The sequence below is a fragment of the Rhinoderma darwinii genome, chromosome 9 (assembly GCF_050947455.1).
Source record: "Rhinoderma darwinii isolate aRhiDar2 chromosome 9, aRhiDar2.hap1, whole genome shotgun sequence".
Lineage (NCBI taxonomy): Eukaryota > Metazoa > Chordata > Amphibia > Anura > Rhinodermatidae > Rhinoderma > Rhinoderma darwinii.
Window position 1 is genome coordinate 28,263,473 of NC_134695.1, and position 115,196 is coordinate 28,378,668.

The 115,196-nt window shown below is 44.5% G+C and overlaps 2 protein-coding genes across 8 annotated transcripts; one reads left to right on the forward strand and one right to left on the reverse strand.

The window, feature by feature from the left end:
- The first annotated feature begins 41,492 nt into the window (after nucleotides 1-41,492).
- On the forward strand, nucleotides 41,493-91,635 carry LOC142660680 (RNA-binding protein 14-like). Of its 3 annotated transcripts, none has more exons than XM_075837422.1 (3): nucleotides 41,493-42,019; nucleotides 48,712-49,678; nucleotides 91,424-91,635. In XM_075837422.1, the coding sequence occupies exons 1-3, from the start codon at nucleotides 41,677-41,679 to the stop codon at nucleotides 91,446-91,448; spliced, it is 1,335 nt and encodes a 444-aa protein (XP_075693537.1). In that variant the 5' UTR covers nucleotides 41,493-41,676; the 3' UTR covers nucleotides 91,449-91,635. The 3 variants fall into 3 exon arrangements, with proteins under 3 accessions (XP_075693537.1, XP_075693536.1, XP_075693538.1); XM_075837421.1 differs by lacking the exon at nucleotides 91,424-91,635 and adding an exon at nucleotides 53,800-55,228 and having other exon boundaries at nucleotides 41,495-42,019; XM_075837423.1 differs by lacking the exon at nucleotides 48,712-49,678 and having other exon boundaries at nucleotides 41,498-42,019.
- On the reverse strand, nucleotides 63,057-96,106 carry LOC142660681 (RNA-binding protein 4B-like). 5 transcript variants are annotated; one of them, XM_075837425.1, is made up of 4 exons: nucleotides 96,016-96,106; nucleotides 87,564-87,984; nucleotides 78,548-79,143; nucleotides 77,227-77,315 (listed from the first exon to the last, which is right to left on the reverse strand). In XM_075837425.1, exons 2-3 carry the CDS (start codon nucleotides 87,973-87,975, stop codon nucleotides 78,557-78,559), a joined length of 999 nt encoding a protein of 332 aa, XP_075693540.1. In that variant the 5' UTR covers nucleotides 87,976-87,984; nucleotides 96,016-96,106; the 3' UTR covers nucleotides 77,227-77,315; nucleotides 78,548-78,556. The 5 variants fall into 5 exon arrangements, with proteins under 5 accessions (XP_075693543.1, XP_075693542.1, XP_075693540.1 ...); XM_075837426.1 differs by lacking the exon at nucleotides 96,016-96,106 and adding an exon at nucleotides 95,939-96,002; XM_075837424.1 differs by lacking the exon at nucleotides 96,016-96,106 and adding an exon at nucleotides 95,871-95,892.
- Between the last annotated feature and the right edge of the window lie 19,090 nt (nucleotides 96,107-115,196).

Consider the following 115,196-nt stretch of genomic DNA (forward strand, 5'->3'; position numbering starts at 1 on the left):
AAGGGCCCTTTTACCTGGGCCAATCATTGCCCTGTGTAAACAGGGCAACGATCTGCCGATGAATGAGCAAACGCTCGTTCGTCTGCTGATTTGTGTCGTTTATGCAGCAAGAAATATTATCATTGTCGGCAGCACATCTCCCTGTGTAATCAGGGAGATGTGCTGCCTTCATGATAGATAGGGAGGAGCGATCGAAGTAACGACCCCTCATCCTCATAAATTGCTGATCATTGCTCCTTTTGTTTGGAGCAAACGAGCACCGATCAACGAGCTGCCTTGTCTATCGGCGCTCGGTTTCACGGCCAATATCGAGGACCTTTGTAGTATCTAGAGTAAGGACAACCTTACAGCACGCGCCTTATAAATGATGACCTAGTACCTCTCATCCCCTGTGTCACATGTACCTATTAGTTTGTAGGTCTGGGCATATGGCGCTATTTATTTATGACTCAGGTTCCAATTTTTTTATATAGCTGTTCTTTTTGAAGGATGTTGTATGGGACATATCCATCATCCTGATGAGCATTTTTATTAACCAGGAGGGTTTGATATGCTAAATACGATTTATGCAGAAATCTTTTATGGGTGTAGCTATCATACAGAGCGTAAATTGTCCTCTCTGCTTGAAAAGAGGTTTCCGATCTCCTTTTAATCTTTCATCACCTTTCCTCATAAGGACGAGAATACTCATCCTGTTGATCGCGCGGGAACAACAAGTGTGCTCGTGCGAACAGGAGCAGGGCAACGGATGTAATACACAGCCACAGCCCCGCTCTAACGGCGGACATCAGAGAAACCTCTGATCTCCGCTTTCAACCCCTTGAATGCTGCGATCAACGCTGATCGTGGAATTCAAAGCTAAAAGTGGGGGGACCCCCTTTTTATCACATCACAGGGAATGCAAATCGTAGCGTTGTATAATTTACCAGGTAGGATTTTCTGCATCAAAGATTAGTTGTAACATGGTTACATTCTTTAAAGAGGCTCTGTCACCAGATTTTGCAACCCCTATCTGCTATTGCATCAGATAGGCGCTGCAATGTAGATTACAGTAACGTTTTTATTTTTTAAAAACGAGCATTTTTGGCCAAGTTATGACCATTTTTGTATTTATGCAAATGAGGCTTGCAAAAGTCCAAGTGGGTGTGTTTAAAAGTAAAAGTCCAAGTGGGCGTGTATTATGTGCGTACATCGGGGCGTTTTTACTACTTTTACTAGCTGGGCGTTCTGACGAGAAGTATCATCCACTTCTCTTCAGAACGCCCAGCTTCTGGCAGTGCAGACACAGAGCGTGTTCTTGGACTTTTGCAAGCCCCATTTGCATAAATACAAAAATGGTCATAACTTGGCCAAAAATGCTCGTGTTTTAAAAATAAAAACGTTACTGTAATCTACATTGCAGCGCCGATCTGCTGCAATAGCAGATAGGGGTTGCAAAATCTGGTGACAGAGCCTCTTTAAGGCCCCATGCACACGACCGTATTTTCATCTATCCCGAAATACTGTCTGTAAATACGGTCCGTATTCCATCCGTATATACAGATCCGTAAAAAAAAAAAGGGAGGAGGCTAATGATGTCATCAGCATGTTGCATAGCAAGGCTTCTATGGGAGAGTCCGTGCCGTAATTACGGACAAGAATAGGACAGGTTCTATAATTTTGTTCAGCACGTACACCCATTAGTAAAAATACTGAAAGGTGTCCGTGGCCAATAGAAATGAATGGGTCCGTAATTATGAATCAAAAATACAGTCGTGTGCATGGAGCCTAACCAAAACAGTTATTACCTTCTTTCTTCTACAAATTGCAATACAACGCATAACCTGTTGATAGGTGTGGTGCTGTTTTTGAAAGAAAGCAGTCATGTTTTACTAATCTTGTACAACCCCTTAACCTCACCCATTTGGCAATGTTTTCCTTATTCCCTTACCCTATGTGTTATAGACATTGAGAAACTTCAAAATGAACAGTTTTCCTGGAAAGTGAATAGGGCTGTGCTGCAGGTAGCTGGAAGTGCTGCAGTGGAGAGATAAACAGTAAGAGATAAATGCTGCAGAAAATTTCTGCAGCATTTCCTTTAAAACTAGCAGACATCCCGCTGCGGAAAAAACACGCGTTTTTTACCACAGAAAATAATACGCAGCCATTCAATCTACTTTCCGCCGCAGGGATTCACATACTGCAGTACGAAAAATTTACGCAGCGTGTGGATGAGATTTGTAAAATCCCACCCACTTTGCTGCTACTGCATTCTGCTGTGCATTTTCCGTCCGCAATTCCAGACTGAAAATACGCAGCAATTCCGTTACGTGTGGACAAGCCCTAAAAGTGTCCGCAGTGTATATATAGCGCTGTGGCCTCTATCAGATTTGTTGGGTCGTGGGACACTTTATTTAGCCCTACATGTTACTTCATATCAATCCCTTAGATTTAACTAATCGGCATATACTAAATAATGACAGATTTTTTTCAACATTGTTTATTTGTATGAACATTTTTTGGGGATAAAGCTGTGCCCCTTGGTATAACACAAAGGGATGAGAGAGACCCCAGGTAGCTGGCAGGCACACTAATGGATTACAGAAAAAGAAAGTATCGCCCTCAAGCGACAAGCCTAATTTCCCAGCTACCTAACAATTGATAGATTAAAAGTATTGCTTTATTGGCTACTTATAGCAAGACGAACACACACACAGATTTAAAATTCTCACTACCAGGAGACCGGGTAACAGTATCTTGCCTTTGGTACAGGCATAAGGCAGCTACCGATAGGGTACGCATTGACAATTGTAAAGTTAAATTGCTCAAAAAAGTCAACTAAATAGGTAGCAAGGTGAAACCGGTCAGTGGTAGGAATTAAAAAGATTTAGCAAGCCCCCCCGACATGTTTCGCTACGGAGTAGCGTCCTCAGGGGTACACGGGGCTAATGGCGACGCGGCGAGACGGAAGCTCTTGATATGGGCCAGTAGCTGACGTATAGTGGAGGTGTGTCAGCATAAGAGCCAATCCTGTCAAAGGAAACATGTCCGTAGCGTGAAGAGGGAGAACCAACAAATAAGAAACTGTATAAGGTTGACCAATAGCGCGAGGGCTAGGGCGCAGGCGCAGAAACACAAAATCGGACTTAGTCTGAGTGTGTCACGCCAGGTATAACAGCGCCAGCCAACGCATGCGCAGATGCCACTAACAGGGACTCAGAGGAGGAATACAAGTTCCCATCAGTTAACAACAGAGGTGGCACAAGCGCAGGTGACAGTATATGTTATATGAAAATAATTAGTAAGTAAATATATAAGTGAGTAGAATTAAGGCACTGGCGAAACGAATACTGTTAAATTTTATGTATATGTAATAAACCAAATGGAAGATAAGTGAGGCATGCAAGAAATTGCACGGCTCGTAGGCGCATGCGCAGAACAGCTGTTTCGTAAGACAACCAAAAAAATAACACATATAATGAATGACAGAAAAAAATAAATAAAAAAAAAATAAATTATTATCATATAGCATTAGAAAATTAAAAAATCCCCATAATCCCCACGCCACCAAAATGACAGGAATGCATCAACTTATAAAAAGTGTAATGCATAGATCCACCTATTCCGGCATAATATGGAAGGTCCACATTCAAGAGAGATACGTCCATACATAAATAAAGGGGCGGTAAGTACCGTCCCCTAACGGAATAATTCCTGATATGTCGCCATAGTTGTATAGTACTCGTCAAGGAGATAGATTAAGTAAACATATATGTAAGATCCCAGAATAATTTATATGGGGTCAGAAGTATAATCACAAAAATATTACGATACCTTGAAAAGGATATGGCAGGGAAAGAAACTTCAAGGTATAAAGTAGAAAAAACCGTATCAATAAAGTATCCATTATACCTTACTGATGACAGAATAAGTACCAAGAGGCTCATAGGAAGGCACTAAAAGTAAAACCCTCGTTAAGACCCCTTGGAGACATGGTATTAAGGCGATAAATCCACCGCGCTTCCTCCTGTAGGAGTCTGCGGTCCAGGTTACCTGCTCTGGGGCCCATTTTAATCTGGGTAACCCCCCAGAATTTAAGCAGCCCTGAATTACCCCCATGGTACTCATGGGTATGTCTAGAGAGGGTAGTGTCCTCCTTGAGCCTGATGGTACTGAGATGTCTGGATATGCGTCTTCTTAATTCTTGCACTGTTTTTCCCACATACAGCTTGGGACATGGGCATCTAGCAATGTAGACAACCCCTTTGCTCTGACAGTTAAGAAATTGTTTCACTGAATAGGTTTTGCCATCGGTAGGATTAATGAACTCCTTAACGGTGGGCATATAAGAACAGAAAGAGCACCTACCGCAGGGATGAAAACCCTTTACTGACTATGCAAGCCATGTAGATGGAGTACTTGTTATAGTTGAATAATGGCTATGTAATAATTTATCACACTCCAGTTGGAATGATGCTTCACTGGAGCAGTTCCGTAGACAAATATGTGTTTGATATTAAGGTTTGGTCCCCCAGTTTAGGCTGGGTGGGCCTAAAAAAGGAAAAATAGCCCGGGGGCCAGTGACAGAATTGGCCATATTGTCCCCTGGGTTCTGATTCAGATTTATCCGTGATTGTATATGACTGATCGGAGTATTCATAGTATTTGGTATCGATGTTAAAGAGGATGCAGAAGGTATAGGCAAAAAAACTTTCACTGACTTTATGTCTATACTCAACACGAACCATATAGGCATGAGGTTCACTTATGAGATACATGACCATGCCATTAATTTCCTTGACCTTAAGATCTCTTTGGATCCTGGTGGCGGTGTCCAAACTGACATATTCCGAAAGGCCACAGCTACTAATAACTATTTACATTGGGAAAGTTACCATCCTCCAGCCCTTAAGAAAGGGATACCTATAGGCCAATACCTGAGAGCGAAACGGAACTGCTCCAGTGAAGCATCATTCCAACTGGAGTGTGATAAATTATTTCATAAATTTAGAGCACGAGGATACCCTAAGAAATGTTTGCATAGGGCCTACGCAAGGGCAAGGGCTGCTCGGCGAACTGATCTTCTGTCCAATAAGGAAACTATAGTTGCTAAGACGGGATCATCCAGTGCCATTCGTTGCATTGGCACTTTTGATGTATGTTCACCTCAAGTTTCCCAAATCCTACGGAAGCATTGGGATATACTTATTGCTGACCCAGATTTGGAGGGGGCTATCTCTGAGAGTCCTAGTATTACCTACCGCAGGGGTAGAAACTTACGTGACCTTTTAGTACATAGCCATTATTCAACTATAACAAGTACTCCATCTACATGGCTTGCATCGTCAGTAAAGGGTTTTCATCCCTGCGGTAGGTGCTCTTTCTGTTCTTATATGCCCACCGTTAAGGAGTTCATTAATCCTACCGATGGCAAAACCTATTCAGTGAAACAATTTCTTAACTGTCAGAGCAAAGGGGTTGTCTACATTGCTAGATGCCCATGTCCCAAGCTGTATGTGGGAAAAACAGTGCAAGAATTAAGAAGACGCATATCCAGACATCTCAGTACCATCAGGCTCAAGGAGGACACTACCCTCTCTAGACATACCCATGAGTACCATGGGGGTAATTCAGGGCTGCTTAAATTCTGGGGGGTTACCCAGATTAAAATGGGCCCCAGAGCAGGTAACCTGGACCGCAGACTCCTACAGGAGGAAGCGCGGTGGATTTATCGCCTTAATACCATGTCTCCAAGGGGTCTTAACGAGGGTTTTACTTTTAGTGCCTTCCTATGAGCCTCTTGGTACTTATTCTGTCATCAGTAAGGTATAATGGATACTTTATTGATACGGTTTTTTCTACTTTATACCTTGAAGTTTCTTTCCCTGCCATATCCTTTTCAAGGTATCGTAATATTTTTGTGATTATACTTCTGACCCCATATAAATTATTCTGGGATCTTACATATATGTTTACTTAATCTATCTCCTTGACGAGTACTATACAACTATGGCGACATATCAGGAATTATTCCGTTAGGGGACGGTACTTACCGCCCCTTTATTTATGTATGGACGTATCTCTCTTGAATGTGGACCTTCCATATTATGCCGGAATAGGTGGATCTATGCATTACACTTTTTATAAGTTGATGCATTCCTGTCATTTTGGTGGCGTGGGGATTATGGGGATTTTTTAATTTTCTAATGCTATATGATAATAATTTATTTTTTTATTTTTATTTTTCTGTCATTCATTATATGTGTTATTTTTTTGGTTGTCTTACGAAACAGCTGTTCTGCGCATGCGCCTACGAGCCGTGCAATTTCTTGCATGCCTCACTTATCTTCCATTTGGTTTATTACATATACATAAAATTTAACAGTATTCGTTTCGCCAGTGCCTTAATTCTACTCACTTATATATTTACTTACTAATTATTTTCATATAACATATACTGTCACCTGCGCTTGTGCCACCTCTGTTGTTAACTGATGGGAACTTGTATTCCTCCTCTGAGTCCCTGTTAGTGGCATCTGCGCATGCGTTGGCTGGCGCTGTTATACCTGGCGTGACACACTCAGACTAAGTCCGATTTTGTGTTTCTGCGCCTGCGCCCTAGCCCTCGCGCTATTGGTCAACCTTATACAGTTTCTTATTTGTTGGTTCTCCCTCTTCACGCTACGGACATGTTTCCTTTGACAGGATTGGCTCTTATGCTGACACACCTCCACTATACGTCAGCTACTGGCCCATATCAAGAGCTTCCGTCTCGCCGCGTCGCCATTAGCCCCGTGTACCCCTGAGGACGCTACTCCGTAGCGAAACATGTCGGGGGGGCTTGCTAAATCTTTTTAATTCCTACCACTGACCGGTTTCACCTTGCTACCTATTTAGTTGACTTTTTTGAGCAATTTAACTTTACAATTGTCAATGCGTACCCTATCGGTAGCTGCCTTATGCCTGTACCAAAGGCAAGATACTGTTACCCGGTCTCCTGGTAGTGAGAATTTTAAATCTGTGTGTGTGTTCGTCTTGCTATAAGTAGCCAATAAAGCAATACTTTTAATCTATCAATTGTTAGGTAGCTGGGAAATTAGGCTTGTCGCTTGAGGGCGATACTTTCTTTTTCTGTAATCCCTTGGTATAACACACCCCTTCAGTAGGACATGCCCCAATTTGTCTAAATAAATAGTGTCCCTGAAAAACATTTTTAAATTTTGATAACTATGCCCATATGTGGTCATAAACTTCTGATTGGGCACACGGTAGTTCGGTTTGTTACGGATGTGACAATTATGCATAGTTTTTATTTCTTGAAACTTTCATTTTGGTTTTACTTTTTTTGTGGTCCCACTAGGTAATTTAAAGCCTGATCTTCTGATCACTGTTATAATACATTGCACTACTTCTCCTTGGAGCCAGTCATTTGCCGCAAGAGTCTATTTCATATGAGATGATTCACAAATTACCTATTAGACCTTATTGATAATATGTCCTGTGGGTACAATGATAACAACAAGGACTGTAATGAAATTAAAAGTGGGCATATCCATGTTCTATATAGATGGAGGGTGGGCTCTCAGAATCATCTCCTCTGGTGGGCTCAAGAAACCCCAGTCCAACGCTGGTCATAATACTATGGCGGTTTTCATTAACTAGCAGCAAATCGTAACGTACTACAACTGTGCACAGCGGGAAGGGGTTAAAATGTTAAATTTTTTTCCATGCTGCTCTAACTTTCCTACAACCTTAAAGAGGAAAAGTATTGCTTAACCCTCTAAATGCCAGTGTGCTAGACATTAACCTGTTAGACAGATTCAGTGTGTGCTTGTGTGTTACCACGAGTAGGCTCATGTCGAACTAATACAGCAAATGGTGGCAGCGTTTTGTGTCGGTGTGTGGACTTGTTTTAGGGTACTTGGCTTATTAGTGAGTGGCACTATTGACACGTAGCATGAACACGTGTAAACACTGTGGACCCAAACCGCATGTTTAAATGAACTGCGGCTGCAATGTGTGACCTGACATGGTTAGCTCTTATTGGAAAAAGCCAGGCAGTGTAGGGACATGGCCCATGGCAAGAGGAATATTAACAACCACTTTTATTTATACATTTCATATTTTTATTTATACACTTCCAGGGGGAATAAGAGTTCTAAAAACAAATGCTCCAGAATTGTTTTTTCATGGTGAATACAAGTATTTACTAAAGCAGACATGAAGCCCCACAAATCATACATTAATAGATAATCTTTACCCCTTAACGTCATGCCACGTACATGTTGCTCTGTTTTGGCCTTGCTAAATTAAGTGGCTTGTGGATAAAGTGGATTTACTAAACCATAGTTAAAAAGAGGAGTTAAAGTCCCTATAAGTACTCTTCTTTTCTTTTACTTTTTCAATTGTTGACAGTTTTTTTGTAACTGGGATAATGGACAGCAAGATTGGAGGTTTTCTTCAGTGCACAGTTTGCCATATGTATGCACGACTGTAGCAGGAGTTCCAGGGTAAATACCTCTGCGGCAGATGTTCGCATGTTGTTCTCCTGGAAGCTAGCATTAGAGATCTGGAGGAGCAAAATGCAACACTTAGGGCGATAGACAATCTTGAGCGGAGCATGCTGTTCACTGAGCAAGCAGTTAATGGGGTAGAACTGGAGGGTGAAGACATGGGTCAGCAGGATCAGGGAAGTAGCTGGGTTAATGTAGTTCGGGGCAGTAGAAAGGGGTCCAAGAAAAGGAAGGCCAATCCTGTTTCTGATATTCCAAGCAAAATTGCCAAGTTGGGTGATGATGCGCGGGTGTCTGTCTCAGAAAAGGCAGCCCTAGTGGATACTGATCCCCCTAACACCCGGGAGAACAGCCCAGCTAGTAGTCAGCGGGATGATAATGCAGGTATGGAAAGACAATTGGTAGTTGTAGGGGATTCTATAATCAGGAAGACGGATATAATAATTTGTCGCCAAGATGCCTCAACCGAATGGTTTGCTGTCTCCCTGGTGCCAGGGTACGGCATGTGGTGGAACAGGTGGATAAATTACTGGGAGGGGCTGTTGATGATCCAGCTGTCGTGGTCCATGTGGGAACCAATGACAGAATACATGGAAGGTGGAGGAGCCTTAAAAATAATTTTAAAGAACTAGGCTACAAGCTGAAGGGAAGGACCTCCAAGATTGTATTCTCAGGAATACTGCCTGTGCCATGCGCATCACAGGAATGACAGCGGGAGCTCAGGGAGTTAAATGCATGGCTGAAGTCTTGGTGTAGAGAAAATGGTTTTGGGTTCCTAGAGTACTGGGCTGACTTTTCATTGTGGTATAAACTGTATTCTGCAGATGATTTGTGCCTAAATGTAAGGGAGTCCGCTGTGCTGGGTGAGAAAATTCTAGCTGGGGTGGCGGAGTATTTAACTCCTTGAGGACCAAGCTCATTTTGGCCTTGAGGACCAGACCCATTTTTTCAAATCTGACATGTCACTTTATGTGGTAATAACTCTGGAATGCTTTTACCTATCCAATTGATTCTGAGTCTGTTTTCTCGTGACATACTGTACTTTATGTTAGTGAAAAAATTTGGTCGATAAATTCATTGCTTATTTGTGAAAAACACGAAAATTTAGAGAAAATTTGAAGAAATTATGATTTTTCCAATTTTAAATGTATCTGCTTGTAAAACAGATAGTAATACTAATTAACATTTCGCATATGTCTACTTTATGTTTGCATCGTTTTTTGAACATCCTTTTATTTTTCTAGGACGTTACAAGGCTTAGATCTTTAGCAGCAATTTCTCATATTTTTAAGAAAATTTCAGAAAACTATTTTTTTCAGGGACGAGTTCAGTTCTGAAGTGGTTTTGAGGGCCCTATATATTAGAAACCCCCATAAAACACCCTGTTTTAAAAACTGCACCCCTCAAAGTATCCAAAACAGCATTCACAAAGTGTTTCAACCCTTTAGGCGGTTTACAGGAATTGAAGGAAAGTAGAGCTGAAATGTTCAAATTAATACATGTAATACATGTTTTTCTGTACTACAGAAGGTTTTACCTGAGAAACGCATCTCAATATTTATTGCCCAGGTTCTGCAGTTTTTAGATATATCCCACATGGGCTCTAGTGTGCTAATGGACTGAAACACTGGCCTCAGAAGCAAAGGAGCACCTCTTGGATTTTGGGGCCTCCTTTTTTTAGAATATATTTTAGGCACCATGTCAGGTTTGAAGAGGTCTTGTGGTGCCAAAACAGTGGAAGTGACAAAAGTGACCCCATTTTTAAACTACACCCCTCAGGGAATTTATCTAGGGGTATAGTTAGCATTTTGACTCCACAGGTATTTTGCTATATTTTATTGGAGTTAGTCTGTGAAAATGAGAATCTACTTTTTTTCTGGAAAAACTTAGAAATTTCGAATTTTTGCAAGAAATAAAGGAGAAAAAGCACCTCAACATTTGTAAAGCAATTTCTCCTGATTACGGTAACACCCCATATGTGCTAATAAACTGCTGTTTAGACCCATGGCAGGGCTCAGAAGGGACGGAGCACCATTTGGATTTTGCTGCTCAGATTTTGTAGAATTGGTTTCTGGGGGCCATGTCACATTTGCAGAGTCCCTGAAGTACCAGTACAGTAGAAATTCCCCAGGTGTGATCCCAATTTGGAGACTATACCCCTGAAAGGATTTAATTAGATGTGTAGTGAGCATTTTGAGCCCTCAGGTGTTTTATAGATTTTATTAGAATTGGTCCGTGAAAATGAAAAAATATATTTTTTCCAATAACCTGTAGATTTAGCTCATAATTTTTCATTTCCACAAGGCATGCAGGAGAAAAGACACCCCAAAATTTGTTACACAATTTCTCCTGAGTAGGGAAATACCCCATATGTGGTTGTAAACTGGACACAGGTACAATTAGAAGCAATGAATGACCGGGCATGTTCCGTGCCTGGCCATTCAGGCGCCTTTCCACGAGTGAAGCAACTGGTACCTTTTGTACCAGTGAAGCTTCCGTCGATGAAAGGCGCTGACTGACAGGGAAAGTCATCCTGCCCAGCCAATCAGCGCCTTTCATAGACGCTGCGTTCAACCCCCAGGAGACCTGCGCAGAAGAGAGCAGGTCTCCATGACTGCCGAACGGCGTGGAAGCGGGATTAAGGTGAGTTTGAATAGGTTTTTTTTTAATTGTAATAAAAGTGTGTGCCATTATCTACGGGGGGGGGGCTTTGTCTACACGGGGGGTTTTATCTACACGGGGGGTTTTTGTCTACGGGGAACTTTATCTACACGGGGGGGAACTTTATCTACACGGGGGGGAACTTTATCTACACGGGGGGGAACTTTATCTACACGGGGGGGAACTTTATCTACACGGGGGGAACTTTATCTACGGGGGTCTTTATCTACGGGGGGACTTTATCTACGGGGGGGCTTTATCTACAAGGGGGGCTTTATCTACATGCGGGGGGCTTTATCTATGGGGGGTGTCTATCTACAGGGGGGCTATATACTGGGGTGGGCTATCTATGGAGCACCATATACAGGGGTGGGCTATAGCTACAGGGGGGCTATATAGTATATAGCCCCCTGTAGATATAGCCCACCCCTGTAGATATAGCCCACCCATGGATATAGTCCCCCTGTAGATATAGTCCCCCTGTAGATATAGTCCACCCCTGTATATAGTCCCCATGTAGATAGTATCCCACAAATAGCTCCCCCTATAGTGCTCCACAGAAAGCCCACCCCTGTATATAGCCCCCCTGTACATATAGTCCACAGGGGGGCTATACAGGGGTGGGCTATCTGAGGAGCACTATATACAGGGGTGGACTATCTAGTGGAGCACTATATACAGGGGTGGACTATATGTACAGGGGGGCTATATACAGGGGTGGGCTATCTGTGAAACAATATATACAGGGGTGGACTATATGTGGAGCACTATATACAGGGGTGGACTATATGTGGAGCACTATATACAGGGGTGGGCTATATCTACAGGGGGGCTACATACAGGGGTGGGCTATATCTACAGGGGGGCTATATACAGGGGTGGGCTATCTGTAGAGCACTATATACAGGGGTGGGCTATATCTACAGGGGGCTATATACAGGGTTGGGCTATACGTGGAGCACTATATACAGGGCTGGGCTATATCTACAGGGGGCTATATACAGGGGTGGGGTATCTGTAGAGCACTATAGGGGGAGTTATTTGTAGGACACTATATACAGGGGTGGGCTATATGGGGGCACTATCTACACGGGGCTCTATGGGGGCACTATCTACAGGGGGCTCTATGGCAGGCACTATCTACAGGGGGCACAGTGTGTGTGTGTGTGTGTGTGTGTGTGTGTGTGTGACATGGTGTATGGTGCTTTTATAATTAGAGGTGCAGTGTATGGCACTATTATATTTAGGGGCGTAGTGTGTGGTATAATGAGAACTTTATCTTTATTTATAGGTGTAGAATTGTTGGAAAAGTGAGAAGCTGAAGACATCTGAGCAGCAAACTGCAGAAATGGTCACTTAATGTAAATGTTTATTCTGCCTCTAATCAGCACTGTAGTCACTGTATGATCTGCAGCGAGATGATGGATGATATGATTATGATATGATTTATTTTTTGTGAAACAGCGTCTCCCAGCATATCCTTACCATTGTTCGGGCCATGCTGGGAGCTGTAGTTTTACGCCGTACACACCTGTACAGCAGGGGTTGCACTAAATTGAGCTGTATTTGTGCTGGTACTGTATTTATGTACTGAGCTTGGTTCTGGTGTTGTGTATAGAACTATATTGCTTCTAAAATGTACAAATGTTTTTATGCTTGCGTTACATAAAAAGAAATGTGGAAAATAAATGACACGTCGATTGGTAGAGAAAACAAGCACGGCGAGGGGGAAGGAGATGTCGGGAAAGAGGTTGGGGTGGGGGGGGGCGCCAAACTGAATCTTTGCCCCGGGTTCTGGAGAACCTAGCTACGCCTCTGGGCAAGGGTCTAAACGGAAAAAGCGCAATTTCATTTTTGGAGTGATTTTACAAAATTAGTTTTTTACGCCATGTTGCATTGTGCTGAGGTACCAGTACAGTGAAAACTCCCGAGAAGTGACCCCATTTAGGAAACTACACCCCTCAAGGAATTCATCTAGAAGTGTAGTGAGCATTTTGACCTCAAATTAGTGCACAGTGGATGTTGCAGATTGAAAATTGCCATTTTCCACAGATATGATATTTCAGTGCCCAATGTGTTGGGCCCATCTTGTACCACTGGAGACATACGCCCCATAAATTGTTAAGCAGTTCTCCAGAGTACGGTAATGCCCCATATGTGGTCATAAACTGCTGTTTGGGCACACTGCCAGGCCCAGAAGGAGCGCCATTTGGCTTTTGGAGCGCAGATTTTGCTTGGTAGTAGTTTAGTTTAGTGTTTTACTGGTGTTTCAGTTTATAATGTGGGGGCATATGTAAGCTGGGCGGAGTGCATCAGGGTATATGTAAGCTGTGCGGAGTACATCAGGGTATATGTAAGCTGTGCGGAGTACATCAGGGTATATGTAAGCTGGGCGGAGTACATCAGGGTATATGTAAGCTATGTGGAGTACATCAGGGTATATGTAAGCTGGGAGGAGTACATCAGGGTATATGCAAGCTGGGCGGAGTACATCAGGGTATATGTAAGCTATGTGGAGTACATCAGGGTATATGTAAGCTGGGCTAACTGCAACAGGTCATAATAGGATGATCTAATAATGGGGTAAATAAATAATGAAATTAATTATCCATGGATAGTGACGTACGCTTTGAACCAATCCTTCATGCATAGGCCGGATTATTGGGTGCAGGAGTCGCACTTCTTCTAAAGGGTGTCCGTGGTATTGTACAAAATATCCGCACTCCAGCATTGCCTAATCTTTGACTTCTTCACTAGCCCCATATGTAGCACAGACCCCAAAATGTCATCGTTTCCGCTGAATTTACAGGGTCTACCTGTGGGGGCTGCAAATGATGACGTGGGGTTTTAGGTAAGAACTGCTGCACATATAAATTAGTCTGGGCTGTCGTTTTGCATTATTGCGTTCCAAGAGTCAAAACTTTTTATTTTTCTGTTGACGAGCTGTGTGAGTGCTTGATTTTCATGGGACGAGCTGTAGTTTTTATTAGTATCATTTTGGGGTACCGTATATATCGGCGTACAAGACGACTTTTTACACCCTTAAAAAAATGTCAAAAGTGTGGGGTCGTCTTATATGCCGGATATTGTCTACATTAGGGATGCACGTTGCAGCCGCACAGCTCAGTATAGTAACACATGAATGTATGGGAGCGCGGCTGCGGCTGTGTAATTCAGCCACAGCCCCGCTCCTGAGTCATGATAAGTTCGCAGGGTCAGGATGATGCAATGCGGCCAGCGCTGCACTAATGAGCGGCGGCACTGGAGACAGAACATGGCGGGCGCGCTACAAAACACCCCCATGTTCTGTCTTCAGTGCCTTAACTGCCGCTCATTAGTGCAGCGCCGGCCGCATCACCTCATGCTGACCGCGCGGGCACTTCCTGCCAGGAGCAGGGCAATGGCTGTATTACACAGCCGCAGCCCCGCTCTATAACGGCGGAGGTCAGAGAAACCGCTCATCTCCGCCGTTATTCCCCTGAATGCTGCGATCACAGCTGACTGCAGCATTCAGGGGAAAGTGAGAAGGGGGGATGCCCCTGGATCGCGTCACAGGGAATTCCTGTGACGCGATCGAGGGCCATACCATATATGGGCAGACAGCCCAGGGTCTATTGATGGACCCCAGGGCTGTCTTACCATATTTCATGTTGTTAGGACATACCCAAGTATGTCCTAACAACTGCCTGTGTATTATCCGTCCACAGGTTAATGTACTGGCACATATCTGATATATGTCAGTACATTAAAGTTTAAAAATAAAGTAAAAACAAAGTATTGTTAAATTTAAAAAAAAATACACCTTCACCTTTTTTACAATAAACATTAAAATAAGTCTCAATACATAAAATACACACATTCAGTAATGGCGCGGACAACAATGTTTTTGCATCATTTATGATGTGTACGCTGTAAAAAAATGAAATAAACACGGCTTTCATTCACTTATTAATGTGAGGTGCGATGAATTTACCCTCCATGTTCCTCACATTAATAGTAATTAACCCCATCATGTACCTCGCACATTAACCCAATATGACTGAGAAACATGATGGGATTAATTACTATTAATGTGAGGCGCGTTCAAAATTCATCACACGTCGCGCCTCACATCAGAAAACGGAAGAATTTTTTTTTTATTACTGTTGGCAAAAGTATCGAAATTGGTATCGAAATCGCAATACTAAACGAAGTATCGGTATCGAAGTCCAAATTCTGGTATCGTGACATCCCTAGTCTACATATTGTCTACACACAGGTTGTGTGTTACCTTGTGAGCCTGCAGTCCGGTACACAGGCTCCCGGGATGCACGGAATCCGCCACGGATCTGAGGGAAGCCGGTATTAGCCGCCAGGGAACATCTCTGTAAGATCCTCTGGCCCGCCCTTTCCTCTCAGATCTCGCGCGATGAAGCAGCCTATCTGCGCATGCGCGAGTTCAAAGAGACAGAGAGTCCTGGGTCCTGCCGCCGATGGCCATAGTGAAGCGCTCCTGCACGAAATGGTGAGTATATCTTAAATTCTATATTTTAAGGGTAAAAGTTGGGGGTCGTCTTATACGCCCAGTCGTCTTATACGCCGACATATACGGTACATGCGATAATTTGATCAGTTTTTATTCCATTTTTTATGAGGTGAGGAGACCAAAAAACAGAAATTCTCTCCGTTTTTTTAATAATTTTTTAACGGCGTCCTCTGTGCAGTATAAATAACATGTTTGCTTTATTCTGTGGTTCGATCCGATTATGGCAATAACAAATTTACATAGTTTTTATATATTTTACTACTTTTACACAATAAAAACACTTTTTTCTAAATAAAATAATGTTTGTGTCACCATATCCTGAGAGCCATAACTTTTTTATTTTTTTTGTCGACGGAGCTTTGTGAGGGCTTGTTTTTTGCGTGACACACTGTAGTGTTTATTGGTACTATGTTTGGGTACGTGCGACTTTTTGATCACTTTTTATTCAAATTTTTTTTAAGGGGTTAAACGATGGAGATCGGAGATAACAGTGAGATGTAGTGAGATGTCGGCTGTATATCCTAGACAGCTGACACATCAGTCTTGCCGGTCAGTGGACCATCGTCGCTGCTTTCGGCAATTAACCCCTTAAATGCGGCGACAGATTGCCGTCGCCGCATTTAAGTGGTTTGAAGCACATCGGCAGCCCCCACAAAGTGATTGTGGGGGCTGCCGATGCTTGTTGTGGCAATCGGAGGCTAGACAATGGCCTCTGGGTTGCCATGTACGGAAGCCTCGGAGGAGCAGCCTCTGGCCGGTCCTCCTCGGCTTCCTGTCAGAGTGACAGTTACGTCACAATGACAGTTAGGAGTACATTACACTACGTGTGTAGTGTAATGTACTCTAGCAGCGATCAAAGCTGCAAGTCTCGTAGTCCCAAGTGGGACAAGTAAGAAATGTTTTTTAAAAAAAAGAAGTGTAAAAATGAGTTATAAGTTAAATAAACAAATAATGCTTTTTTTCCTATAAGACTTTTATTATAGAAAAAAATGAACACGTTAAAAAAGTACACATATTTGGTATCACCGCATTTGCAATGACCCCAACTATAAAATTATAATGTTATTTTTCCCTCATGATGAACACCGCAATAAAGATCTATAAAAAACTCCAACACAATCGCAATCTTTTTGGTCACCACCCCTCCCAAAATAAAGAATAAAAAGTGATCAAAAAGTCGCATGTACGGGGGGCGTGGCTTGGACATGGCGCTGACCAGACGTGCTGCTTGAGAGCTCCGTTCCTGCACTTCTCTAACCCGATCATAAGCTCATTAATAAGCTTCATTTTACTTGCCTGATGGTCAGGAAATCCAAGACCTCCCCGGGGACTCCTTATTGCACACGGCAGATGTCTTCAGGCGGCTCCATCCAGCGATTCCTGACCGACGCTGCTGCTGGAACATCATCTAACATGGCGCCGCTGGAGGGAAGACGAGATGGCACCGGGACCTTGCTTCCAGAAGGGCTGTTATCTGCGGCCGGCGCTGCTGCATCAGGTACCGATAGTACCTTCTCCTCGATGTCTGGTTCGCCTGAGCAGTTTCCCTCCCTGCTGGATGGGCTAGCACCGGGCTCTTCTGGGGCTGTGATGGCGCTGCCTGCGCGGGACTGCTTGCCACGTGGTGTCTGTCATGGCGGCCGGATCTCTCCTTCTTCCTCCCCTCATGTGCTGGGGCCTGCATTGCTGTCTTCTACCTCTCCCAGAGATATGGCTATTCATCCCTCATCTAAATTAGGTGGTTCTTCTGCCCTGGGAGATGATTTACAGAGCATGAGACGACAATTATCTGCACTGCCCACTAAACAGGACATGGAGCGTTATGTAAATCGTCTTGAGACGACGTACAAGTCGGAGATACAATCTCTTACCACCAATTTGTCCCAATTGTCCGATCAAGTGCAGCGTATGGAAAGCGATGTTTCCGTTATTTCACAACAGCAAGTTTCTCATGCCGATAGATTGGATCAGCACTCTCATCAGATTCACGCATTATTTAACCTTGCTGAGGATCACGAGAATCGGAATCGCCGCAATAATATTCGGCTTCGGGGCATCCCTGAGGATATCTCTCCGGGTCAACTCATCCCTGCTTTACAGTCTCTGTTTAACACGTTGCTAGGGCGCCCTGCTGATGACCCTCTGGAATTGGATAGAGCTCACAGGACTCTAGGCCCTCATAACCCAGATCCTGATAGGCCTAGAGATGTGCTAGGCCGTGTCCATTTCTTTTCTCTCAAGGAGCAGATCATGAGGAAGGCCCGAGAAAAAGGTGAGGTTTTATTACAGGGGGTCAAAATCCAGCTGCTGTCTGATTAGTCCAGGATGACTCTGGACAAGCGCAGAGTGCCTTGTCCTTTGCTGGACGTCTTGAGAGAACACGAGATCTCTTATTCCTGGGGTCACCCCTTCCAGCTACAGGTTCGCAGGGATGGGACACTGTTGAGTGTTCGGGACCCAGGGGAAGTTCCGGACTTCTGCGCTGCTCTACGTTTGCCTAGAGTCTCCCTTCCTGATTGGCCTTATGTTCCCGTCCCACCGCCGCGTCCACGGTCACGCAGGCGAGGTCGTTCTCCTGTGAGGCGTCATGAGGGTCGTCCTGCTGAGCCAATGTGATACCTTTCTTATGTCTCCTTGCGGCCTGTTGTCAGAGCTAAATGCAACGGCTCGTGTTTCTCATCTGAAGCAATTGTATTCTGTGTTTCATATAGCCATTGTGGTTTGGGTCTGCTTCTTGATATAAGTGATTGCTGATAGAGATCCGGTGGCTAATTGGTGCAGGTTGATTGCTGTCAATGCGCTACAAATGTGAATGTTTAAAATGTTTTATATATTCCCTGTATTGCTAACCTGTATGTGCACTCATGTTGATATTGAATGTATTCAGGGGTGTTCTCTGCTGAGGTTTCTTTAGGTCCCTACTAATGCTGCATACTATTATTTCACCACTATAGGGTATCATGCTAAGGGTCTTGGTTTTCTTTTCTTTTCTGTTATATTGTTATTTGCTTTATTGAAATTTGCCGGGTTGGGGGGTGCGGAGCGCTGGCTAGACCTTGTCCTGACATTTCTCCTCTTAGGGACTCACTGGTTGAATCCGGTGTATATTGAGTTGTTTCTCCTTGAGTAGATCAAGGAGTGGGTGATTATTTCGCCCGTTTGTCTGTCTTTGTTGTCGTGTCTCCCTTCCTTGTCTGTTTTGATCTTTTCACCACTGTTGCAGCGCCTTCTGTACGAGAGCTCCTTCGGTAGGATGTGGCGATGGCGCAATTGAAAGTCTGTACCTTTAATGCTAGGGTGCTTAATGTCCCGGAAAAACGCTCGCAAGTTTTATATAACATGCACAAGGAGCGGGTACATATTTTGTTCCTACAGGAGACTCACTTCCAGGTGGGCCATACGCCATAGTTACATAGTTAGTACGGCTGAAAAAAGACACATGTCCATCAAGTTCAACCAAGGGACGGGAAAAGGGAAGGAAAAATTTCTACACATAGGAGCTAATAATTTTTTGTTCTAGGAAATTATCTAACCCTTTTTTAAAGCCATCTACTGTCCCTGCTGTGACCAGCTCCTGCGGTAGGCTATTCCATAGATTCACAGTTCTCACGGTAAAGAAGGCTTGTCGCCCCAGCAGGTTGAACCTTTTTTTCTCCAGACGGAGGGAGTGCCCCCTTGTTTTTTGAGGGGGTTTTACAAGGAACAGGATTTCACCATATTTTTTGTATGTGCCATTAATATATTTATATAAGTTAATCATGTCCCCCCTTAGTCGTCTTTTTTCAAGGCTAAACAGGTTTAATTCTTTTAATCTTTCCTCATAACTTAAATTCTCCATGCCCCTAATTAGCTTTGTTGCTCTTCTTTGTATTTTTTCCAACTCCAGGGCATCCTTTCTATGAACTGGAGCCCAGAACTGAACTGCATATTCCAGATGAGGCCTCACTAATGCCCTGTAAAGTGGCAATATTACATCCCTGTCCCGTGAGTCCATGCCTCTCTTAATACACGACAATAACCTGCTGGCCTTTGAAGCAGCTGATTGACACTGCATTCTGTTACTTAGTTTATGATTTACAAGTACACCCAGATCCTTCTCAACAAGTGAATCCGCCAGTGTAGCTCCCCCTAGGACATATGATGCATGCAGGTTGTTGGTACCCAGATGCATAACTTTACATTTATCCACATTAAACTCCATCTGCCAAGTGGACGCCCCAAACACTTTGTTTATTTAAATCCGCTTGCAATTCATGAACATCTTCCATAGACTGAACTATATTACATAGCTTGGTGTCATCTGCAAAAATAGAAATAGTGCTATTAATCCCATCCTCTATATCATTAATAAATAAGTTGAATAATAGTGGTCCCAGCACTGAACCCTGGGGTACACCACTTATTACCGGGGACCATTCAGAGTAGGAATCATTGACCACAACTCTCTGGATACAGTCCTTGAGCCAATTCTCAATCCAATTACAAACTATATTTTCTAAACCTATAGTCCTTAATTTACCCATTAGGCGTCTATGGGGGACAGTGTCAAATGCCTTTGCAAAGTCCAAAAACACTAAATCCACAGTGACCCCTCTGTCTAGGCTTCTGCTCACCTCTTCATAAAAACAGATTAGGTTAGTTTGACAACTTCTGTCCTTAGTAAAACCGTGCTGGCTGTCACTTATAATACTATTTTTTGTCACATAATCCTGTATATAGTCCCTCAATAGCCCCTCAAACATTTTCCCCACGATGGATGTTAAGCTTACTAGTCTATAATTACCCGGGGAAGACCTAGAGCCCTTTTTGAAAATAGGCACCACATTTGCGCTGCGCCAGTCCCTTGGCACTATACCAGTCACTAGAGATTCTCTGAATATTATGAAAAGGGGGACAGAAATAACTGAACTAAGCTCTTTAAGAATTCTAGGGTGTAACCCATCTGGTCCCGGGGCCTTGTGCACATTTATTTAATTTAATTTAGCTTGGACCATATCTACATTCATCCAATTCAGTATATCAACTGATATATTAACAGCACTGGCACCGGCTACATCAGCTGCTCTTTCTTCAGTTGTATATACAGAGCTAAAGAACCCATTTAGTAACTCTGCCTTCTCTTGATCCCCTGTGACCAACTCCCCATTACCATTATCTAGGGGTCCTACATGTTCAGACCTTGGCTTTTTAGCATTTATATACTTGAAGATTTTTTTGGGATTTGTTTTACTATCCTTGGCCACCTGCCTTTCATTTTGTATTTTTGCAAATGTTATTACCTTTTTACAGATTTTATTAAGCTCTTCATATTTTACAAAGGCTGCAGATGTACCCTCAGATTTGTATTTTTTAAATGCCCTTTTTTTGTCATGTATTGCCCCTTTCACAGAAGGTGTAAGCCATGTGGGATTTAATTTGAGTCGTTTATACTTGTTACCTATAGGAATACATTTTGCACTATAATAACTCAAAGTAGATTTGAAAATCTCCCATTTATCATTTGTCCCATTATATGACATTAGTTCTTTCCAGTCTATATCCTGAATTGCAGCCCTCATCCTGGGGAATTTGGCTTTCTTAAAATTAAATGTTTTTGCCCTCCCAGCCTGCGTTTGTTTTTTACAGTATAGGTAAAATGTAACTATATTATGATCACTGTTACCGAGGTTTTCACGAACATTGACATTCCCAACAAGATCTGCATTATTAGAAATGACCAGATCCAACAGAGCTTCACCTCTAGTCGGGTCTTCCACAAACTGGCCCATAAAATTTTCCTGCAACAGGTTGAGGAAATGTCTCCCCTTTGCAGTTGAAGCTGAACCATGACACCAATTAATATCCCGGAAATTAAAATCTCCCATTATCACTACAGTACCCGCCTGTGCAGCCCGCTCCATCTGTTTATATAGCTGACCTTCCATCTCCTCAGTTATATTGGGGGGTCTATAGATTACACCAAAAGTTAAATTGATATTTTCCGACTTGGTTTCACAGCGCCAACCCAGAATCCAAGTCCAAGGGCGCTAGTATATGTCTCCACAAATCACTTTCTCACAAAATAATTGACGTTCTGGTTGACCCAGGTGGTCGGTACATTTTTCTCAAACTGTCCTTGCGAAATAAGATTTTCACCCTGGCTAACTTGTACCTCCCTAATCAGGACCAGGCCCGAGTGGGTCGTTTGTTTTTGAAGAAATTGGAAGAGTTCACCGAGGGCGTTTTAATTGTGGGAGGAGATCTTAATTTGACTTTCGATTCCAGGCTTGACACCTCCTCGGGTAGGTCTACTGTTCCTAAGTCGCACTTGGGGGCACTGAAGACTGTGATGCATTCCATGCAACTGATTGACGTGTGGAGGATTCTGCACCCTCAGGTGAGAGAGTATACTTTCTTCTCCCCACTGCATAATATGTATAGTCGGATAGACGCTTTTTTGATTAGCCACCATTTGCTTACCTGGCATCCTACTTCTGATGTGGGCCCCATGATCTGGTCAGATCATGCCCCTGTGTTTCTGACTCTTACATTTCCTGACTCGGTGACGAATTTCCAGTCATGGAAACTTAATGATAACTTATTACGAGATACAGTGTGCGTGTCGGCCCTTAGGGATTCGCTTTCGTTTTTTTTTTAGGTCCATGAGCATGACTCTACTCCCTTGCCACTCCAGTGGGAGGCGCTGAAATGTGTCATTAGATGAGTCTTGATACAACATGGGGCACGTTTGAAGCGGGAAAAAGGGGTAACTATTGCGTGTCTCCTCACTCAGATACGGGATTTGGAATCCTGTCATAAACGGGTTCCATCTTCACAGGTTTTTGCAGATCTTACTACAGCGATAGAATCCTTGCGCTCCCTGATAGATCAGTCCCACGCCCGGTTCAGGGATCGGATGAGGAAGCACTCCTATGAATTTGCGGACAAGTGTGGTAGGTTTTTGGCGCGCATATTGCATCCCCGTACACAAGCGTCCTTTAACTCTGTGTCTTCCTCGTTTCCCTTTGCGCCCCAGTCCCTCGAGGCTCATATCACCCTCCTACCAAAACCAGGCAAGGATCCGACATTGTGCGCTAACTTCCGGCCCATATCACTAATCAATGTTGATGTAAAACTTTTCGCGAAGTTGCTTGCCTCTCGTCTGTCACCGTTTCTGCCTGGCTTGATCCTGGATGATCAGGTTGGGTTTGTGTGCGGTCGGGAAGCGCGGGATAATACTAACAAGACTCTCCTTTTAACATCGTACTGCCAATCCCGTAAGATACCGATGTGCTTACTCTCGGTGGATGCCGAAAAGGCCTTTGACAGAGTGCACTGGGTGTTCCTCCGCAGTGTCCTGACGCAGGTTGGCCTTGGCACTACTATGGTGGATAGGATAATGGCCTTGTATCATAGGCCTACTGCCCGAGTTCGTGTCAACGGACTTTTATCTGACTCTTTGTCTATCGCCAATGGCACGAGACAGGGGTGCCCACTCTCGCCCCTTTTATATGTTCTGGTCATGGAACAACTGGCTGTGGCACTGCGGAGCAACCCTAATGTTAATGGTGTACGGGTTGGCTCACAGCATCATAAACTGGCGCTTTATGCAGACGATCTCCTAGTGTATATTACAACTCCCATGATTTCTTTGCCATCTTTGACGGAGGAATTTGAGCGTTTTGGTCATTTAAGTAATTTTAAAGTCAATTATTCTAAATCTGAGGCCTTGAATATATCTCTGGATGCTCCTCTGGCTACCCATCTCGCTCGGGTTTTCCCGTTCAAATGGCAACCAACGTCCTTAAAATACTTGGGGGTGCATGTCCCCACGCAGCAGTCGGACCTGTATGCTCTGAATTACACGCCCATTCTGCAGCGTACCCTGAAGGAATTGGCGGAGCATGGTGGGAACTGTATGTCATGGTTTGGGCGTATCAACGCGGTTAAAATGGATATTTTGCCCAAATTTCTTTACATCTTCCAGACTGTCCCTATTGTAGCACCATCTAGCTTTTTCAAGACCTGACATAGGGCCATAACTAAATTTGTGTGGGGATCCTCTAAGCCTCGTATCCGTTTTGCTGTCCTTAGTCGACCAAAGGTAGACGGGGGTGCGGGTCTTCCAGACTTTAAACGATACCATCAAGCTGCAATGATTATGCGCGTCGTAGATTGGTTCCGCTCGGAAACGGGTAAGCAGTGGGTGCGCATTGAAAAAGCTATGTCTCCTCTTGCATTGTCCTCTCTGCCGTGGTTGTCTGTCCTTCAGCGACACGTGCTTTCTTTGCCTTTCCTCACACGTCAGTTCCTTGTGGTCTGGGAGCGAATCTATAGTGCCGCGGGCCTTATTCATCGCCCGGGTCCTCTGACTCCTCTTTTTGATAACCCTTCCTTCCCCCCGGCGGTGGGTGTTGATACATTCCTCTGTTGGGGGAGAGGAGAGGGCGGATATTTGGCTGAGACTCTTACTCCTGATGGTGCCATCTTATCAATGAATGCTGTCTCTGAGGCCTGCCCGGGGAGACGATCAACCTGATGGTCCTATTTACAGCTACGCTCCTATCTTTCTTCCATGGGTGACTGTCTTGTTTTTCTACAGGATAAGACTCCTCTGGAACATTATTTATCCTTGACTACTGCCCCTTCTCATGTGTTGTCCTATTTACATGGGATCCTTCTGCCCAAATTCTCGTTCTCTCAACTGTCCTTCACTACTGCATGGGACGAGGAAATGGGGGTCCAGCATTCTGAAGAGGAATGGGGTACTTCTTTCTTTTTAGCTCACAAGCTCCCAACGTCTTGTTTCGCTCAAGAAAAGAACTACAAGATACTTACCAGGTGGTACCGTTGTCCTGTGTTGTTGAATAGGATATTTCCTGATGTGTCTGCTGATTGTTGGAGGTGTGGGGAGGCTCCTGGAACCATGTTGCATATTTGGTGGGATTGTCCCAAGCTACGTCCCTTCTGGGGAAAAAATTTTGACCTAGGTAACAAGCTCTTTCACACTGAGGTCCCGACCTCGGCTTCTATAGGATTGCTTTCCATGGTCCCTGGATCACTCCCACACCTCAAAAAGGGTGTCTTTAGGCATTTCTTGACTGCGGCAAGAACGGTGATACCTCGTCACTGGAAGTCTCAAACTGTCCCTTCTTTGAAGGAATTGGTAACGGAGGTGAACGGGATAATGAGGATGGAGGAGTTGCTGTCCGCTGATAGGGGCAAATCTGGGCTCTTCGTCCAAACGTGGGCAGTGTGGTCTGGATTCCGGGGTGGTGCTGATCTATCTCTCTGGCTGGATGGAATGTTCTGAACTAATTCTGTGACCCTACTCTGTGCGCTTTGTCTGTATGTGTTTCCCTTTGTTGTCTGGTGTCTTGTGTTGGTGTGATATCATAATGGTGGCACTTATACGTACCAACTCTTATTTCTCTGGGGCCTGGTCCCCTAACTATTGCACTATCTTGCTGTAAACATGGTACAGTTAGTACCACTGAATTTCGATATATACTTAATTTGGATGGTTGGGAGGCTACCTCCCACTGATGTTTATACATTATATATACTGTTCTTACATTGTGAAAGTTTGTATATTGCACTGCGTGCTCATTTCTTGGCAAAAATGTACAATGCTGTTATATTTTCAAAATAAAAATCTTGATAAAGAAAAAAAAAGTCGCATGTACCCAAAAATAGTACCAATGAAAACTTCAATCCGTCCCGCAAAAAACAAGCCCTTACACAGCTTTTTTGAGTAAAAAATAAAAAATCGATGGCTCTCAGAATATGGTGACACAGAATTTTTTTTATTTTTATAAATAAGTGATTTTATTGTGCAAACGCTAAAAAAAAGGAAAAAAACCTATATACATATGGTATCGCCGTAATCGTACCAATTCGTAGAATAAATTAAAAATTTCATTTATAGCGTACGGTGAACGCTGCAAAAAAAAAACCTAAAAAACTTTGTCAGAATTCCTGGTTTTTGGTCAGGATTGCAAAAAAATTTAATAAAAAGTGATCAAAAATCGCATGTACCCCAAAATGGTACCAATGAAAAGTACAGATTGTCCCGCAACAAATAAGCCCTTACACAGCTCCGGTGGTGAAAAAATAAAGAAGTTCTGGCTTTCAGAATATGGCGATGCAAAATATGAAGAATGTTCCAAAAGCGGATAAGATCGGGCGCCATTTATCAATGCGACACCGGCCACATATCTATGAAATATTATTTATTTACCCCATTCTTATACCCTCTTATTATGCCCTGATGTACTCCGCGCAGCTTACATATGCCCCCACAGTATAAACTGAAATACCAGTAAAACCCCAAACAAAACTACTACCAAGCAAAATCTGCACTCCAAAAGCAAAATGGCGCTCCCTCTCTTCTGAGCCCTGCAGCGTGCCCAAGCAGCAGTTTGCGCCCACATATATGGCATCGCCATACCCAGCAGAACCCGCTTAACGTTTTATGAGGTATTTGTCTCCTGTGGCACAACATATTATGCACTAAAATGGCATACCAGTGGAAAATTGCAATTTTCACTTTGAACCATCCACTGTGCACTAACCCCTTTGCGCACTATGACTTATTTGCCCATCATGGTGCGGGGGTTGATGTATGGAGCCGGCTCTTGTGCTGAGCCCGCTCCATACGCTGCAGGTGTCAGCTGTGTATTACAGCTGACACCCGGGACTAACGGACAGGTACAGCGATCGCTCTGTTACAGAAGCCTGTAAGAATAACAATATACTGCAATACATTAGTATTGCAGTGTATTGTACCAGCGATCCAATGATCGCTGGATCAAGTCCCGTAAGGGGATTAATAAAATGTGTAGAAGAATTAAAGTTATTAGTAGTGAGAATTTTTTTTTTAAAGTTAAAAAAAAAAAACTTTTCCCATTTTTCTTCTAAAGTAATGTAAAAAAATTAACAAAATTGGTATCGCTACGTCCGTAAAAGTCCGAACTATTACAATATACTATTATTTAATTCGCATGGTAAACACCTTAAAAAAAATTAGTAATTGAAACCGCCAAAATCGCTTTTGTTTTTTTTGTCACCTTAGTGCTAAAAAAAAAAATGTAATACAACTTTTTAATCACTTTTTATGTACCAAAAAATTGTACCAATAAAACTACAGCTCCTCCCGCAAGAAATAAACCTTCACACCACTCTATTGATGGAAAAATAAAAAAGTTATGGCTCTTGGAATGTGGGGAGTGAAAATCTAAAATAAGAAAGCAAAAAATGGATCAGTCCTGAAAGGGTTAATATATTTCTAATGAAAAAACGTATGACCACATATGGGGTATTTCCGTACTCTGAAGAAATTGCTTTATAAAAAATGGTTGTTTTTTCCCTCCTTTATCCCTTGTGAAAATATGAAAATTCGACTTTTTAGTGAAAAAATTTTTGATATTAATTTTCACGCCCTAATTCTAATAAACTCTGCAAAAGACCCGTGAGGTCTAAATGCTTACTATACCCCTAGAAAAATTCCTTGAAGGTTTTTCCAAAATGGGGTCACTTTTGGTGGGTTTCCACTGTTCTGGTCCCTCCAGTGCATTGCAAATGCGACATTGCACTGAAAACCATTCCAGCAAAATCAGAAATCCAAAATCCAAATGGCGCTCCTTCCCTTCTAAGCCCTGCTATGGGTCCAAACAGCAGTTTATTACCACATATGAATTATTGTCGTAATCGGGAGACATTGCTTTACAAATTTTGAGGTGCGTTTTCTTTGTTATTCCTTGTAAATATTAACAATTTCTATGTTGTTTCAGAAAAAAAGTAGATTTTAATTTTACAGACTAATTCCAACATATTTAGCGAAAAACCTGTGTGGTCAAAATGCTAACTATACCCCTAGATAAATTCCTTGAGAGGTGTAGTTTCCAAAATGTGGTAACTTTTGGGTTGTTTCCACTGTTTTAGTCCCTCTAAGGCGTTTGCAAATGCGACATGGCACCGAAAACCATTCCAGCAAAATCAAAAATCCAAATGGCGCTCCTTCCCTTCTCTGGGTCCAAACAGCAGTTTATTACCACATATGGGGTATTTTTGTAATCGGGAGACATTGCTTTACAAATGTTGGGGTGCATTTTCTTCTTCTGTTTCAGAAAAAAAGTAGATTTTAATTTTTACAGACTAATTCCAATATATTTAGTGAAAAACCTGTGTGGTCAAAATGCTAACTATACCCCTAGATAAATACCTTAACGGGTCTAGTTTTCTAAATGGGGTAGTTTATGGGGAGTTTCTATCGTTTCGGCAGCTCAAAGTTTCTCCAAATGTACAGTGGGGCCTAAAACATTTTCAAGCAAAATATGAGTCCTGAAAGCCTCCGGGTGCTCCCTTCCTTTTGGGCCCTGCCGTGTGTCAAAACAACGCATTAGGGCCACAATGTGGGTATTTTTGAAAACAGGAGAAACAGGGTGATAGATTTTGTGGTGTGTTTCTTCATTTTCATGTTCGTTTTACAAAGAAATCGGTCTTTAAACTGATACTTATATGAAAAAAGTGAAATTATTTTTTTTTTTCTGCTATGTATTCAATTTAGCAAAAAACTGTGGGGTCAAAATACTTACTATACCCCCAGATAAATACCTTAAGGGGTCTAGTTTTCTAAATGGGGTCATTTGTGGGGGTTTCCATCATTCTGAGACCTATGAGCCTCTGAAACCCTGGCTTGGTGCAGGAAAACAAAATGTACTTCAAAATTTACAAAATTATTATTCAATTTGTAAGTCCTCTAAATTGCTGAAAATTTATGTAGAGTAAAGAGATGGAAATATATATTTAATAAAAAAATTTGTACAGTATGTGTGTACATATGTGACATATTGCAGTTAAACATAGGGAACAATTGTAATTTTTAAATTAATTTCCGCAAATTGTATCAGTCTACTTTTATCACTAAAATAAAGTACAACATGTAACGAAAAAAACAATGTCAGAATTACTTGGATATTTAAAACTTTCACAGAGTTATTCTCTGATAAAGTCAGACATACCAGATTTGACAAATCTGGCTTGGTCATTAAGGTCCAAACTAGCTTGGTCATTAAGGGGTTAATAAAATCTGTAAAACGTTAATAAAATCAGCAAAAATTACAAAATGAAAGGCAGGTGATCAGGGATAGTAAAACAAATCCCCAAAAATTCTTCAAGTATATAAATGCAAAAAAGCCAAGGTCTGAACATGTAGGACCCCTAAATAGTGGTAATGGTGAGTTAGTCACAGGGGATCAAGAGAAGGCAGAGTTACTTCAAGGGTTCTTTAGCTCTGTATATACAACAGAAGAAAGAGCAGCTGATAGCCGGTACCAGTGCTGTTAATATATCCGTTGATATCCTGAATTGGCTGAATATAGATATGGTCCAAGCTAAGTTAAATAAAATAAATACACAAGGCCCCTGGAGCAGATGGGTTACACCCTAGAGTTCTTAAAGAACTTAGTTCAGTTATTTCTGTCCCCCTCTTCATAATATTTAGAGATTCTCTAGTGACTGGTATAGTGCCAAGGGACTGGCGCAGGGCAAATGTGGTGCCTATTTTCAAAAAGGGCCCTAGGTCTTCGCCGGGTAATTATAGACCAGTAAGCTTAACATCCATCGTGGGGAAAATGTTTGAGGGGCTATTGAGGGACTATATACAGGATTATGTGACAAAAAATAGTATTATAAGTGTAACGTCCGTGGTCGCTGACCACGAACTCCGAACTCCTTCCATCCAGTCGACGCCCTTCTCTCAAGAGATGTCTGCACAAACGGCCATCCTGCTCCACAGTGACCACCAAGGTGCGCTCACGTGCTCAGTCCAGACTTAAGAAGCCAGAGGGCACGCATGTTGGTGATTGAGCTAATTGCTCCAGAGCACCCTGAGCAATAAGAAGGTCCCAGCCCCATCCTCCCACGCCTGAGCTTTGTTGTTGTATTCCAAGTCTGTCTTGGAAATAGTCCCTTAGTGTTTCCTGCTCCCAGTGTTCCCTGTTCCTGTATCCTGATCTAGTGCCGTGCTTAGCTGTAGCCATGCTGTGCTGTATACTACACCTGTCCTGCTTCTCCACGCCTGACGTGTACCTGCTGCCTAGTTCCTGCCAAGCCTGCCTTGCTACTGTCCGGGCTGCCACAGGTACCCTATATAAACTATAGACTCTGACCTGCGCCCTGTTGGCCAGCTGCCTTAACGCCAAGGCGGTACGGCCCAGTGGGTCCACGAACCATACATGACAGTAAGCTCAGGCCATGGACCCCGCTGTTCGATCCAAGACGATGACGACATCACAAGAGACATGCGGGCGGATATGCTAGACCTCCAGTCTCGACAGGACCAACTCCTCTAGGCTTTGAACATTCTCGCACTGCCGTTCCTCCTACTACACCTCCTGGCAGTGTTGATCCTCAGACTACATCTCCTGGTGTCGACCCACGTTTTTCTTTGCCACTTCTGGACCGCTATGATGGAGACGCAGGTACCTGTCGTGGATGTATGAACCAGTGCCAGATACACTTCAGCTTGTATACTAGGACATTTTCGTTTGACGGCGCAAGGGTCGCATTCATCATCTCTCTCCTCACTGGCAATGGTCTTGCATGGTCGAACCCTATCTGGGAGAGACAAGGACCAGAGACCCGTGACTTCCAGGGCTTCTTCCGGACTTTTCGCATGGTGTTTGAGGAGCCTGGATGGGTCTCATCTGCAGCGGCTTCCTTTATTAACCTACGCCAAGGAGACACCTCCGTGAGCGAGTACACCATCCACTTCCGCACTCTGGTGGGAGAACTGTTATGGAACAATGAGGCCCTGGTGGCTGCATTCTGGCATGGACTGTCTCCTAAAATTAAGGAAGAACTTGCCGCTCTAGACCTGCCATCTACCTCATCCTTCCCGGGTTCTTCTTCGTCAAAAAGAAGGATGGTTCTCTTCGTCCTTGTATTGACTACCGAGGTCTCAACCAGATCACGGTGAAAAATAAATATCCGTTGCCACTGATCTCAGAACTGTTTGATCGTATACGTGGTGCCAAGACTTTTTCCAAACCAGACCGGATTCGCCAGGGTGATGAATGAAAGACTGCATTTAACACCCGTGATGGACACTATGAATATCTAGTAATGCCCTTCGGCCTGTGTAATGCTCCCGCGGTCTTCCAGGAGCTTGTTAATTACATTTTCCGTGACCTCCTCTATGTTTGTGTAGTAGTCTACCTTGATGATCTCTTGATTTTTTCTCCAGATCCTATGACGCATCAGAGACATGTCCGTCAAGTTTTGCTGCGGTTAAGGGAGAATCGTCTGTACGCTAAGTTGGAAAAGTGCATGTTTGAAAAAGATGCTCTACCCTTCCTGGGCTATATCGTCTCGAATCGAGGTCTCGAGATGGATCCTGAAAGGGTAAAGTCTGTCCTGGAATGGCCACGCCCTCAAGGCTTGAGGGCCATATAGCGCTTTCTGGGATTAGCCAATTTTTACAGACAGTTTATTCCAAACTTCTCCTCACTGACTTCTCCTATCTCTAACCTCACTAAGAAGGGCATGAACGCCAAGGCGTGGACTCCTGAGGCAGAGTCCGCATTCAATAGCCTGAAGAGTGCCTTCATGTCAGCCTCTATCCTCCATCCAGATGTCTCTCTACAGTTCTCGTTGGAGGTGGACGCATCCTCTGTCGGTGCTGATGCACTCCAGTTCCAGAGAGGCTTCAAGGGCAAGTTAATTGTATGTGGATATTTTTCTAAGCTCTTCTCTTCCTCACAACGCAACTACTCGATTGGGGATCGGGAGTTTCTGGCCATCAAATTGGCTCTGGAGGAGTGGAGACATCTACTAGAGGGCGCAGCTCATCCCATCCTTATTTTTACGGACCATAAGTACCCAACGGCTGAACCCTCGTCAGGCCAGGTAGTCACTGTTCTTTACCAGGTTCCAGTTTGAGCTCCATTATTGCCCGGCCGACAAGAATGTGAGGGCCGATGCTTTGTCCAGGTCTTTCGAGATAGAAGACACCATGGAGATTCCACAGAACATCATTGATCCGTCTTGCATTGTCTCTGTCAATCCCCTGCAAGTTGGGGTCATTCCTCCAGGAAGGACTTTTGTGCGCCTGGCTGACTGTGGAAGAATCCTCCGCTGGGGACACTCCTCTAGACTGGCAGGTCACGCGGGGACCCGTAAGACTCGGGATCTGATTGCTCGTCATTTCTGGTGGCCCACGCTGCCCAAGGAAATAATGGACTTTGTTTCTTCCTGTTCAGTATGTGCAGCCAACAAGGTCGCTCACTCCAGACCTGCTGGTCTGCTCCAGCCATTGCCTGTGCCCGATGCCCCCTGGCAGCATGTAGCTATGGACTTTATTACGGACCTGCTTCTCTCTGCCGGATGCAGTTTCCCTTCAGGGTGGTGGTGGATCGATTTTCAAAGATGGCCCACTTCGTTCCTCTGACCGGTCTTCCTTCTGCTCCTCAACTGGCCAAGCTTTTCATCCAACACATCTTCCGCCTGCACGGCTTGCCGCAGCATATTGTGTCTGATTGGGGGGTTCAGTTCACCTCGAAGTTCTGGAGAGCCCTCTGTGGACTCCTAGGTATAAAGTTGGACTTATCCTCGGCCAACCATCCTCAGTCCAATGGTCAGGTCAAGAGGATCAATCAGATCTTGGAGAACTACCTATGCCACTTCATCTCCAAGCAGCATGATGACTGGGTTCAGTTGCTTCCGTGGGCTGAGTTCTCTTACAACAATCATACCAGCGAGTCCACACAGAAGACTCCGTTCCTTATTGTCTATGGCCAGCACCCACGAATTCCTCTCCCGGTCCCTGTTACGTCCGAGGTGCCAGCTGCTGACACGGCCTTTGGGGACTTTCTGCAGATCTGGCAGCAGACTCGATCCTCCATCCTGCTGGCGGTCGACCGCATGAAGCGGAAGGCGGACAAAAGGAGAAGAGAACCCCCTCAGTTTCTTCCTGGCACGAAGGTCTGGCTGTCCTCCAGGAATATTTGACTGAGGGTGTCATCGTACAAATTTGCTCCCAGGTTCCTCGGTCCCTTCAAGATCCTGCAGCAGATCAACCCTGTCGCCTACAAGCTTCGGCTGCCTCCTACCGTCAAGATCCCCAACTCCTTCCATGTTTCTCTCCCGAAGCCAGTGGTTCTGAACCGCTTTTAGACACCTTCGAGGTTAAGGAGATCTCGGACATTAAAAAAGTAAGAGGAAGAACATTTTATTTAGTAGATTGGAAGGGGTTTGGTCCAGAAGAGAAGTCCTGGGAGCCAGAGGAGAATCTCAACACTCCTACCCTCATTAAGAGGTTTCTCTCTCATTCTGGTCCGAAGAGGAGGGGGCGTGAGAGGGGGGATACTGTAATGTCTGTGGTCGCTGACCACGATTCCTTCAATCCAGTCGACGCCCTTCTCTCAAGAGATGTCTGCACATATGGTCGTCCTGCTCCACAGTGACCACCACAGCGCACTCGCGAGCTCAGTCCAGACTTGAGAAGCCAGAGCGCACGCATGTTGGTAATTGAGCTAATTGCTCCAGAGCACCCTGGGCTATAAGATGGTCCCATCCCCATTCTCCCACGCCTGAGCTTTGTTGTTGTATCCCAAGTCTGTCTTGGAAATGGTCCCCTAGTTTTTCCTGCTCCCATTGTTCCCTGTTCCTGTATCCTGTACCCTGATCTAGTGTCGTGCTTAGCTGTAGCCATGCTGTGCTGTATACCACGCCTGTCCTGTTTCTCCACACCTGACATCTACCTGCTGCCTAGTTCCTGTCAAGCTTGCCTTGCTATTGTCTGAGCTGCCACAGGTACCCTATATAAACTATAGACTCTGACCTGCGCTCTGTTGGACAGCTGCCATACCGCCAAGGTGGTACGGCCCAATGGGTCCACGAACCCTACGTGACAATAAGTGACAGCCAGCACAGTTTTACTAAGGACAGAAGTTGTCAAACCAACCTGATTTGTTTTTATGAAGAGGTGAGCAGAAGCTTAGACGGAGGGGCCGCTGTGGATTTAGTGTTTTTGGACTTTGCAAATCATTTGACACTGTCCCTCATAGATGTCTAATGGGTAAATTAAGGTGTCACGACGTGGGGTGTGGACCCACTGGGCCGTACCGTGTAGCGGGATAGCAGCTGGCCAAACAGGTACGTGAGGCAATGTAGACAGTAGCGGTGGGATTCAGGCTAAGATGAGGCTCTGACAGTAGACAGACACCCGGCGAGGTGTGACACAATAGATGCAGTGGAAGGCACAACACGACTCAAACTCTTGAAGGCACAGAGGCACGGTAGCACGGGATACAGGGTACAGGCAGCAGGAACGGGAAACACTGGGAACTAGAAAACACTAGGAGACCATTTGCAGGGACAAACTTAAGGTAACAGAGCCCCTTTAATAGTCCAGAAGCATTCTGGGCTAATTGCAGCTATTCTGCAAATATGTGCATACTGGCCTTTTGAGGCCGTGCATGCGCGGGCGCGTGCACCCTGCGGGACACAGTGTCCGGTCCAGGAAGAGAGTGCCAGCGTCTCCCTTCAGAGGGTGAGTCAGGACGACGGTCCGTGGCCATAGACGTTACATAAGGACTATAGGTTTAGAAAGTATAGTTTGAAATTGGATTGAGAATTGGCTCAAGGACTGTATCCAGAGAGTTGTGGTAAATGATTCCTACTCTGAATGGTCCCCGGTTATAAGTGGTGTACCCCAGGGTTCTGTGCTGGGAACACTATCATTCAACTTATTTATTAATGATATAGCGGATGGGATTAATAGCACTATTTCTATTTTTGCAGATGACACCAAGCTATGTAGTATTGTTCAGTCTATGGAAGATGTTCGTAAATTGCAAGCCGATTTGAACAGGGTATGTTCATACGCAAACGTAAAATACGTCTGAAATTACGGAGCTGTTTTCAGGCGAAAACAGCTCCTGAATTTCAGACGTTTTTGAAAGTGCACGCGTTTTTCGCGGTGTCCATTACGGATGTAATTGGAGCTGTTTTTCAATGGAGTCAATGAAAAACGGCTCCAATTATGTCCCAAGAAGTGACATGCACTTCTTTGAGGCGGCCGTCTTTTTACGCATCGTCTTTTGACAGCGGCGCGCAAAAAAAAGCCAGTCTGCACAGAACACCGTAAGACCCATTGAATTCAATGGGCAGATGTTTGCCGACGGATTGAGCCGTTTTTTCGGCCGTAATTCCAGGCGTAAAACGCCTGAATTACGTCCGTAAATAGGGCGTGTGAACATACCCTTAGTGTTTGGGCATCCACTTGGCAAATGACGTTTAATGTAGATAAATGTAAAGTTATGCATCTGAGTACCAACAACCTGCATGCATCATATGTCCTAGGGGGAGCTACACTGGGGGAGTCACTTGTTGAGAAGGATCTGGGTGTGCTTGTAAATCATAAACTAAATAACAGCATGCAGTGTCAATCTGCTGTTTCAAGGGCCAGCAAGATATTGTCGTGTATTAAAAGAGGCATGGACTCGCGGGACAGGGATATAATATTACCACTTTACAAAGCATTAGTGAGGCCTCATCTAGAATATGCAGTTCAGTTCTGAGCTCCAGTTCATAGAAAGGATGCCCTGGAGTTGGAAAAAATGCAAAGAGCAACGTTGTTAATAAGGGGCATGGGGAATCTAAATTACGAGGAAAGATTAACCCCTTAGTGACCACTAATACGCCTTTTTACGTGATGCACTAATGGGCTTTAGGCTAGGCTGACGCCTTTTCACGTCAGCCTAGTCTAAGTCCTGCACGGGTCTCCCGTGCAGGCAGGAGCCGGGGCTCTGCTGTCTGATGACAGCTGAGCTCCTGCTCCAACGCCCGCGATCGAAGTTTACTTCGATCGCGGCCGTTTAACCCGTTAAATGCCGCCGTCAATAGCGACCGCGGCATTTAACTTTGTTTACAGAGGGAGTGAGCTCCCTCTGTCACCCATCGGCGGCCCGCGAATGCAATCGCGGGTCTCCGATGGGGTGTCATGGCAGCCGGGGGACTGATAAAAGCCCCCAGGTCTGCCCTGGACATATGCCTGTTAGGACGCGCCAGAGGCACGTCCTAACAGATTGCCTGTCAGATTTACACTGACAGGCAATAATGCTCTGGTATACGAAGTATACCAGAGCATTATAGCAGCGATCGGAACATCGCACAGTAAAGTCCCCTAGTGGGACTAATAAAATCAGTCATCAAAGTGAAATAAAGATTATTAATAAAAAGTACAGTAAAAAAATAAATAAAACCATTTTTTTCCATAAAAAGTGGTTTTATTTAGTAAAAGTGTAAAAAAAAAAAAAAAGTACACATATGTGGTATCGCCGCGACCGTAATGACTCCATTAATAAAGTTAATATGTAATTTAAACCGCAAAGTGAACACCGTAAAAAAAAAAGCAAAAAACTATGGCGAAATTGCAATTTTTTTCCATTGCCCCCCAAAAAAGTCATAATAAAAATGAATCAATAAGTCCCATGTACCCCAAAACAGTACCATTCAAAACTACGTCTTGTCCCGCAGAAAACAAGCCCAAAAAATCACTACATTGATGGAAAAATAAAAAAATTACGGCTCTTGGAAAGCAACGATGCAAAAACAAATAATTTTAGTTCAAAAGTGTTTTTATTGTGCAAAAGTCGTAAAACATAAAAAAACCTCCACATATGTGGTATCGCCGTAATCGTACCGACCCATAGAATAAAGGTAACATGTTATTTACGTCGCATAGTGAACGGCGTCAATTTAAAAACGCATAGAACAATGGCGGAATTTCAGGTTTTTTTTATAATCCCCCCCAAAAAGGTTAATAAAAGTTAATATAAAAATTATATGTACCCAAAAATGGTGCTATTAAAAAGCTCAACTAATCCCGCAAAAAACAAGTCCTCATACAGCTATGTAGACGAAAATATAAAAACGTTATAGCTCTTTGAATGCGACTATAGAAAAACGAATAAAATAGCTTGGTCATTAAGGCCTAAAATGGGCTAGTCACTAAGGGGTTAAAAGAATTAAACCTATTTACCCTTGAAAAGAGACGACTAAGGGGGGACATGATTAACTGATATAAATATATTAATGGCACATACAAAAAATATGGTGAAATCCTGTTCCATGTAAAACCCCCTCAAAAAACAAGGGGACAATCCCTCCGTCTGGAGAAAAAAGGTTAAACCTGCAGAGGCGACAAGCCTTCTTTACAGTGAGAACTATGAATCTATGGAATAGTCACCGCAGGAGCTGTCACAGCAGGGACAGTAGATGGCTTTAAAAAAGGCTTAGATATTTCCTAGAACAAAAAAATATCAGCTCCTATGTGTAGAAATTTTTCCCATCCCTTTTCCCATCCCTTGGTTGAACTTGATGGACATTTTTGTTTTTCAACCGTACTATGTAACCATGAACTATGAACTATGGTCTATGTATGTGGTCTATGTATGTGGCAGCCGTTAAAGAGGCTCTGTCACCAGATTTTGCAACCCCTATCTGCTACTGCAGCAGATAGGCGCTGCAATGTAGATTACAGTAACGTTTTTATTTTTAAAAAACGAGCATTTTTGGCCAAGTTATGACCATTTTTGTATTTATGCAAATGAGGCTTGCAAAAGTACAACTGGGCGTGTTGAAAAGTAAAAGTACAACTGGGCGTGTATTATGTGCGTACATCGGGGCGTTTTTACTTCTTTTACTAGCTGGGTGTTCTGATGAGAAGTATCATCCACTTCTCTTCAGAACGCCCAGCTTCTGGCAGATCACGCTGTGACGTCACTTCCCCAGGTCCTGCATCGTGTCAGACGAGCGAGGACACATCGGCACCAGAGGCTACAGTTGATTCTGCAGCAGCATCAGCGTTTGCAGGTAAGTGGCTACATCGACTTACCTGCAAACGCCGATGCTGCTGCAGAATGTACGCACATAATACACGCCCAGTTGTACTTTTACTTTTCAACACGCCCAGTTGTACTTTTGCAAGCCTCATTTGCATAAATACAAAAATGGTCATAACTTGGCCAAAAATGCTCGTTTTTTAAAAATAAAAACGTTACTGTAATCTACATTGCAGCGCCTATCTGCTGCAATAGCAGATAGGGGTTGCAAAATCTGGTGACAGAGCCTCTTTAAGGGAAATTATGGTGCAGGCTTACGGGCTGAGCTTGTTCCATACTTAGCGGGTGACGGTTGTGTAAGACAGCCGACAACTCACTTTGATTCCGCCCGTTTAAACCCTAAGGCTGGATTCACATCAGCACATTACGTCCGCAAGTCCCGAACTGAACACATTGCAGGGAGCCCTATCATAGTTATGTACGACGCTAGGAGTCCCTGTCTCGCTGCCAGACAACTGTCCCGTACTGTAATCCTGTTTTCAGTAGGGGATAGTAGTTCCACGGAGAGGCAGGGACTCCTAGCATCGTACATAGGTATGATGCTAGGAGCCCGGCTCCCTGCAGTGTGTTCGGTTCGGGACTTGCGGCCGAAATACGTTCCGTCCGTTACGGACGTAATGTGCTCGTGTGAATCCAGCCTTAGATGCCGCGGTCAATTGTGCCGTGGCATCTAAAGCGTTAGAATGAGGGGCCAACCCCCTCCCACGTGCCATCGGTCCCCCTGTGATGTGATTGCGGGGCGCCGATGGTCTTCATGGCAGCCTCAGGCCTAGTGAAGGACCCCTCGTCTGCCATCTTTGTACTCCTAGAACGCCTTGCCTCCGACATGACTTTATAGGAGACTGTAAGGCTGAGTTCACACGGGGCGGATACGCTGCATAAAAGCACATAGAATGTCCGACCTGTGCACCATTGTGCACCTGTGAATTCTGAGCAAAAAAACGCACCAAACTGTGGTGCAGTTTTTAGCCCGGAATGTCCGCTGCTAAAAACTGCAGCACTCAGCTGGCCCGCTAGAAGGCCGGCCTTCTGGGATGACGTTTCATCCCAGGAGAGAGCTGCAGCCTGTGAAAGACCGCTGAAGCCTGTGATTGGCTGCAGCTGCGATCACATGGGATGAAACGTCATCCCAGGAGGTCGCGCTGGAAGGAGGAACCCAGTCTTCTGGGTAAGTATAAGATTTTTCCTGAGTTGCATTTTTTGCGGCGAAATAGCTGCGAAGCCGCCGCAAGTAACGCAACAACTGCTATTTGTTGCAGGTTTTACCTCCCCATTTAATTCAATAGAGGAGAACCTGCAACAAAAAAACAGCGATTGCGCAAATACAATTGACATGCTACAGATTAAAAAACCGCACCGCATGTCAATTTCTGAGCGTTTTATCATGATTTATGCAGCGTGTGGATGAGATTTGTTCAAATCTCATCCACTTTGCTGCTACTGTATTATGCTGCGGATTTTCTGCAACTAAATCTATTGCTGAAAATCTGCAGTGTTTACGCGTTCACACGTAGAGTAAATACTGCGGATTTTCCTCAACGGACTTCGTTGCAGGAAATCTGCAGTATAAGACAATAGCAGCAGAGTGGACACGCTGCGTAAAATATATGCTGAAAAAAACATTCAAATTGACCTGCAGTGCGTTTTTTTAAATCCGTACCGTGTCAATTTCTACTTCTGAATCGCTGCTTTTTTGTTGTCGGTTTGGGGCATTAAAGCCCGCAACAAACAGCAGATGTTGCAATTTTTGCAGCGGAAAAGCTGCAATTCCGTCGCAAAAATCGCAACTCAGAAAGAAAAAAGGTTTTACTTGCCCAGATCTGTTTGCTTCTGCGTCCAGCCCGGCATCCAGGGATAACCTTTCACCCCATGTGATCACAGGATGCAGCGGTCACATAGAATGAAACGTCATCGTAGGAGGCCGGGCTGCAGGACGTCAGAGGGACGCGTTGCCATGGCTAGAGGTAAGTATAGGCTTTTATTTTTTTAACCTCCTGTTTTCTGCAGCAGCCATTCCGGCTGAAAAACAGCACCAAAATTTAGTGCGTTTTTTCGTCCGGAATTCCCTGCGGGGACCAGAGCAGATATGCTGAGTACTTTTACGTAGTGTATCCGCCCTCTGTGAACACAACCTTAGGCATTATTCAGACAAACGTTGTATAAGTCCGTGTGCTGTCCGCTCAAATAACGGACAGCACACGGACCTATGCAATTCAATTGGGCTATTCAGACATGCATGATTTTTCACGCAGCGTATTTCCGCTGAGTGAAACTCACTGAATGTCCTATTTTGGAGTGTTTTTGTGCACCATGCAGCCATTGAAGTCAATGAGTGCGTGAAAATCATGGACAGCACACGGACGGACGTCTTCTGTGTACTGTCCGTGATTCACGAACCAGTTGCTAAAGTAATGCAGAGAAAACAAACAAAAAAAAAGCGTGCACCAACACGAACATCAAGAACTGAAGCCACACGGAACACACACTGACGACACACGGAACGGTAATGCAGGAAAAACTATGCGTTTTTACGGATGCAAAACGGACACTTTCGTGTGAATCTAGCCTTATAATCAGAAGCAACTCAAACTGTGACAGGCAGAGAGAAAGAGGGAAACAGGGAGGGGAGTATCTAAGTCTGGTCTTGTGAAACCATGGGATGTCTGGGTATTGCAGATGTAAGGCCAGGATCACACACACAGTTACCAGGCAGTTTTTGGCTCGTTTTTTTTTAGCCCGACGCAGAAGTGGACATAGGCTAAGTTCACACTACCGTTAAGCTCCGTCTAGCTCTGTTCCGTCAGAGGAACAGTCCAAACACGGGGCATCGCTTCCGTTAGATTTCAATGGTAATTCTTTTGTTTCAGATGCATTCCATTTGCCTCCGTACGCTAGGTTTCCAGTTTTTTGATGGAAGCAAAAGTGCAGTCGACTGCGCTATTGATTCCGTAAAAAAAACGGAAGCCTTACGGAACGTTGACAAACGGGAACCATTTGCAATGGAAGCATTACCATTGAAATCAATGTTAATGCAAACAAAAGCTATGGTTTCCGTTTGCCTTTCTGCTGATGGGTTCCTCCAACGGAAAGGTCTGACGGGACCCATTAACGGAAACCGAACGCTGTTGTGGCCCTAAGAAAGGAGTCTTTTCTTTATAACGTTCCTTCCCTTTTGATCCACTTCCGGCTTTGGCTAAAAAAAACTGATATAAAAAAACTGCATCAAAACTGTCTGTGTGATCCTTGCCTTACACAGCAAATAAAATGCACCGTCGTTATGTAGGTTTTAACCCAGCCATAAACGCCATGTGTGAAAGCAGCCTCACAAAGCTCACCGGTTCAGGTACCAGATAGGGTATGATCACACGCACTGTTTTCAGACGTAATTTGGGCGTTTTTTTGCCTCATATTACGCCTGAAAAAACGGCTCCATTACACCTACAAACATCTGCCCATTGCTTGCAATAGGTTTTACGGTGTTCTGTTCCCACGAGGTGTTATTTTACGCGTCGCTGACAAAATACAGCGAGTAAAAAGACAACCCGCGAAAAAGAAGTGCTTGTCACTTCTTGGGACGTTTTTGGAGCCGTTTTTCATTGACTCCATTGAAAAACTGCTCCAATAAGGTCCGTAAAATACGCAGCGAAAAACGTGAGTTGCTACAAAAACGTCTGAAATACACAGCTCCGTATTTTCAGACGTTTTTGGTCACTGCGTGTGAACATACGCATAAAGTGATTCCATTGTATCCGGTATCTCAGGGAAGAGGAAACAGTTTTACTGCAATTGTGGTTTTATCCCACCGCTGTAGAGATGTAGATGGTTATGTAGCCGTATTGCGTCACCCACAGAGGGTGTCGTGCGTAAAGGGGCAACTAAAAGCGCTTGACTTCCGTTGTCATGGCGACCAGTAATTACCAACTCTAAGGCCTAATTTAATCGTCACTCGTCATGTGACTTCTCGTCAGCAGACCGGAAGTGTGGCGTTAATCTCGCGATAATATCTTGCACAACGCTCGGCTGTACTGACGTCGTCGTGCTGTGCGCATATCAGGCCGCGTAGCTTCTGCTGAGTTTCTTCTCTCCTCCTGACTCTCTGAAGCTGGCTCCAATGAGGGAAACAGTTAAGATTTTTATCGGTAACGTGGATGACCGGACCACGCAGGAGGAGCTGAGCGAGCTCTTCGAGAAGTTCGGCACGGTGGTGAGCTGTGCCGTCATGAAGCAATACGCCTTTGTGCACATGCGAGGGACAGACCGCGCTACAAAGGCGATTGAGGAGCTGAACGGCCGGGAGATCAACGGCAAGAAAATGGTAGTTGAGCTGTCCAAGCCCCGGCCGCAGAGCACCTGGAAAATATTTGTAGGCAACGTCGGCACCGACTGCGACTCCGCCGATCTCCGAACCATGTTCGAAACATACGGGAAGGTGTTAAAGTGCGATGTGGTGAAAGGTAATGATGGCGGGTGGACGGCTAGAGATTAGACTAGTAGGTCGTTGCCGTAGAGGGAATGTTAAAATGGCCGCTTGTTGAAATAAAATGGCGGCTGTCATCTCGCTATAATCTCGTTTCTGCGTCCTCTGTTTACAGCCTGTTCTACAGCGGGTTTGGCTTCTTATCCCCTCACTTACAGTATGTCGGCGACAGAGTGCGTGGTATTGTGCTAAACTGTATCTGGAAGGTTCTGAGCATCTTATCCCCGTGTATTGTCAGCTTTGTGGCCTTCTCTGTGCCTGGAAGTAGCCAACTGACTGCCACGTAACTATATACCGGAACCCCTGTTATCAGTGGTAAAGATAGATGTTGGGGTTTCTACTCCATCGAAAGAACATAAATCCGGATTTCGCTGTGATCCCTGATTTGTGGGCGGATCGGCTGGCGTATCATCACAGATTTCTCTCAAACTCTCGAGTGCGTAATACGTATAAATCTTCATTACTGCGATGTGGAAAGCAATGCCGCGTGAAACCGGCCTTATTAGGTTGCGTTTTGCAGTCTGTACTTCTGATAAGCTACTCAGCTAAACTAATGACAAGTTGACAGATGTGGTTTTGTTTTTACAACTCCCATAGACCAAAATTGTGACAAACTTTATAGAGGCTCTGTCACCAGATAAGTGCCCGATCTCCTACATAATGTAATCGGCGCTGTAATGTAGATAAGTGGTTTTTATTTTGAAAAACGATCATTTTTGTATTAAGTTATGAACAATTTTAGATTTATGCAAATTAGTTCTTAATGACCAACTGGGTGTTTTTTAAGTGGGCGTTGTAAAGAGAAGTGTATGACTGATCAATCCGCGTCATACACTTCTCTCCATTCATTCTCTGCATAGCGTGATCTCGGGAGATCACGCTGTGCTGTCACGTACTCCCACATTAACTTTACCGAAGTCTTGAGAGTGAATAGACCTCCAGCCAGGACGCGATGTCTATTCACAATCCCGACACTTTTTGGTAAAAAGTTTCTGTGGGACTTACTCACACAGCATAGCGTGATCTCACGAGATCACGCTGTGTTGTCATCCATGTCCATCTGTACTCGCAGCACAACGTGATCTCGCTGTGCTGTGAGTAAGTCCCACAGAAACTTTACCAAAGTGTCGGGATCGTGAATAGACATAGTTACATAGTTAGTACGGCTGAAAAAAGACACGTCCATCAAGTTCAACCAAGGAAAGGGAAGGAAAAATTTCTACACATAGGAGCTAATATTTTTTTGTTCTAGGAAATTATCGAACCCTTTTTTAACGCTATCTACTGTCCCTGCTGTGACCAGCTCCTGCGGTAGGCTATTCCATAGATTCACAGTTCTCACGGTAAAGAAGGCTTGTCGCCTCTGCAGCTTGAACCTTTTTTTCTCCAGACGGAGGGAGTGCCCCCTTGTTTTTTGAGAGGGTTTTACAAGGAACAGGATTTCACCATATTTTTTGTATGTGCCATTCATATATTTATATAAGTTAATCATGTCCCCCCTTAGTCGTCTTTTTTCAAGGCTAAATAGGTTTAGTTCTTTTAATCTTTCCTCGTAACTTAGATTCTCCATGCCCCTTATTAGCTTCGTTGCTCTTCTTTGTATTTTTTCCAACTCCCGGGCATCCTTTCTATGAACTGGAGCCCAGAACTGAGCTGCATATTCTAGATGAGGCCTCACTAATGCTTTGTAAAGTGGCAATATTACATCCCTGTCCCGCGAGTCCATGCCTCTTTTAATACGAGACAATATCCTGCTGGACTTTGAAGCAGCTGATTGACACTGCATGCTGTTATTTAGTTTATGATTTACAAGTACACCCAGATCCTTCTCAACAAGTGACTCCCCCAGTGTAGCTCCCCCTAGGACATATGATGCATGCAGGTTGTTGGTACCCAGATGCATAACTTTACATTTATCTACATTAAACCTCATTTGCCAAGTGGACGCCCAAACACTCAGTGGGTCCAAATCCGCTTGCAATTCATAAACATCTTCCATAGACTGAACTATATTACATAGCTTGGTGTCATCTGCAAAAATAGAAATAGTGCTATTAATCCCATCCTCTATATCATTAATAAATAAGTTGAATAATAGTGGTCCCAGCACTGAACCCTGGGGTACACCACTTATAACCGGGGACCATTCAGTGTAGGAATCATTGACCACAACTCTCTGGATACGGTCCTTGAGCCAATTCTCAATCCAATTACAAACTATATTTTCTAAACCTATAGTCCTTAATTTACCCATTAGACATCTATGGGGGACAGTGTCAAATGCCTTTGCAAAGTCCAAAAACACTAAATCCACAGCAGCCCCTCTGTCTAGGCTTCTGCTCCCCTCTTCATAAAAACAGATTAGGTTAGTTTGACAACTTCTGTCCTTAGTAAAACCGTGCTGGCTGTCACTTATAATGCTATTTTTTGTCACATAATCCTGTATATAGTCCCTCAATAGCCCCTCAAACATTTTCCCCACGATGGATGTCCACCCATCGCGTCCTGGGTAGAGGTCTATTTACTCTCAAGACACTTCGGTAAAGTTAATGTGGGTGTATGTGACAGCACCGCGTGATCTCACGAGATCACGCTGTGCTGAGTAAAAATGGACATTGGTCAGCGTCATACACTCCTCTTTACAACACTCACTTGGTCATTAAGAACAAATTAGCATAAATCTAAAATTTTCTTATCTACATTACAGCGCCGATCACATTATGTAGGAGATAGGGCACTTATAATGTGGTGACAGACTCTTTAAGGGGTTTTTGAGTGAAGAAATTGAGGGTTCGACTTTGCACTCCCGGCGATTTGCTTACCCTTCATTCCTGTCACTGATATTAGATTAGTTAGGAGATGGGGTATTAATAAACTGGTGACAGATCCTCTAGGAAAATAATTTTTATGATCTCTTCTTGTTATGAAGATAAAACAATCCCTGGGTAACAAATCAGTCAGTTTTTTGTTTTTTTTAAGTTGACCGTCCAAAGTATAACAGTTATATTTACATTATTATTTTTTCTTTTTTTTAATTTATTAACGCTATCTCAGTAGTTGCAAAAAGAAAAGTGGGTACTTGGCCCAGTTCACATCTGCATTAGGGGCCTCCGTCCGAGATCTGTCCAGAAATAATAGCGCAGCATGCTGTGCTATAGATTCTGGTAAACCCGACGAAAGCCGTTAAAGTCAATGGGATTTGATGGTGCCTATGCTGTCTGTTGTACAATGAAACTGGTGCTTACGGAGTTTTCATCCCGCTCCTCTGACGGAGCAGAACAATGGAAATACTGACGCAGGTGTGAACAAGGCCTAATTCATGTGGCTAGCTGTGCCTTCATTTTAGCAGATCGCTTCTATGGAGAGTTTTTCAACAGATCACATGCATTACATAAAATATGGTGAGGGTAAGACAAATGTCTTGACGTTTGCTGTTGGCGCCTGACGTGCTTTAGTTCCTTCCCTTACGGTCCCCCGCTCTACCATTGGTTTCAACTGTAGATGACGTCTATTTTCATATTTATTTATTTTTCCTCCGTTTAATTGCCCAGCCTATGTCATTGTATATAATTCTCGTTTGAATGTTGATCCAGTGGAATTGCCACTTGGGGTCAGGAGGGAATTTTTCCTTTTTAGGTAAAAGTTAAAAAAAAAAAAAAAAAAAAAAAAAGCTTCCTTTGGATAAATAGGAGTGAAACAAAGTTCTATAATTTCTCCCATCCCTTGATTAGACTTGATGGACATGTGTCTTTTTTAACAGTACTATGTAACTAGGATAAAGGGGGGGGGGGGCCCTGATCCAATTAGATCATAACAAACCCGTCAAATGGTTCATAACGGAGCTGTCGTGAACTATGTAAAAACGGAAGCCTAAGGCTCTGTTTACATCTGCGCCGTGGCTTCCGTTTTTAACAGAAGCAACAACACTATGGCGGATCTGTTGTACAATAGGTTCCATTGTTTAAAAGACAAGGAGAGCATTTCATGCAGCTCCATTCCTCCCGTCAAGTATGATGCAAATTCCAAATGGAGCCTTGGACGCAAATGTAAACCGAAGCGAATTCTTTTCAAACCGTAGTTACAAGACAAATAAAGATAGTCTTTGGTCGTATTATTTTTTTTTTCTCAGTCTGTACAAGAATCGCTAGATGTAACTTTATCCAATAGGCACTGCACTTTAAAGAGGCTCTCGCGAGATCAAACTTGCTGTCATTAAGGGCCTGTTCACATCACCATTCGCTTTCCGTTCCGGAGTTCCGTCGGAGGTTTCCGTTTGGTGAACCCCGCAACGGAAAGTGAAACCACAGCTTCCGTTTCAGTCACCATTGATATCAATAGTGACGGAAACATCGCTACGGGTTTCCGTTCGTCACCATTCCGGCAGGTTTCCGGTTTTCCGACGGAATCAATAGCTGAGTCGACTGCGCTATTGATTCCGTCGGAAAGCTGGAAACCTGCTGGAATGGCGACGAATGGAAACCATTAGCGATATTTCCTTCACCATTGATATCAATGGTGACTGAAACGGAAGCTGTGGTTTCACTTTCCGTTGCGGGGTTCTCCCGACGGAACCCTGGAACGGAAAGCGAACAGTGATGTGAACCGGCCCGAAGTCCCACACAAACGTCCTGGCTGGAAGCGATGTCTAGTTACTCTCAAGACACTTCAGTAACGTTAATGTGTGAGTGACAGCACATCGTGATCTCGTAAGATCACTATGTGCGGAGTACATGAATGGAGAGAAGTGTGTGACGCTGGTAGGTCAGCGTCATACACTTCTCTCCACAACGCCCGATTGGTCAAAAGCAACGCCCAGTTGGGTATTAAAGTCATTAGCATAAATCTAAAGTGGGTCATAACTTGGTCAAAATCGATCTAAATTTCTGATTTCTAAATAAAAACCACTGTTATCTACATTACAGCGCCGATCACATTATGTAGGAGACGGCACTTATAATGTGATGACAGAGCCTCTTTAAACCAACTTTGTGTAAATCAATAGTACAAGTGGGTATAAGAAACGTAATCTATCTTATTAGAGTAAAATACCCCTTTCTCTGCTTATTAGGCTCCTTTTCCCACCCTTCCTCCTAAGGCCTTATTCACACGAGCATGTCCAATTTGCTCTGCAAAAAACTGTTTTTCATCCAATGAATGTCCTTCTGGTTTCCATGTGTCATCTGTTTTTCTGCTCTACAAGAACTTCTTGGTTTCCCTCTTTTTTTTCTTTTCTTCCCCCTCTGTATATCTTAACTGGACCGTAAAAAACACTGTACACGGATGCCGTCCCCAAAACCAGACCAAAATGCTGCATTCTGTGAGGTTCTCACAATGGACACATGCGTCGTTGAAAGAACCCAGATGTCTGAATGCCCTATTGACGTGTATGAGTCAGTGTATTGTCCGTTGATGAGGAATGCGTTTGTGTGAATAAGGCCTTTCTTGGAGTTCACACGTAGTTCTTTGACGCGGAAACCGTGCTAAAAAACATCCGAAACCGCCTCCCATTGATCTTAATGGGAGGCGGAGGCTGTTTTTTCCCGTGAGTGGTAAAGACCGCTTGCGGGAAAAATAAGTGACATTCCCCATCTTCGGGTGTTCCCGTCTGACCTTCCATTGACATCAATGGGAGGCAGAGAGCCTCAATGGCCATGGCCTAAAAACGCAGCAAACACTCCTGAAGGAATTTTGAGGCAGATTTTTTCCGCCTGCAAAAAAAACTGTGTGAATAGGGCCTTACTGTTCACTCACTCTGAATTGAGTGCTTTTTCTGTCTTCTCAAGACCAGACAGATTAACAACTCAATGAAACATCAGGTTACAGCTGCCCATAAAAGTCCATGGAGAGGGGGAGGAGGTAGCATAGAGAGAAAGACAGATGCTGCAGCAGCTTCTGGTAAGCAGTATATTTCACCCCCCTGCTGGACATATGAAGATATATAGATAGTGTTACGCAGTATGTTCTCTTCTGCATTGTATGGCAGACATGATAGCAGTTAGGCTCCACCCACTAGTATAGGGAAAAGTAAGAATTAGGCCTCGTTCACATCTGCGTTGGAGGCTCTGTTATGTGCCTGTCGCAGAGCCAGCCGAAATTTCCAGAAACAATAGCTCAGCATGCTGCGCTATTGTTTCCGGTAAAACCACAGACACCTTGGCGGAACCCATTAAAATCTATGGGTTCTGCCAGTTGTGTCCGCGATGCAACCAAATCAGTGTGTCCGGTATTTTTTGTTAATCTGCTCCTAGGACAGAGCAACGGGAATATAGAACGCAGGTGTGAACGTAGCCTTAGAGAGAGAGCCTGCTGTGGGGACAACTGCTGAAAAAAATTGCAGAATAAGAGTCATAATGGCCAGAAATAGTCTTATTCCTCATGTACACACGACTGCTTATTCTGAAGTCACCTGAAACGACAGGTACATTTTAACATACTTGCGTGTCAGTGTAGGAAATGAAAATCTGACGATTTGGCGCTAAGAGATTGTTCACTTTAAGGTATTACATTAGAATTTGTGATAAAGCATTGTATTTACATTTTCTGAATAGCCCACTGATCTATGGCCTATGACATACACTTAAAAATATTACGATATAGGTATTTAACAATTTCTTAAAGATGTATAACATATTTTTTTTTCCCCCCTCTCCTTGTATGCTACTTCATCAGAGTATGCGTTCGTTCACATGGAAAAAGAAAGTGACGCTAGGGAAGCTATCAACAAACTGAATGGCAGAGATATAAGAGGCAAACGGATTAACGTGGAGATGTCCAATAAAGCTCATAGGCCTATGAGCAGTAATGGTAGCTCTCATAGCGGTCGCTCACGTAGGTCTCATGAATACCGAGATGCACCACAGAGCCGCTCTGAGACACATAACCGCAGGAAAGCAACTGAAGCGACTCACCCATCCTATTCACAGAAATCGCCATATGAACGTTACGGTGGAGATTCTGCGCGACATGATGCCTATGACAGCAGAGTGCGTCCACCTTCCCCTACGTACTACACGCGAGACAGGAGTCCCCTGCGGAGGTCGCCCACAAAATCGTACTATGAGGGAGCAATGACCTCCGCTGCACTTGCATCAAAATATCGTTCTCCAACCTCAGACTATAGTTCGTTGACATCCGCCTATCAGGTTCAGACAACTCCGTCATTGTCGTCTGCCTTTAGTAGCCAGACATCCGCGTTGTCTTCTGCCTATGCTAGCCGAGCCCCTACCGCTGGAAATCAGGCAGGATATGAGAGCCAGCCCTCTGCCTATGGTGTAGAAACTACTTTATATAGTTCCCAGACATCTGCAGCTTATCGGCCTCAAGTACCCGCTCTAACTTCAGGATATGCTACAGAGATTCCCTCAATGGCGTCGTCCTACAGCACTCAGACTGCAGCCAACCCTTATGGAGCCGTTTCTACCACTACCCCCTATGCGCCGCCGTCTGCACTGGGTAATGCTTATCGTCCACCCCAGAGTTCTGCCTATGATCCCTCACAAATCTCAGGTCTTGGAACTCAGCCTGCTTATTCATCTCTATCGGCTACAAATAATGCGCCCATGTACGAGCGCACCTGTCTTTCACCACCACGAAGCGCCGCTGACAGCTTCAAGAAAACTGCAAACGTTTATAAAAGGTAAGTAGCTAAAAGCTATATGTGCACAAACTTGACCGAGTTCGCTATGCTGTGTCGAAAGCACCATTTCTCCCCTCTTTGGGTCTTGTGTATCAAAAATGTGTCCTTTTTGCTTATAGCTTATAGGGAATCCGCATTCAGTTGTGTGTTTTTTAAACAAGGACTGGATAAATCTTTGCAAGGTTAAGAAACCAGCTACAGAGTTAGGAGCCAGCAATGACATACCGTAGGTCTGGGTTCATGCTCAAACTGAATGGCCTTCCAAGTCATTTGAAGTGTTGCTCCTCCTGTACACAGAATACAGCTCTCCCTTATTAGAGTAGTGTCAACCTACCGTCTAGTAGTGAACGTTGCGTCCCCCACTCCCCCCAATAGTCAAAGCAGGCCATCCCTTCCTTAGAAAACATTTAACAGCAAGCTTCCCCTAGATGACTCTCTACCAGCCCCCTCCACTATCGGTAGTTACAGAAGGGTGTCTTCTCTGCCGCTAATGCAAGGCCTTCTCTAGCTGCTCCCCTGATGTACTCTCCTCCAGCAGGCTCCAGTGATGCGCCCTCTGCTGGCAGGAAGCTACATACAGGGTATTCTCATGATATGTGGTACATGGAATACAACAACTGAAAAATAAGTGAGAAACGGGATGACGATATATTAGAGATACTAAAGGTGTTCTTTTGTGTGTATCCATTGCAGTGTTTAGATATAGTATCTAGCAGCCAAAAACGTGTTACATCAGTGATGTTTGCGAATAACTAAGAGATAAGTGCTTTGTCAGTATCTAAATGCTAATATGCAGCTTTCAATAAGTCTCAGGATCTTGCTAGTCTTTGAGTGTCTTGTTTATGTTTCAGGGGTAATATTTAGAGGAGTATTACCAACTCTGGGGCTCGCACCCATCTTCTGAACCCCTCCCACATGGAGAGTAGGTCGCCACCGCATTCTGGCGAAGTGTGAATGAAGAGGTGGCCAGGATTCAGCCAAGCTCACTGTTCTACAATATTTTCGGAACTCTCATAGAAATGAATAGAAGGCTTACGGAAACGGAAGCACAGCGAGCTCGGCTGTCGCCGTTAACTCCAATTTTTACTTTTATGGGAGTTCAGGAAACCGCGTATCACTGTGAGCCTGGCTGTTTTCTTAATCCTGGCCACATCTAAATTCCCTTTTTCTCTAAATGCAGTGGCTATCTCACCAAGCGGGTCAAGGGACCCTGGTTCGGGAGATAGGTGCTGTGAATATTCCATAAATCTCTAAGATGGGAATACCCCTTTAAGTAATTATCATGAGGGGGTGGGTATATCATGAGAGCAATTGGTTATTTCATGTTGGCCTCTGCTTTCAGTTAGTAAATGTAATTCACTGCAAGAAAATTTGGCTTTTGTTATCAGCCCCCTTACATAAAGGAGTCCGAAGGGGCCATATCTTATTTCACCATGTTCCTGTGCTGCACCGTCAGATCGCAGATAGCAATTTTTATGTAGGTAACCTTGTTTATGTACACACATTAACTAGTAACTGATCAATGTAGACTTAGGCCGGGGCTACACGCAGAATTTGTGGTGAGATTTATTAAGCTCTAACTTAAGCGTAGTAAAAAAAACAAACTGTTGTATTCAACTTTGTGCACTCCTGTGGATTCTATCTGCCAATCGATGAAAAGTTTAAGCGTTTACTGCGTACAAGTGGTCCCTGAAGTAACTATATTAATTGGTTCCCGGATGACTATTGGAAATTAGAAATATTGTAACTTGGGACCGTAAAACTAGTATTCTGGTTCTGAATCCACTAAAACGTCAACCAAAAATAAGAAAAGATTAAGCGGTTTATAAATATAGATAGAGCAAATCCTTACGGAGCTCTGCGGGAAGCTCTATGATGAGGACAGGAGCTTCTTCAGTGTACCAGAAAAATAAAGTGGGTTTGCCCTCACCTGGTGTCCAAAGGTGCAACTCCTCGCGGCACAGGTAAAGAGCAGTACAGGACATTCAGTACTGTAAGGCGGCGCTACTAGACCACCAATCTGTGCATACACTTCAGTGATACAGGTGTTTTACCAGTAAAATGCCCATGCTAAATGTCTGGTTCTTCCAGCTAATTAGATATGCCGCAGATCCGGACTGTCCGGCATTGCATGTTGAATGTGGTTTCAAGTAACAATCACCCAGGGGAGGCCATTGTATGTTGAAAATATTGTAACCTGATGACAATGTAACTTAAAGTACAAATGGTCCCTCATCGTTGAGTTTAATACTGCCCAGGAAACATCTTTTGCCAGGTCTAGGAGCATTCTCCAACAGTTAAGGGGGTTTTACACTGGGCGATTATCGTGCAGACGAGCGTTCATATAACGCTCGTTGCTGATAATTGCCCTGTGTAAAAAGGGGCAGCGATCAGCAGATAAACGAGCAAATGGAGTAACGACCGCTCGTCCCCATCCATAGCTCTGTGTCAGGGGAACAAACGAGCGCTGATCAAAGATGTCTCGCTGCATCGGCAGAGTGTTGGCTGGTGTAAAAGGGCCTTAAGGCTACATTCGGACGAATGTATCCAACCTCGGATGTGAAAAGATGCAAAAAAAATTTCCACCACCGAGGTGCACCTGTGCAGGACGCAGTATCGCGCATCCCCTAGAGTCTGGAGGGATTCGTGAAGCACCAAATAAAAATAGGACATGTCCTATTTTTTTCACGGACCCTTCACATGCTTCGTTGAAATAACAGTCATGTGAACGTCCCCATTGAAGTACATGCGTCCGTGTGATGTATATCCTCGTCTGAATGAGTCTTTAGGAGTAAGGTGAGGAATTATTACACTAACACTGGCAGCATCACAATATGGCATGGGGTCAGGAGCTCAGCCCGCACCATATCCGGTGGGTGACTTATGTTTCATACAGCTGACATCCGCCTACATTATCTCCGATCCTCGCCATTTAACGCCTCAGGTGCCACAATCAATAGCGACCACGACATCTGAGTGCTTAGACAAAAGGGAGAGGGCTGAATTTTTCCGCCGATCGCCTCTCCCATTATAAAATCGCAGGTTGACGATTTGTTTGCAATTGCAGCTGAAGGCCTAGTGATGAGGGCCTCTGGGTTTACCTTCTGTGTCCTACTATTAGGGCTTAATGGTAGAGCACAGAAAAAGGCAATACATAGGCTTTGCAGTGTATTGCCTGAATGATCTATAAGTGTATGATAGTTAACTAGGGCGACTAAAAAAAATGTCATAAAAAGAAAATGTATAACTGGTATCGCCGTGTCCGTTTAAAGTTCGAACTATTCAATTGGCTGCCAAATGCAGGCAATAAAGGGAGAAAATTCTGGTCACTTAAAACTAAAGTGTTAATTGTACGCTGTAAACCCCACCTAGTAGTGGTGCAAGCAGAAAGAAATCTATCGTTAAACTTTGTTTATACAGGGAATTTGGAGGTCTGTTAGAAGATATTAATTTCAATAACTGCAAATATGCGTAAAAACTTTTTGCCACATAATTTTGGACCTATTTAGACCAAAAAATGTTCAGACCGATATTTACTCGAAAAATAACGCAACACCAGTAACTTGACAGCTGCTGTGTTCTTTTTGTGCCCAGCAAGATTATTCTGGAACTCCGCTGCGCCCGAGCAATGCTTTCCGTAACCACTTGGTCCCAGGCGTTTAGCAGCAGTGTGCACTCTAGGTTTTCATAAAGATCCAGTCTTCAGGCAAAATAGGGAACAATTAAGACCATATTCTGTGAGCGGATGTATCCAGCACTCGTAATAAAACTTCTAGTTTATTAGGTCCTCTTTAAAACCGCTAGTTTACTGTGAGGCCATTTTTGTAAATGCTTACAGAAACCTTGGAGGTAGCGCAACTTACCCGGTCATGCCATGAAATCCTTTCGGTCTTCCAGATGATGTCTGCGTTGCTCTAGCTCCCGTGCCACATTAGAACTGGATCATTGCTGAGAGATCCGTAGGATGCCCAGGATAGGAGAAATCGTTCCTCTTTCTCGGTTCTCAAGGGGAAACGCCATGCTATTTACAGTTTATTTGTATGTACTGTATTTAACATGGATGTTGCTTTTATCATACTTGTTCTATAGCATTAAAAATTCCTTTTGTGTTTCGACCGCAGGATCGCTCCTGACCACCGTTACTCTGAACTATCCGATTATCGCCGTTTAACACAGGAGACACCGGATCCCTTCCGTCCATCGCCGCCCAAGTCTCAGATGGATTTTCATCGTACAACCGATACACAATCTGAGTACCCTCAATATGCCCCTTACAATGATTATCTACGAGCAGCACAACTACCTGACTATCCCCAACGTCCGTAACAGCATCTTATGGGTGATTGCCAATAGTCGGTGTAGGTTATTATTTTTATTTTATTTTTTTAAATATATATAGGCAATGTTAAACAATGTCCCTTGATTATAAAAAGTATTCTAAGGCCAGGTTCATACCCCTTTCAATTAAGAGGCGTGAAATCCACATTTAACACATGCAGATTTATTCCGCTGCTTGTGGACCTAGCCTAACAGTGTCATTGTTGCCTATAGTAACCAGTCATATGTCCAGTTTTTTTTCCCCATGGGCAGGGTTAGAAAGAAGCAATATGACACTTTTTTTGTCAGAACACTTGTCCAAAATGTATATATTTTTTTTTTTTTATGTGTGCGTGTACATATCTTCTGCAATCTAAAACAGATCTAGTTCTAAAACCATATACCACAGGAGTTTTGATAAATTTTTTTTTTTAATAGGAACTGTATCTTGCTTTATTTTTTTTTACATTGTCTACAAATTTAAAAATGGGGGATTGGAGTGTTCTCATCGTACCCATAACAACGTCTTCTGCGTACGTGCCTTAAATGGTACTTTAATAAGGCGTAAGAAGAGAGTTATTGAAGTTTATAAAGTGCTTTGGAGGTAGGTAGATGGGGAAAGTACACACTTGAAGAAAGGTTGATCAGCTAAAAAAAAAAAGAGATTGGGCAGCCCCTTTACTTACTTTGAACTTCCTTTGTATCCATTCGTTTGCATGAAATCTCCTTGTAGTACAAGGCTAGGGCTACATGACGACTTTGGCTGAGACACAGGTTGCACTACCAAAGATTGCTGTGTTGCGCTGGCTGCGTCGCAGTAATGAACGTGTCTGCGTTGCGACTCGCTGTTATTGCAACACGACAGCCCCAAGTAATCCATTTGAATTTCTTGCGAGTGTCGTGTTGCTGCAACGCAGCCATGTTCACTTTTATTACTGCTTTGCCACTCGAGTGACACAGCGATCTTTAGCTACATGGCCAAAGTCACCATGTTGCCTTCATCTAAGAAGAAGCTACCCTACATCATGAGACTGAACAGGCCATTTGCAACTGGAGCCAAATTTTCTTTAACTAGAACTATCCATTTTCAGATGTAAATATTACATATTGCAATTCATATATAATTTTAGTGCTAATGTATTTTCCATGCAACACTTGCTGGTCACTCATTTATTATTCTTTGTTTTAAAGCGCGCCTGTTGTATTTTTAATAAACAAACAAATGCAATTAAACTTTCCGTGTTTGATTTAAACTTGCGTTTAATTATTATAAAATATTTATTAACAGTGCAATTGTTTCCCCATCAGCTCAGATTCTTGCCATTAAGCGTTTACGCCGTGACCATCGCATAACTGTCTTCTGAACGTTGCAAGAACGTGTAGTCATTTGTGTCCAGTGACTCTACCCACACCAGAAGTGCAGTAGGGATATTGTTCGTGGACTTCTTGGCCTGAAGCACAACAGCAAATGTTTTTGTTTTATTTAGCACATATAATGCTAACTCACAAGCAATATTTTAGCAGTGTCATTTGTTTCTTCCCAGCTCCGTTGCATCCATGTATTTTAAACCCTTTCATTATGGGCAGATGTGTCATGGGATCTCAAGGGGGTTTTACACTGGGCAACTATCAGGCACACGATCATTCATCTGCTGATCGTATCGGTGTGAAAAAGTTAAATATCGTTGTTGGCAGCACATCTCCCTGTGTAAACAGGTGAGATGCGCTGCCGACATGATATTGTATGTGGGCAAGCGATCGGAGTAACGACCATTCGTCCCCATACATAGCTCCTTGTGACAGGAGTAGATGAGTGCCGATCAACGAGATGTCTCAATGATTAGTGCTCGCTGTACCGGCCAAAATCAGCCGGTGTAATAGGGCCTTTAGTCTGACCACCAGAATAGAAGAAATTACCTCCGGTCTACACACGAGAAAATTGTCTGTGTGGCTGACTTCCTGTGAACTACAGGTTTACATAATTGCCAATAAAATCCCTTCTGGAGTACTGCAATCTCTATCTTCACCCAGCTCCATCCTCCTTGTTCCTTTGTATGTCCCCTAATGCATATATAGGTGCTGAAGAGACTATTTCTGCCAAATGTAAAAGTCTAGGAGCTCAGGGATACAATCGGTGAATCAGCTGCAGTTATAAACTCCCCTGACTTGCATGAACTGTCCATAAACTATATGTGAGTTTTGTATGCAGAGTCTTTTGTATTTAGAGCCACTTCTCACTGTCTCCTGTGTAAAAACTGACAAAGAAATCTATTACAAGAAGTAGGCAGAGGAGACAAGCTTAAGCTACATAGGAATAAACGGAGACTCCGTGGTTAGGGGACAGAAGTTCTATGTTACTGATCTATCACTTGCTGCACTTGGGATGCAGAGAGTGCAATGTGATGAGCCTCTGTCCCATCTGCAAAACCAGAAGTATGGGAAATGTAGGCTGTGTTAGGGGAGCAATACCAGAGGTGAAGAAGGAACCAAGATGGCAGAAAAACCCATGAATGGCACCTCAACTAAAACAGGAATACATTAAAGCCTCTACATTATTCTTTAATAATAGCCTACTGCTGGAGTTTATCTTTAGGTTACTGAAAAAGGGCTATATAATAATATATATAATGAATACACACTCACCCACGTGTGTACAAGGGCTGGTATAATAGCTGGGTTTCACCTACTTTGTCGCCCACTATTACTACCCCTTTATAATCAGGGTCACTAGGGTTATGCCTAGTTCCCCTACCATTTCCTTATACTAACGTCTACTTGCTTTGCTTCTACGGAATAAGGCCGTACAATATATACAATTGTATAGTAAATAAAGGGTAATATTTATTACTATCACACTTACATATAAAATACACCAAACATAGAACACCGTATAGTATCAGTATACCCCAATACATATAACACGTTAATATATACTGAGTATACTCGCACTATACGTAGTACAGTATAAACATGATATCACAATCCTAATTATACCGCCACCCACTTATCTAAACATACATATGAATGCAGTTCCGTTACGATACAATACACGCTCACTATTTCTGTCCAACTCCCTCCTAATATACCTTTCCCTATACTGGGGTTCAGCAATGGGTTAACAGCGACAGCAGGAGGATAAAGGGTAAACTTAGGAACTACGGAGGAGAAAGGGATTTCAGACTGCAACGGGTAGACAGCAGCAATGGGTTAACAAGGGGTTGCTGTGTAGCAGGTAAATGGTGGGAAAGGGTTAAACAGGTATGCAGGTAAAGGGTTGAAGTAAGGAGGGGGGAGAGCATAACGTGTAGCTGCAGCTACACGTGGATACTTAGCAGTCCATGTGGTACAAGTTGGTGTGGTCCCTCAGGAAGGGCCATGAGGCAAGAGCAGGCCAGGAGGGAGGAGGCGACCCTTAGTGGAGCCAGGTAGCAGGAACAAGAGAGAGAGAGAACTTTGGGACTGTTTGTCCTTTTAACCACCCCCCCCCCCTCCGTGCACATCTGTGTGACCTCACAGGCTCATGCACGTGAAAGGGAGGGGGCCTGGGCCTCATGGAATTCCATTATCTAGTAGGGGGATGGAAGGGCAGTTGGAACTTCCTGATCAGTTCATTGTTTGATTTACATCCCCCAGGGTGTCTGATTAGATGACACCTTTCTGGAGGGACAAATGTATATATATATATATATATATATATATCTACACTACATGTACATAGATATAAATATATAAAACACTTCCCTTTACAGTTACATAGAAAAAAGACATGTCTATCAACATAGGTCATAATAATTATTTTTCCAACGTACTTTATATTCCTTTTGTCTTTTATCCAAATGAACATAACACGATTGAAGGGTTATTTGGTGCGCTTAGAATAGGCCATCAATGTTTGATAAATGGATGGTTGACCTCCGAGACCAATGCATCCCCTGCATTATTTACGCAAACACAGCGTCTCATCTGTATGAGTGGATGTACCTGGTAATGCAACTTGTCCCGATTTAAATTAATGGGATTGAGCTGCAGTGTCAGACAGCAGGCGGTGCAGGTGCTTTGTCTACAGCGACATCTTTTGGCTGATCTTCTAAGCAGGAGCTGTAACTGCTCCTGATCTTAGAGCAGCCTGCTAAATATAGCTGGGGTCGAAAAACATTTGGACCCCATCTGTTTAATCCTTTGATGGCCGCGGTCCATGACTGCAGCAAGGTCACAGGGAACTCTCCTCTTTGATCGTGTCACCGGAAACCCGGTGATGTGATCAAAGACCGGTGGATCCCTCTGCAGTCAGCCCTGGGGACATAGAAGGGACCCCAGGCTGTCTGTTCAGTAAGTCTGCTGTTAGGGCACATGTGCTGCCCTAACAGCAGCCTGTGTCAGTGACAAAGTATAATGTATTCGCATACAAGCGTATACTAATACATTATAAGTAAAAAATAGAGTTGTAAATAAAGTTATCCCTTAAAGGAACAGTGTCACCAAAATTTTTTTTTTAATATGTGAAAGATGTTAGTGCTTTATTAAAAACGTTTGGATCAATTTGTGTGTTTGTGTGTTACTTTTTTTTATCTTTACACTTTTTCTTCCCTATGGGGGCTGCCATTTTTTTTTCCATTTCTGTATGTGTCGATTAACGACACATACAGACATGGAATACGGCAGCTCCAGTCCCATAGGGACTGCGAACGGGGCCCGTTCCATCCACTATCGTGTACGCCGCTGTGTGGGAACGGCGCATGCGCCGCTCCCACACAGTTCAATTTGAAATGCGCGCCGTCCGGCGCCATTTTCCTGTGGACCGGAAGTCGCGGCCGGACAGTAAGATTACTACTTCCGGTCGCGGCTTCCGGACTTGTGCACATGGAGCAGCGGCAGCAGACGGAGCGGATGGACCGGAGGGAGCGGCGGCGACTGGAGCAGGTAAATTATTTCTATGTATGTTCGTGTTTCAGTGTGTGTTTACTACTGTATGTAAACCTACTACACTGTGTGTTAGCTCAAAAAATGGCGACACACAGTGTAGGAGGTTAGACCGTTCAAACCCCTCGTTTCTCCCGGCACTAGCCAGGATAAAGGAGGGGGTGATTCTGAGAGCTCACTAGAGCGAGGGATTTTTACCCAATTTTGCAGCATAAAGCAATGTGGTTGCTTTACCACATGCAATGCTGCAATTTTGGGAATGGCTCCATCTAGTGACCAGTGCTGGGAAATATTATAAATTGAATCCAATTTATAATATTTCCTGACTCGGGAAAAAAAAAAAAAAATTAGAACAATGTTTAATCACCTATACACTAACTGTTTAACTAAAAAAAAAAAAAACATGTTTTGCTGGTAACACATTCCCTTTAATGACATCTCACGTACTAGAATGTGACAGCCGTTAAGGGGAGGCACAGCTGACACCTCACTGCAATGCCCGTTTAACACCTTAAATGCTGCGATTGACCGCTGCATTTATATTGTTAGAATCAGGGGGCACCCCCTGAAACACGCCATCACAGAGCCCCCCCCCCCCCCTGTGATGCGATAATTTTTTCCTAGCCTCCCAGTACATTATGTGGTACAATAGATGGTGCCATGAGAAACTACAACTTGTCCTGTAAAAAAGCAAGCCCTCGTCTGGCTATGTCCACAAAATAAAAAAGTTAAGGCTTTTGGAAGGTGGGGAGGAAAAAAAACGAAAACTAAAAAACTCAAAATGGCCGTGTCCTTAATGGGATTAAACAAAAAAGATTTTTTTTAAAAAGTCATTATTTTGCATAAAATATATTTTATTGCTCCTACATTAAATAAAAACAAATAAGTGTATTATTATAGGGAAAAAATTAAAACATTTTAAAAAAGTACACATATTTGGTATCACCGCGTTCATAAACTCAAACTAAAGTTATCTTTCTTCAACGGTGAACACCGCAAAAAAAAAATCACGTTTACCCCAAAACAGTACCAATAAAAACTACAACCCATCCCGCAAAAAACAAGCCCCTACATAGGTTTTTTTAACTGAAAAATAAACAAGTTACGGCTCTCAGAATATGGTAACACAAAAAATTTATTATTTTATAAAAAAGTGATTTTATTGTGCAAACGCTGCAAAACATAAAAAAACGATATACATATGGTATCACCGTAATCGTACCAACCCGCAGAATAAAGTAAAACTGTCATTTATAGCTCACAGTGAACGCCCATAAGAAATAATATATAAAGCCAAAATTGCTGTTTTTTTGTCACCTTGGCTCTAAAGAAAATGCAATAAAAAGTTGTATGTACCAATAAAAACGACGGCTCGTTCCACCAAAAATAAGCCCTCACACCGCTCAATCGACCAAAAAATAAAAAAGTTATGGCTCTCAGAATATGATATTTTAACAAATAGTTTTTTCTTTAGAAAAGTAGTAAAATATAAAAAAAGCCATATGAATTTGGTATCACCGTAATCGTATTGAGACGCAGATTAAAGTTAAGTTGTAGTTTTTACTGCACGGCGATAGCCGTAAAAACAAAACCCAAAAAACAATGGGGGATTCACAGGTTTTTTTTTTTTATTTCAGCCCACAAAAAATTTTAATTTTAGTTTCCCAGTACATTATATGGCACTTTAAATGGTGTCCATAAAAACTATAACTCCTCCCGCAAAAATATAAGCCCTCACACCACTCTATTGATGGAAAAATAAAAAAGTTATGACTCTTGGATGGCGGGGAGTGACAAATGAAAAAGCAAAAAAAGGATCAGTCCTGAAAGGGTTAATTAATTTCTAATTAAATACATTTATTACCACATGTTGGGTATTGCTGTACTCGAGAGCAATTGCTGTACAAATGTTGGGTGGCTTTTTCTCCTTTGTTCCTTGTGAAAATGAGAAAATTCAACATTTTAGTGGACAAAAATGTTGATATTCATTTTCACAGCCTAACTCCACTAAATTCTACAAAAAACCTGTGGGGTCAAAATGCTCACTATACCCCTAGAAAAATTCCTTGAGGGGTGTAGTTTCCAAAATGAAGTCACTTATGGGGGATTTCCGCTGTTTTGGTCCTTCCAGGGCATTGCAAACGCGACATGGCACCGAAAACCATTCCAGCAAAATCTGCACTCCAAAATCCAAATGGTGCTCCTTCCCTTCTGAGCCCTGCCGTGGGTCTAAACATCAGTTTAATACCATATATGGGGTATTGCCGTAATCGGGAGAAATTGCTTTACAAATGTTATGGGGCTTTTTCTTCCTTATTCCTTGTAAAAATTTTAAAAAAATCTGTTTTCTCGGAAACAAAAGTAGATTTTCATTTTCACAGACTGATTCAAATTAATTTTAGCAAAAAAAAAAAATACCCTTAGATAAATTCCTTGTGGGGTGTAGTTTCCAAAATGGGGTCCATTTTGGGGAAGGTTTTCACTGTTTTGGCATCATAAGACCTCTTCAAACCTGACATGGTGCCTAAAACATATTCTGAAAAAAAGGAGGCCCGAAATACACTAGGTGTCCTTCTCTCCTGGGGTCTGTGTTTCAGTCCATTGGCACACTAGGGCCACATGTGGGATATTTCTAAAATATGCAGAATGTGGGCAATAAATATTGAGTTGCGTTTCTCTGGTTAAAACATTCTGTGTTACAGATTTTTTTTATTACAAATGAATTTCGGCAAAAAAAATGAAATTCGAAAATTTCACCTCTACTTTGCTTTAATTTCTGTGACAAAGCGCCTAAAGGGTTAGGAGACTTTAAGAATGAGGTTTTCAATACTTTGAGGGGTGGAGTTTTTAAAATGGGGTAATTTATGGGGACTTTCTAAAATATAAGGCTCTCAAAGTCAGAACTGAACTAGTCCCTGAAAAAATATCGTCTTGAATTTTCTTGAAAATGTGAGAAATTGCTGCTAAAGTTCTAAACGTAACATCCTAGAAAAATAAAAGGATGTTCAAAAAAACGATGCCAATCTAAAGTAGACCTATGAGAAATGTTAAGTAGTAACTATTTTGTGTGTTATTACTATCTGTTTTACAAGCAGATACATTTCAATTTCGAAAAATACTATTTTTTGAAAATTTTCTCTGAATTTTGGTCTTTTTCACAAATAAATCTTAAATTTGTCGACCATTTTTTCACTAAAATAAAGTACAATATGTCAGGAGAAAACAATCTCAGAATCGCTTGGATAGGTATAAGCATTCCAGAGTTATTACCACATGAAATGACACAGGTCAGATTTGGAAAAAATTGGCTGGGCCACAAGGCCAAAATAGGCTGCGTCCTGAAGGGGTTAATTTCTTTTTTGTTTGCTTTTAAAGCTGATCAATTTAATAATGCAGACAAACCTGCAAAACATCCATTGCCTGCAACCCAAAGTCCAAAAATAGAACCCCACAGTAGAAATGTGGAAAGTTTAGTGGCTTAACCCCTACCCTCAAAACTATCTACAGTGGTGCACGAAAGTTTGTAAACCCTTAAGAATTTTCTATATGTCTGCATAAATTTGACCTAAAACTCCATTAGATTTACACACAAGTCCTAAAAGTACATAAAGAGAACCAAGTAAAGCCAGTAAAAAGGCTAGCACTAACCCTTCATTATTACCCTGGTACCCACCACCACCACCAGGGGTATCGGGAAGAGCCTGGTACAATCCTGTACCCGACCATCTGGAGTGATGGCCGGGTACTGGGGCCTTCCCACCCTGGTAATGTTTAGGCTGCTGCTATGTTGTAGCTGATTGGTTATGAAAAATTGGGGGGACCCCACGTCATTTATTTTTTTTAATTAAAAAAAACAACGTGGGCACTCCCCATTTTTCATAACCAGCCAGATACAACATAGCAGCAGCAGGCTAGCAATACCAGGATGGGAATGGCCATGGTCTTTGGCCCTTCCCAGCCTCAATACCAGACTGTGGCCGCCCCAGTGCCCAACCATCACTACAGATGGTCGGGTACTGGATCTTCCCTGTACCCCTGGTGGCAATGGGTGCCGGAGTAATAATGGGGGGGGGGGGGGGTTAGTGCTAGTATTTTTACTGGCTAACACTAAGCCCTGCCTTAGTAATGGATGTCGTCAAACAGACAACTGCCATTATCAAGGTGCTAATAAAATATTAAAAAAACACATAAATATAAATATTTTTATTGAAATAAAAACTCCCCCCACACTACCCTTGTTAACCATTTTATTTAAAAAACCAAACATAGATGATCGCAGTAGTCCACCGAATCTACGACGTAGTCCAATAGGTCCAGCAGAACCTGCAAAAAAAAAATAAAGTTAGCAATATGAAAAATATAAATACTTATACTCACCTACAGCAGACTTCTGTCTTCTCCCCTGCACCACAATAAGTACTAGAGGTCAATGAACTGTAGTTTCTATTGTGGTGCACGGGACCTATAGATGCGCCAGAAATATTAAGTTATTAGTAATTCTGGCGCATCATGGCGCTTCCACCCACAAACCTCTCCCACACATGCTGACACTCTGCAATCTCCCCCCCCCCCCACATGCACCACCCAGCACGCACCCCCCCCCTCAAACACACTCCTGCAAACCACCACAACATGCCCCCCACGAGCACCCTGCACGCACCTCCCACACACACACAAGCATACCAACAAACCCCCCCCCCCCAGAGACCCTGCAAGCACCCACCCACAGACACACCCACACGCACACTACCTACTATGCTTCCAGGCTTCAACAAGATGGCGCCGGTTTTCCCCCTACAAACCAGCTTCTAGGCCGGTCGCCGTAAACTGCACGTCACAAAAAATTAAAAGCGGCACTCACCCACGATGGTAAAAACTTTTAATGTGGCAAAGCAAGGGAAGACAAAGGCATGTCGCTTCGTACGTAGTGCTTCTACGGTCTGATAAGTCCGTAGAAGCGCTACATAGCGCGAAACAGACTGTAACGTTGTTAGCTCTCTGCTTTGTCCTCCCTTGCTTTGCCACATTAAAATAAGTTTTTACCATCGTGGGTGAGTGCCGCTTTTCATCTTCCATTCTTGTTAATGTAATTACTGCTTCCTTGACTGATGAGCACCACCAAATAAATGGATATGGAACCCTTGTTATAATGGGGGCTGCCTTTTTATTTTATTGCATCTGAATCTGCAGGCAAAATTCTAAATCCTCTCTTAGCCGACCCTATCTCCTATACCCTGTAGCTGCCGTGTAGCATCTGTGTAGGCATCGTGAAGAGACACATACACAGAAGCGATAAAAAATGGCAGCCCCCATAAAAATAAAGTGTTGATAATAAAAAATTTTTTTTAATGTAAATAAATGTATTAAATAAATTAAAACGGGGGTGTGGCTTAGGCATGGCGGCGTGAGGCAGCAACTTCCCAGAGCTCCAGACATATCCCACTGATCAAGACAGCACATCCCCTCTTACTAGCCCGTTGCGACATGCCAAGGGGCAAATCCAAACCCGGAACCTTCAGAGTCTCTCGTGATCCATCTTTGGCCCGGTTCCTGCAACCACCGACACTTCCACAGGGAGAGAGAGACGGTCGGCCGCCTAAGCCTGTAATGGTGTCTTCCACTGATCCGGCCACGTGCGCGCTGGCCGAGCTGTCGCAGGACATTTCCGGCGGTATTTCACACTGTGTCGCCTTCCCCCAGTGCATCCTTTCCTATGCCGTCAGCCACGAATACGCCGGTGGATCGCACTCTCACCAAGCTATGGAAGATGGTGAGAGCTCCCCACGCTGGCCGACATGGACGCGCACAAGACACGCCTGGAGGAGAAACAGGCCAATGCCCTGCAGGAGTTCTCCCTGACTGTCCGCTCACTCAATGATCGAGTCACTCGTCTAGAGAAGCATACTTTGTCACTCGTTACAGAACTTACAGCGCTTGCTACAACTGTGAGTATGCAGGCCGTACGTATGAAAGACTTCGCCTTCCACCTGGATGATATCGACAATAGAGGACGGCGTAACAATCTTAAGTTACAAGGTGTCCCCGAATCAGTGTCTTCAGAGGATTTACACAACGTAGTGTCCACCATCTTTAATAAAATGCTGAACCGCACGCCTGAGGCTCCACTTGAACTGGATAGGGTCCATCGCTCAACGGGTTCTAGAATCAGGGATCCGGAGCACCCTAGAGATGTGATCTATAGAGTTCACTTCTACAAGTAAAAAGAGGAAATTCTGCGCAATGCCTGGAAGTGACTCTCCGTACCACATAATGGCGCCGACGACCTTATCTTACCTGATGTGTCTAGGCTAACGCTATATATGAGTCGTGTTGTTAAACCTCTGTTGAAAGCCACCAAGCGGGCAGGAGCATCATACCGCTGGGGTTATCCTTTCCATATAATCCTACGGAAGGCAGGTAGCACATTTGCCGTTAAAGCCCCCTTGGATCTTGCTGACGCCTTTCGTTTTCTGGAACCAGATGTGGTCTCGGTCCCGTACTGGACCTTACCTCCCCCTTCATTGCCACCCAGGAGGGAAGTGGGGATACGTCCCCCAGACCAGAGCCTCGCGGAGGAAGTTCCGTGCGCTTAGTTCGCAGTCCCCGTGTTGGGAACAGTGACTGAAGGGACAAATTTGAGTCTTATCTGCCACCCACCTGGATCAATTCTCCTGGTCTAAGTGTGACCTCTACTGCTCGCTTCGATGTCAGTTTCCTATAATGCCCTCTGACTAGCCCCTTTAGGCTGTCTTCCTCCTCCGACATTTTGTTCTGAGAAGAGACGTGATTTTCTGAACTTGCAGAAGATGGAGGCCACGTTCACGGTGCAGTTGATCATACATTATATAGCTTTCGCAGATTGCACTGGTTTCTCTCCTTTAACCGGGCCCAGGGCATCTCTCTAGGGGGGCAGACTGTTGAGTAATATGTTGGACCTTTAGGGTATGTTCACACAGCCTATTTTCGCAGCGAAAAAGAAGTGCAGGACACTTCTTGGGACGTTTTTGGAGCCGTTTTCCATAGACTCTATTGAAAAAAGCTCCAAAAACGACCGTAAAAAAAAGCTGCGAAAATTGCGAGTGCCACAAAAAAAGTCTGAAAATCAAGAGCTGTTTTCTCTTGAAAACAGCTCCGTATTTTGAGACGTTTTTGACTGCGTGTGAACATACCCTCAGGGTATGTTCACACGCTGAGAGGCAGTTACGTGTGAAAAGACAGACTGTTAACAGCTGCCTCGTTTCACACGTAAAAGCTCCTCCTCGTAATTTACGAGGCGTCTGAGACGCTCGTAAACCTTGAGCCGTGCTTCATTGATTTCAATGAAGAACGGCTCAAATTACGTGGCAAAGAAGTGCCCTGCACTTCTTTGCCGAGGCAGTATATTTACGCGTCGTCGTTTGACAGCTGTCAAACGACGACGCGTAAATTACAGGTCGTCTGCACAGTACGTCGGCAAACCCATTCAAATGAATGGGCAGATGTTTGCCGACGTATTGCAGACCTATTTTCAGACGTAAAACGAGGCATTATACGCCTCGTATACGTCTGAAATTTGGCCGTGTGAACATACCCTTAGTGTTTACTCGGAGTTCATACTGGTCGTCCCTTTTTGTATAATGTCTAGAGTATAATTTTTCCTCCCCTTGGATGTTACTGGGGAAACTGTTTATTGGTTGATAACAATGTGTTGTCTAATATGTCCTATGCACTTTGCAGTCCGAAAGCTCCGGACTGCTTATGTTGTTGTGCCTTTCTACGACCTCATTTCAAGACCTGTGTTTTTGCTCCTCCCATTTTTAGGGTCGAACAAATCGCAGTAATCCCTTGGAGCCTTTGGGCTCTTCCTCTCTTACTCCTCCTATTTTTCCTGTACTTTCTGACTTCTTACTTATCCTTTGATCTGCTATCTCCTCCCTTTTTCCCACCCACTGTCCTCAGGGTCATAATCCTTGCTTTATCATGACTAACCTAACTGTTGTTGAACTGACAAGGTTACGAGACAAATTGCATACTCTGACACTTTCCGCAGCCAAAACCTCCCTCACTAAATGCCACAGACACTACTATGAATTTGGCAACAAGCCGAGACAAACTTTAGCGCGGGCCCTGCGCACGCAGAGAGTGCGCACATACGTCCCATTCATTAACACCCCTAATGACACGAGGGTACACTGGAGAAATTGCAGACACTTTTCGATCCTATTATTTAGAGAGGTACAGCCTGCGTGGTAATGCGGGTGTTCCCCTTCCCAATTCCAGACTCGACACCGTCAGGTCTTACATCCAGGCCTCAGGATTGAGTCATATCACCCACGGGATGCTGTAACAGCGTTGGACTCCCCGATTTCAAAAGAGGAGTTTATTGAGGCCCTCAAAACATCCCCCTCGGGTAAGGTTCCAGGCCCTGATGGCCTATCACTACCCTATTATAAGAAACTTGCTTCCCTTCTCACTAGTCCATTTTTGGCTGCTTTTACTTCCATCCCCGAAGGCAGATCAAAGCCTGCGGATATACTGAGAGCCCACATAACAGTGATCCCCAAGGAATATAAGGACCCTTCCCTATGCAGTAGTTACCGTCCCATCTCCCTTCTTAATTTAGATCTAAAACTTTTTTCAAAGATATTAGCCACACGAAGCACACCATTCCTATCCATCATAATACATAGGGACCAGACAGGTTTTCGCCCAGCAAGAGAGACCAGAGATAATACCATCCGGGCCATTAACCCCTTCCCGCTCCTGGACGTACTATTAAGTCATGGTAACCATAGCGTTCGCGCTCCATGACCTAATAGTATATAACGGGAGGAACATCCATTTCGGCCGTCATCCCGACACATATAGGAGCAGTGACAGCAGTTGTCGCAGCTCCTATAGCTGGGACCGATCGCTGTCCCCGCTGATTAACTCCTTAAAAGCCGCGTTCAATAGCGATCGTGGCTTTTTAGGGGTTAAACAACCATCGATGGGCCGCTACATGATAGTGGGCAGTGATGGTTCCTTGATTTTTAATCTACCCCAGTTTTACTTACTCTGATGCACTCCGCACAGCTTATTCCCCTCATCTTTTCCTTCTGAGTCCTGCTGTGTGCCCAGGCAGCTGTTAACAGCCACATTGTGAGGTTATTGCAATACCCGGGAGAACCCATTTTCGGGTCGGCCGGCAGCGGAGTGTCACCCGCAAGCTGCCAGCAAATCGCGGGCCGTGCACATGGCCGTCCTTTATTTTCTATGAGCCTTTTTGCGGTCCAGGCTCCTGGGCCATGCACGGACCATGGAAACCACGGTTGTGTGGAAGGCTCCATAGGAATGGATTTTCGGGGGAATTGCGCCCGCAAAAGCACGTTCGTGTGCATGGGCCCTTAGGTTGAGTTAAAAAAAAAACTCTGTTAGGCCAAATGCACACGATACTTATTACATGCAAATTTGTCGCTGGTATTTTTGTGCGGCAAATCTGCATTGTAATACAGTACCAGCAAAGTAAGGCGAAATTCACACGAACGTGTGCGTTTTTCGCGTGCAAAAAACAGCGTTTTGCAGTTCCGTGTGGCATCAGTGTTTGGTGCGTGGCTGCGTGATTTACACGCATATGCCATCCTTATGACACGCGGTTTCCATGCTTAGAAACTGCAATGAATGTGGTGCTTTTTTTCCCCCCTTCATTTATTTAACAACTGTAGCGCAAATCACGTTCGACACACGGAAGTACTTCCGTGTGATGTGCGTAATTTTCACGCACCCATTGACTTCAATGAGTGCGTGATGCGCAAAAAACGCTCAAGCATAGGACATGTCGTGAGTTTTACGCAGCGGACATACGCTGCGTGAAAATCACGGAATGTCGGAATGGCCCCATTAACTTACATAGGTCCGTGCACGCGCGTGATTTTCACGGACGTTAAATACGCTTGTGTAAATAAGGCCTTAAAGAGATCAAGAAATCTCATCTACATGTCGAATTTTCTGCACAAAAATTTACCTGTGGTGCGTATTTAAAAAATATGATTCATCAATTTATCTTGCGTTTCCGCTTGCGAATTATTTGACTAGTTTAAAAAAACGCACTATTAGGGCTTATTCAGACGAACGGGATATACGTCCGAGTAACGTGCGTGATTTTCACGCACGTCGCACGGACCTATATTAGTCTATGGGGCAGTGCAGACAGTTGCGTGATTTTTCCGCAGCGTAAGGGGGGATTCACACGAGCGTGATTTGGCAGCGTGTAGGGCGCGTGGTTTTCGCGCGGCACGCAATGCCCTATAGAAGTCTATGGGGCAGTACACACAGTCCGTGTATTTTGCGCAGCGTTTGTTCGCTGCGCAAAATACGCGACAGGTTCAATAACTCTGCGTATTTCACGCATCACGCACCCATTGAAGTCAATGGGTGCGTGAAAACCAGGCAGGTCGCACGGAAGCACTTCAGTGCGAACAGCGCACGAGCTGTCAAAAGGATGAATGGAAACAGAAAAGCACCACGTGCTTTTCTGTTTCCAAGCATCCAAACGGAGTGAACCCCGACAACCGTAGCTAACTTCACCGGGTTCGGCCAAACTCGTTTTGGCCGAACCCGGCAAAAAAATTTCCGGTCCGCGACGTCGGGAGACATTCACTGTGCATGGTGCTGAAAGAGTTAAACTGTTTCAGCACCATGGACAGTGACTTGCGATCCCAAAATACATGAACCTGTAAAAAAAAACGAAGTTCTAACTTACCGATTACTCCTGTCTCCTTCCTGCAGTCCGACCTCCCGGGATGACACTTCAGTTCAAGTGACATCTCCAGCCAATCACAGGCCAAGCACAGGCTGCAGCGGTCACTTGGACTGCCGCGTCATCCAGGGAGGTGGGGCCCGATGTCAAGAGAGGCGTGTCACCAAGGACGCGTCACCAAGGACGCGTCACCAAGGCAACGGCCGGGAAGTTCTCGGTAAGTAGGAACTTTTTTTTTTACAGGTTTTTCGCTGTTGTGTTCGGCATTCACTGTCGAGGGTGCTGAAAGATTTAGCTCTTTCAGCACCTTGGACAGTGACGGGCGTTGACAAGCCTCATCTCTATGATGCCGGCTGCGCGAAAATCACGCAGCCGCGCATCAGACACGCATGACACACGCAGCTGTCAAATGGTTTTTGCGCTCGCAAAACGCCGCGTTGTTTGCGCGCGCAAAAACGCAACGTTCGTGTGAATCTGCCCTAAGTCCGCTGCGAAAAAGTCATGACATGTCCGTTCTTTGGCCGTATTTCACGCATCACGCACCCATTGAAGTCAATGGGTGCGTGAAAATCACGCATGCCACAGCACTTCAGTGGGACGCGCGTGATTCGCGCATCAGCTGTAAAAAGGATGAATGAAAACAGAAAAGTACCACGTGCTTTTCTGTTTACAAACATCCAAACGGAGTGTCATAATGATGGCGGCGGCGTGAAAAGCACGCAGCCGTGCATCATACGGGGCTGACACACGGAGCTGTCAAGGGCCTTTTGCGCGCGAAAAAGCAGCGTTTTTTGCGCGCGCGAAAAAGCCGCGTTTTTTGCGCGCGCAAAACGCACACGCTTGTGTGAATCCGGCCTTAGGTGCAGATTTTACCTGCGGTTTTGATGCGGATTTTGTGCACCAAATTCCTCAATGTGTGCGTTACAGAATTTGCTATTGATTTACAGCAAATTAACCCTTTAGGCTGGGTTCACACGACCTATTTTCAGACGTAAACGAGGCGTATTATGCCTCGTTTTACGTCTGAAAATAGGGCTACAATACGTCTGCAAACATCTGCCCATTCATTTGAATGGGTTTGCCGACGTACTGTGCAGACAACCTGTCATTTACGCGTCGTCGTTTGACAGCTGTCAAACGACGACACGTAAAAATACAGCCTCGTCAAAAGAAGTGCAGGACACTTCTTTCAGACGTAATTTGAGCCGTACTTCATTGAACTCAATGAAGCACAGCTCAAAATTTACGGCTGTCAGAGAAGCCTCGCAAAATGCGAGGAGAAATTACGGCTGAAACGAGGCAGCTGTTTTCTCCTGAAAACAGTCTGTCATTTCAGCCGTAAAAGCCAGCTACCGTGTGCACATACCCTTGCATTGTAAAGGATGAAATACGTTACAATTCTGCAACATAAGGGTATGTTCACACACAAACTCAAAAACTTCTGAAAATCAGGAGCTGTTTTCCCTTGAAAACAGCTCCGTATTTTCAGACATTTTTTAAGCCACTCGCGATTTTCGTGGCGTTTTTTTTTACGGCTGTTTTGTTTAGCTTTTTTGAATAGAGTCTATGAAAAACAGCTTCAAAAACGTCCCAAGAAGTGTCCTGCACTTCTTTTTCGCGGCCGTTTTTCAAAACGGGCGCGCGAAAAGAAGGCCCGTCGGAACAGAACGCCGTTTTTCCCATTGCAATCAATGGGCAGATGTTTGGAGGCTTCCGATTTTTCGGCCGTTTACAGTCCGAAAATGGGTTGTGTGAACATAACCTCATAGGCATGCAACTGATTTAACCCCTTCCCTCCTCAGCCATTTTTCGGATTTTCACTTTTGTTTTTTCCTCCCCACCTTCCAAAAGCTATAATTTTTTTATTTTTCTGTCTATATGGCCATATGAGGGCTTGTTTTTTGCGGGACAGGTTGTAGTTTTTCCTGTCACCATTTTTGTACCGCATAATGTACTGGGAAGCTGAAAAATATATATTTGTGGGGTGAAATGGGCAAAAAAAAGTGATTACGCCATTTTTTGGGGGGGGTTTTGTTTTTACGGCATCCATCAGGCGGTAAAAACGACATATTCACCTTATTCTACAGGTTAATACGATTACGGTGATACCAAATTTATGTTTTGTTTTGTTTCACAACTTTTAGAAAAATAAAACTATTTTCTAAATTAAAAAAATGTTTTGTGTCGCCATATTCTAAGAGCCATAACTTTTTCATTTTTCCATCAATTTAGCGATGCAATTGACCACGGCATTTAAGGTGTTAAACGGGCGGAATCTAAGTGATCTTTGATTCTGCCCATTGCAGTGAGGTGTCGCTGTGTCTATACTTCCCATATATACCTAACCCTTATCACGTACAGTTACGTGATATTGCATTAAGGGTATATAAAATCAGTAACACGTCCATGCAGATTTTTTTCTGCTACATGTGCATGAGGTGTTGACAAACACCATTCACGAGTTAGGGCTTATTCAGACTAACGTGTTAATCGTCCGTGTGAAGAACGTTTTTTTTTTAATGGCCATCACACAGCTGCATGTATTTCTATGGGGTTATTCACATGGTTGTTGCTTTAATGGACCGTGTGAAGGGCCTGTAAAAAAAAATAGAACATGTCCTATTTTTGCGCATTTTTACGGATCCCTCAATAGACACTCAAGTCTATGAGGGATCTGTGAAAACGGGTCCCGCACGGGTGAAAATCAGCCGTGAAAAACGGCCGTTATTCACGGCTGAATTCAGACGTTCGTCTGAATATCGCCTTATATTGTAATTTGTAGTGAATTTTCAGTGCGCAATCCGCACCAAAAATAGGAGACAAGTGGCCTTATTCAGACATCCATGTTCGGTCTGTAATATACAGATCATGTATCGGCCATATTTCCCAGACCGACCACAGTTCAGGGAGCTGGGTTTCTAGCATTAGTTATCTATAATCATAGGAGTCAGTCCCTCCCTTCCCGTGGGAATACTGTCCCCGGTCCTGTACTGAAAGCATCATTACAGTATGGGGCAGTATTCCCGCAGAGAGGCAGGGACTCCTAGCAGAATTCATAACTCTGATGCTAGGAGTCCAGCTCCATGAATTGTGGTCGGCCTGGGAAATACAGCCGATACACTCTCCGTATATCACGGACCAAACACAGCTGTTATGTGCGAGAGATCACGCTGTGTCGTCACTCACAGGTCCTGCATCGTGTCGGCACCAGAGGCTACAGTTGATTCTGCAGCAGCATCAGCGTTTGCAGGTAAGTAGCTACATCGACTTACCTGCAAACGCCGATGCTGCTGCAGAATCAACTGTAGCCTCTGGTGCCGATGTGTCCTCGCTCGTCCAACACGATGCAGGACCTGTGAGTGACGACACAGCGTGATCTCTCGAGAACACGGCTGTGTCTGCACTGCCAGAAGCTGGGCGTTCTGAAGAGAAGTGGATGATACTTCTCATCAGAACGCCCAGCTAGTAAAAGTAGTAAAAACGCCCCGATGTACGCACATAATACACGCCCAGTTGTACTTTTGCAAGCCTCATTTGCATAAATACAAAAATGGTCATAACTTGGCCAAAAATGGTCGTTTTTAAAAATAAAAACGTTACTGTAATCTACATTGCAGCGCCTATCTGCTGCAATAGCAGATAGGGGTTGCAAAATCTGGTGACAGAGCCTCTAAGTATTTTTGCCCTCTCAGGCGGTGTTTGTGATCACAATATAGTTATATTTTACCTGTACTGTAAAAAACAGTTACTGAGGTTTTCATGAACATTGACATTCCCAACAAGCTCTGCATTATTAGAGATGACCAAATCCAACAGAACTTCACCTCTAGTCGGGTCTTCCACAAACTGGCCCATAAAATTTTCCTGGTTGAGGAAATTTCTCCACTTTGCAGTTGAAGCCAAACCATGACACCAATTAATATCCTGGTAATTAAAATATCACTACAGTACCAGCCCTCTCCATTTGTTTATATAGCTGACCTTCCATCTCCTCAGTTATATTGAGCGGTCTATAGATTACACCAAAAGTAAATTTTCTCAGGGTTTTCCTCCCTTTGTAATTCCACCCACAAGGTTTCAACTTCCTCACAGTCTTCACCCACTATTGTCTATTTCACACTCACCTTCATATCACTTCCCACATACACCACCGCCTTTCCTATTTGTCCTGTCTTTCCAAAACAGTGTGAAACCCTGTAGATGTAAAGCCCAGTCATGTGAAGAGTCCGGCCATGTTTCAGCACCACCAACTATATCAATATGTTCCTCCAGTACCAAGGCCTCCAGCTCCCCCATTTTGCTTGTTAGACTTCTGGCATTTGTGAACATACACTTAAAGGAACAGTGTCATGGCAAATAATTTTTTTATATGTTAAAGATGTTAGTGCTGTAATAAAAACGTTTCTATTCATTTGTGTGTTTGTGTTTTACTGTTTCTTATTTTTACACTTTTTCTTCCCTATGGGGGCTGCCATTTTTTGTTCCATTTCTGTGTGTGTCGATTAACGACACACACAGACATGGAGTACGGCAGCCACAGTCCCATAGGGACTGTGAACGGCTCCCGTCCCATTCACGTCCGTGTACGGCGTCTGTGTGGGAACTGCGCATGCGCCGCTCCCACACAGTCCTATTCGAAATTGGCGCCGTCCGGCGCCATTTTCCTGTGGACCGGAAGTCGCGGCCGGACTGTAATATTACTACTTCCGGTCGCGGCTTCCGGACTTGTGCACATGGAACAGCGGCAGCAAAGGGAGCGGACGGGCCGGAGGGAGCCGCGGCGGCAGGAGCAGGTAAGCGATTTCAATGTATGTTAGTGTTTGTGTGTGTTTACTACTGTATGTAAACCTACTACACTGTGGGTTACCTCAAAAAATGGCGACACACAGTGTAGGAGGTTAAACCTTTCAAACCCCTCGTTTATCCCGGCACTAGCCAGGATAAAGGAGGGGGGGATGCTGAGAGCTCACTAGAGCGAGAGCTTTTAACCCAATGTTGCAATGCTGCAATTTTGGGAACTAGCTCCATCTAGTGACCAAAAATGGGTAGTATTATAAATTTGAAAAAATTTATAATATTTCCTGACTCGCAAAAAAAATAAAAAAAATTTGAACAATGTTTAATCACCCACACACTAAATGTTTAAATTTTAAAAAAAAAACATGTTTTTCGGGCGACACCATGCCTTTAAACTTGCCTTCAATGTTTCACTTTCAGTATCAGAAATATGATTTGGGAATTTTTGTTACAAAAGGATCTCCTTATCCTGTTATGTAGTCCTCTCCCCAGTGTCTATTCCCCCCCCCCCATCAATTTAGTCTGACCCCTCTCTATCCTAACTACCCCTGTATTTTCTACATTGACCTCCCTGCTCAGCACTAGTTTAAATACTCCACCACCCCAGCTAAAATTCTCTCCCCCAGCACAGCGGAACCCCTTTCATTTAGGGGCAAATCTGCAGAATACAGTTTGCACCCCAATGAAAATTCAGCCCAGTGCTCTAGGAACCCAGAGCCACCTACTCTACACCCTGAGCTCCCGCTCTTTCCTGTGATGCGCATGGCACAGGCAGTATTCCTGAGAATACTACCTTGGAGGTCCTTCCCTTCAGCTTGTAGCCTAGTTCTTTAAAATTATTCTTCAGGCTCCTCCACCTACCATGTATTCTGTCATTGGTTCCCACATGGACCACATCAGCCCCTCCCAGTAATTCATCCACCTGCTCTCCTACGTGCCAAACCCTGGCACCAGGGAGACCGCAAACCATTCTGTTGAGGCGATCTTGGCGACAAAATATTCTATCAGTCTTCCTGATTATAGAATCCTCTACAACGCCGTTAAAAAAAAAAAAGCAGCTATCTTCAGTGTAAAGAATAACAAGGAGCCGTGGAAGTGATGATATTGCCCTCACAGGGCCTGGATACCAACATTAAGTCTGTCTGGGATTACACGGAGAGACAGAAAAATTTGAGTATGCCTACATACACAGAAGATCTGTGGTTAGTTTTCGAAGAGGTTTGGAAAATCCTACCTGCAGAGTTCCTCCATAAATTGTGTGCAATTGTACCTAAAAGAATTGATGCTGTTTTGTAGGCAACGGGTGGTCACACCAAATATTGATTTGCATTCACTTTTTTTTTTATCAATTAACAAGATGCAAAGTATTAACATTGCCTAAAATTTTTGCAAAGTATGTATGCTTTAAAAAGATAGCAATTATGGAAAACTGCTGCACCGTACAGTATATCCCAGGAAATTCTTCCAATAAGTAATAGATTGCAGAAGGACCCTGACCAGCTCCTTCTTGATGGGGCATGGCCTAGCGATGTTGGTGGGTAGATTTTAAATGGGGGAAGGGCTTTGTATCTGCAGCATACTACTTGCTGGAGGTCAGGATTGAAATGTAGTGAGTGTCTGTCCTTTGTTTTACAAAGCCACAAAGAAATACTTTAAAAAAAAAAAATTAAAAAAAAATGCATATTTTAGGTTTCTTAAAACATCCCCGTCCCCCTAAAAAGCAGTGGTATTTTGGAAATGCATCATGTGAAATTATCTTTTAAGTCATTGAATTGTGAAGTTTACACTATTGTATTTAGCAACAAGTCTAATTTTATATTTACATTTAATCTGTTAAATGTTTATTTCCTTTCAAGTTTCCTTCCATCTTTAGAATTCAAATTTGAAAAATTAAACACAAACTTTCAAAACAGCTCTTTATTTAGGAAAAAGAAACACCAAATGTTAGCATTTATAACTTGGAACAAGATAGATAACATTTTTCTGAATAAATTTACTGCACATTACTTTTTTTTTCCGTGCTAAAACATTTACTATAGCAGAAAACAAAATACACGAAATCCTAAAATAAGAGCTTACAAAAATGACAATTAGTGAGCTGTATTTAAATATAATATGCACACAACCGGATATTCTTTTTCCATAACTTATGCAGCGATGTTTTAATCTGCTATACTGGATGCGGAATGCAGATCTTGAGGGGGGAAGGGAGCATAAACCAGAAATGGATTTTTATGGTAAGTAGTAACAGTACAGGCCTTAAGTGAGCCATTTTTATTGAATTGTTTAATCCAACTAATTAGTACAAATAGCCTTTCATTGAAAAATAACCTGACATCAATGGCCATGAAATTCGCTCAACCCTCAAAGAAATGAGATTTGCAGTAAATTGTGAATTAAGCTGGAAGAATGTGGTATAAACTAAATGACATTATAAAAAGTGGGGAAAAAAAAATAAAAATGGACATTGATGTGATCAGGTTAAAAACAAAATGTAACGGGCTGTTAAGTGTCAAAAGTCCCAGTAAGGCTAAAATTATTTGCATTCAAATTTGGTGTGCAGATTTGACATGCTTTTTTGAAAGCCAACTTTCTCATGATATGGTGGATCCTTCAACAAATAAATCGTAGAAAATATTGAGTTTGAGTTAATAAGTTCATTAATTTAACAGAGCTATCCAATATCATCTTTTCATGGAGATCTATTCTTAAACTAAATCTAAAAAAAAAGGAGGACGATACTATTTACCCCTATAGATTTAGCAGGTTGTGTAATTTTGTTTGGAAAAAAATAAGAATTGGGACGGTGCGCATTTTTGAACTTCGGTCGAAAACTTTTTATTGCAAACGCGACTGAAGACCACGACGGAGTCGAAAATATCTTACCTAAAATACAAAAAAGGTAGAAAATTGTGGTTTTTTTTGCACGTTATACATTTACTACACATACTTACTATACAGAACATGTGGATGAAAGATATTCTCATAATGCCACACACTTCTCTCTAAAGTATAAATATATCAAACCCATATCAATAATAAACAAATCAATTGTAGAAAAAGATTAGGTCTCGCTGCACATTGGAGAAGCCTGCGCTCCATGCACCAACTTCATGCCGCTCTCAATGGCATTCTACAATATCACAATGAGCTTGAATAATAACTGCAGAGATTATGCGCACGTTGCCTTTCTCTGAAGCAAAAATCACTCTTGCTTGTAAAAATTTAGCTCAACTATAAGCATTAGGTTTTGTTCACAAGATTCTTATTTGAGGCAAAAAATACTGACTGATTTGAGGGAAATCCGCACGTTTACGCGAATTTCCAGTTTTATCTGCAGCAAAGCCACACAACGATCCACTAAGTCGCATGTACAAATTCACCGGCTTCGAGACAATTGGAGAGACACGGGTTTCCCATTCAAATAAAACAGGAGTTGGACATGGATTCAGAAGTCATGTGAACATATCCCAATACTATTGCCGAATAGGTGCCTATGTACGCCTAAAGGAGCACCTTTTCTTTAACTCCATATGTCTAGCCAAAATATACATTTTAAGGTGAACAAAATCTGCGGAGTAAACTAAGGACTCAGGTACATTTGTTCAGTAACATTGCTAATGGTACTTAAAAATGATAACCTAGTTAGCAATTATGTCACTTCAAGCGTTTAGCATAGAACATGCAGTTCAAAAGAAAAGATTAAATAGAAGGCATGTTTTCTATCATTTATATACTTGCCGGTAGAACAAAGGACAACCTCAGCTAGCCACACATTTTTTCCAGAGTAGAAGATATCCAGTAAAACACCTGTTATACATGTTATAACCACTTACCTGCAAATGGATAGAATCTAACATTAATATCTACATATTTCTTTAACCCTACTAGAATGCAAACGATGACTGAAGAGACTTAAAAATGTAAACGTTCTCCTCAAACAAAAACTACAAAAAGTAGTAAATCAGAACAGCTTCTGTTTAACGCGTCAAGTTAACCTTTTTTGTGAAAAGTAGGAATACAGATGAAAAACACGGCCCTAAAAGGGCATAAGAAAGACAGAATGGAGAAGGCGGAATTAAAATATCACGAGGGGAAAGTTAAATAAAAACCCTCACCTCCTCAGCTTAGTAATACCGCGATTGATCAGCGTAGGTATTCCGCATGTATCGTGGGGTATCGAAGGGTGTGTTTCGCATGGGAGGGGCTAACCTGCGATCAGCTACAAATTCCTCCCCCTCGGCGGTTGCAGAAGGACGACGTATTGGGCTCCGCTCTCGTGCGTAATAGTTGGGAAGTGGAGGAGGAGGTGGTATCATATGCCTCTCGTATGGAGAGGACTCCGGTCGTTTTCGGTGTGGTAGACCGGACATTGGTGGAGGGGGAAGAGGCAGCCGACGATCCATAAAGGCATCATACGATGAGGGGCGAATGCGATAGTGATGGTAGTAGTCAATGAGGTTCCGGCGTTCCCGCTCATAATACATACGATCGGCGTAGGCAGCAGCCGCCGCATTGCGCATAGGGACATAAGGATCTGCGTAAGGGTCATGATCGTAGGGCGACGCCAGATCCATCTCCTGAGCCATTTGGTCTAATGGGCACACTCCGGACCAGTGGCCATCCTTCCCGCAACGATAGCACTGACTTCGTTCTCCCATCCCCGGCGTGACTCGCAGACGACTTGTCGAGAGCTGAACGTGCATCCGTTTGCCTTCAAAAGAGCAACAACAACCAACGAGGGTTGGTGGTGAGAAGTCAGCACAGCTCCCTTAGCTAAGAAGAGCAACTACAAATATTACAACATAGACCTGGATTAATATACAGAGAACAAAATAAACTTATGGATATGTAAAGCTACAAAATACATGCATCGCAGTACAATTCTCTGTACCTTTATTACACTAATAACCAAGAGATTATGAACTATGCATAAATTATTTTCATGGTCTAAATTTAATGTATATTAGCCTACTGAAAATTGATTTAAAAAATCAAGAAATAAAATACAAATCTTCAGAGGAATACACAGATTTACCTTTGGCAGCAAGACACTTGTTCCTTGGCAAATATCAAATAGAACTACATCTACTAGTAATATGGCAAATCCATTAGAATTTAAAAAAAAAAAAAAAAAAGTGCAGTCAGAACGGGTGCTGTTGGACAAGATGTGACTACTAAATAGAGAGCAACAGTTAACAGAGTCCTTTAACTCTAAAAATGAAGCTAGATATATTGCATTAGCAACAGGAAGAGGATTACCACCAAAAACAAAATAGCCATATACTAGTATATCAGAACTTAGATATTACGAAAGTTAGTTACAATTTTATAGAAATATTGCCACTCTTGTTGTGGCTACATTTTTCTAAAAATTGCAAACAGGACGTATAGCCAAATCTGTTGATACTTTTGAACAATTACCATTACTAAAAAATGGCCAATTTTATTACATTTACTGTAGAAATTTGCTTTAAAGCATTGCCGAGTTTGGTATGTGGACCCATGCGCACAACCGTAACTTTCACCCGTAATGACGAATCAAATTGCGGACCCGTTTATTTCCATTATCCACGTACACCTTTCCGTCTATTTACAATGTGTGTCCGGCCCGTATAACTTATAGTTTGCGGAACATGTCCTATTCTTGTCCGCGATTGCGGCACGGACTCACCCATAGAAGCATACGGACCCTTCCACAATTGCAAACAGCTACGAATGTGTATCCGTCGGACCCGTATTTGAAGACGGTAATAACTATTAGTCGCGTGCATGTGACCCAAGTTACTATATTTTAAAGTGTGCGTTTGACCGTGTGCTTGCATACGCTTGTCTGAGCATGCGTGTATTAAATCTAACCCCATGACGCATTATACGTGACAAACGTCATAGGGAAGTATGGAGCACGCTCACCCTTGCACAATGGAGACAAACGGAAACCATTTGCATCGGATCTGTCACCAGTGAAATCCCCCCCCCCCCCCCCAGACAGTCCCCATGCTTTTTTTTGTAAACAAAGCAGAAAGCATTGGGACCGTTCGGAGAGGGGCATCCATGGCAGCAGAGAGGAAGCTGACGGAACAAAGCAGAAAGTATGGGGACTCTCTGGGGGGGGTTGAGCGGCGACGGATGACAAACACAAAGTTGACTAGCTGTAAATAGTGCAGAGACGGCACTGTGCCCTGCTCGTGGGGGACGGGACCACTCTTGGTTCGGGCATGCCCATCGGCTGATTTGGTGGGTCTGCTTGTGCCACAGCAGCCAGCCTGAATGAGCTGTAGCTGTTAATCCCTGACAGACTCCAGAAAGCCATACCTTTGGTGTTCTGGAGTAGTGTCGATACCGGCACATTGAGCCTGCTCTGTCATTGGCTATCCCAAACGTCAGTAACTGTATGCTATCCAAACAGAATCGCCGATTCTAACTGGATAGCGTACAGTTACTGACGGCAGAGGCTTGGCTGCATGTAATAACCAAACTGAAAATAAAATAAAAATGCGAAGAGAACGTCTGTTATCTGCACTGATTTGCTGTTGTTTTTCTATTAACTGTCCAGTCCTAATTTAACCCCTCAAATGCAGCAGTCAATCGCGACCGCACCTAAACCGTTGAAAAGAGGGCAGCGCCCTCAGACATCTCATCAAGTGCCCCCCCAACGTGATCGGGGTTGCCGATGACTTGTCATGGCAGCTCAGGGGCCTAATGAAAGCCCCCACAACTGCCTTATTTTGGCCTCTATTGAAAAATTATAATACATTAGATTGTTAGATCACTGGTTCAAGTCTCTTAAGGGGGCTGATAAAATGTTTTTAAAAAAGTTTATTAAAGTCATTAGTAGAGAGAAAAAAATAAAATAAATAGAGTTAAAAAAAATACCTCACATTTCCCCTAAAGTAATGATAAAAAAAACAAAAAAAATTGGCATTGCTGCGTCCGTAAAATTCGGAACTATTATAATATACCATTATTTAACTCGCACGGTGAAAGACTTAAAAAAAAAAAAAACACATTTTTTTTTAAAACGCCTACATTTCTTTTTTGGTCACCTTAGCTCTCAAATAGAACGTAATAAAAAAGTGGCCAAAAATTTGTACCAAAAAAATCTTACCAATAAAAACTATGTCTCGTCCCACAAAAAATAAGCCCTCATCCTGCTCAATCCACGGAAAAATGTAAAAGATTATGGCTCTGAGAATGTGGTCAATTCAAAATTATTTTTTTTATAGCAGTTTAAAAAAAAAAAAAATAATTAAAAAAAAAAAAGAAGAAGTAGTAAAATATATATTTAAAAAAGCCTATATAAAAATTTGGTGTCACCGTAATCAGGAGCCACAGAAAAAAGTTAAGTTGTCAGTTTTACTGCACGGTGAAAGCCGTAAAAATTAACAAAAAAAAAACAAAAAACCAGGAATCTGTTTTTTCCAGTTTCAGGCTGCAAATAATTTTTTTGCAGTTTCCCTGTACTGCCTTCACACCACTCTATTGATGGAAAAATAGTAAAAGTTATGGTTCTTGGAAGGCATGGAGTGAAAGAGAAAAAATAAATAAAAGCTCAGTCCTTAACCTGTTAGTGACCGCCCCATAGTGTTTTTACGGCAGCCACTAACGGACTTTATGCTGATGCAATCGGAAAAAATAAACAGAGCAGGGAGCTGTCAAATCTCCCTGCTCTCAGCAGTCAGATGTAGCCGAGGGCTGGGGGCATCCCTGCTCGAATGTGTGAGATAGATATTAGTATCGATCTCACCCGTTTAACCCTTCAGATACGGCGCTCAATAGCGTGCACCGCATCTGAGTGGTTTTGGAGAGAGGGAGGGAGCTCCCTCTCATCTCACTGACACCCGGCGATAAGATCGCCGAGTGTCTGTGTCTCCGACAGCATAATAAAAGTCCCCAGGTCTGCCTGTAGCGAATGCCTGCTAGGTCATGCCTCTGGCATGACCTAGCAGATGCCTGTCCGTTTTACACGGACAGGAGTAATACACTGCAATACATAAGTAGTGCAGTGTATTATAAATGCGATCGGATAATCGCATAGTGAAGTCCCCTAGTGGGACTAGTAAAAAAAAGTTTAATAAAAAGTGAAAAAAAATAAATGAAAAACCCACTTTTCCCCTTACAAACTGCTTTATTATTAACAAATTAAAGTAAAAAAGTTACACATATTTGGTATCGCCGCATCTGTAACGACCCCAACTATAAACTTATTGCATTATTTAACCCGTACGGTGAACGTCGTAAAAAAATAAAAAACCATGCAAAAATTGCTGTTTTCTATTTATCCAGCCTTAAAAATTTTTTTATAAAAAGTGATCAAAAAGTCGCATTTACTCCGAAATGGTACTGATAAAAACTACAAGTCGCCCTGCAAAAAAAAAAAAAAAGCCCTCCTACAACTGCATCGGTGAAAAAACAAAACCAAACTTTACGGCTCTTCAAATATGGAAAACAAATAATTTTTTTTTTAAAAGCGTTTTTACTGTGTAAAAGTAGTGAAACATACAAAAACTATACTAATTTGGTATCTTTGCAATCGCAACAACCCACTGAATAAAGTTAGTGTTATTTATACCACACGGTAACCTGCGTAAATTTAGGACACAAAAAAGTGTGGCGAAATGGCTGTTTTTCTCTATTCCCTCCCCAAAAAAAGTTAAATAAATTCTATGTACCCCAAAATTGTTCTATTAAAAATTACAACTTGTCCCGCAAAAAACAAGACCTTATACAGCTGTCGATGCAAAAATAAAAAGGTTATAGCTCTTCGAATGAGACGATGGAAAAACGTAAAAAATGGCCTGGTCATTAAGGTCTAAAATAGGCAGGTCATTAAGGGGTTAAAAAAAACAAACAAAGGCCTTACTGAGTTGTACAATGCACTCGAAATGCTTGCTGTGTTTTTGTGACGAATTACATTTTTTTGTATGAACTTCGCTAATTTAGCTCTAAGGCAAAACCTAAACTCGAAACAGATGTGTCGCTCCATATGGATATAAAAACAAAATGTCTAAACAAGAAATTACTAGTATCTGCGGTCTTAAAACCACCACCATCATCTGAAGCGGTGACCAGTTACCACTGCAGTCCCAAACAGACTGTGTAAAGTCTGTGGGGTAGCCGGCTCATAACTTTGCCAAAGGCACCAGAGCGTCCGGCTTGTCTCCATGGCTGCCGTATGTAGAGCAGTGCTGTAGAACGTAACCGCGATCTGTCTCCTAATGCAGCGTTATGAGCCGCAGGCAGCACAGACTTTACACAGGCGGTGCTGCAGTTGGAAGAAAAATTGCTAATGCAAGTTATTTATAAAAACAATTATTCTGCACACTTCAGTATTATAGCGGTTTTGTCTAAATAATGTGAGTATAATTGGAGGTGCACTTGAATATAAAAAGTCCTCAAAAAGTTCTAAGAACGTTGGCTACCTGGCTCCTGGGATTAGTCCATCACTGCTGTAAGGGCAGATTTACTCAGAAAATAAACTTCTTGGATTCGACAATCACGGAAGCAGCAATTTGAGAAACTAGATATGTAATTTCTTTAAAAAAAATAAATCAATCAAGAGTAATGTAAAGCATATTAAATTGCAATATCCATATGGCAGTGTTATGCTGGGGCCTCAAAAAAACTAAAAATGTTTTGTATGTATTTTCTACATAACCCTTAACGCTCTCCTGTCGCTAATCTGCTGTGATTTATAAAAAGCAAAGCGAAAAAAAAAAAAAAAAAACATAGAAAGAGGGAGCATGTCACTTCTTGAGCCATTTTGGGACCAGTTTTTCATGGTCAATGGAAAAAAGCTCAAAAAATCATCTAGAAAAAACATTTTCAGCTTCAAAACAGCTAAAAATCAGAGGCTGTTTGTCATTTTCAACCGTTTTTGGACTTTATTTTGGAGCGTAAGGTTATGTTCACATGTACACTTGCAATAAGTCTAAAAACCAGTTCCCCATTGATTTCAATGAGAAATACACTGCCGTTCACATGCTGTGTATTTCTATTATGCGGACTTCAAAACATGTTGCCTCTTGAGGCGTTTTTGGAGCGGATTTTCCATTGGCACTGAAAAACATCAAAAGAAGCTTCATTTTCAGCTTGAAAAACACCTTGAAATCAGAGGCTGTTTTCCCTTGGAAACAGCGCAGTCATTTTCAGCCATTTTTTCTACGTGTGGACATACCTACCCTTAAAGAGGCTCTGTCACCACATTATAATTGGCCTATCTTATACATGATGTGATCGGCGCTGTAATGTAAATTACAGCAGTGTTTTTTATTTAGAAAAACAATCATTTTTGACCGAGTTATGACCTATATTAGCTTTATGCTAATGAGTTTCTAAATGGACAACTGGGCGTGTTTTACTATATGACCAAGTCATGCACTTCTCTCCATTCATTAACACTGCAGATAGCGATATAGATATATCGCTATCTGCAGCCTAATACACACTAACATTACTGCAGTGTCCTGACAATGAAAATATATTACCTCCAGCCAGGACGCGATGTGTATTCAGAATCCTGACCACTTCTCTGTGAGTTCAAGCATAGCAGGCGTAGTCTCGCGAGATTACGCTGTAAACTGTCATTCACAGCGAGATCTCGCTTTGCTGTGCATCACAGATGCTACAGAAGTGACAGGATTCTGAATACACATCATGTCCTGGCTAGAGGTAATGTATATTCAGTGTCAGGACACTGCAGTAATGTTAGTGTGTTTATGTGGCTGCACCTCGCTATGTGCTGTGCAAATGAGTGGGGAGAAGTGTATGACGCTGATTGGTCAGCGCCATACACTCCTCTGTACAACGCACACTTGGTTAGGCCCCATGCACACGACTGTGCCCGCAATCGCGGCCCGCTATTGCGGGCACGGCCAGCCGCTGACTGACAGCCGCATTTTCGGGCCGTGCTCCCATACAAAGTATGGGAGCACGGCCTACAAAATGCGAAAGAACGGACATGTTCCATAATTCCCGGAACATTTCCACGGCACTGACACCCTTCCGTAGTACTACGGAAAGTTGTCAGTGTTCAATGAAAGTGAATGGCTCCGTTTTTGCGGACCGCAATTGCGGTCCGCAAAAACGGAGGTTTTTTGCCGTCGTGTGCATGGGGCCTCATAGTAAAACACGCCCAGTTGTCCATTGAGAAACTCATTAGTATAAAGCTAATATAGGTCATAACTCCGTCAAAAATGATCGTTTTTCTAAATAAAAAACACTGCTGTAATCTACATTACAGCGCCGATCACATGTACAATATAGGCCACTTATAATGTGGTGACAGAGCCTCTTTAAGCTTCGCAAGGAGGTATGGACTTCAAAGGGTAACTAAATGTTTTACAAGCTTCTGAAATGCCAGAAGTTTTGATTGGTTGTGGTCTGCTTCGTTTCTGTTCAGCTTTTTCCGGAAAGCCGATGTAGTGGTGTGCGGGCTCAGACTCTCTATTGAGCCCGTACACCGCTACATCAATTTCCGGAAAATGCAGAACAGAAACGAAGCGACTCAGTGCTCACACTAGCGCTTCTGCAGCTTCGTTTTAGCAATTGGTGGGGGTCTTCGTGCTCAGATCCCCATCTATCAAGACTTCTGACATGTCAATATGACATGTCCGAAGTTTGTTAAACGTTTAGTTTTCCTTTAACGGTCGGATTCCCAGGTCGCTGCCCCAAGACTAGTCACTGATTGGCAGCAGTTACGCATTTGCAAAATCAGTTAAGTAACTGGGTGTCGTTAGCAGATCAGCAGTCAGGATGTAGCAGTCAGTATCTCAGGCCAGGAGTAGTGCCAGGCAACAATCTCAAAGGGCGAGATTTACCTAGGTGTGCTGGTTGCCCCGGCTGCCGCCGTGCAGAGCAGTGGCTGAAGATAGGAGCAGAAGAGGCATCCGGTTGCTAACCAGACACGGCTGTCAACTGGAGCTGCAGCCGCTTGGGGGAGATGTGCCACTAGAACTGGGTAAGGTGACACCATGCATGTGCAAAATCACAAGCATATTTACACACGTCAGTATAATTCTCCAAGTTGAGCGAATGGAACAATAATTGACCAATGTTAATGTAGAAAAAGATTAATTTGGTGCTGGCAAAAGATGGTCATCAGCGGTATGATCAACAACCGCCGGTGATCTGCTGTTTTGAAGGGGCCACAGTGCTCATACGAATGCGGCTTCCCTTACATTCCCTTTATTGTTCACACTGTGAATCGCTGACACTTGTAGCAGCGGTTCACAGTAATACAACCTTCTCCCATCCACTTACTAAGATGATTCCATCCCCATACAATTCCATTATGTAGGGCGCACATCTCCCTATTTACATAGGGAGATGTGCCTCCAAAAATGATAGTATTTATTGCTGCATAAACTAGCAGATCAACCGATGAAGGGCAATGATCAGGAATGAGCGGTCATATGAACGCTTGTTTAACAGATTGGCCCATGTAAAAGGTCCTTAAGTCTTTATAAAATCCAGGAACTTGTACAAAGTGCTTTTACCGCAAGTGAATAAAGTATCGCTTGCAGTACAAATGCAAGCCCTTGTCAGATTTTATAACCTAGGCGGCCATACACAATACAAGTTGGCTGAACCTGCCTATTTTGGAAGAATCAGCACGACGTTTAGGGAGATTTCAACATTCCTAGTCCTTAGTTCCGCCAAAAGCCAAAAGATTAGCGCTGCTAGAGATGCCTGTCAGGAGCTTATCCCAGTTTCAAGATAATCATGCATGCTGACTCAAGCCAAGAGTACTTAGTTAAGGGAGAGTTGGGAGATGCCACGTTTAACACTAAAGCCCCATGCACACGAACGTGCTTCTGCGACCGCAATTCCCCAGAAAATCCATGGGTGAATTGCGGCCCCATTCATTTCAATGGGCCCATGCACACGACCGTGGTTTCCACGGTCAGTGCATAGCCCAGGAGCCTGGACCGCAAAAAGAACGGACATGTCTTATTAAGGCCGTGTCTTGCGGTCCAGGCTCATATAAAATAATGGATGCGGCCATGTACACGGCCCGCGATTTGCAGACGGCTCGCGGGTGACACTCCGCGAGCCGGCCAAACCGAAAATCACGGCCATGCACATGAGGCCTTAGTTATTACCCATTATTCCACCCGTGTATGTATATTTCACCTTTAAATTCATGGTTGTTTAGATTTCTGATGGCTTCGAGTGCTTCCTCTGCTTTCTCCATGTGAACAAAGGCAAAATCCTTCACAATATCACATTCCAAGACCGTTCCATATTGTTCAAACTTCTCACGCAACTCTTCACCGGTGCAGTCAGTGCTAAGGCTACTGACATGGAGCTTGGTTGATGCTTTGGGTTTGCCCCTGCTGTGTTCCACATTAATGCAGACGCTATGCAATTCATATTGGTTCAGATTTTCAACTGCCTGATCAGCTGACTTTTTGTCTTCCATATGGACAAAGCCATAATTTGTTATGATGTCACACTCTGTAACTTTCCCATACTGTTCAAACAGTGTCTTCAATTCTGCAGGTGTCGCCTCAGGTGGGAGGTTACCAATAAAAAGTTTCACCATCTTGACAAGCTTGAGACAAGAAAAAAAATTTAATAAAAAAAGTTAGTTCTCTGAACTGAACAAGTGAATATACAGCACAGAGGAAGACAAGTCCTCCATTGGAAATATTAAAAAAACACTGGAGGGGAGGGGGGACTTAAAACAATCTTAGGGAGAGTTCGCAGTTTTTTTGACATGGAAAACGCGCCAAAAAATGGCCGAAAATGCCTCCCATTGATTCCAATGGGAGGCAGTGTTTTTTTTTCCCCGAGAACGGAAAAACCGTCTCGCAGGAAAAAAATAAAAAGTGACATGCCCTATCTTCGGCCGTTTACGCCTCTGACCTCCCATTGACATCTATGGGAGGCATTGAAAGCATATTTTGCATAGTTTTTTTTGCCTGTGGCGCTTAACAGCTGCGGGCGAAAAACGCAGTGAAAATCTGCGTGCAGGCAGAGCATAATCTGCCTCAAAAATGCCGTTTGGATTTTGAGGAAGACTTTGCTCTGCCTGCACGCCGATTTATGCTGCGTTTTTCGGCCCGCGGCCATTGAGCGCCGCAGGCATAAAACGCAGCGAAATATTGATGTCAATGGGAGGTCAGAGGTGTAAACGCCCAAAGATAGGGCATGTCCCTTTTTCCGCTCTCGGGGGAAAAAAAACTCCTCCGTCTCCCATTGAAATCAGTGGGAGGCATTTTCGGACGTTTTTTGGTGTGGTTTCCGCATCACAAAAACTCGCCAAATAACTCCGTGCGAACTCCCCCTTAAGCAGCTGCTGCATTTAGCTCACAGATCATGGTCTAGACTGGATGACTTCTCAGATAAGCAAGTAGTGTCTGTACAGGAGTACAGCCTTTAACCCCTTAGTGACCAACCTATTTTAGGCCGTAAAGGAACAGTCGCCACAAATTTTTTTTTTATATCAGTTTGATGTTAGTGTTTTATTAAAAACGTTTATTTCTTTGTGTGTTACTTTTTTTTATTTTTACACTTTCTTCCCTATGGGGGCTGCCATTTTTTTTCCCATTTCTGTATGTGTCGATTAACGACACATACAGACATGGAATACGGCAGCTCCAGTCCCATAGTGACTGCGAACGGGGCCCGTTCCATCCACTATGGTGTACGCCGTCTGTGTGGGAACGGCGCATGTGCCGCTCCCACACGGTCCAATTTGAAATGCGCGCCGCCCGGCGCCATTTTCCTGTGGACCGGAAGTCGCGGCCGGACTGTAAGATTACTACTTCCGGTCGCGGCTTCCGGACTTGTGCACATGGAGCAGCGGCAGCAGACGGAGCGGAGGCGACTGGAGCAGGTAAGTGATTTCTATGTATGTTCGTGTTTTACTGTGTGTTTACTAGTGTATGTTAACCTACTACACTGTGTGTTAGCTCAAAAAATGGCGACACACAGTGTAGGAGGTTAGACCGTTCAATCCCCTCGTTTCTCCCGGCACTAGCCAGGATAAAGAAGGGGGGGATTCTGAGAGCTCACTAGAGCGAGGGATTTTTTCCCAATTTTGCAGCATAAAGCAATGTGGTTGCTTTACCACATGCAATGCTGCAATTTTGGGAATTGCTCCATCTAGTGACCAGCAATGGGAAATATTATAAATTGAATCCAATTTATATTTCCTGACTCGTGAAAAAAATAAAAAACATTAGAACAATGTTTAATCACCCACACACTAATTGTTTAACTAAAAAAAAAAAAAAATACATTTTTTGCTAACACCACATTCCCTTTAATAACCAAGTAATTTCTATTTTTTTTCAGTCACATTTAACCCCTTCCCCCTGCTTGCATTCTGGGCCCTAATGTCCAAGCCATTTTTTACATTTTTACATTGTCACATTCAAAGAGCTGTAACTTTTTTATTTTTGCGTCGGCATAGCTGTATAAGGTCTTGTTTTTTGCGGGACGACTTGCAGTTTTTATTGGTACCATTTGAGAGTAGATGCGACTTTTTGATCACTTTTTATCACATTTTTTTAAAGTCAGGATTAACAGAAAACAGCAATTTTTCTATTGTTTTTTATTTTATTTTTTACGGCATTCACAGTGCGGGTTAAATAATGTAACAGCTTTATAGTCGGGGTCCTTACGGACGCGGCGATACCAAATATGTGTAACTTTTTTGCTTTATTGTAGTTTTTTTTAATAGTAAAGCATTTTGTAAGGGGAAAAAGTGGGTTTTTCATTTTTTTTGTTTCACTTTTTTTTTTTAATTAACTTTATTAAACTTTTTTACTCTTTTACTAGTCCCACTAGGGGACTTCCCTATGCTCCGATCACTATTATAATACACTGCAATACTTTTGTATTGCAGTGTATTACTGCCTGTCCGTTTAAAACGGACAGGCATCTGCTAGGTCATGCCTGCGGCATGATCTAGCAGGCATTCGCTCCAGGCAGACCTGGGGGTCTTTATTAGACCCCCGGCTGCCATAGAAGACACAGACACTCGGCGATTTTATCGCCGGGTGTCAGTGAGATGAGGGAGATCCCTCCCTCTCTCCAAAACCATTCAGATGCGGTGCTCGCTATTGTGCACCGCATCTGAAGGGTTAAACGGGTGAGATCGATACTAATATCGATCTCACCCGGCAGAGCAGGGACGCCCCCAGCTGCCTCTGGCAGCCGAGAGCAGGGAGATTTCACGGCTCCCTGCTCTGTTTACTTTATTCTACAGCAGCGACGTAGAATAGCGGCGCTCTAGAATAAAGCCCACTAATGACCGCCGTAAAAAGACGTATCGGCGGTCATTAAGGGGTTAAAGAGCTACAACTTTTTTATTTACCCGGTCAACATAGCTGTATGGGGACTTTTTTTTCGGGATTAGTTGCATTTTTCCAATGACACCATTTTGGTTTACGTATCATTTTTTCAAATACCTTTCATTAACTTTTTTTGGGGGTGTGTGAGGGGGGAATAGAACCCCCCCCCCCCAGCAATTTCCACCTTTGTTCTGTGCGTTTTAAAATCTAAACACTTCACCGTGCAGCGTAAATAACATGTTGCCTTTATTGTATTGGTCGGTATGATTACGACGATACCACACATGTATAGGTTTTTATGCTTTACTACTTTTGCACAATAAAAACACCATTGAACGAAAAATGAGCAGAAGCCGTAACCTTTTTTTTTTTCTGCCAGTTTTTACGGGACGAGAGGTAGTTTTCATTGGTACACGGGACTTCTTGATGAACTTTTATTATTTCTTTTTAGAGGGGGCAATGTAAAAAATAGCAATTCCACAATTTTTTTTACTGAGTTTATCTTGCGGTTTAAGTTACATGTTAACTTTATTGTTTGGGTCATTACATTAGTGGCAATACCATATATGTGTACTTTTATTTCTTTTTTTACACTTAAACCAATATTTAATGGAAAAAATGTTTATAACTAATCTTTATTACTAATTTTTTATTTATTTAACATTCATTATTTTTTTTTTGGCCCACTAGGGGACTTCACTATGCGATCTTTTGAGAATCATACAAACAGCCTCCAGGTGTCCTGTAAACCACCCACTCGCCTGTCAATATAGAGCCCCCTCTCCCCAATTGGATGGAAGCTATGCAGAACCCGGCTCTATTTTGCTACTTTCCTGTTGCCTTTGTAAGTTCATGTAACATTTGGCATTGTCTGGCCTTTATAATAAACCAATTACCACTTTGTTGGCTGTCTTAGCACATATGCACATGACAGGGTTTCCTGGCAGTCACGCGGCTGCAGTAGGAACAATAGACCCCTTTTGGGGCTATTCACACGACCGATTTTATGACGGCCCGGGAAACCCGGCCGTCAAAAAATGGGACATGCCCTATTTTCGGCCATTCTCCCGGCACCATAGAAGTCTATGGGGGCCCGGAAACTGGACAAAAATAGGGCATATACCATTTTTTTGTACGTAGAACTTTTTGACCACTTAATAAAAAAAAAATTAGCGCTAAATTGAGAAAAAAAGCGTTTTTATTTTTATGGCATTCATCGTGCGCATTAAATAACGCTATATTGTAATAGTTCAGACTTTTACAGACACAGCGATACCGATTTGGTTTACTGTTTTTATTTTTTACACTACTAAAACCGTTTCTCTAGGGAACTTGAACCAGCGATCTACACTGGTACAATATACTAACGTATTGCAGTATATAGTCACTTTTACAGGCATCTGTTAAGGGCTTAACAGAGGCAGAGTGAAGGCAGCCCTGGGGGCTTTCATTAGGCCCCTGGGCTGCCAAAACAACCGTCGTCATCCTCCGATCACTCTGCGCCGGGGGGGGGGGGGGGGGGGGTGTGCGTGTGTGAAACTGTCGGGAGGGGGCCTACCCCCTCTTTTCAACGCCTCAGTTGCTGCGGTCACGATTGACTGCATCATTTAAGGGGTTAGGCAAGCAGGAACAGCGCGATCGCAGTTCTTGGCTGTTAGTCCCAGTAAAATACAGCAGCACCATATGGAGCGCGCTCAACGCGTGAGCGTACAGAAACATCTGGGTGTGACATTAAGGCCTTATTCACACTAACGTGGTTTACGTCCGTGATACGCGTGTGACAATCACGCTCGTCACACGGACCTATGTTAGTTAATGGGGCTGTTCGGACAGTCTGATTTTCACGCAGCGTATGTGCGCTGCATAAAACTCACGACATGTCCTATACTTGCCCTTTTCATGCATCACGCACCCATTGAAGTCAATGGGTGCGTGAAAATCACGCACGACACGCGGAAGCACTTCCGCGTGCGATTTGCGCTACAGTAGTAAACTAAAAAGGAAAAAAAGACAAGCACCACCGGCTTTTGTATGTAAACATAAAACAGTGTAATCACCCTGCCATATGGCGGAATTCACGCAGGCACGCACCATATACAGATGCCACACTGAACTTTTGCGCGCAAAACACAGCGTTTTTGCACGCACGAAACGGACACGTTAGTGTGAACAAGGCCTTTCAGGGGCAGGTTTCGCACTGATAAGGCTCTGTTCACATCTGCGTTGGGGTCCCGCTCTGACGTTTCGTCAGAGGTTTCCGTCACCATTGAAGTGGGTGTTGTAAAGCAGTGTATGATGCTGACCAAACAGTCATGCACTTCTCTTCATTCATGCCCAGCTTGTTTCACAGCACAGCGTGATCTCGTGAGACCACGCTATGACAGGACTTCCTGCCGCAGGTTATTCACTGGAGCGACGGAAGAGGCAACAGACATCGCCTCCAGCCGTACCAGGATGTTTACCCGAGTCAGCAGCGGCTGGAGGCGATGTCTGTTTAGTCTTCCATGACTCCGGTGAAGGACCCCCCCCCCCCCACACAGCATGATCTCACGGGATCACGCTGTGCTGTGAATAAAGCTGGGCATGAATTAAAGAGAAGTGTATGACCCTGATTGGTCAGCATCATACACTTTTCTTTACAACACCCACGTGGTGAAAAGTCAAAAAACAGTGTTGGGCATTTAGAACAAATTAGCATAAAGCTAAAAGTGATCATAACTTGGCAAAAAGAAACCGTTATCTACATTAAAGCGCCTATTAGGTAGGAGATAGGGCAGTTATAAACGGGTGACAGCCTCTTTTAAGGGCCTGTTCACATCAGTGTTTGATTTCCATTCTGGGTTCCGTCTGAGGTTTCCATCGTGGAACCCCGCAATGGAAAGTCAAACGGAAGCCTGCCGGAACGGTGACAAACGGAAACCATTAGCGATGTTTCCTTCACCATTGATATCAATGGTGATGCAAACAGAAGCTGAGGTTTCCGTTTGACTTTCCGTTGCGGGGTTCCACGATGGAAACCTCAGACGGAACCCCGGAAACGGAAAACGAACGCTGATGTGAACAGGCCCTAAGAGCTCTATCATTTTGGCGGAATCAATACCATAGTCAACTGCGCTGTTCATTCCGTCAAAACAGAAGAACCCTAAGGACCTGTTCAAATCACCGTTCAATTTCCGTTCCGGGGTTCCGTCGGGTGAACCCCGCAGCGGAAAGTGAAACCACAGCTTCCGTTTCAGTCACCATTGATATCAATGGTGAAGGAAACAGCGCTAATGGTTTCCGTTCGTCACCATTCCGGAAGATTTCAGTTTTTCAGACTGAGTCAATAGCGCAGTCGACTCAGCTATCGATTCCGTCGTTAAAACGGAAACCTGCCGGAATGGTGCCGAACGGAAACCATTAGCAATGTTTCCGTCACCATTGATATTAACGGTGACAGAAACGGAAGCTGTGGTTTCACTTTCCGTTGCGGGGTTCACCCGACGGAAACCTCTGAAGGAACACCGTAACGGAAAGCAAACTGTGATGTGATAAGGCCCTTAAAGAGGCTGTCACCACATTATAAGTGCCCTATCTCCAACATAAGGAGATCGGCGCTATAATGTAGGTGACAGGAGTGATTGTTATTTAGAAAACGAACTATTTTCACCACATTAGGAGCGATTTTAGATTTATGCTAATTAGCTTCTTAATGCCCAACTGGGCGTGTTTTTACTTTAGACTAAGTGGGCGTTGTACAGAGGAGTGTATGATGCTGACCTATCAGCGTCATACAATGCTCTCCATTCAGTCAGCGCATAGTGACACTGCGTTGTTCGCTATGTGCTGTCTTATACCGACATATTAACGTTACTTAAGTGTTTAGACCGTGACTATCCCGGCACTTCGTTAACGTTTGTTTGGTACTTACAGCAGAGCAAAGCGTAATCTCGCTGTAACCTGTCATTTACAGCGAGATCTCGCGAGATTACACTTGCTCTGCTGTAAATACCAAACAAACGTTAACGAAGTGTTGGGATTGTGAACAGACATGGCTCCGCTATTGATTCCGTCGGAAAACCGCAAACCTACTGGAATGGTGACGAACGGAAACCATTAGCGATGTTTCCTTCACCATTGCTATTGAAACGGAAGCTGTGTATCACTTTCCGTTGCAGGGTTCACCCGACGGAAACCTCAGACTGAACCCTGGAACGGAAAGCGAACGGTGATGTGAACAGGCCCATAGCGCCGATCTCCTTATGTAGGATATAGGCCACTTAATATGTGGTGACAGAGCCTCTTTAAGTGCCTGTGCACATCACCGTTCATTTCCATTCCGGGGTTTCCGTCGGGTGAACTCCGCAACGGAAAGTGAAACTGACAGCACAGCTTCCGTTCGTCTCCATTCCGGAAGATTTCAGTTTATCCGACTGAATCAATAGCGCAGTCGACTCCGCTATCGATTCCGTCGTTAAAACGGAAACCTGCCGGAACGGTGACTAACTGAAACCATTAGCAATGTTTCCGTCCCCATTGATATCAACGGTGAGTCGACTCCGCTATTGATTCCGTCGGAAAACCGGAAACCAGACGGAATTGTGACGAACGGAAAGCATTAGCGAGGTGTCCGCAACCATTGAGATCAATGGTGACTGAAACGGTAGCTGTGCTTTCACTTTCCGTTGCGGGGTTCACCCGACGGAACGGAAATGAACGGTGATGTGAACAGGCCCTAAACCTATGGTTTACGTTCGTGTCAATCAGGGTTCCATTCAGGTGTCCCCATGTACAGAGCCCTGACACAGATGTGAATGAAGCCTAACAATCTTTCTACAAGGATCCCTCTGCCATGTATTATAGTACAGAAAGCTTCCACTGTGCTGCAACCTAGACTTCACCCCCATCTCAGCACACAGTATGAAGATTACCTATTACTAAAACGCAGCACTCCAGTGATTCAATGGGATGGCACACCCGTATACGGATAATACACATTGCTAGCAAATGTACTGTGAGACTCGGCTATAAAACTACCCCAACATGAAAGGTCCAAGCAAGTAGCAGACCAGTATAGGCAGCATCTAAAACCACCCGCGAGCTGGATAAATAATACACGAAAGCCCGTCCTAACAAAACCTAATGCACCCGCCATTACATGTAAATCATATACGAGCCGCTTCATGAAGTCGTTATCCGCTTTTCAACGGCCACAACCAAGTTTACCTCCCGCCTAGCCCTATGAGGCCACTGTCCAGAACTATACAGCGCACAATCCGCGGGGAAACATCCTGGTAACTCACCTTATTCCTTCACGCGCGAACAAGACAAAATGGCAACTACGGAAGCGGTTACTCAGAGCAGTGAAAGAGAGGGGCGGGGCCCACACGTGAACGTCGTTGGTTGGACTACGCCTTTTGCGTTCTACATAGTGATTGGTTAGTTACGTAGCCGTTTCTGGTCACCGCCCAATAGTAGGCTTTGTAAACTTTTTACCCAACAGCACTAGCGCGCGCTCTAAGAGAAAGGCAAATAAAGCTGCGGCCATTTTGTCGTCCTATAATACGCAACGCCAAGCAGTGTAGTTTTCCTTGTGGATAGCGCTTCACATAAAATGGTACACATGTAAACCGTGCAAAACAGATGTTGAGAGTCGGTGTATGCATGTTCTGTACTGAAGCCTGCTTCTTGTTGCTTTTTACCCATTATCATATGTAGGCTGGTGTACTCAAGCCCATACCTCCCAACTGTCAAGTATCGCAAAGAGGGAAAACTTTCAGAAGGGCAATTTTTCCGTCGCTATAGTCCTATGAGGGCTTGATTTTTGCGGGACGAGTTGTAGTTTTTCGTAGCACCATTTATTTTGCCATATAATGTACTAGGAAACGGGGAAAAAAAATTATTTGTGGGGTAGAAAATGAAAAAAAACACTGATTCCTCCGTGTTTTTTTGCGTGCCATTTTTACAGAATTCACTGTGCAATTAAAACAACGTGTTAAGTTTATTCTATGGGTCAATACGATTACGCCGATACCAAAAATATGTAAAAAATAAAATTTATTTTGTTTCGCCAAATTCCGAGAGTCGTAACTTTTTTATTTTTCCGTCGATTAAGTCGTATAAGGGCTTATTTTTTGCGGGATACACGCCCAGTTGGTAAAACGAGAAAACACGCCCAGTTGTCCATTGAAAAGCTCATTTGCATAAATCTAAAATTGCTCATAACTTGGGCAAAAATAAAAAAAACAACTTTATGTTATCTACATTGCAGCGCCGATCACATTCAATATGAGATAGGGATTTTATAATCTGGTGACAGAGCCTCTTTAAGCCAAGCCTCTAACTTCGCCTATATACCCGCTTCAGCTTACACAGTATCGTGAACCCATAGTACCCCCACACAGTATAATGCCTCTAGCTGCCCCATGCAGTAGAATACCCCAATGTGCCTCCCACACAGTATAATCATACCTCCCAACTTTTGAATTCGGAAAAGAGGGACATTTTAAGCCACGCCCCTAACCACGCGCAATATCCGGCATAAACACATCAAATCACGGCCAGATTTTTCTGCAAATAACAAGCGCACATTCTCACTGCGGATCTCTTGACTGTCTGGATATCACAGATATTATGGATCCGGTTATATCGTCTTTGTGTTACTTTTCCTAACTTGGGTACAACATTTTCTCATCACGGCAGCAGCTGCAGGACAAACCAAAAGGCTGAGAACAATGAAAGTCAAGAGGGAGACTCTGTGGTTGATGACTTTTCAACTGACAGGTAGCAGAGTTACATGATGGGGATTTTTTTTTCCAGTTGTGTAACTGCTACCAGTCAATGGAAAAATCATCCACCAGAGCCCCCCTGTAGATTGCTCCACACACAGCCCCCCTGTAGATATCTCCACACACAGCCCCCCTGTAGATATCTCCACACACAGCCCCCTGTAGATAGCTCCACACACAGCCCCACTGTAGATCGCTCCACACACAGCCCCACTGTGGATCGCTCCACACACAGCCCCACTGTAGATCGCTCCACACAAAGCCCCCTGTCGATAGCTCCACACACAGCCCCCCTGTATGCAAAATAAAAGGTTCTTCCTCTTACTTTTTTAATGTCCAAGATCTCCTTAACCTCGAATGTGTCTGAAGGGCCGCTGGAGACAACCGCAGGGCTTGGCGTCTTGGTAAAGCAGTTCAGAACCACTGGCTTCAGGAGAGAAACATGGAAGGAGTTGGGGATCTTGAGAGTAGGAGGCAGCCGAAGCTTGTATGCGACAGGGTTGATCTACTGCAGGATCTCGAAGGGATCGAGGAACCTGGGAGCAAATTTGTACGACGGCACCCTCAGTCGAATATTCCTGGAGGACAGCCAGACCTTCGTGCCAGGAAGAAACTGAGGGGTTTCTCTTCTCCTTGTGGCCGCCTTCCGCTTCATGCAGTCGACCGCCAGCAGGATGGAGGATCGAGTCTGCTGCCAGGTCTGCAGAAAGTCCCCAAAGACCGTCACAGCAGCTGGCACCTGGGACGTGACCGGGAGAGGAATTTGTGGGTGCTGGCCATAGACAATAAGGAACGGTGTCTTCTGTGTGGACTCGCTGGTATGATTCTTGTAAGAGAACTCAGCCCACGGAAGCCACTGCATCCAGTCATCATGCTGCTTGGAGATGAAGTGGCATAGGTAGTTCTCCAAGATCTGATTGATCCTCTCGACCTGACCATTGAACTGAGGATGGTAGGTCAAGGAAAAGTCCAACTTTATACCTAGGAGTCCGCAGAGGGCTCACCAGAACTTCTAGGTGAACGGAAACCCCCTATCAGATACAATATGTTGCGGCAAGCCATGCAGGCGGAAGATGTGTTGGATGAACAGCATGGCCAGCAGAGGAGCAGAAGGAAGACCGGTCAGAGGAACGAAGTGGGCCATCTTTGAAAATCGATCCACCACCACCCAGGCAGTACTGCATCCGGCAGAGACAGGCAGGTCCGTAATAAAGTCCACAGCTACAGTGAAGGAAATAAGTATTTGATCCCTTGCTGATTTTGTAAGTTTGCCCACTGTCAAAGACATGAACAGTCTAGAATTTTTAGGCTAGGTTAATTTTACCAGTGAGAGATAGATTATATTTTTAAAAAAAAACTGAAAATCACATAGTCACAATTATATATATTTATTTGCATTGTGCACAGATAAATAAGTATTTGATCCCCTACCAACCATTAAGAGTTCAGCCTCCTCCAGACCAGTTACACGCTCCAAATCAACTTGGTGCTTGCATTAAAGACAGCTGTCTTAAATGGTCACCTGTATAAAAGACTCCTGTCCACAGACTCAATTAATCAGTCTGACTCTAACCTCTACAACATGGGCAAGACCAAAGAGCTTTCTAAGGATGTCAGGGACAAGATCATAGACCTGCACAAGGCTGGAATGGGCTACAAAACCATAAGTAAGACGCTGGGTGAGAAGGAGACAACTGTTGGTGTAATAGTAAGAAAATGGAAGACATACAAAATGACTGTCAATCGACATCGATCTGGGGCTCCATGCAAAATCTCACCTCGTGGGGTATCCTTGATCCTGAGGAAGGTGAGAGCTCAGTCGAAAACTACACGGGGGGAACTTGTTAATGATCTCAAGGCAGCTGGGACCACAGTCACCAAGAAGACCATTGGTAACACATTACGCCGTAATGGATTAAAATCCTGCAGTGCCCGCAAGGTCCCCCTGCTCAAGAAGGCAGATGTACAGGCCCGTCTGAAGTTTGCAAATGAACATCTGGATGATTCTGAGAGTGATTGGGAGAAGGTGCTGTGGTCAGATGAGACTTAAATTGAGCTCTTTGGCATTAACTCAACTCGCCGTGTTTGGAGGAAGAGAAATGCTGCCTATGACCCAAAGAACACCGTCCCCACTGTCAAGCATGGAGGTGGAAACATTATGTTTTGGGGGTGTTTCTCTGCTAAGGGCACAGGACTACTTCACCGCATCAATGGGAGAATGGATGGAGCCATGTACCGTCAAAACCTGAGTGACAACCTCCTTCCCTCCACCAGGACATTAAAAATGGCTCGTGGCTGGGTCTTCCAGCACGACAATGACCCGAAACATACAGCCAAGGCAACAAAGGAGTGGCTCAAAAAGAAGCACATTAAGGTCATGGAGTGGCCTAGCCAGTCTCCAGACCTTAATCCCATCGAAAACTTATGGAGGGAGCTGAAGATCCGAGTTGCCAAGCGACAGCCTCGAAATCTTAATGATTTACAGATGATCTGCAAAGAGGAGTGGGCCAAAATTCCATCTAACGTGTGCAAACCTCATCATCAACTACTAAAAACGTCTGACTGCTGTGCTTGCCAACAAGGGTTTTGCCACCAAGTATTAAGTCTTGTTTGCCAAAGGGATCAAATACTTATTTCTCTGTGCACAATGCAAATAAATATATATAATTTTGACTATGTGATTTTCTTTTTTTTTTTTAATATAATCTATCTCTCACTGGTAAAATTAACCTAGCCTAAAAATTCTAGACTGTTCATGTCTTTGACAGTGGGCAAACTTACAAAATCAGCAAGGGATCAAATACTTATTTCCTTCACTGTATATGCTGCCAGGGAGCATTGGGCACAGGCAATGGCTGGAGCAGACCAGCAGGTCTGGAGTGTGCGACCTTGTTGACTGCACATACAGAACAGGAAGAAACAAAGTCCATAATGTCCTTGGGCAGCGTGGGCCACCATAAATGAGGAGCAATCGGATCCCGAGTCTTACGGGTCCCCGCATGACCTGCCAGTCTAGAGGAGTGTCCCCAGCGGAGGATTCTTCCACGGTCAGCCAGGCGCACAAAAGTCCTCCCTGGAGGAATGTCCCCAACTTGCAGGGGATTGACAGAGACAATGTAAGACGGATAAATTATGTTTTGTGGAATCTCCATGGTGTCTTCTGTCTCAAAAGACCTGGACAAGGCATCGGCCCTCACATTCTTGTCGGCTGGGGGAAAATAGAGCTCAAACTGGAACCTGGTAAAGAACAGTGACCACGTGGCTTGACGAGGGTTCAAACGTTGGGCCGTCTGGAGGTAGGTCAGATTCTTGTGGTCTGTAAAAATCAGGATGGTATGAGCTGCGCCCTCTAGTAGATGTCTCCACTCCTCCAGAGCCAATTTGATGGCCAGTAACTCCCGATCCCTAATCGAGTAGTTGCGTTCTGCGGAAAAGAAGAACTTTGACTTGCCCTTGGAGCCTCTCTGGAACAGGAGTGCACCAGCACCGACAGAGGATGCGTCCACCTCCAACGAGAACTGTAGAGAGACGTCTGGATGATGGAGGATAGAGGCTGACGTGAAGGCACTCTTCAGGCTACTGAATGCGGACTCTGCCTCAGGAGTACACACCTTGGTGTTCATGCCCTTCTTAGTGAGGTTAGAGATAGGAGAAGTCAGTGAGAAGTTTGGAATAAACTGTCTGTAAAAATTGGCGAATCCCAGAAAGCGCTGTATGGCCCTCAAGCCTTGGGGGCGTGGTCATTCCAGGACAGACTTTACCCTTTCAGGATCCATCTCGAGACCTCGATTCGAGACGATATAGCCCAGGAAGGGTAGAGCATCTTTTTCAAACACACACTTTTCCAACTTAGCGTACAGACGATTCTCCCTTAACCGCAGCAAAACTTGACGGACATGTCTCTGATGCATCATAGGATCTGGAGAAAAAAAACACATGTCTGACACATACTGACATACTGCATACACACTGCACACATACTACACATACACACACTGCACACATACACATTACACAAACTACATATACACACACACTACATATACACACATTGCAGGCATACTACATATACACACTGCACACATACTACATACACACACTGCACACACTACATACACACACTGAACACATACACACACTGAACACATACTACATATATACACACTGCACACATACTACATATACACTACACATACACTACATATACACACACTGCACACATACTACATATACGCACACTGCAAACATACTACATATACACATACATACACACTGCTCACATACATACATACATACATACACACACACACACACTGCACACATATACATACATACATTCAGACACAGTAATTGCTCACTGCACACATACATATACACACACATACATAATACACACACATTGTGTATATATATATATATATATATATATATATATACATACATACATACATACATTGAGACACACAGTAATTGCACACTCCAGTCACCCCTTTGACTTTATACATTGACACTTATCTCCTTTCTGTAGTCGGCTCCTCTTTCCCAGCAACTTCTGTCTCCTCTTACTTCTTCAGCAGGGGGTGGTGCCCCAGTGCTGGTGGGAGGGGTGCACAGAGAGAGCGAGATTAGAAGCTGAAGGGGCTATCAAGGACTGCAGTACTGGGCTGTACAGGGCTTAGGAGAAATTTTTAGCAGCAGCAGCTATACAGATCAGCAGTGCAGACACAGTGAAGGAGCAGGGTGCTGCTGACCTGTACAGCTGCTGGGCAGTGAATTAGATGCAGAGCAGGCCGCTGGGCAGGGTCTTCACACATTCAGCAGTACAAGCTGAAGTAACGGCAGCCCAGCGTCCTGCACTGTATATATTCTTCTGTGCCACCTGTCAGATCCCAGCCAAGCCACTCTCTGCTGCTGTGTTCCATTCTCCTCCTCCTGCTCCTCTCTGGCGGGCAGGAGGGCCCTTCTAGTAGTACACAGCAGACACAGAGCGCTGAGGCTGGGAAGGCTTACAAGGTACTTGTCACGGTGTGGGATGTGTGGACCCACTGGGCAGAACCGTGTAGCGGGATGGCAGATAGCAAAACAGGTATGGTACAGAGTCTATGGTCCAGAAAAGGGTACCTGAGGCCGTGTAGACAGGCGCAAGGCAGGCTCGGCCAGGTGGCAGGTAGACGTCAGGCGTGGAGCAGCAGAACAGGCGTGGAGATTAAGCACAACACGACAACAGCTCAGCACGGCAGTAGACCAGGATGGTACAGACCGCATGGGAAACAGGATAAAGGATACGGGTACGGGGAACACTGGGAAGCTGGAAGACACTTAGGAGACCATTCGCAAGACAGACTAAGGGAAACAACAACAACGCTCAGGCATAGACCCCTCTTATAGTCCAAGGTACTCATGGGTCAAAGTTCATCACAAGTTCCGGTGCGCGCGCTGCCCCTTTAAGAGCGAGCACGAGCGTACGCGCGCACCCTACAGAATCCGGCTGAGGTGAGTGGACGCGAGCGCTGGAGTCTGCTGAGGAGGAGGCTGGGGCCAGCGCTTCCCGACTCGTGGCTGCGGCTGTCAGGGGGAGGTTGGAGCTGACAGCCCGCAGCCACGGACATTACAGTACTTCATGAGGTCATCACGCTGCCTGCGTGTGATGCAGGCACATACTTCTCCTTCCTCTAACCAACGCAACTTGCACTTGCGCAGCTCTTTGGACAAAAATAAAATAAAATAGAAACCACGTATACATTTTTATTTATTCTGGACACAACGGACAGTTGCTAAAAGCCCTCTAATTTCACGGCCTGTCCGTAAATTAACGGACCGTTAGCAACCCTGTTCTGAAACACAAGCAGGGTGTAATGTCGGGGTAAGCAAACAGACAAGTGAGCCCTAATCTACCCGCCACTCAGTCCCTGCCTACTTGCAACAACCCGCCCTAGGCGACGGGGTAAAACTGGGTGACGGTCCCTACGCTCAATAAGTGCCCGACAGACAAACAGACAAGGGTACACAGAAGCAAGGGAAAAGGGGCAGTTGCCCACGGCAACACCGCGAGCAACAAGAGAGGTGAACGAGCCGAGTCAAACCAGGAGTGTACGAGGTACCAAACGCAGAGCAGGAGAGTAGTGAACAAGCCAAGTCAAACCAGGAGTGTACGAGGTACCAAACGCAGAGCAGGAGAGTAGTCAGTAAGCCAGGGTCGATATGAAGCAGGGTCAAATGGTTAAAGAAGCTGCAGCAGGGCCAGGAAACAAAACAAGAATCACAAGCAAGGAGGAACAGGAAAGGCAGGTATAAATAGACAGAGGGCGGGAGCTAGCTCCGTCTGGCCAGGCTGTGATAGGCTCTCCCACTCCTAAGCCTGCCATCCTGAGTGGTGGAAGATGGAGTCAGTCTCACAGACATAGAAGCAGGTGCAGGCTGATTACCTATGGGCGTGGATACAGACGCTGTGCCTGGCAGATCCTTAACAGTACCCCCCCCTTTTATGAGGGGCCACCGGACCCTTTCTAGATGGACCTTCCTCACCAATACCCCAGCGTGAACATCCCGGGCGGGTACCCAAGTCCTCTCCTCAGGCCCGTATCCTCTCCAATGGACCAGGTACTGGAGGGAGCCTTGGACCATATTGCTGTCCACAATCTTGGCCACCTCGAATTCTACCCCCTCAGGGGTGAGAACGGGGACAGGAGGTTTCCTCGAGGGAGCCAAGGACGGGGAGCAGCGTTTAAGGAGGGAGGCATGAAACACGTCGTGTATTCGAAAAGATGGGGGCAACTCCAGTCGGAAGGAGACAGGATTGAGGACTTCAATGACCTTGTACGGCCCTATAAACCGGGGAGCAAACTTCTTGGACGGGACTTTAAGGCGCAAGTTCTTAGACGATAGCCACACCAGATCCCTGACCACAAACAAGGGGTTAGCAGAACGTCTTTTATGTGCCTGAGTTTTTTGTATGCTCTGGGACGCCTTTAGGTTCTTCTGAACCTGGGCCCAGACTGTGCACAGTTCCTGATGAACGACATCTACCTTGGGATTGTTGGAACTACCAGGTGAAACGGAGGAGAACCGTGGATTAAACCCAAAATTACAGAAAAAGGGGGAGACCCCTGACGAGTTACTGACCCGGTTATTAAGGGAAAATTCGGTGAGGGGAATGAAGGAGACCCAATCATATTGACAGTCAGAGATAACGCACCTTAAATATTGTTCTAGAGACTGATTAGTCCTCTCCGTTTGGCCATTAGTTTCAGGATGGAAGGCCAAGGAGGACAGATCAATCTCCAACATTTTACAGAAGGCTCTCCAAAACAATGAAACAAATTGTACCCCTCTGTCAGAAACAATATTGACAGGAACCCAATGGAGACGCAGGATGTGTTTGACAAACAAGGTAGCTAACGTCTTAGCATTGGGTAGTTTCTTGAGGGGCACAAAGTGGCACATCTTACTGAAACGGTCTACTACAACCCACACCACTGACTTGCCTTGAGATGGAGGCAAATCGGTGATAAAATCCATGGAGATAGACCATGGGTCCAAGGTCTCTGGGGAATGGGCAAAGAACATAGTAAGCCCGCTGGTCGGGACCTGGGAGTCTTGGACCTAGCACAAATTTCACAGGCGGCGACGTAGGCCTTAACGTCTTTAAGCAACCCAGGTCACCAATAGTTTCTGGCAATGAGATGCTTGGTACCCAGGATGCCTGGATGGCCAGATAGTGCAGAGTCATGATTTTCCCTGAGTACCGTTAGCCGGAATTGCAGGGGAACAAACAGCTTGTTCTCAGGAAGGTTCCCGGGAGCTGAACCTTGATCAGCCGCAATTTCGGAGACTAAGTCAGAATCAACAGAGGAAATGATTATACCTGGAGGCAAAACACAAGCAGGATCTTCCTCCGAAGGAGGGCTGGCCATGAAGCTACGCGACAGTGCATCAGCCTTAATATTTTTAGACCCAGCCCTATAGGTGACCAAAAAGTTGAATCTAGTAAAAAATAACGCCCATCGAGCTTGTCTCGGGTTTAGCCTCCGGGCAGATTCTAAGAAAACCAGATTCTTGTGGTCGGTAAGGACCGTTACCTGGTGCCTAGCCACCTCCAGGTAGTGGCGCCACTCTTCAAATGCCCATTTAATGGCTAAGCGTTCGCGGTTGCCAATATCATACTCTCAGTGGGCGAGAACTCCCTGGAGAAGTAGGCACAGGGACGGAGATGGGTGAGGGACCTGGTACCCTGGGACAAGACATCACCCACTCCCACCTCGGAGGCGTCAACCTCCACGATGAATGGCTCCATTTGGTTAGGCTGAATCAGCACAGGGGCCGAGATAAAGCACTACTTAAAGGGAATGTGTTGCCAGAAAAACATGTTTTTTTTTTTAAAATTAAACATTTAGTGTGTGGGTGATTAAACATTGTTCAAATTTTTTTTATTTTTTTCACGAGTCAGGAAATATTATAAATTAATTCTAATTTATAATACTACCCATTTTTGGTCACTAGATGGAGCTATTCCCAAAATTGCAGCATTGCAACATTGGGTTAAAAGCCCTCGCTCTAGTGAGCTCTCAGCATCCCCCCCTCCTTTATCCTGGCTAGTGCCGGGATAAACGAGGGGTTTGAACGGTGTAACCTCCTACACTGTGTGTCGCCATTTTTTGAGCTAACACACAGTGTAGTAGGTTTACATACAGTAGTAAACACACACAAACACGAACATACATTGAAATCTCTTACCTGCTCCTGCCGCCGCGGCTCCCTCCGGCCCGTCCGCTCCGTTTGCTGCCGCTGGTCCAAGTGCACAAATCCGGAAGCCGCGACCGGAAGTAGTAATATTACTGTCCGGCCGCGACTTCCGGTCCACAGGAAAATGGAAAATGGCGCCGGACGGCGCCAATTTCGAATTGGACTGTGTGGGAGCGGCGCATGCGCAGTTCCCACACAGACGCCGTACACGGAAGTCAATGGGACGGGAGCCGTTCGCAGTCCCTATGGGACTGTGGCTGCCGTATTCCATGTCTGTATGTGTCGTTAATCGACACAGACAGAAATGGAACAAAAAATGGCAGCCCCCATAGGGAAGAAAAAGTGTAAAAATAAGAAAAAGTAAAACACAAACACACAAATGAATATAAACGTTTTTAATAAAGCACTAACATCTTTAACATATAAAAAAATAATTTGTGATGACACTGTTCCTTTAAGGACCTCAAAAGCCTGGACCGCCTCTGGAGGCCAGTGGAGGAGGTCAGCACCTTTGCGAGTAAGATCCGTAAGAGGCTTAGCGATGACCGAGAAGTTAGCAATAAATCTCCTGTAATAATTAGCTAACCCCAGGAAGCACTGTAACGCCTTCAGGGAGGCAGGTTGGACCCATTCAGCCACAGCCTGAACCTTGGCAGGGTCCATGCGGAATTCATGAGGAGTGAGGATTTGACCCAAAAATGGTATCTCCTGCACCCCAAACACACATTTTTCGGTTTTAGCAAACAGTTTGTTTTCCCGAAGGGCCTGGAGCACCTTCCTTACATGCTCAATGTGGGAGGACCAGTCCTTGGAAAACACAAGTATGTCATCAAGGTACACTACAAGAAATACCCCCAGGTAGTCTCTTAAAATCTCATGTATGAAATTCCGGAAGACCGCGGGAGCATTACACAACCCAAAGGGCATGAAGAGGTATTCGAAATGACCTTCGGGCGTGTTAAACGCAGTCTTCCACTCATCCCCCTCTCTGATGCGGATAAGCTTATAAGCCCCCGTAGATCAAACTTAGAGAACCATTGGGCCCCTTGAACCTGATTGAAGAGATCAGGAATCAAAGGAAGGGGATACTGGTTCCTTACCAGTGACCTTATTCAAGTTTCGGTAATAGATGCACGGCCTAAGACCATCATCTTTCTTCCCTACGAAGAAGAAGCCAGCACCTACCGGAGAAGTAGAGGGGCGAATGTAACCCTTGGCCAGGCATTCCTGGATATACTCTCTCATAGCTTAACGTTCGGGACAAGAGAGATTAAATATCCTACCCTTAGGGATATTAGCTCCTGGTACCAAATCGATAGAGAATACGATTGCGCAATGAGGAGGTAACACTTCAGAGGCCTTTTTAGAAAAAACATCAGCGAAGTCCTGAATAAACTCAGGTAGAGTGTTCACCTCCTCAGGGAGAGAAATAAAATTAACAGAAAAACATGACGTCATGCATTCATTACCCCATTTGGTAAGATCCCCAGTATTCCAGTTAAATGTGGGATTATGCATCTGCACCCCGGGGAAGTCCTAAAACCAAATCGGACGATAATCCCTGCATCACCAGTACAGAACACTGCTCCAAATGCATGGAGCCACAAGGAGTTCAAAAACAGGGGTATGCTGCGTAAAATAACCATTAGCAAGTGGAGTGGAGTCGATACCCACTACCGGGACAGGTTTAGGCAAATCAATCAATGGCATATCTAGAGACATAGCAAATTCCACAGACATAATATTAGCAGAAGACCCTGAATCCACGTAGGCACCGCCGGTAGCAGACCTACCCTCAAAAGAGACCTGAAAGGGAAGCAAGATCTTATTAGGTTTCATATTTACGGAAAATACCTGTGCGCCCAAGCGACCTCCCTGATGGTCACTTAGGCACGGAAGTTCTTCTGGCTGCTTATTCTTACGCCTAGGACAGTTGTTCACTTGATGTTTGTCATCCCCACAGTAGAAGCAGAGACCATTCTTTCTGCGGAGCTCTCTACGTTGTTGCGGAGACACGGAGGCCCCGAGTTGCATTGGTTCATCCGAGTTTTCCGTGGAAGAACGAAGCAACGGAACCTCGGGAACCATCATTGGGGAGCCAGAGGAGAAAGCACAAAAACGTTCAAGTCGTCGTTCCCTGAGACGTCGGTCAAGACGTACTGTTAAAGCCATAACCTGATCTAGAGAGTCTGAAAAGGGATAGCTAACTAACAGGTCTTTCAGGGCATTCGACAGACCCAATCTAAACTGGCACCTCAAGGCAGGGTCATTCCACCGAGAAGCTACACACCACTTCCTAAAGTCAGAACAGTACTCCTCAACGGGTCTCTTACCCTGTCGTATGGTCACCAGTTAACTGTCGGCAAAGGCAGTCTTGTCAGTCTTGTCATATATGAGCCCGAGAGCAGAAAAAAAAAAGAGATCAACAGAGGAAAGTTCAGGGGCGTCAGGAGCCAAGGAGAAGGCCCATTCTTGGGGCCCGTCCTGGAGCCAGGACATAATTATACCCACTCGCTGGCTCTCAGAACCTGAGGAGTTGGGCCTTAGACGGAAATAGAGCCTACAACTCTCCCAAAAGGAGAAAAAAGGTCTTCCGGTCCCCTGAGAACCGGTCAGGCAACTTGAGGTGGGGTTCAAGAGGTGAGGTGGGGGGCACTACCAGGGTAGTATTACACTGGTTGCCCCTCTGAGCCAGGGCTTGGACCTGTAGGGAGAGGCCCTGCATTTGCTGAGCCAGGGTCTCAAGGGGGTCCATAGTTGTGTCAGGCACCAGGGTAGAAAAGGTATATGGGCCTATGATTATGTAATGACGGGGTAGGGAGAAAGACAGGTGAGCCCTAATCTACCCGCCACTCAATCCCTGCCTACTTGCACGGCCCGTCCTAGGCGACGGCGTACAACTGGGCGACGGTCCCTACGCTCAATATGTGCACGACAGACAAACAGATAAGGGTACACAGAAGCTAAGGGAAATGGGGCAGTTGCCCACGGCAACACAGTGAGCAACAAGAGTAGTGAACAAGCCGAGTCAAACCAGGAGTGTACGAGGTACCAAACGCAGAGCAGGAAAGTAGTCAGTAAAGCCAGGGTCAATTTGAAGCAGAGGTAAATAGTACTAGCAGGAGCAGCAGAGCCAGGAAACATGACAGAATCACAGGCAGAGGAGGAGCAGGAAATGAAGGTATAAATAGACAGAGGGCGGAAGCTAGCTCCGTCTGGCCAGGCTGTGATAGGCTCTCCCACTCCTCAGCCTCCCAGCCTGAGTGGTAGCAGATCGTGTCACTCTATCAGACATAGGAGCAGGTGCAGACTGATTAACCACAGGCGTCGACAAAGAAGCTGTGTCTGGCAGATCCTTTACAGTTACGCCCATGGCCGGGTGTCGTCATTCAAACTCACCCCTTGACGATCCCGGCAATGGACAGCTCTCTTCTCGGCGTCCGCTCCCTCCAGGGAGACGCCGGCACTCTCTTCCGAGTCCTCGTACTGTCTCCAGCAGGGCCTTAAAGGGCCAGTACGAGTCCAGCTGTCTAATATCAATTATCAGCCCAAATGGCTGCTGGACTATAAAAAGGGGCTCTGCCCACTAGTTCCTTGCCTGAGCTTTGTTGTATACCCTAGTTCGTCTTGCAAAAGGTCTCCCAGTGTTTTCCAGTTCCCAGTGTTACCCGTTCCTGCTGCCTGTACCCTGTATCCCGTGCTATTGTATCTACAGGTGAAAGTCAAGTTGTGCCTTCCCGCTGCATCCGCGGCGTTACCTGCTATGAAAGTCAAGTTGTGCCTTCCCGCTGCATCCGCAGTGCTACCTGCTGTGAAAGTCAAGTCGTGCTTCCGCCACTGTCTACATTGCCTCAGGTACCCGTTCTGAACTATAGACTTTGTTTTGTACCTTGTTGGCCAGCTGCTACTCCGCTACGCGGTACGGCCCAGTGGGTTCACACCCCGCGCCGTGACAGTACGCTCAGGCCATGGATCCCGCTGGCCAAGTCAAGAGCCTGTCATCCTCCCAAGCCATGCAGGCGGACATGCAGGATCTGCAAGCACGACAGGATCAACTCATTGTGGCAGTAGACTCCTTGGCACAGCATCTTGGTGCACCAGTTACTTCCGTCACTCAAATTTAAGCTCCTCCGATCGACCCTCCTGCTACACTTCCTGGCAGCCCCAGTTCGGACTCTCGGTACTCGCTGCCATTGCCACCTCGGTTTCATGGAGACGCAAGTTCGTGCAGGGGGTTTCTGAATCAATGCCAAATCCACTTCACTCTGCACGCCCGAGCATTTCCTTCGGACGGAGCCAGGATCGCCTGCATCATATCCCTACTCGCCAGCAAGGCCCTGGCATGGGCGAATCCAATCTGGGAACGACAGGGACCTGAGACCAGAGACTTCCAGGGGTTTGTGCGGTTGTTCTGTTCCGTATTTGAGGAGCCTGGACGAGTCTCATCGGCAGCCACTGCTCTCTTTAACCTGCGCCAGGAGGACGCCTCCGTGGGCGAATACACCATCCAGTTCCGGACTCTGGCAGGAGAATTATCCTGGAACAATGAGGCCTTGGTAGCATCCTTCTGGCATGGCCTATCGCCTGAGATCAAAGACGAACTGGCTGCTCGAGATCTCCCAGCTGCCCTGGACGACCTGATTCTACTGGCTACCCGTGTGGACATAAGGCTCAGAGAGAGATCCCAAGAGATTCTTCAGGAGAAACGGCTTTCTAGACTGGCGCCCAACTTCCGGCATCCCCTCTTGCCTTGTTCTTCTGCTGCGCGCGAGGTTCCGTTGCAGGTGGATCAGCTTAAACTGTCCAATCAAGAAAAACAGTGCAGGCGCACCTCTGGACTCTGCCTATATTGAGGCCTCGCAGGCCATGTCGTGCGTCTGTGTCCCCAGAGGCCAAAGAAACCCCAATGCCTGGGATTGGTTGGAGAGACAACCCTGGGTGCTACTGCACTTAATAGAGAACTCTCGTCCAAGCTGTTTATTCCTGTGATCATCATCGCTGGCGAGAGACCTCATCCAGTCTCTGCCTACCTGGACTCTGGCTCCGCAGCCAATTTAGTCTGTTAAGACCTCGTGGATCTTCTTTAATTGCCTACTGTTTTTCTTGAGAGACTATTGATCGTTGCCTCGGTAGATGGACTTGCCTTTTCCTGACCCAGTATTGTCTGTGACCAAGCCTTTGAGGCTCCAAGTGCGAGCTCTTCATTCCGAGCTGATCTCCCTGTATGTCCTGTCCAAAGCCATCAACCCCGTGCTGCTGGGTTTGCCTTGGCTCCATCTTCACGACCCAGTTCTGGATTGGAACTCCGGAGAGGTTCTTCAGTGGGGTCCCAAGTGTCTAGACCGCTGTCTGGGTCATGTCCATCCATCCCAGCCTTCTCCGCATCAGTCATTGACAGGGTTGCCTCCTTGTTACTCTCAGTTCGCTGATGTCTTTGACAAAAAGGAGGCAGAGATATTGCCACCACATCGAGAATACGACTGCCCTTTTGACTTGGTTCCTGATTCGTCCCCTGGTTCCTGATTCGTCAGTTCGCTGATGTCTTTGACAAAAAGGAGGCAGAGATATTGCCACCACATCGAGAATACGACTGCCCTTTTGACTTGGTTCCTGATTCGTCCCCTCCGCGCGGTAGAGTATACCCTCTCTCCTTGCCAGAGACCCAGTCTATGTCGGCCTACATTAAAGAGAATCTGGAGAGGGGCTTCATACGAAAGTCTACATCCCGGGCCGGAGCCGGGTTTTTCTTTGTCAGAAAGAAGGATGGATCTCTTCGACCCTGCATTGACTACCGGGGTCTCAATCAGATCACGGTGAAGAACAGGTACCCTTTGCCATAGATTTCTGAGCTCTTTGATCGTATACGGGGGAGCGAAAAATTTTTCCATGCTTGACCTGCGGGGGGGGGGGGGGGCTTACAATCTAATCCGGATCCGTCAGGGAGACAAGTGGAAGACTGCATTTAACACACGTGATGGACACTACGAAAATTTGGTCATGCCCTTCGGCCTGTGTAACGTTCCAGCAGTATTTCAAGAATTTGTGAATGACATTTTTCGTGACCTCCTCTATGTCTGTGTTGTGGTGTATCGCGATGATATCTTGATTTTTTCCCAAGATCTTGTGACTCATCAGGGCCATGTCCGCCAGGTGTTGCTTAGATTAAGAGAGAATCATCTTTACGCCAATTTGGAGAAGTGCGTGTTCCAAGAGAAGTCTCTACCCTTTCTGGGCTACATCATCTCTGATCAAGGTCTCAAGATGGACCCTGAAAAGGTTAAGGCTGTCCTGGAGTGGCCACGTCCCCAAGGTTTAAGGGCAATACAACGCTTCCTGGGATTCGCCAACTTCTACAGACTGTTCATTCCCAACTTCTCTTCTCTGACAGCCCCCATCTCCACCCTCACTAAGAAGGGTATGAATGCCAAGGTATGGACTCGAGGCGGAAATCGCATTTGAAACCTTTAAAAAGGCCTTCACGTCTGCCTCCATTTAGCACCATCCTGATGTATCCCTACAGTTTTCATTAGAGGTGGACGACTCCTCTGTTGGTGCCGGTGCACTTTTGTTCCACAGGGGTTCGAAAGGCAAGACGGTGGTATGTGGTTACTACTCCAAGCTGTTTTCTTCTGCAGAGCGCAACTACTCGATTGGAGATCGGGAGTTACTGGCCATCAAGCTGGCCCTGCAGGAGTGGAGACACCTACTGGAGGGCGCTGCCCATCCTATCCTGGTCTTCACGGACAACAAGAACTTGACCTACCTACAGACGGCTCAACGGCTGAACCCTCGTCAAGCCAGATGGTCATTGTTTTTTGCACGGTTCCAGTTCAAACTCCACTACCGACCTGCCGACAAGAATGTGAGGGCCGATGCCTTGTCTAGGTCATTTGAGACAGAGGACACTGTGGAGTCCCCACAGAAAATTATCGATCCTTCCTGCATCTACTCTGTTAACCCTCTGCAGGTTAGAGACATTCCCCCAGGAAAAACTTTTGTACGGCTGGCAGACAGAGGAAGAATCCTTCGCTGGGGTCACAGTTCCAAGCTCACAGGACACACAGGTGCCCGTAAGACCCGAGACCTAATTGCCAGTCAGTGCTGGTGGCCCACGCTGCCCAAAGACGTCATGGACTTTGTCTCCTCCTGTACGGTGTGTGCAGCCAACAAAGTTGCCCACTCCAGACTAGCCGGTCTGCTCCAACCACTGCCTGTGCCCGATGCCCTCTGGTGGCATATTGCTATGGATTTTGTTACAGATCTGCCTCGGTCTGCGGGATGCAGTGTGATCTGGGTGGTGGTGGATCGTTTTTCTAAAATGGCTCATTTTGTTCCTCTGACTGGCCTGCCTTCTGCCTCTCGACTGGCTGATCTCTTCATGCAGCACATCTTCCGTCTGCACGGATTACCTCTGCATATTGTCTCAGATTGAGGGGTCCAGTTCACCTCAAAGTTCTGGAGAGCACTCTGCGGCCGACTCGGTGTAAAGTTGGACTTCTCCTCAGCTTACCACCCTCAGTCCAATGGACAAGTTGAGGGGATTAACCAAATTATGGAGAACTACCGGCACTTTGTCTCCAGAAGACATGATGACTGGGTGCAGCTGCTCCCGTGGGTGGAGTTCTCTTATAATAACCATACCAGTGAGTCCACCACCTTCAGTCCGTTCTTCATAGTCTACGGTCAACATTCTCGAATACCCCTGCCCGGCTCTACTATGTCTCAGGTGCCTGCAGCCGACTCTACCTTCAGGAACTTTCTGCAAATATGGCAGCAGACACGATTTTCTATTCTGCTGGCGGTGGACCGCATGGAGAGAAAGGCAGACACTAGAAGAAGAGAACCTCCCCAGTTTCTTCCAGGTACTAAGGTCTGGCTGTCTTCCAGGAATATCCTGCTCAGGGTGCCATCTTGCAAATTTGCTCCCAGGTTCCTTGGACCCTTTGAGATTCTGCTGCAGATCCTGTCGTACAAGCATCGACTATTTCCTACCCTCAAGATCCCTAACTCTTTCCACGTCTCCTTGCTAAAACCTGTGGTTCTGAACTGCTACTCCAAGATTTCTAGTTCCGCAGTGGCTCCTGGCGGTTCATCTGGAACTTTCCAAGAAAGTAGGAGGCAGGACGTTTTACTTGGTGGATTGGAGGGGATTTGGTCCAGAGGAGAGGTCTTGGGAGACAGAGAACATCGATGCTCCTGTCCTCGTGAAGAAATTTCTTTTCCGCTCTGGTCCCAAGAAGAGGGGGCGTAAGATGGGGGGACTGTTACGCCCATGGCCGGGATCGTCAAAGGGTGAGTTTGAACGACAACCCCCCGGAAATTGCATCAAGTCCGATGTTCAAGTAATATTGAGTGAGTGTTCTAAGCATGATCAGTGACCTGTTGTTACGCCCATGGCCGGGGGTCGTCGTTTAAACTCACCCCTTGACGATCCCGGCAATGGACAGCTCTCTTCTCGGCGTCCGCTCCCTCCTCTTGTTGCTCACGGTGTTGCTGTGGGCAACTGCCCCGTTTCCCTTAGGTTCTGTGTACCCTTGTCTGTTTGTCTGTCGTGCACTTATTGAGTGTAGGGACCGTCACCCAGTTGTACCCCGTCACCTAGGGCGGGTCGTTGCAAGTAGGCAGGGACTGAGTGGCGGGTACATTAGGGCTCACTTGTCTGTTTCCCTACCCCCGGCATTACAGTGTTAGGCCTCATGCACACGACCGTATCTTTTCACACCCGTAAATACTGGCGTAAATACGGGTCCGGTGTCACACGTATTCCACCCGTTTTGCACCAGTATTTACGAACCCGTGCTCGTAAATATGGGTCCGGTGTCACACGTATTCCACCCGTATTTACGAGCACGTTTTTGGCAGCAAAATAGCACTGCACTAATCGGCAGCCCCTTCTCTCTAGCAGTGCAGGATAGAGAGAAGGGACAGCCTTTTCTGTAATAAAAGTTAAAGAA

What these genes read in the sequence shown, in the direction of transcription:
- LOC142660680 (XM_075837421.1), top strand. Translation starts at nt 41,677, where the DNA reads ATGAGGGAAACAGTTAAGATTTTTATCGGTAACGTGGATGACCGGACC. An exon ending in AAAGTGCGATGTGGTGAAAG is followed by an intron (nt 42,020 to 48,711) that starts GTAATGATGGCG and finishes CTACTTCATCAG; the next exon opens with AGTATGCGTTCGTTCACATG. An exon ending in ACTGCAAACGTTTATAAAAG is followed by an intron (nt 49,679 to 53,799) that starts GTAAGTAGCTAA and finishes TTTCGACCGCAG; the next exon opens with GATCGCTCCTGACCACCGTT.
- LOC142660681 (XM_075837425.1), bottom strand. Translation starts at nt 87,975, where the DNA reads ATGGTGAAACTTTTTATTGGTAACCTCCCACCTGAGGCGACACCTGCA. An exon ending in AAACAACCATGAATTTAAAG is followed by an intron (nt 79,144 to 87,563) that starts GTGAAATATACA and finishes GCTCTTTTGAAG; the next exon opens with GCAAACGGATGCACGTTCAG.